This window comes from Ascaphus truei, chromosome 15 (genome assembly GCF_040206685.1).
Source record: "Ascaphus truei isolate aAscTru1 chromosome 15, aAscTru1.hap1, whole genome shotgun sequence".
Taxonomy (NCBI): Eukaryota; Metazoa; Chordata; class Amphibia; order Anura; family Ascaphidae; genus Ascaphus; species Ascaphus truei.
Window position 1 is genome coordinate 8,080,243 of NC_134497.1, and position 131,127 is coordinate 8,211,369.

Sequence of the window (131,127 nt, forward strand, 5' to 3'; positions counted from 1 at the left end):
GCCACCCCCTCTCTCCCTCTACAATGTGGTAGAGGGAAAAGAGGAGATCAGCAGTAACAGATCCTCCTCCGAGACAGCAGAAAAAGAGTCAATGAAGGCAGGAGGAGAGTTAGGAAGCGGTGTGGGATGTGAGAAGGCAACAGATGGGATGTTCTGACGTATGGATTCCACCTTTTCCTTAGAAAAGTCAGCAAAGTCCTGAGGTGAGATGGAGGAAGAAGAGGAGGCAGCCGAGGGTGGCTGGAGTAGAGAGTCAAAGACAGAGAAGAGTCGGCATGGGCATATAGTGAGAAGCATATAGTGAGGAGCATATAATGAGGAACATATAGTAAGGAGTATATAGTGAGACGCATATAATGAGGAGCATATAGTGAGGATCATATAGTGAGGATCATATAGTGAGAAGCATATAGTGAGACGCATATAATGAGGAGCATATAATGAGGAACATATAGTAAGGAGTATATAGTGAGACGCATATACTGAGGAGCATATAGTGAGGATCATATAGTGAGAAGTATATAGTGAGACGCATATAATGAGGAGCATATAATGAGGAACATATAGTAAGGAGCATATAGTGAGGAGCATATAGTGAGGAGCATATAGTGAGGATCATATAGTAAAAAGCACAGCGTAACAATGGAGCCCAGAAAAGATGCACGTTGTGTTGTGAGAGACCGGTTTCAGTGGGTGCATGTGGGTTCTCTCCCTCACAGCTCCACGTGGGACTGACTGTTATATAAAATACAATGGGCTCTGTGGTGACGAGCAGAGCAGCAATTAGATGGGATTGCACAAGCTTCAGGTCAGGCATAAAGGTCGTGCTTTATCTGAGCACAACATACATTTATATGCATTGATTGCAGAATGTGGGGAATGTCCCTTTGTGTCGCTGAGCATCACAAGCAGTTACAAAGGGAAATACCCCCTGATTATCAGGACTGTCCGATTTAATGTTACAAGCTGCAGTTCCAACCAAAGGGGACTGCGGGTAATACCATGTGACAGGTAGGTGACGGTGATTGTCACCTGTTACATGACAAATCCGACCACTATAACCATTCTAACAATAATATTTTATTTTTATTTATATATATATATATATATATATATATATATATACATATATATATATATATATATATATACTTTATGTTTTTCATAGTAACCAAATGCTTTGGAAGGCATTTTCCCTTAGCTCTTTCACGATGAGACTATTTGTACACTCTTATACAGGACTGGCCAACTCCAGTCTTCAAAGGCCACCATCTGGTCAGGTATTCCGGATATCCCTGCTTCAGTACAGGTGATGCAGTCAAAGACTGAGCCGCTGATTGAGCCACCTGTGCTGAAGCAGGGATACCCATAAAACCCGGCCCTTGAGGACTGGAGTTGGCCTCCCCTGGCCTTGTACACAAACTCCAATAAGTATCAGATAAGATTAGAATGTCATTGCTTCTGGACAATTAAAAAAAACTAATCATCCCAAGAAATATATTATTTTAAGGGTCATTTCCCGCAGGCGGTCAATCATTCCGATGAGATGTTTCCATCTCGTCTCTTGCTTTTCTTGGCCACTATATTGTCTATTTAAACAAATCCCCCCCCTCCCAAGTTTTAATGTTCTTGCGAATTCCTCTGTGTTGATGACTTATGAGACAATTCAGTGCGCGTCTCTTCAAACATCTCCCATGGATAAAAAGGCGATTTCATTACCGGCAACGCCAAAAAAAAACCAACCTATTTAAACCCTGGTCACTACCTCCAAGGCAGATAGGAGTCACAGGCCTCTGGCCTGCGCCAGCCCCAGTAATAAGTGAACATAGGATGCTGGATGGCCATCTCTACGCATATTCCGTACAAGAGGGATTGTAATTGACTCTCACGATGCTCGGGCCACCTGCAGAATACCTGATGCTTTGCTGATAATCAATCTCAGCCTTGAATAAAAAAAATGCTTGTTACATTCACCACTTGTGTTATAATAAATAAACCTTTGCAGGGCCCAGAGACGGCCTTATCCTATATACTCATTATTCCTCAATCCTATGTAACAAACAACATGTTCCTGATTCAATGGTTACACTCAGGGAACAGGCATCAGCATGACTGCGCTCTTGGCTTACACGTCTCTAAAACATATGTCCCCGGTGACCCTGTTTATTACGGTATTGTATGAAAAAGGCCTTTTTTAGCCAAAGTTGGACAATCTGCTTTACATTTTCCTCGCCTTTGTTAAACACAATTTGCTATTGGCGTTGCAGTAATTGCTTGGCTGCCGGTGTGCATACTTATGGGAATTATTCCCATGCACTGACCCTGTGCAGTTACCGCTATGGGATGTAATTGTGTAAACGTGGTGCTGTGTTTATTGCACAAATAATGCGGTCAGGAGAACTGTGGGAACGATTTCCCAGTGTCCCATTGCCCTGCGCTGGGGTCTCTACCCACTCCTCAGCCAGACCATGTTTTGGGATAACCTGCCAATCATATGTTCGCTTATATGGTATAAGTGCATAGCTGTGTGGTTGGTCATTTGTTGGTTATTCCTAAAATGTGGTCTGAGGGGAGGGGAGGGGAGGGGAGGGGAGGGGAGGGAGGGATACTGCACAGAATGTATAACACTATTACATATACATTGTAAATAATGTGCAAATGTATGATTGTGTCAGGCTTGCCCTGGCTAGAGAGAAGAAAAGATGATGGGGGGGGGGGGGTTTACAAGCCTGCTGGCCGGTACTTTTCCAAGGACAGTGGGCGTTACATGAATACATAATGCAGTATTCCCTTTTCCCTTAATGAGTTTCATATTTACATTTTTGTATTGATTCTGCAGCATGTTGATGTATATGGGACCTCGCTTACATAATGTCACGTCAGCAGGGCGATGTTCTGCAAGCATTCTCAATGCTTGTTACTCACTTCCCTGCAGCACATTGCTGAGAAGCGCGTCCCAGGTAACCCTGCGACCACAGTGCCTTCTCCGGGCTTGTTACAGGTGCAGCTATGGGAGACCGCTGGCAGTTGGTTTTATTAGGCAGCTTATTCCAGATGAGAGACTAATGAGACTGCAATATAATTGGGACAGGCAGAGGGGGGTGCGGGTGTGACATGTTCATATCCTCCTTTCCCAAAGATGTCCTAATCTGAGTGTCATTAAGTAGTTTATGTGGCACAATTCTTTTCATCCGTGTCTTTTATACCGCTCCTTTTTGTTAATGCACTAAATACCGATAACCTTGCGTTAATATTACCCCCCGGTAAAATGAAAGGTCCCACATACCGCTTCCCGTTAAAATAAGTGCTAATCGTCGCTTGCGATGCTATTCTGTCCTATAGTATAATAGGATTTATTACAAAACCGTATGGGAAAAAATGATTGTGTCTCATTGATGCCTGAGGCTACTAATGCAGTGCAAAGGGATAGAGGGGTGCCTTCAGGTGCTTAAAACAGTGCCACCCCCACCCCCCCCCCTCCCCCACTGCCCATACCAGAGCTGGTAAAGCATCCCTTATGTCTTACTAACCCTTATGGCAAACAAGGTGGTTAACCCCTACCCCCCCCCCCCTCCTCCCCTGGAGCACCTACCCTCATTACCCACCTCACTCACGCCTACCCTCATCACCCTCACGCCTAACGACCTTCCCATCTACATGAACTATTTACAGCCCTATTAACCAAAACTTACCTGGTCACTTGGGCTACTATAGGGTTAATAGATATACATTAATTAAAAAAAAGGGGATGTAATATATGTATATCATCTTTCCAGGTTGCGTTAGGTTTCTCTTCATACATGTATAGAATTGCAACATTAATATTTGGCACGAACCCGAAATCACCAAAATATCACAATTCTGCACAATTCTGCAAAAACCCTTAGTTCTCATGAATAACGAATGCACCATTCAATCACATACATTCGTCGTTAAATTAACATGCTTATTGCGTTAACACTACGGGCTAAATATCCCTGGGGGAAAAAAGGCTAATAAAAAAAAATTGCTGTTAAATATCGCTAATGCCAGTTTTGTCATTAATCGGCGTTTTGTGAGTTGCAATGTAGGAGCTGACTGCTTTTCTCTGGCCCTTCCTGCAGCAATCTCACTGTGATGTGGTCCCCCCTGCCAGGTCAGCAGGGTATGAATGAATGACTCCCTGCCTGGTCAGCGGGGTGTGAATGAATGACTCCCTGCCTGGTCAGCAGGGTATGAATGAATGACTCCCTGCCTGGTCAGCGGGGTGTGAATGAATGACTCCCTGCCTGGTCAGCAGGGTATGAATGAATGACTCCCTGCCTGGTCAGCAGGGTGTGAATGAATGACCCCCCACCTGGTCAGCAGGGTATGAATGAATGACTCCCTGCCAGGTCAGCGAGGTGTGAATGAATGACTCCCTGCCTGGTCAGCAGGGTATGAATGAATGACTCCCTGCCTGGTCAGCAGGGTGTGAATGAATGACCTCCTGCCTGGTCAGCAGGGTATGAATGAATGACCCCCTGCCTGGTCAGCAGGGTATGAATGAATGACCCCCTGTCTGGTCAGCAGGGTGTGAATGAATGACCCCCTGCCTGGTCAGCAGGGTGTGAATGAATGACTCCCTGATTCTGTATTTTCCGGGATTCCTGTCTGGTGTCCTGGGCAACTTTCCTGTTTGCTGAACAGAGAGAAAACCAGTGAGCATTTAATAAGAAAGAAAAAAAGCTCCAGCGTTTGAATGCAGTAACATTTGTTACTATTATTAATAATAATAATAATTATTATTATTATCATGTTATAGAACTTGTCTTGCTGGTCTGCAGTCCGTTTCATTGCTATTTAGCAGCAGGACTAATGGAATATCACTGGGGGAAAATCAGTACCCTTTACTGCCCCGGAGCCCCCAAATCTCACTGATTCCAGACCGTGGAGGTTAACATCTTTCTTGGCATGGTGTGTTACAGTATATACAGACAACATCCTGATACAGGACTGCTGGGACGGTGAGGGGTTTGTGCCATAATAAGAGGGACTATGTGTTTGTGTAAAGGATGGTGATGTGAAGATCCAACTAATTTCTGCATAGAGCCAACTTTATTAAAAGAAGGAAGGGTATTATGTGCAGAGTAAAAGGGTTAAAATATAATGCGCCAGGATTATGCTGTAAATAGCAATATAGCTCCATAAGGGTTAACAACTCCTCCTTGCACTCATGCCCACCTCCAGAGATACCCCCCGAACCCCCCATTTATAAACTGGTTGATGGTGTTACCAGTAGGGTACTTCCAACTCCCAACCCAAAGTTGCCTTAGGGTACTCATTTAAGCAGAAAAGAAGTAAGACCTGGTCAGCCCATATAAGGGACGCATTATAAAGAGGGGGGAAGGAAAAGGGAGAGAGGGGGAGAAGATAGAGAGAGAGAGATGGAGAGAGGGGGAGAAGATAAAGAGGGAGAGGGAGAGAGGGGGAAAAGATAAAGAGAGAGAGAGAGAGGGGGAGAGAGAGAGGGAGGGAGGGGGAGGGGGGGAGAAGATAAAGAGAGCAAGCACATAGTATTTATAGAGGGAAACAGAGATTGAGGGAGATAATATTGAGAGAGAAAGAAAGAGAGAGAGAGAAATATAAGACATTAAACATAACAGAGAAAGAGATGTGGAGGAATAGAGTATGACAAATGTAGAAGGGAAAAAAGCAGAGAAATAAAAGAGGCAGAAAGGGGTGGGACAGGACTGGGGAAGGAGGGGGGGATAGTGAGTGGGCTTGAAAGAGGCAGGTTCAGTGAATGAAAAGATTGAGAAGACCATTGACTCAGAGAGAGAGAGGGAAGGAGGGAGTGAGGAGTGAAGGTACCCATGGTACATGTTCCCGGCTGGTGCTGATCTTGGACTTGCTGCTTTTTGGAAGTGGGAGGGGACCCTTGGCAGAAGGTCAGTGAAGTGATCCATGTACAGTGGTGGTGTGCAGGGGTTCTTGGTGTCCAGTCACATTCCCAGCACAGACCCCCACCCCCCACCCACCCCCCCCCCACCCCCCCCAAACCACAGCTTCAGCTCTGAGCTGCTGGCAACCTGAGCCCTGAACCCAGGGGAGCAATTTAGAAGCAGGAAGTGATCCCAGCTTTAGCCCAGCACCTTCTCACAGGTCCTGGGACATTCCACCCCGGCCACAGCATGCGCTTCAACGCAACTCTGCAGGTGCCTCTGGCAGAAAGAGATTTCCACCGTGGTGTCCAAGACTCTCTCCTTCCCACCATGGCTGTCATGAACCTCTCCAACCTCTCGGACATTTTCACAAGGCAGATCATGTCAGAACAAGACTTGGATGTCAACACCGACATCTACTCCAAAATCCTGGTCACCGTCATCTACATCTTCCTCTTCATCGTGGGTTGCACGGGTAACTCCATCACCGCTTACACCCTGGTGAGGAAGAAGTCCATGCAGAACCTGCAGAGCACCGTCCATTACCACCTGGCCAGCCTCGCTCTCTCGGACCTTCTCATCCTCATCCTCAGCATGCCCATTGAGCTCTACAACTTCATTTGGGTCCACCACCCCTGGGCTTTCGGGAATGCGGTGTGCAAGGGCTATTATTTCCTGAGAGATGCCTGCACCTATGCCACAGCCCTGAACATTGCCAGCCTGAGTGTGGAGCGGTACATGGCGATTTGCCACCCTTTTAAGGCAAAAAGTATCATGTCCAGAAGCAGGACTAAAAAACTCATCAGTTTCATCTGGCTGGCCTCTCTCCTTCTGGCCACTCCTATGATCTACACCATGGGGGAGATCTACGGCTTGGACTCCGAGGACCCAGATAACATCATCTGTACCAGAATTGTGGAAATGTCCAATTTCAAAACAGTGATCCAGGTGGGTGCAATGATACGTACTGCGAGCCTTGTCAGCCTTATCACTCGGGAAGTGTTGTGATTGCTGGGAGTGACAGATTTGGGACTAAAATGACAATGTATTACTAATTTATATTTTTAATTTATATACTCAGCAATAAAAAATAATAATAATAATAATTTTTTTTTTATATATATATATAATATATATATAGATATAATATATATGTACTTTAAGTTTTGGGGTGTAATATATTATATGCAGTAAGTATTGGAGGAAAGGGATCCCTTTACCCAAGAGCTTACAATCTAATTGGCAGGGTGGGATGTAAATATTAGTAGCATGGCAGTATTTGGTTTCCCAAACAGAGGCGGTTAAATATGTCACAAGGTCATGTTAGATGGGTGACGCTTATGTTCCTTGTTGCAGCGGTGTCACTTCTCTAACCTGTGATACTTTATTCATTGACATGACTAAATACAAGGAGCGCTCACTGTCATTTCTATGAAGCTGAAGGAAGCTGGAGACTGTTGTAATATACAATGTTGCATTCATTATAGTCATATGAAAGGTAGGAGGGGAATTTAGGAATCAATTATTTGCCCCCCAAATATTAAGGCATTTCACAATATTCCCACAGAGGATCCATCTGCCCCATCTCACTTATTTTTTTCTATGATACTGAAACGAGCAGGGTTGTGGTTAGGTTACTATCTGAGAACGGATCACTGCTATGGGTACCTTACTACTTTGCAAATACTCTATAGCTCTATCACTATGTGACAATGGTATCTGGTTTTCCATTGTAATGGGCAATCTCCCCCTGCCCCCCACAAATATTCATAGGACCAGTAAATGTTTGCATCAACTGTCTCCCCACTGCTCTATCCTACATAGAATTACGTGTACACTGCAAAATTAAAATAATGAATGGAAACCCAAAGTGACCCCACTACTTCTAATCCACATGTCTTTATTTCAGTGCAGAGGGTTCTGGGAAATATTTTATTGTCTCACCTGGAGTATTTGCAGCTGTGGAATCTCCATGTACAGTATGAAGCTATTTCATGTTAATTTAATAACACTTCAACCTATAAACAAGTCCAGTTTTCTTTCACTTATGGCATTGTGTGTCTATCCCGGAGCTGCATTTCTCTTAACTCTGGCCCCCCCCCCTTTTTTTTAAACATTTTTCCAGCTCTTTCTTCCCTTCTTATTTCCCTGGGATCAGTTTCCTTCCAATATTTCTTTATACATATATGTATGTGATTATATAATCATATCTTATTCCCCATGGCAACTCAGCATCAGGTCACACATTTAGCCTTCTGGTTGGCAGATAAATGAGTGAATGGAAGGACTGTATTGAGTCAGTGACAGCTGATGGAGATGCCAAGGAGAAGCAGAGACATCCAACTAAATATAACCCATTCACTCACAGATTTTACTGTGCTCTGGCATTGAAGGGGTTAATGCCGGTGTATTTGTGTACGCTCTACTATTAATGATTATATAAGCCGCATCAATATAACTTAAAAAAAATAAAAATATTATACATTATTGAAATTTGAAGGAATAAAACACTGTAATGCAAAATGTTTGAGATATAGGTAAACATGAAGAAGAGACCTGTGAGGTTTGGAATGCACTGTACATGGGAAGAACAGACATGTGAGCTTTGGAAAGCTCTGTACAAGTGAAGAAGAGACCTGTGAGGTTTGGAAAGCTCTGTACACGTAAAGAAGACACCTGTGAGGTTTGGAAAGCTCTGTACATGTGAAGAAGAGACCTGTGAGGTTTTGGAAAGCTCTGTACATGTGAAGAAGACACATGTGAGGTTTGAAAAGCTCTGTACACATGAAGAAGAGACCTGTGAGGGTGGAAAGCTCTGTACATGTGAAGAAGAGTCTAGTGAGGGTTGGAAAGCTCTGTACATGTGAAGAAGAGTCTAGTCAGGGTTGGAAAGCTCTGTACAGTACATGTGAAGAAGAGTCTAGTGAGGGTTGGAAAGCTCTGTACATGTGAAGAAGAAACTTGAGGTTTGGAAAGCTCTGTACACATGAAGAAGAGACTTGTGAGATTTGAAAAACTCTGTAAACATGAAGAATAGACCTGTGAAAAGCTCTTTACACGTGAAAAGCACATATATAGCAGAGGTTGTTCTCCTCATTAACGTGCGTTAACGCACAAAATAATGCGTTAAATAACGTGTTGGGCGATTGCCTAATTGCTTCACGGTTTGCCATCTTGTTTTGACTAAATTTCACGTTTTGCATTATATTGGTGAGTGCTGCGAATTCCTTGTTCTCTCTCTATATATCTATATATCTATATATCTATATATGTATATGTATATGTATGTATATATATTAAGGTTATGGTGGGTAAAAAAAAAGTGACTAAAACCCTCCACAGTAAAGCATAAAGCAACTGTAAATATTCCTGTATATTCATCTGCATGTCTTAGACAGGTCTGCAACCCTGTCTTTCACCATTATCACCCAGCAAACAGCGCTGTGTGCTGGGTGATAATGGTGAAAGACAGGGTTGCAGACCTGTCTAAGACATGCAAATGAATATACAGTAATATTTACAGTTGCTTTATGTGTATATATACTATATATATATATATATATATATATATATATATATATATATATATATATATATATAAACTGGGTTACATGTTTGTGCGTACGCGCCTGTAATCTGCTCTGCTCTTCTCAGCTGTTAAGGTTTTAAGGACATTCACACGGATAGAGTAAATATTTTCCCTGTATCCTTTTTACGCATGTACAGTGCAGATCTGGAGTCCTAATCCCCTGTTTATTGCAGCCAGTAACAGCTCAAACCGCAGCACATGTTCACAAGCTTTTCTGTGCCTGGCAATGCACTGGAAACTTCACACCAGTCAGGCATTGGCGTGCTGTGAACGTAGACCATCATTGTATATTCAAGGTTAGTCTCCTGTACAACTTGTGGAACCAGATCCTGTTAGAGATGAAAGACGTGACAGAGGGAGGGGGGAGATTTCTTATGAGAATTTCCTGCGGATTTTAACCCCTCGCCTTCCCCTTGGCCCCAAACTCTCTGCCCTAACCCGTAGTGCCGGCACCGAATCGGTTAATTCCCAAACCACCCCAGTTACCAGCAGGAGGGAAAGATAAAGCCTATTTTACATAATACTTCCACTCTGGTTTTATACTTCGGCATTTCATAATCCGCCTCAGCAGAAGGACTCAGCAAATCTAATAAACATATCTGTGTTAATTGTTTTTGTTGTTGTTTCCCAAATCCGCGATCAAAGAAACACATTGACATTCAGATTTAGCAGTTTCAGGTGCAATTAGCTGCAGGGAGGGGGACATGTCAAATTGTGTGAGTACAGACACAATTTGTAAAACAAAGACGGTAATTGTGTCAGTAATGGTTGCACTGGCTTTGGCATTATTTGTTGTCAGAGAGCGAAATAGGGAGCAGTTTAACGGGCAAGGAAGCGTTATGTGAATAACAATGGATGTATGAAAGTTGACAATGGGATGTATTAATCTGTGCTGATTTATGGGTGCTGTATCAACGTCTTCCGGCTGCAAAACAGGTGCATACAAATCGCTTTTTAAAATCAGAGACAGAACATAAAACACAGACAGAGCTCAGTTTTAGCACATCCAGTGAAACTCATACACGGTACAGTGCCTAAATATATATGTATAAATATCAAGTAAAATGGTCTTTTAGTTTGACATTTTTGGCCAAAATTGTTGTAAGCCCCTGAGCCAACTGCACGGCAGACCACAATTCAGGGATCCCTAAAGCTCATATAAAAGCGTGCAGTTGGCTGAGGGGCTTACAACAATTTTGGCCAAAAATGTCAAACTAAAAGACCATTTTACTTGATATTTATACATATATATTCAGGCACTGTACCGTGTATGAGTTTCACTGGATGTGCTAAAACTGAGCTCTGTCTGTGTTTTATGTTCTGTCTCTGATTTTAAATATATATTGCCATGCTCAGTAGCACTCCTCTGTGACACTCATATGCTTATATATATGTTGTGGTTATTTTGGGGGTTCAATAGGAGCTTGTTAGGTGTCCAGTATGGCATACAAATCGCACCAGATTTATGACAGGAAAAGGTTAATTTGTTGTACTATTTTTGCTCCAGTTTTGCAGGAGATCTTTTGATACACCGCCCAGTTAGGGACTCATGCAATAACCCTCAAACTGTCTGATCGCACTGCAACCGGCTGCTCCGCGGGTCACTGAATGACCGCTCTGGTTTCATCAATCCCCCAATTTTGAGCAGAATTGACATCGCCTGACCTGGCATTAAACGAATCAAACCTTGAGTCAAATCTACAACAGTTACAAAACAATGTAGGAGATTTCCTTCTGCCCGCAAAGAACAGTCCCTCCCCCCCGCACCCCTGGAGAAAGGAGACAAAGACGTGTGTCCCCACCTTCCTTCTTGTACAAAACTAGGGTTACTCTTTAAGATATTTGGTGATTCTTTAAAATAAAATGTCATGGCTGCTATATTGTATCCTGTCTGAGAAAAGTCCATTGTTTCCAGATACCTCAGCGTGGGAGCTCACTAGTTGCCATCTTGTTCTCTCCCAGTTGGCCGGTAATGTCATGGCCCGTGGAAAACCAAGGAAAGTTCCGTTTGTTAGGTAATCCTATATATTTTTTTTACACTGTGTCACGGTGCTGGGACTGGGAGTACTAGTTAAGTGTAAATTATACACAATAGTTATTATGTAGATTTTTAAGCCAGCCCAGTAAGTAACATTAAAAACTATATTAAACAGTGTGTGAATTAATGATCATGTTAACCCCTTCACTGCTTCTTAGACTGGCACGAACTTTTGAGTCATTACAAAAGTGCTAGTCTGCTTATCCAACGCATTCCACATTGAGTCAGTCTGCTTATCCAACACATTTACATTGTGCCAGTTTAATTATCCAACGCATTCCACATTGTGCCAGTATGCTTATCCAACGCATTCCACATTGTGCCAATCTGCTTATCCAATGCATTCCCTATTATGCCAGTTTGCTTATCCAATGCATTCCACATTGTGCCAATCTGCTTATCCAAAGCATACCACATTGTGCCAGTCTAATTATCCAACGCATTCCACATTGTGCCAGTCTAATTATCCAACGCATTACACGTTGTGCCAGTCTGCTTATCCAACGCATTCCACATTGTGCCAGTCTGCTTATCCAATTCATTCTACATTGGCTTAGAAAATCCAGAAGTTCACTAAAGCAGAGCAGCGAAAAATAAGAGGACATTTATTTATTTATAAAAAAAATGACTACATGTTTAATACATTGAGAGTGATCTCACGTTTTCAAGTATGTCCTGGGCACACAGCACACCTGTGAGCACATGACCTGCATATAGGATAAGTGTTAATACTGAGCTCGCACGCGGCCCCACTTTTCACCTCCGCAAAGGTGACTCAAATGGACAATATCTCCCCTAAACCCGTCCCATATATAACAACTACCACAAACAGCACACAAGCGGGCACGTGACTTAGATATGCAACCAGGGTTGATACACACAGCTACTCTAGCCAACTCACATTTAACCTGCGTAAGGTGCCCACAGTGAGTTAATATTAACCCCTTACTCAATTGCAATCATATCTATACACTGCCACCACCCGAGACACGGTGGGATCACCTTTGTAAGGTACGTTTGTTTTTAAGTTTCTTGTAATATACTTTGTTTTTGATCAGATGTCTGTCAGTGTCCAGTGTTTAGAGCTGAGTTCCTCCGTCCGTCTCCTGTTCCCATTGGTTGACCCTCCGACTAATTTGAGCAGCTACAGTGCACATAGTACAGATCACATTTATGTCAGACTGTAAAGTGTGTGGATCACGGCAAACCTATTGGGGCAAAGTAATGGCATCTAGATGTACGTAGCAAAGAAAAAAAACCTTAATTATTTCAATGGGATTTTCTTTGGCTACATAGGGTGCAGATTGTATACCCCAGTACTGAACCCCTTTTCCTAGTTAATACATACGCCGGGGTTCATCGAGCTCTGGGGCCGGATATGGTACCCAATCTGCAATTCAAGTCTATGGCATTTAACGATGGATCGGGTGTGCCTGATGAATCTGCCCCATAAACCCCCATGCATGTTTAATGTGCTCCTCACAGGGGTTTTTCTCTATCCCTTTTCTTCTCTGGGTCTCAAAGCAAAGTTGGCTTTTACCCGGAGAGGATTTTTCTATGTCTTTTATTTACCATTCTTGTGCTGTTTCCTCTGCTGTCGGGGTATTGTGGCCATCATTAAAGGAGGTGGAACTTACAATGTGCTCTGCTTGTATCTGCAAGAGCCGGTCTGAGGATTCTGTGAGGTCCAGGGCTTTAAAATCCTAGTGTTCTACATGCCTTGGAGGATCCTTTGAAGGCTCATCTGTAAGAAGTCTGCACAGCCCTTTCTGCGATGTCCTCCTCACTTCATGGCCTGTGCAGATACTTCAATGCCATGCTTTTCATAGAGAGGTTCTGCTTTATATAGAGCTGTTTGAGTCGGTGTAAGGCTGTCTAAAATCCCGGGGGATGTTTCCTCTTGTTTTGCAAGTGTGTTGCTGCTAACAGGATTAACAAGTGTGTGTGTGTGTGTTATTAGGGTGACACGTAAAGGGTGGAATTCATCACCATAGGACGCCCTAAGTTGAAGTCCTTGAGCGTAACCAACAGGTCAGGTTTTCAGAATATCTCTGCTTCAACGCAGGTGGCTCAGCCAACGACAGAGCCACTGATTAAGCCACATGTTTGGAAGCAGGGACATCCTGAAAACCTGACCTGTTGGTGGCCCTTGAGGACTGGAGTTGGCCACTCCTGGTTTGCGCCATTGCTGGACAGTATTGAATTAGGATTTACACCTCTGTGGGTTTTGGATTTGGGAAAGCTTAGAGAATATTTTCTAATACTGTATTGCCCTTTTACTTTTACTGTTGTTTAATCCCAACGTACAACTTGGAGCAATAGAGAATATGATTTGCCCCGGGCTTCAGGTCAGAAAGGGCAGTTTTTTTACTTTGGAGTGTGGATTTAAAGCAGAAATACTACATCCCTCCCTTTTGTTTATTTTATATATATATGTAAAACGTGTGACAATGTATCATTCTGCATGCTTACCTAAGCTGGTAATTATTTGGTGTCGTGTTATAAATCTGTACAAAATCCTGATTGTGTGCCTAACGAAATGGCCGCCTTCTAACTTTGTGCTGCAGTCTGTGAAATGCTGCAGCTGCAATGCATTATTTATATTACTAAGTGTAACACATTATTGGTACAGCCTCCAGAGCAATAGACAGTCTGCTGTTGTGAACACAGCAGTAGATCTGTGTGTGATACTTTGTTGCCAAAGGGCAGAGCTCAAAAAGGTGGGTAAGAACCTGTTTCAAAAGGGGAAGTGGATATGACTTTCTGAAGCAACCAAAAGACGATCAGTACATTTAAAAAAACATAATTAAAAATGGCATTAGGAGTTTAAAAAAAATGCCGACAGTATTATCTAATACGGCAGAACTGATTTATTTAAAAAAAAAACATCGGATTTTTCACGTTTTGCAGCTTTAGTAAAGAAAACTGCTGCTCACTTTTTGATATTGGGAATCTGTGGTCAGTTCCGGACCTCTTTCAATGTCACGCTAATGAGACGAAAGAAATGTAATTGAGAAATACATTATTAGATTGACTATAAAGAGAGAAAAATAAAAAAAGAATAAAAGTTGTATATTTCATTTCATTTCCCCTTCTCGGTGGAAATTCACAGCCTTCTTGACTTGATGCCCTTTTCACATTAGACATTACATTTAGATGTGTCAGTAATTTGTTTTCCCTGCAGCTTTCTGCCAAGAATTTCTTTCCGTGGCATCTGCCCAACATATGCCGGCTGCAGAGACGTCTTCTGCTCAGTGCAAACTGCTTCTTGGTCATGTTTAATATGGCAGCCGCTATGCTATTTGGAACAAAAGTAGACAAATGCAAATATCCCCAATTTGGCAGCTGCATTCCATTATCCTCCATAAACTGCTTCAAAGGCTTGTCACATCCACATCCACAGTTACTGCCAGTCACATCCACATCCACAGTTACTGCTACTGTAGTTACCCCCAGAGTTGCTGGCAGTCACCCCCAGAGTTACTGGTGGTCACCCCCAGAGTTGCTGGCAGTCACCCCCAGAGTTGCTGGCGGTCACCCGCAGAGTTGCTGGCGGTCACCCCCAGAGTTGCTGCCAGGGGATCACGACATCACGAGAGTATTTAGGATAAGGAAATGTTCTAGAGAGGTTAGGTTCCCGGAGGACAAGAGGAGAGGAGCCCCGGGTTGAGTTGATGGGGATGTTCATAAAGTAATAGCACAGACCAGGCCTCCCCTGCTTTATTATGTTATAGATCGGGACAGTACCCATCTTAGGCTGCGTCCATACAGGGGCAGACCGCACTGACACGTCCGCACGCTGAGCGATCAGACTGCCTAAAGGCAGTGATCACGTCTATACAGCGCGCAGGCGGGTGCGTGCGGAAGGGGGTGCGCGATGCGCGTGGAATCAGTCAAAACTGATTTCTCGCGCGATAGGGCGGTCATGTGAGCGGTTCGCCCGATGAGGGCAAAGCAGCTCTGTGACGTCACTGGCCCGCCCATAAACGTATAAACTTGCCTCCGCACGGCTGCAGTGTCTATGGATGCAGCCTAAGTTAGGATCCCAACAGAAGGCTAATGGAGTCCAACATATCTGCAAGATAAGCCTTTACTCACCGGGCCTTTACTGGCTGAGCCTTTACTCTCTGAGCCTTTACTCTCTGAGCCTTTACTCACTGGGCATTTACTCTCTGAGCCTTAACTCACTGGCCCTTTACTCTCTGAGCCTTAACTCACCGGGCCTTTACTCACCGGGCCTTTACTCGCTGAGCCTTTACTCTCTGAGCCTTTACTCTCTGAGCCTTTACTCTCTGAGCCTTTACTCACTGGGCCTTTACTCTCTGAGCCTTAACTCACTGGGCCTTTACTCGCTGGGCCTTTACTCGCTGAGCCTTTACTCACTGAGCCTTTACTCACTGGGTATTTACTCATGGGGCCTTTACTCACTGAGCCTTTACTCTCTGAGCCTTTACTCACTGGACCTTTACTCGCTGAGCCTTTACTCACTGAGCCTTTACTCACTGGGCCTTTACTCACTGGGCCTTTACTCGCTGAGCATTTACTCACTGAGCCTTTACTCACTCGGCCTTTACTCACTGGGCCTTTACTCACTGAGCCTTTACTCACTGGGCCTTTACTCACTGGGCCTTTACTCACTGAGCCTTTACTCACTGAGCCACTCCTTCAAGCCCAATACTAGGGGCTTCTCCTTCCAAACCCGCATAGTATTGTAAGAGAAATGCACTCCGGGCTCCTCTTGCAGGAAAGGTGTTAAGCTGTAGAAGAAAACTCCCTCTTATCAGCTCTGTGCAGTTTGAAAACCGCAGATCGTATTGGTGAAGTGCGGAGCAGTGACAGGGAGAATGTGAGCGAGATCATATTCCACTGGGATCAGTTATTACAAAAACGCTTTTAAGATATTATCATGTGTCACCTCCCCCACCAGCAACATTTACCGGAGTTTCATTAAAGATAACCCCCACACCAGCTGCTGAATGGCTCTTTGAATTCAGAGCAGGCAGACTTAACCCGTAAGAAGCGACAGACACATGGAAGAAATATCCAACGCGTCCTGCTTTATTTAGTGACTCACACCTCACTGAGCAGAGAACACATCTGGGGTTTCAAAGTCTTTAATAAATCAAAGCTGAAAAAGGGTCCTCCGTCACAATATGTCTGTAAAACATCCACGTGTCCCAATCAACTGTGGTGTTTGGGGGAGATAGGCAAAGTAAAGACCCTACAATACAGTAGGTTATCTGAGCCTGGGCAGGGGGTGCTGGAACTTTCATTAGAAAATGATTGTACATTAAATGTCTTCATAATTAATTATTATAGTTTCTCCGTTTGCAGCATTTTTTGCCCTTATTTAGTGCCTAAGGCTAAGGCCCCGGTCACGCCGCTGTAACGCGCGCCCGCGATATTGGCGGCGCGTTCAGCCGATTCCCCGGTCTGCAGCTCACTGCAGGAGGAGAGACCGGGGGGGGCGTGGCGGGGGAGTGACGGGGGCGCGGCCATGACGTCACCTGGCAGGTTCGCCCTCATTGGCAGAACCGCCGGGGGGCGTGCCCTATCGCTCGACGCGAGTCCTGCTCTCAATTCTATTGAGAGCAGGAGCAGCTCTCGCCCCAGCGCTGTGGCCCCCCCTCGCAGCGGGCCCGGCGCCATTGAGGGGAGGGCTCTCGTCCGTGCAGCGTCCGCCACAGCGGACGCTGTAGTAGGCAGCGGGGGCAAGGCCTAACTCTGCATTATATTATCCATGGACTTTTGACGGGTCAACGCCAGGGTCTGAAGTGGGATTGTATAAATGGGGATGGATTACCTTCATAAAATCCTCTCCTATTCAACAGAATGGTAAACCTTTCAGGCCCATATTCAGTAAAGGATGCTAAGATTTGCCATGGCCTAACTCCCATTCTAAGGATCGGGAGTTAAGTGTAGGGTTGCCAGGTGGTTTTTCCAAAAATACTGGACACAATTGTGAAAGGTGTGGCGTGCTCGAGACACACACACACACCTCTCTCCGCTCCATGCTGTTTCCTCCTCACCTTGGCCCCAACCCCTGGCTCCTGACGCCTCCTCCTGTCTGGCTGCAATGCCCAGCAGCAGCCAATCAGGATGGAGGAAGCTGCCCAGCCCTCTAGCCATCAGCCCTGCTCTCTTCCTGTCGGGGAAATCCCGCGGCGCCCCAACCCGGTCAGGTCACTAAATCCAGAGAGGTAATACCGGATACATACATGTCCAGAGAGGTAATACCGGACACATACATGTCCAGAGAGGTAATACCGGACACATACATGTCCAGAGAGGTAATACCGGACACATACATGTCCAGAGAGGTAATACCGGACACATACATATCCAGAGAGGTAATACCGGACACATACATGTCCAGAGAGGTAATACCGGACACATACATGTCCAGAGAGGTAATACCGGAGACACATACATGTCCAGAGAGGTAATACCAGACACATACATGTCCAGAGAGGTAATACCGGACACATACATGTCCAGAGAGGTAATACCGGACACATACATGTCCAGAGATGTAATACCGGACACATACATGTCCAGAGAGGTAATACCGGACACATACATGTCCAGAGCTGTAATACCGGACACATACATGTCCCAAGAGGTAATACCGGACACATATATGTCCAGAGCTGTAATACCGGACACATACATGTCCAGAGATGTAATACCGGACACATACATGTCCAGAGAGGTAATACCTGACACATACATGTCCAGAGATGTAATACCGGACACATACATGTCCAGAGATGTAATACCGGACACATACATGTCCAGAGAGGTAATACCGGACACATACATGTCCAGAGAGGTAATACCGGACACATACATATCCAGAGAGGTAATACCGGACACATACATGCCCAGTATTACCTCAAATTTTTTACTGGACAATGTCCAAATACAGGACAGTCCGGTTCAATACTGGACACCTGGCAACCCTAGTTAAGTGGTACCAAAGATTAGCATCCTTTAGGTAATATGGGCATTAGTGTAGATAAACCTTGGTTACCCATTCACAGTACCACTGCATTTTTAACCAGAAGGCCTGTGGCTAATATTTATCCCCCCTGGGATGATTATATAGCATTCTGCGGTCCGCTGAGCAAATTTATCTACCGTCTTCATTGTTTTCAGATTTAAAAAAAAAAAAATGTTGTTTAAGTCATTCTGATCATTCTGCCGTGATTAACCCATTCGTGGCTGGAAGGATCAGCAGAGCTATCTCTGCCTCGTCTCACTATTTCTGTTTGAGCTTTGAATCCACAATTCTCTGCTGCATCCTAACAGTTAACGCTATACACTGCCTTGCTGGCTGCTAGGAAGCTCAGCTGACGGGTGCTTAATACACTGAATTTTTAGCCATTAGGAAACGCCAAAGAAAAGCAATCGGTGCTGAGTCTGTATTATTTGTAGCTTCAGGGAACTTTCAGAATGTGTTTGCCTAAAATAAAATTAATCCAACCCAATATATCCTGCAGATTTGCTACAAATATGAAAATAATTTGCAGGAAAACTGATACCTTCCATGCTGATGGATTAGTCACTGCACGCAATCCCTCCATCCGTATATTTATATATCATATGTATAAAACATTGAGCCCGGTAATATTGTATCGTTTTTAACCAAAGACCTATTATCCGGAGCAGCCAGAGGAGCAAACAATGTAATTCAATGTGTTTCCAGCGCCTGTAACAGGGAGCTGTGTGTGTGCTCAACAATAAATATCTATCTTTATATTAGGTGACAGAATACCCCATAACTTTTATGGGGGGGAGGGGGAGTTTGTGCTAAGCAGGGGAAGCAGCTTCAAAATCAAATATATCCCAGAGAGGTGGGGATGAAATGCAGCATAACCCCCTCCACTCCTAGCAGTGCCTACAACACAACGTGGCTGAGTGATGGATGGCAGGGACTGCCATCCATGGAGGTGTTAAACAAGAATGTTCCCCGCAGAATAGAATAACAGAGGAGAAGAATGTGAGGGCCTGAAAGCCAAAGTTGCACTAACATGACAGTTATTGGGTGCTGAGAGGCCTCGGAGGGGATAAAGTGCCACCTGGGTTTACGTTAGTGCCTGTGAGGTGTCCTGTTATGGTCAGGCATGGGCAGATACGCAGGAGAAGGAATCGCAGGAGGTCACTTGGAGTTATGGTTGCCAGCTTATAAAAGTTCCCACAAAGTGGGGGGGGCGCCGGCGAGCGCAGGAAAAAGAGGTTTCGGAGGGAGGAGGGCGGCGGAGAGTTGCAGGGTACTGATAGTCCAAAAGCCCGCCTTCAGGGACACCTGGAAATATATCAACTCCATTATTATTATCTATTGTTATGATGTTTGTGATGCGCCACCATATTCCGTAGCGTGGTACAATGGGGGTACAGAATGATGTAAATTACACGCAGGGTGGGTTTGGGGGGAGTTATTGAGTGGGGGTGGGGCACCGTGTTCAGCACAGCATGGGTGGGGGGGTGAGTTATTGAGTGGGGGTGGGGCACCGTGTTCAGCACAGCATGGGTGGGGGGGTGAGTTATTGAGTGGGGGTGGGGCACCGTGTTCAGCACAGCATGGGTGGGGGGTGAGTTATTGAGTGGGGGTGGGGCATCGTGTTCAGCACAGCATGGGTGGGGGGTGAGTTATTGAATGGGGGTGGGGCACCGTGTTCAGCGCAGGGTGGGCGGGGGTGAGTTATTCAGTGGGGGTGGGACACTGTGTTCAGCGCAGGGTGGGGTTGGTGAGTTATTGAATGGGGGTGTGGCACTGTGTTCAGTGCAGTGGGGGTGGGGCACCATGTGCAGGGTGGGGTGGGTGAGTTATTGAGTGGGGGTGGGGCACCGTGTTCAGTGCAGAGTGGGTGGGTGAGTTATTGAGTGGGGGTGGGGCACCATGTTCAGGGTGGGGTGGGTGAGTTATTGAGTGGGGGTGGGGCACTGTGTTCAGCGCAGTGTGGGCGTTGGGGGTGAGTTATTGAGTGGGGGTGGGGCACTGTGTTCAGTGCAGGGTGGGGTGGGTGAGTTATTGAATGGGGGTGTGGCACTGTGTTCAGTGCAGTGGGGGTGGGGCACCATGTTCAGGGTGGGGTGGGTGAGTTATTGAGTGGGGGTGGGGCACCGTGTTCAGTGCAGGGTGGGGTGGGTGAGTTAGTGAGTGGGGGTGGGGCACTGTGTTCAGGGTGGGGTGGGTGAGTTATTGAGTGGGGGTGGGGCACTGTATTCAGGGTGGGGTGGGTGAGTTATTGAGTGGGGGTGGGGCACTGTTCAGCGCAGTGTGGGTGGGGGTGAGTTATTGAGTGGGGGTGGGGCACTGTGTTCAGTGCAGGGTGGGCAGGGTGAGTTATTGAGTGGGGGTGGGGCACTGTGTTCAGTGCAGGGTGGGGGGGTGAGTTATTGAGTGGGGGTGGGGCATCGTGTTCAGTGCAGAGTGGGTGGGTGAGTTATTGAGTGGGGTGGAGCACCATGTTCATCGCAGGGTGGGGGGGTGAGTTATTGAGTGGGGGTGGGGCACTGTGTTCAACATGGGGTGAGTGGGTGAGTTATTGAGTGGGGGTGGGGCACTGTGTTCAGTGCAGGGTGGGGTGAGTTATTGAGTGGGGGTGGGGCACTGTGTTCAGTGCGGTGTGGGTGGGGCTGAGTTATTGAGTGGGGTTGGGGCATCGTGTTCAGTGCAGAGTGGGTGGGTGAGTTATTGAGTGGGGTGGAGCACCATGTTCATCGCAGGGTGGGGGGGGGTGAGTTATTGAGTGGGGGTGGGGCACCATGTTCAGGGTGGGGTGGGTGAGTTATTGAATGGGGGTGTGGCACTGTGTTCAGTGCAGTGGGGGTGGGGCACCATGTTCAGGGTGGGGTGGGTGAGTTATTGAGTGGGGGTGGGGCACCCTGTTCAGTGCAGGGTGGGGTGGGTGAGTTAGTGAGTGGGGGTGGGGCACTGTGTTCAGGGTGGGGTGTGTGAATTATTGAGTGGGGGTGGGGCACTGTTCAGCGCGGTGTGGGTGGGGCTGAGTTATTGAGTGGGGTTGGGGCATCGTGTTCAGTGCAGAGTGGGTGGGTGAGTTATTGAGTGGGGTGGAGCACCATGTTCATCGCAGGGTGGGGGGGTGAGTTATTGAGTGGGGGTGGGGCACCGTGTTCAGCATGGGGTGAGTGGGTGAGTTATTGAGTGGGGGTGGGGCACTGTGTAAAGCGCATTGTGGATGGTGGTGAGTTATTGAGTGGGGGTTGGGCACTGTGTTCAGCATGGGGTGAGTGGGTGAGTTATTGAGTGGGGTGGGGCACCGTGTTCAGCATGGGGTGAGTGGGTGAGTTATTGAGTGGGGGTGGGGCACTGGGTAAAGCGCATTGTGGATGGTGGTGAGTTATTGAGTGGGGGTGGGGCACTGTGTTCAGCATGGGGTGAGTGGGTGAGTTATTGAGTGGGGGTGGGACACTGTGTAAAGCGCATTGTGGATGGTGGTGAGTTATTGAGTGGGGGTGGGGCACTGTGTTCAGCATGGGGTGAGTGGGTGAGTTATTGAGTGGGGGTGGGGCACTGTGTAAAGTGCATTGTGGATGGTGGTGAGCTATTGAGTGGGGGTGAGTTATTGAGTGGGGGTGGGCCCTGACAGAGAAAGTCAGGCATATGTTCCGTGATCACCGGGTCCCCTGCTGTCCGGTGGTCCTGGATGAAATGTTAGTTTCCAGAGATTTCCAAACCTTGTACATTATTTTACTATCCTAAAGGAGTGCCCAGGGAACACCAAGAAGTAACCAGTGTTTCCTGATTTGGTTTTGAAAGCTCTATCATTTCCCCTATGATTTGAACAACTTGAATAACAAGAAGCATTACTGAATTAGACAACCCTTATACTGCAAAGGGGGTTACCCAAACCCTGCAGTGCTTATAAAACCGAGGAGGGAAGGGGTTAATATATACATATACTGACAGCCCCGTGAATAAAAAAGATAAGGACAAAGCCAGAAGATAAATGTATTTACAAAGCATTAAATTGCTTTCACAGCAAATGTAACAATTTAACACATTATGTGTAACCCCTTCAGCTCTGATTTAAACCAAATCTACAATAGTCATGAGACTACTAAATACTGTATGTATTGTTCATTTAATATACTGTTGATGGATTGTATCACTGATATCTCTCTAACCATCTGTTGTTTCCAATATACATTCTACAGAAGCGCAGTGGAGATCTCTTAGGTATGACTGTTCCTATTACTCATGTCCCATGAGAACTTGCTGTTAATCCATTACAGAGTTCATCTAAAACCAAGCATTGTTTCATGCCTGCCATACTGCTTGTGTGTTGCGCTTATGCCCAGCTGACATGTCAGGGTTTTAATAGTTTAACCCTTTGTTAAAGGTGATTAATCCTGTCCTTTAACACATTGAGTACCAGGGGGCTGAGCAAAGCATTATGCCTCTGGCCCTCCAGGGGTTAACACTTGATGAAGCAGCATACACATCATCAATCACTGCAAAGCAGACATCAACCCCTTCCTTTGCAGAGGGTTCAGGAATACATTGCAAACCATCAGGCCACTGTGACAGTGAAAGGGTTAAGCATCACCTACAAGATAGGAGTATTACAAAGGAAAATGAGGCAGAAGATGCTCAAGGTTCGCAGGCCCCAGTTAATATTACTGTATCTTATTTTTTTTAAGTCTTATCGCTCCTATCCCCGCCGGATGCAGAGGGGAGCACATTCAGAAAGTGAAAATATAGGACAATAGCAGCGTATAAGAGAAAAAAAACAACTAATTTCAGAGAAAATGCCCTCGAGTGAAACTAAGGCATCATATTGTTTTAAAAATATATATTATTATTATCATCGTACAAAAAGGTTATATTTTAAATCAATCATTCTCAACTTTTCACTTGAGTGTATTGTCTCGAAAGTAGGTGTTTTTTTTATTGTACCCAATTATAGGCAAATTTGCTTAGAAATCCCATTCACTTTTAGGATGATATGGTACAGTGTTTGACCTCTATTATTAATGAATTAATGAATGAATTAATTAAATGTTTTACCAGGAAGTAAACATGAAATAAAGCAGTGTTTCCCAACTCCAGTGCTCATGGAACCCCAACAGGTCAGGTCTTAAGGATATCCCTGCTCCGGCACAGGTGGGTCAGTCAAAATGATTGAGCCAGCTGATTGACCCATCTGTGCTGGAGCAGGGATATCCTTAAGCCCTGACCTGTTGGGGTTCCCTGAGGACTGGAGTTGAGAAACACTGAAATAAAGGAGACCTGCTGAACTCTATACAAGAAAAATGTAAAATATATAAATACCGGTGCCCCTGTGCTCAGGGATGGCCTGTTGGTAATCCAGTGTGCATGATAAGAAAATGTGGATTTTCTTGTACTATTTATTGAGCCAAAAACTGTGCGATGTTTCGACCTGAGTTAGTCTGTCCTCCAATGGTAAGTCCTCCTGTAATCACATGGTCCGGCGTGTCCGACGTCATTTGAACAAACCAGGCTCCATAACGAGATGACGGAGGACACCATGACGCGATGACGTCGGACATGCCGGAGCATGTGAGTACAGGAGGACTTACCATTGGAGGACAGATTGCAGCAAGTTGATACAGCTGAAGAAATGAGGAAGTACAAAGACACAGCGAATCAAGGCAGGTGTTTAACATCACCAATAGAGAGAACTATGGGGGTTTCCAGGGGTATAGAAACACTTTGGGACATTCAGTTTTCATGCCACTTACCACCTGAAAAAGACCAACTCAGGTCAAAACGTCACACAGTTTTTGGCTCAATAAATAGAATAAGAAAATTCTCAGTGCCCTGTGCTGTCCCTTTTTTCTTATCCCCCCTTTTTTCTTACTAGGAAGTAATAAAGTGAGAGTTATGTTTCGTTCTCACGTATGTCCTGGACACAGAGTTATGAAAACAATACACGGTTACATTAAATGAACAGAGGTTATACATTATATTTAAAGACATTTCATGAACAGTTGAAGATAATATATGTTCTCGGCGTATGTAACAGTTGCAGACCAGATTAAAATGTGAGACAGATTTAGGGCCTCATGCAGAGAGCAGCGCAAAAAGGAATCTCGCCATTATCCGGCGAAAATGGAGCTTTAAACTGCCGAAACAGGCAAGTTTTAAAAAAAGCGCCATTTTTTTTTTCTTTCCCTTGAAATTCGCCGCGCGGCTGGAGAGTTTCAAATCTCTCCAGTTTTTTTTTCCTGCCGTATGCAGAGAGCCGCGATCGCCATCTAGTGGCTGTTCGCGCAAAAAAAATGGCGCGATTTTCAACATTTTCCCTCTCCACCAAGCAGCTGGCGCTCCGCGGCCGGTGGAGAGGAAAAAAAAAAAAAACGCGATTTTTTCCCCAGTAGTTTCAACAGCGCTAATAGCGCTCATAGCGCTGGTTGAAACTCTCCATATGCAGAAAGGCAGTTTTATGCCCTTTCTGCATATGGAGATAAAAACTCTCCAATAAAGCTAAATTTTTTCCCCCTCTCCAATTCTGAATAGCGCTGCTCTCTGCATGAGGCCCTTAGTTTTGAATGAATTTATACTGCGGCTGTGAGAGTCTCAGGTAGATTATTCCAGTTGTGAGGTGCACAGTAAGAGGAGGAGCGGCCGGATACTTTGTTGAACCGTGGGACAGTGAACAGCCTTTTGCAGTCCGATCTCAGGTGATAAGTGCTGCATGTGGTAGGGGTGGGGAGCTTGTTCAGATAGGCGGGTAGCTTATCCAGAAAGTATTTGCAGGCAAGGCAGGAAAAATGTAGTTTGAGCCGAGACCACTCGCAGTGGTGTGGGTTCTAGATACATTGTCGGACAAAGCAACATATTGAGTTGTAGAGGGTGCCTAGTTTGCTAAGGTGAGTTTGGGGTGCTGTAAAATTGATTAGGGAGGCAAGCGTTTTGGCAACGGCTGGGGCACATGGACGTGTCGAGACCCTGATACCTCCAGGGCGACATCTCTGCAGGGACACCCAGTATAATGATTATTGCTGTCACACACGGAGTGAAATGAAAGAAAAACAAATGAAATGGAAAATATTCCCTGTGCGCACAGTATATTTACTGAATTGGATAGACACGTCCTCACTTACTAAATTATATGTGTAACCGGATTCACCCAGCGTGACCACGCAGACACAGAGCTAATTCAAACAAATTGGTCCCATATATCTTATAAACAAGTTCTTCTCAGGGGGCAATGAGACTGATCAAGAAATATTATTCTGAACAATATAATTGGATTGAATCGATTCAGGGACCACTGAAAAACAACAGTGTACAGATTAATATTCAGCAATAGGCAAACATTTTGGTGTCAGAGTGACACGTTGCATTGAAGGAGCGGAACATGGTGTTTTTAATAGGTAAGAACAGGGAATCTCCAGAGCGGAACCGCGTTCATTTAATCTCCCATGTTTAAAGGTCCTGGTTCCATGGACCAATAGGAAGCCGCCACAGATGATGTCATGGCTTCGAATCGGTCAGCATGACGCGGGATATTTAAGATGCCATTATGTTCCCCACACACAGCCCAGCCTGAGCGGCTACCGGCCAGCACCCCTATAGAGGTAAATATCTCAGGAAGCAGAGGGTCCCCAGAGCTAAAATTAACGCAGTTCACCTCTGGAGACCCCCTGCTTCAATCCCATATTAAAGAAAGCAGGACTGCTGCTTTAAGTCTGGTTAATGGTGACACAGAAGGGGTGTGCGATGAAGTCATTGTGCTTGAGAAACAATGTTTCATTGTCTGTTTCTAGCACCGCCCCCGAGGAACCGGAGCTATCTCTTACATAGAGAACTAGGCTCCTTCCTGGCAGGAGGAATGTGATAGGATGCCTATAAAACTCCCTCAGTTTAGTTATCTGCATGAGGAAGGGTTTGAAATGTATTATTTTTTTTACCCATCATAACCTTGGCTGAAGGAGCACATCGGCGTTAATGTCCTGGTCTTTGAAGTGGGTGAGTCTGTTTCAAACTCCAGTGTCAGCTTATTGGGGCCTTGGGCAAGTCTCAGGCACCAAAATTATACTGGGAACAGGAATACTTTGAGCTAAACCACTCGCACGCTAATAAGCATTTGCTGTTGGCCCCATAAACCATGGCTGCCTCTTCTTTTCCATCATAAGCACTCAAATTTCATTATCACTAACATGGATACTTGTTACATAGATACCTATAGTAACACACCGTAGTTATATAGTTACAGCGTTGATGAGGTTGAAAAAAGACATACGTCCATCAAGTTCAACCTATGCTAACTTTAGACGACAGATACTTATCATATATTTGCTCTTACAGTATATTGATCCAGAGGAAGGCAAAAAAAAAAAAAAAACAGTGACACATCATCCAATGATATCTCATAAGGGGAAAAATAAATTCCTTCCTGACTCCAAGAATTGGCAATCGGATTACTCCCTGGATCAACATCCTTCCCGTGTTTACTTATTTGGTATATCCCTGTATACCTTTCCTTTCTAAAAAGATGTCCAACCTTTTTTTAAATATATCTATTGTATCTGCCATCACAGTCTCCGTGGGTAATGAATCCCACATTGTAACGGCCCTTACTGTATAGAACCCTTTCCTTTGATGCTGGTGAAATCTCCTTTCCTCCAACCTTAAGGGATGCCCCCGAGTCCTTTGTACTGCCCGTGGGATGAATAGTTCTTTTGAAAGCTCCGAATATATTTGTATATAAACCTTCACTCAATATAAGACGGGGGAAATAAGCTACGTATGTCTGGAGATGCATTGGGATGTGTTTCAAGTTAATTCCATTCAACATTAGGATGTGGACAGTGCAGTGAAATAAAACAGCAGATTCACTGATTAAAGGAAGTGGGAATTACAAGTGATTTGTAGCAAGTGCTGCTAAGTAAATGCACATGTATTTTGTATATTGTAAGTACATTTATCAGAGTAACGTCAAAGATTCCTTTGATTTTCTGTCATCTTTTTCACAGCTGGTCATTAAATGAGGTTGTAACATAATTAAGTCTTATTATTGAGTTCCCCATTGTATCAGGGACAGCATGGCATGCACCCCCAGCTTCCTAATCATTCAAAAGCAGGGGGGATTAGTTGTTTAAAGAGGAGATAGGGGGACAGCCATTGATCAATAATCTAGTGCGCGCAGTCTCTGCCTAATCCATTGCGTTACTCAATAGCGGCCGAGTGATGTGTTTTCAGCAGAGAGGGGTTAGCTCCGTGGCACATATCTCTGTACAAGACATTCAGCGCTTGTCGAGGTTATTAGAACAATATAACATGATCCAGAATTGATGGCGAGTAAAAACCAAGCAGTATTTGCACAGCTCTGTGAGCCAGTGGCGGGCAGCTGATGGCTGGAGGGCTTCACGTACCCATGGCCGGTGCAGGGGTAATTGGCGCCCTAGGTGAACCTTCAGCTTGCCCCCTCCCCCTATTACTCCCCCCTCCCCCCACACACAATTCACTTTCAGATTTTTTTTTGTCATGATCAACCCTTTCTCTGTCACACACCCACCCCCACCACACTCTTTGTCATTCTCTCTCCCCCTGACACACATACACAGTGACACACACAGGGCAGCCACAGAAAACACACACAGGACAGAGCAGGACATGCAGTGACACACACACACAGGACAGCCACAGAAAACACACACCAGGACAGGGCAGAACACGCAGTGACACACACACAGGACATAGCAGGACACGCAATGACACAGAAACATACTCACAGTGACACACACAGTGATACACATACACGCACACACACACATAGAACAGAGCAGGATACAGTGACAAACACTGGATAGAGCAGACACGCAGTGAGACACACACACACTCAGGGATACACACACAGCGACACACACACATATAGGACAGAGCAGGGCACACAGTGACACACACACACACACATAGGACAGAGCAGGACACAGTGACACACACAGGACAGAGCAGACAGGCAGTGAGACACACACACACTCAGTGATACACACACAGTGACACACACACACACATAGGACAGAGCAGGGCACACAGTGCCACAAAAAAACATATCACAGAGCAGGACACAGTGACACACACAGGACAGAGCAGACAGGCAGTGAGACACACACACTAGTGATACACACACAGTGAGACACACACACACACAGTGACACACATACATAGGACAGAGCAGGACATAGTGATACACACAGGACAGAGCAGACAGGCAGTGAGACACACACACTCAGTGATACACACACAGTGACACACACACACACAGTGAAACACACACATAGGACAGAGCAGGACACAGTGATACACACAGGACAGAGCAGACAGGCAGTGAGACACACACACTCAGTGATACACACACAGTGACACACACACACACACAGTGACACCCACCCACCTCTCCCTGCTTAGCCCGCCCCCAGGCTCCTTACACCTTCTCCTTATTGGCTGCTGCTGGGTCATGCAGCCAATCAGGATGGAGGCAACTGCCTAGCTCTGTCCCTGCTCTGGGAAATCCCGCTACAGTTACAATTCGGCACCCTAGGCAGCCGCCTAATGGTGGAACCGGCCCTGTATGCATCACTGGGACTGGGAGCAGGGTTGCCACCACTCTGGGTTTGACTCGGAGACTACGAGTTTCAGCCATGTATCTCCGGGCTACGGGTTTACCTTGTAAACCTCTGGGTGGCGGCGTTCGGTGGCATCCTCCGACATCCTCGGCGTCCTTCCAGCATCTACCCCTGCATCTCCTCTCAATATGGCTGCGCGGCGTCAAATGGCGCCACGTTGCCATGTCAACGGGAACAATACGTGACATCACAGCATAACTTGACGCCACGTTGCCATGACCACGTGATGTCACGTGACGTCCCGTCGCCATCAGGCATCATGTTGTCATGGCAACTTGACGCTGCATAGCGTCCCGTTGTCATGGCAACGCGGCACAATTAGACGCCATGCAGCCATATTGACAGGCGTTGCAGGGAGAGATGCAAGGAGGATGCAGAGGATGCTAGGAGACGCCGCCGCTGAAGGTAAGCACTACATTTGATCTCCGAGTTAGTCTTCGGTAGAAGGTGGCAGCCCTGACTGGGAGTCATTCAGTAGCCGATAGCCCAGGCTGTCCCATTCTCTGCCCACTAGGACCCATATTCAATGTAACAAGAAGCATGGTGCTGCAAAGTTAGCAATGTATACATTGCATTTAGGTTAGTGGATGCTACTACACAGTAAACTGTTAACTGCCTTACAAGTCTCCTGCCCCAAAAGCTTACAGTCCTTACACCAGCCGCCGGCAACTCCAGTCCTCAAGGACCACCAACAGCTCAGATTTTTAGGTTATCCCTGCTTCAGCACAGTTGGTACAATCAGTGGCTCAGTCTTCGACTGCACCATCTGTGCTGAAGCAGGGATATCCTGAGAACCTGACCTGTTGGTGGTCCTTGAGGACTGCAGTTGCCCATCCATGCGCTAGCCCTATATAGATGGTTGAACATATCTGGAGAGGTCAGTCTTATATCCCCCGAGCGGCAGATTCCTCCTGTCTGATTGATAACTCCTTCCATTGTGATGGATTGTGTGTTCCTAAATAACGCAGAGGCAGTCACTCAGACGAGTTCACTTAGATATGAACCACATGCAGCCCAAGCAAACACATGCAACTATTCTCCTTAGCAGCAGAATTTGTATGCGCCTCCTCCGCATGAAGCAATCCATCTCGGTGACATATTATCTGCATCTCCCAGTGGCATCAAAAAACTTTCAACCAAATTACCAACACAAGTCCAGAGAGACGAGTAAAAAGCAAAAGGAGGGTTATTTATCAAAGTAAACGTGTTTGCTAAATGCAGTGCTTGAAATGTTGCTTGCGTAAGTCAAGTGCAGGCAAATAAATGTGGTTTTGAAATATTTCTTAGAAAATAAATCTAGATGCCTCTCATTTAGCTGGTGAAGGGGTTTTTCTGTGTGTGGCGAAGGCGAGGGCCAGTGGGACATTATGAGAACAAGGGAGACTTTGGGGGCGATTCGGGGCCACACGTTAATACCACTTCACAACTGGCAGCTTAACTGGACACAGAGAAAGAACAACTGTGTGCAAAATGTGATCCATCGCATTATAATTTCATCACAGTAACTGGTACTACCATCCATCGTGTTGCCAAAGCGCGTTGCCTAGGAGTGGCATTTGAATCTTCGCTTTTGTCACTTTTTCCTCCATAATATTGGCAAGATCCACCCTTTCCTTTGTCACTCTACTGCTAAAACTCTAATGCATGCCCTTTTCTCTCCCATCTGGATTATTGTAACATGCTGCTAACAGGCCTCCCTGCCTCGCAACTTTCTCCTTTGCAATCTGTCCAAAATTCTGCTGCTTGAATAATTTCACTTTCTCTCCAAACAGTCTCTGCTCATCTGCTCCTTAAATCCCTCTCCTGGCTTCCCACAACATTTCAAATCCCCTACAAAGTTTTCCCCCTTAACTTCATGGCTCTCCACTCGTCTGCTCCTCCCTATATATCAGCTTTGATTTCTCGCTATGTCCCTGCTCGTCTCCATAACTGTCTCCTTTCCACCCCTTTCACCTCTACTGCTCTCTCTCACCTTAAACCTTTTCCACTTACTGCCCCTTACCTGTGGACCTACCTCACACTATAATATAAGTCAAGCACCCTCTCTCCCCATATTTTAATCCAACATTAAAAATCCCCTCTTAAATGAAGCGTCCCAATAGCCTGGACTCTTGGCTACTGTCCCACAGTCACTCCTGCCAAGCCCTGCCATCTACTGCACTTATTTCAAATGGAAAAAATGCTGTCCTGCGTTTCAGCCTAACAGTAGGCACCGAAGGTGTCAATCCGCCATGTCTCTGGGTGTGAGGGAGCATATAAAAGACCCTAGGGTGACCGGAGTGTGTGGAGAGGTAAAAAAAGAAATAAATCTCTTACCTTAGTTCTCCACTCCGGTCTGGGTCCTGCTCACGCCTCTCTTCCAGTGTCCGCGTGCTGCCCTCAATGGATGCGAATGGTGGATGTGTGAAGAAGGCGCTACTGCGCATGACAGAAGTCCAAACAGGTCCCGGATGATACAAAAAGCTTTATTGACAACACACTTGGGGGCTACACCACGATCTCCTCCTCTACGCGTTTCACCCTTGGAGATAGGGCTTCGTCTTGGACTGCACTTATTCCCTCACCTGCTGTCTCTGTAACTTTTCCAACATACCACTTAGATTGTAAGCTCTCCAGGGCAGGGATTTCCTTTCCTATTGTCTGATTTGGATTGTTGCGCTTATTGTAATATAATTCCCTGTACTGTATTGTCTCTTTGGTAAAGCGTATACTGTGGGCGCTACATAAAGATATACATACATACAAACAATATCGCTCGGACTTTCTCCTCCTCAAACTCTTTTTGGAACCACTCCCCAGAACTCTGACCAGCACACGTGGACTACAATTGGAATATTGCACCTTTGTACAGTGTTTTGGAGCAGTTCGTCCCACTTGGTACATGTTCCCCTTTCTAGGGCAACCAAAGAGAGAGAAAAAGCACTGTGTACTGCACTCAGTCAATTATAAGTAGAATGAGATTGAAATAAGATCTAACTTTGAATATTTATACTATAAGATAAAGGCCACAGTTGAAGTATATATATGTGCATGTCTGCACAATGTCCTTGTGACATCAGTAATCCAAAATCATCAGCAGCCATTGGCATCAAAACATCATATTCTTGTCAATGTTCTGTAGCTATTCTGTCCCTGCAGAGGCTGCGAGAGGGACTTGCACTGCTCCTTTGGGTATACACTCCGTAAATAATTTAGCACGGTCATTTTCCAAGGGCGGATGACAATTCTCCGCTGAACACGAAATGTTTCTTTAAATTGATTTTGAAAAAGTGAGACAGATAGATGAAAAATATAAAAAATTAATCAGCTGGGATAAATGAGTGGGATAAAGTTTTATTGGAAAAACTGTGTGTGTTTCTCAGAGATAGACGTGTGCTTAATCCAGCTTTATAACCTTGTACCTGATTAGGAAGCGGTCTCACTCTGTTTTGGGTGCTGGTCGTATGTCTTAAACATGACAGATCAGACGTTTGACTCTCCCTTCTATCCTCAAACCAGTGGTTTTCAACCATTTTTTTGGTGAAGGAACCTTATGTGAAATCCTGAGGAACCCCAACCCTCTCTAATAGCGCGTCTGATATCAGGTGCATTGTAAGGAACCCCGAACCCCTCTAATAGCGCGTCTGTGATCAGATGCAGTGTAATGAACCCCAACCCTCTCTAATAGCACGTCTGAGATCAGATGCATTGTAAGGAACCCCAACCCTCTCTAATAGCGCGTGTGAGATCAGATGCAGTGTAAGGAACCCCAACCCTTTCTAATAGCGCGTCTGAGATCAGATGCATTGTAAGGAACCCCAACCCTCTCTAATAGCGCGTGTGAGATCAGATGCAGTGTAAGGAACCCCAACCCTCTCTAATAGCGTGTCTGAGAGCAGATGCATTGTAAGGAACCCCAACCCTCTCTAATAGCGCGTCTGAGATCAGATGCATTGTAAGGAACCCCAACCCTCTCTAATAGCGTGTCTGAGATCAGATGCATTGTAAGGAACCCCAACCCTCTCTAATAGCGCGTCTGAGATCAGATGCATTGTAAGGAACCCCAACCCTCTCTAATAGTGTGTCTGAGATCAGATGCATTGTAAATTCTTCTGTATTTGGTTCAATTGGCAAATGACCTGAAAATTGCAGGGAACCCTTTAGGGATGCCCGGGGAACCCAAGGGTTCCTAGGAACCCCTGTTTAAAAACACTGATCTAACGCCTCCAGGGTATCTCCCTCCACTTTTTCATGGGCTTCTGGGAGAAAAACAACACAGACCACAATGTATTCCTCTTTTCTCCACAGAGACCTGAATAGGTGACTTTGTCTCAACAAAACGCCAGGACAGTTACTGACTCACCTTGGCTTTACTGACTAAGAAGGAGGCACCTGGTACCGTTACCGTTCAGATTCTGACCTCGGGTTGCCACATTTTTTATTATACGGGACGACCCCTCACACACAATACACACAATCCCCACAACACACGCACACAATTCTCACCACCACCAAACACACTCACATACTTTTACCCTGGTGAGGGAGGCCACCAGAACCACGCCGGTCCAGCATGTAGATGTGTAAATTGGGCCCGACTTCCGGCACCGGCTGGCGGTTGGGCAGGCCCCGCTGCTGCAGCTGGGACCCGGCAGCAAATAGAGGCCCGGCAGCTGGAAACAGAAGTTGGATCCGACCTCTGGATGTGCCCAGTAGCGGATTTCCCGTTAGGCCTGGACCTAGATCGGCAAAATTTGGGGGCAGCAAAAATGGCTGCCACCATATACGTTTGCCTCGTTCTCTGGCCTATCGGACCTAATGGGAAGTCATTTTATCTGTTGCGCCCGGCTCCTTCTCCTTCTGAACCACAGTGTCAAATGATGTCATGATATCGTGTTACCATGGCGACGTGACTGTGAGACGTCAAGTTGGTTCAGAAGGAAGAGGGGGGCGGCAGGTAAGGAGGCGGCCGCAACAGCTGTGCCTAGGGGCAGCGGATTTTGAAATCCAGGAAAGTCTGCTCCGCAGAGACTAGGTCAACCGCGAGGACCAAATTCTCATCTGAGAACGTAGCAGTCGCGGTCAGGAGTTCCTGCCGAAAACAGTTCCAGGAGTATCGGGCCCCTTGCTCTTCACCGAGGCATTTAAGTTAAATGCCGGGGCTCCGCACGAGGCCTCTGCAACCTCAATTTACCGGGGTTCTGTAGTCTTCTGGATGTGTCGTCATGGCAACGTGGCGTCAAATGAGCCGCGGGGTCATGTGACGTAGGCGTCGCCATAGTAACGCGCATCAAATGACGCTGCAGGGTTACTTTTTTTAATTAAAAGGATGATGATAATTAGCATACAGCGGATAAGATTGTGGGGATGAGAGCGCCAGCGTCCGTCAGAGAGGATTCCTGCTGTATACCTAATTCTTGCGGTCTGAATACAGAGAGAAGTGTAAGGGGAATAAATGTTACATTTTGGTTCAGTTTATTGCCTGGTCTTTTATAGGTTATTAACATTAATACAGTTCCTCAAATGAGTGTCAATGTGTTGATTGAATGCTGCAGGAATTCATTTATAGTCCGCCTGGCCTTATACATAGTTTGATAACAGATCGATAGAAATAAGGGCTGTTTGTAAAAGGTACATTTTGCTGAATTTTTATGGAACACAAAATAGACAAGTGGAACCCTTTAACTCCCAGGCGGGCCTGGTATACATTGCAAACTAATGCATTTATCGCTGACTGCCCGCTCTCTCCACAAAGAGGTTTTTATAGGTTATCATATCAATTAATCTCTGCTCCAGTCTAAACATGTCTGCTTAGAGATGGTGATATTTAGTGAGGGTTTAGGCCTAGGCAGCCTGCTCTAAAACACGCTATACAATTAAAAAGGAACATTAACGAGCATCTTAGAATTTACTCTTGTGCGTCTGACAAGTGAGGGCAGTGACCCCGATGAGCACGGGCTAATTAGTAAGAATAATGTTTTATTCATTAAAATGCTGGTCCTGCTAATTTGATCAATCGCACAAAGATTTTCCTTTGGATAAAACAAACAAAGAGAAAGCTTTTAATGAATATGCCCTTTTGGAGACGGGAAGAGGAAATGCATGTGTAACCCGTCCTTTGCTTTCGGAGCCTGCTGTGCATTATTTTCTCACCCGGGAGACCGAACTTGATCCCACGCAGTCTTCTCCTAATACTAATGTGCCACGTTTCATTCTTTAATGCAGGGGTGAGTTAGGCAGTGTGTTCCCAGCATCCCTACAAGAAATAAACTGTATAATGATGCAGAGTATCTCCTCTCCTGATATATTGATTTTGAGCATTATCTTTCAACCCACAGCATAACACAGGATAATCTTAGTTTACCTACGTCCCGATCATTGGGTTGGGGGGGTGCATCCTGAAACCCCCTCCCCACAACCACCCCTTTATCAATGAAACAAACACACGTGTTCGGGAGAAATGGGTCGCAACTTTATTAACATGATACACAATACCCCAAACTAGGGTACCCCGCTAAATTGCTCCGTAACCATCCATAAACTTGAGGGTTACCCCCAGCTTGTAACCATTTGCCAAGTAGTCACCCAGACCACTTGGACTCAATCAACACCACCACTGGAAGGACACTGCCATATGGGCCGCCAAAGCCAAGACCCCGCCTTCCCCAAATGACTACTGGAGGTACTTTGGACCACCCTCAAAGAGCCAACTTTCTGCCAGAGCTCCTTCCCCCTCTAACACCTTCCCACCAACCTGCAACAAGAAATAACCCAACAATCCCGAATCCCAACAGTAACATTCCAAACAGGGAGGTTTGGGATTTAAAGAGACTTGCAAATTCTCCTTCCAGCACTGATATAACTTACCTAACCCCAACTTGCTACATTAAGCGCCCCACACGTTCTGCCCACCCATCTTGCCCCCCCCCACCATTTTTTCCTTTTACATAGAAGGGAAGCAAAGGGTCCCCAGAACTTAACCACGTTCATTTCAATTCAGGGGACCCTCTCGTTTCCGAGAAAGAAACCTGGAATTGTAGCACCCCTAGCATCCCGTCCAGTAGAAAGAAAATGGCAGCTTAACCCCCCCCCCCCCCCCCCACCCTCCGTGTTACGCGTGTGATTTGGAAGCTGCAGCATCGTGTATCACGGCTTACTATTACCCCGCGTGTGCAACAGTAAAATAGCGCAAACTGGTTTCGGGAAAAAACAAAAGGGTGCAACAGAAAAATACATGAACCAACGGAGAGCCCCTTGCGCTGGGAAGTTCTGGTGAAGTCCTGGTGCTACCTATTACCCCATGGGGAAATGGGATCTTTATAGTGACGTAGATATCAGTGACACCTTTTCCCAGGATGTATCAAGGCAAATTAATTCAGCTTTATTCTCAGGGGAGCTGTAAATAGAACAGCTAATGGATTGGACTGAATCTGTAGGATTTATTATCTTGTGGTTATGAAAACAACACGTTGAATCCTCCAAATGCAGGCGGTACATTTTATTGTCAACAAAGAAACATGGAATTGTGTCTCTGCAAATATTGGCCTTGTAAATGTTCTAACTAAATACATTTCTTTTGTGCACGAAGACTGCACATATTTAATTGCAGTCGGAGGTGGTAGTCCATTGGGAGATATTTGTAACCATAGCTGTTTCTTTTGTGTCTAACTCTTTGAATGGTGGGAGGTTTAAGGTTTAAACAGCAGTATAACTTATTGGGCCAATGTTTCATTCGTGGCTAAATAGGCAGCACCATGACCCCTACTGAATATGAAGATTTTAGCCACCTTTAAATGAGCCTTAAATCCTCACTAGCAAGGAGAAGATGGCTTCACCGCATATTGAACAGTGATCTCTGTGAGGGGTTATACTAACCAAGACAGAACCAGACCAAGATTTCTAGTACTTTGACTAATTGTATCCCACCCAGTTGTCCCGACGTGTGTCCTGTTGGTGGGTGGGTTCTTAACACTAGACAGGTGCCACCAGTCTTCCTGCACTCTACCATGTGGTTGCGTGGTGCAGCGATCACGTGGCCGCAGACAGGCCCCCAGTGACGTGAACGTGAGTGGAGAATACTCTACCATTCCAATGGCGTTCAGCAATAGAGCGGCAAACGCGATGTCTTCCTAGAAAACGAGCGTTCAATGCACGACGTACCCTATATATCAGGTTGGCCCCTAGCGTGCCAGCCCTTATGCCGTGCAGAGTAAGACTTGGGGAACTTTAAAGGGTTTATGTGCTTCCACATTATGGCAATTCAGTTTATAGAATCATACTGCCCTGGTTGAGGTTCACTTAGATGGACCGGTAACGTGTGAACATGGCAACGCCAACCGGAAACCTTCAGAGCTTAAGAGAATTCGCAATATGTATTTCAGGGACAGCCCACTGTCAAACAACAGGAACATGTCCATGTCTGTATCACCAGCCAGACCCCGTGTGATCAAGAGCTTTCAGTGTAGGCTCTCTGACTCTAATCCCAGTGCTCTCTGACTCTAATCCCAGTGCTCTCTGACTCTAATCCCAGTGCTCTCTGACTCTAATCCCAGTGCTCTCTGACTCTAATCCCAGTGCTCTCTGACTCTAATCCCAGTGCTCTCTGACTCGCAAGGCTCGGTCTGCGGTTAAGTAAAAATGAGGACGTGGATAGCCGGGACTAACCTGGAATCTCATGGCCACGCAGAGATGGAGTAGTAGAGGACAGAAACATTACATATTCAGTTAAATAAACCCACTGATATGGGGATGAAGTACATTACAGGGAAGAAAGGACACGGCAGACATAAAATAATGTGGATGTCCATTGTGGAATGTGTTACCCATCACTTTCTAAATAGGTTCACATGGAGGAGCCTCCACACACCGCTGTGTCGTGCCAGGCGTTTACACCTCTCATACCAATGTCAACACCTGGTCTGTACGGAGATACCTGTGTGATAAAGGTAGTAATCTGGATACAGGTGGTCCTCGGTATCCGACGGCCTGATTTCCGTCGGATGCCTTATCCGACGCCGCATAATGCAGTCTGCTGGACGCATTATCTGATGTCGGAAACTGCAATCCGATGGTCCGTTATCCGACTGCGGTTTGCAGAGCACATTACGTTGGATAAGCGAACACCGGCTGTACTGCTATATCAGGGGTGGGCTCAACGTCCCCCCCCCTCCCAACCCCAATAGGTAGGGTGACCAGACTTACAAATGTCAAAACCGGGACACATTTTAAAAAAATCACCAAATGTGCCCCTTCTCCTTTATGTCTCTCAGCCCCCCCCTACTCTCTCTCACACACACATCATTCTCTCTCTTTCTCTCTCTTCCCCCCCATCCCTCCATTCTTTCTCTCCCCCATCCCTCTATTCCCTCTCTCCTTCCCCCAATATTCTGTCTCTCCCCATGCTTTGTTTCTCTCTCTCCATGCTCTCTCTCCCTGTGCTGTGTGTGTCTCTCTCTCCCCATGCTGTGTCTCTCTCTCCCCATGCTGTGTGTCTCTCTTGCTCCCCATGCTGTGTGACTCTCTCGCTCCCCATGCTGTGTGTGTGTCTCTCTCTCCCCATGCTGTGTGTGTGTGTCTCTCTCTCCCCATGCTGTGTGTGTCTCTCCCCATGCTGTGTCTCTCTTTCTTTCCCTGTGCTATGTTTCTCTCTCTCCCCATGCTGTGTGTGTCTCTCTCCTCATGTTGTCTCTCTCTCCCCGTGCTGTGTGTCTCTCTCCAAGCTGTCTCTCTCTCTCTCTCTCCCCATGCTGTGTGTCTCTCCCCATGCTGTGTGTGTCTCTCTCTCCCCATGCTGTGTGTGTGTGTCTCTCTCTCCCCATGCTGTGTGTGTCTCTCTCCCCATGCTGTGTGTGTCTCTCTCTCTCCCCATGCTGTGTGTGTCTCTCTCCCCATGCTGTGTGTGTTGCTCTCTCTCCCCATGCTGTCTATCTCCCTCTCTCTCTCTCCCCATGCTGTCTATCTCTCTCTCCCTCATACTGTGTGTGTCTATCTCTCTCCCCATGCTGTCTTTCTACTCACGCTGTGTGTCTCTCTCCCCATGCTGTCTCTCTCTCTCCCCATGCTATGTGTCTCCAGCTCTTCCCATGCTGTGTCTCTCTCTCTCCCCCCCCCCCCCATGCTGTGTGTGTCTCTCTCTTTTCCCATGCTGTCTCTCTCTCCCCATGGTGTGTGTGTTTGTACTGTCCCTTTCACTGTGGAGCATGGGGGGCGGAGGGGGAGGAAGCCATCTTGAGCCCTGGCAGCAGACACTGACTCACTTCAGGGTCTCACTGCTGGGGCTCCACTGTACCTAACCCCACCCCCACCCACTCTGACTCAGACCCTGCCTCCGCTCTCCTCCCAGCATTCTCGCTCTCTGCTGCCCCCTGCTCTCCTCCCTCCCAGCATTCTCTGCTCTCTGCTGCCCCCCTGCTCTCCCTCCCAGCATTCTCTGCTCTCTGCTGCCCCCCCCTCCCCTGCTCTGATGGTCAAAACCGGGACAGCCATAAAAAAACGGGATATTTTACAGAATGTCGGGCAGCCGGGACAGACCTTAAAAAAATGGGACTGTCCCGGCTAAACCGGGACATCTGGTCACCCTACCAACAGGTCAGGTTTTAAGGATATCCCAGCTTCAGCACAGGTGGCTCAATCAGTGGCTCAGACAAAGACTTAGTCACCTCTGCTGAAGCAGGGACTGACTGAGTCACCTGTGCTGAAGCATAAATATCCTTAAAATCTGACCTATTATGGGTGGGGGCTTGAGGACAGGAGTTGAGCCCCCTGTGCTACATGATCCGGCTTACATTGGCTTGCTCCAACTTGATGTGCTCTTACGCATTTAGATGTGTCAGTGCAGACATCATGAGCCGAGTTTTATGGTGGGCCAGCTGGTACAAGGTCCCAACTCATCATACAGAGCAGCGCTCGGCCGTAACTCTCCTGCGGGATGACGGGTCCCAAGGACTTTAATCAGGGAGGATGTCAATAGAAGACTAAAAATATAGTGTCACTAGTATGCAGAGGGCAGGGCACGCTCTTTAGAGACAGAGGGTGCGAAAAAGAGTGTTACAAATGTGCTCTTTAGAGACAGAGGGTGCGAAAAAGGGTGTTACAAATGTGCTCTTTAGAGACAGAGGGTGCGAAAAAGAGTGTTACAAATGTGCTCTTTAGAGACAGAGGGTGCGAAAAAGAGTGTTACAAATGTGCTCTTTAGAGACAGAGAGTGAGAAAAAGAGTGTTACAAATGTGCTCTTTAGAGACAGAGGGTGTGAAAAGGGGTGTTACAAATGTGCTCTTTTTGATTTCTTGCATAACCAGTGCTGCAGCAGCGCAGATGTATAATATAATAAAATTAGACTGGAATATCTAGCTTTTGAGAGAGCTGTGATACTCGCACACACAAAGACCAGGTTCCCAGTCTGTCCTACACCTCCCGTTTACATTGCACTATTTTCCTAGATATACTTTTTATATTCAAATCCAATCGAATCAGCTTTATTGGCATCGCATGGCAAGAGAACATTTCAATATTGCCAAAGCATGAATAACGGGGTAGGGTATAATGATTACACAGTACATGAGAAACGGGGGAGTGTATAATGATTACACAGTGCAGTACATGAGTAATAGGGGGTAGGGTATAATGGGTACACAGTACATGAGTAACAGGGGGTAGAGAATAATGATTACACAGTACATGAGTAACGGGGTAGGATATAATGATTACACAGTACATGAGTAACGGGGTAGGGTATAATGATTACACAGTACATGACTAACAGGGGGTAGGGTATAATGGGTACACAGTACATGAGTAACAGGGGGTAGAGAATAATGATTACACAGTACATGAGTAACAGGGGGTAGGGTATAATGATTACACAGTACATGAATAGCAGGGGGTAGGGTATAATGATTACACAGTAGATGTATAACAGGGGGTAGGGTATAATGATTACACAGTACATGAGTAACGGGGTAGGGTATAATTATTACACAGTACATGGGTAACAGGGGGTAGGGTATAATGATTACACATTACATATGTAACAGGGGGTAGGGTATAATTATTACACAGTACATGAGTAACGGGGTAGGGTATAATTATTACACAGTACATGGGTAACGGGGTAGGGTATAATGATTACACAGTACATGAGTAACGGGGTAGGGTATAATTATTACACAGTACATGGGTAACAGGGGGTAGGGTATAATGATTACACATTACATATGTAACAGGGGGTAGGGTATAATTATTACACAGTACATGAGTAACGGGGTAGGGTATAATTATTACACAGTACATGGGTAACGGGGTAGGGTATAATGATTACACAGTACATGAGTAACAGGGTAGGGCATAATTATTACACAGTACATGGGTAACGGGGTAGGGTATAATGATTACACAGTACATGAGTAACGGGGAAGGGTATAATTATTACACAGTACATGGGTAACGGGGTAGGGTATAATGATTACACAGTACATGGGTAACGGGGTAGGGTATAATGATTACACAGTACATGAGTAATGGGGTAGGGTATAATTGTTAAACAGTACATGAGTAACATGGGTATTCGCTGACTCCATGACAACTTCCACTTGGGCCCCCCAGCATTCCCATTTGTCTACAGTGGAGCATCGCCCCTAACTAACTCCATTTGACCCCGGATATTTTTTCCTGTATGGGGTATCCGTGTGTATTTCCCAGCACTGCTTCACAGGCCATTAAACGCGCATAGGAAGCCATTAAACTGTTGGTGTGCTCCGCACTGTTACATGCCGTTACCCGTCTCCTCCGTGTGGTCTAAACTGCTGATTTAACCAGTTTCTTTTAGTACAAACTCCGAGCATCGACTGGTGTTGGTTCATTGCAAATTGTGAAACCTTTCACTGGATTTCTTCAACCGTATAATTTCTTCAACCTCACAAGTGTCTCCTCCGGATCAGTCCTGTAGCAGCAAAGTAGAAGGTCGGCAGAGTACTGTACAGCAGAGCCCCGGGCATACGGCAGGTCCCGTTCTAAGGGCCCACCGTATGGTGAAAATTGCCGGAAAGCGGAACCGGCGATTTTCAGCTGTGTGCATGCGCAACCCGGCAATTTCCCCCTTGTGCGCATGCGCAACCCGGCAATTTCCCCCTTGTGCGCATGCGCAACCCGGCAATTTCCCCCATGTGCACGCGCGACCTACATTCTGTGCGCGCAAGCTACGTTCTGCACATGCGCGCCGGCGGCAACAGCCTCTGGGGAGACATGGCGGCCCACTTCTCGGTGCCGCCGTATCAGTGGATCGCTGAGAAGCGGGGCCTTGCTGTATATGCAAAGTAAAATGACAGCATTATATTTACTTGTTTGTTTCGTGTTTTTTTTCTTTCTATTTTGCTGCTACAGCACTGATTGGAAAATGGCCCTTGTGAGACCTTAAAGCTACAGTCCAAGCTGCCGGATTTTTAAAAAAAATTTAACACACAAAAATTCCCCTTTAATATGTGCATCAATACAATCCACACAATGATAAGTAATTAGCTAAGTTGCTGATCGATCCATTCTCCTGGCGAACTTTCGGCTCGGGGGTTCACTACATGGCTGTCAGTGCAACAGAAGAGGACCAAAGCTGCAAAGTTCCGTGAGGAAGATCCTGTGACCAGGCAGTAACTTGATACAATTGATGCATTGCTAGAGAGAGGGCAGGGCTCAAAAAGGGATGTGCCCAAGCCTGTTTCAGAAGAGGAAGGGGATGTGACGTTGTAAATTGTTGCTATAGAAACAAAAAATGCTTGTTACATTATAGTACATAAAAAATGTCATTAAGAGTTGTTTAAAAAAATAATAATGCTGCAAGTATTTTCTCACAGTACAGAACTGATTTATTAAAAACACACACCTGTAGGATATTGCTAGCTCTGCAGCTTTAAAAGGCTATTTACAACATCTCATGGTGGTGCATTTAAAGAAATCCTGTCCATGAAGACCTACAATTGATCAGAGAGACACACACTGGACTCAAAGCCTTTTCCGTGCATATATCTGTATCTGAGTGTCTCTCCTTGGCCAGCCCCAGATTAGAGACCTTCCTAAAATGGGAAAAGTAGTCATTGCTAATTAACTCAACTCCGATCCATATTGAAGTCCGTCTGTATACACGTGCAGTAAATTAAGTACGTGCGTGTCTGTGTGTTTCTGTATATGTGTCTAGTTTGACTGCTGTGAAGCGCTATGTACATTAATGGCGCTATATAAATAAAGACATACAATACAATACTAAAGCAATTCCCATTTTGGGCCAATAATGAAGCTTTGGATGGAGTTCTACAGACTTACAATTATCATAATTAATGTAATCAAGGAGAACAAGACAACAATAATCCACTGAAAAGTAAACTAAATCGCACAAATAATGTCAGATATCTCAAACATCCGACCTTTAGCGGGAGGATATAATTAGAAGAGGAAGGATAATTGCAAAACTTGCAGTACAATTAGCCAGTTATCATGCACGGCAGAGATTGTGCCAGCTAATTACAGAGGCGTCAATCAACAATAGTAACCCCAGTCTGTAAACAGTGTAACAACACAGTCTCTACTGTTTCACACAGGACATAAAGGGCAGGAGGTGAGGGAATGGTAAGTGATTGTCATTAAGGTGTAATCCCTTGCAGGTGACAGAAAAACAACGTTTTGTAATGACTAACAATCCCACTGACTTTCTTTAACATATGTAACCATGCTTACAGCAAAGATTTATCTGCTTTTGTTTCTTGCTAAATGGAGCAACTATTCCTTCCCCCCCCCCCCCCCCCCCACTGGATCTCTGGATTGGGAAGTGTTTGTCAATCAAGTATATTCTGTAACCTTATCACACCCGTCCTTCTCAGAGCCAATCAAAAGGGGGGCTTTGCCTGTGCAGACTCTTGTTGAACACACACTGACGCCTCACGAAAGGGAGCAGCATGAGGAAATCACACCCCCTGTATTGCATCAATATAATCTACACAATGATAAGTCAATAGCTAAGTTACCGATCAATCTGTTCTTCTGTGATCGATCGGCGAAGATTCGGCTCCGGGGTTCAGTAAATGGCCGTCAGTGCAGCAGATGAGGACCAAAGATGCAAAGATCTGTGGGGAAGATCATGTGACCAGGCAGTCACTATATACAATTGGTGCACTGCTAAAGAGGGTGGGGTTCAAAAAGGAGTGTGCCAGAGCCTGTTTCGGAAGAGGAAGGGGATGCGACTTTGTAAATGGTTGCAATAGAAACCAAAAATGCTTATTACATTACAATACATTAAAAATGTAATTCAGAGTTGTTGTTTTTTTTAAATAAAAAAAATGCTACAAGTATTTTCTCACAGTACAGAACTGATTTATGAAAAACAAAAAAAACACGCACACATAGGATATTGCCTGGTCTGCAGCTGTATTATACTTATCAGTATCTGATTTTGGTAACTCATTAAACATGTCACTGGCGTTGGCTCTGGGACGAAATGACCCTTTATTATTAATAAATACACACGTTCTTGGTTCACTGCAATATATCGGGGCCTATCCAAGTCTCCTGGCGGCAAAACCAGAGGAAAAAGCTGCAGTTTTTTATCCCAGAAACATTACATTTTCTTTGCTAAATCGGGCCCTGTCTTTACACTGGTTTTGCAATCAGGAGCCTCATAGAAACCGAGGATTTAACAGCAGGTAAGAGAACCGTTTTGGCCTCACTAGAGTCTGACAGTTTCCTGTCTGTTGTAAAACCTCTGACTGTTTGTTCCTTGGTTTCCATATTTAGGATTTATTTTAACCTCATGTGATCCCAAGCAGCTTCCAATTCCCCTACTATATTCCAACGTCTTGTATTCATTTCTGCCCAGGTGGCAAAGTGTGATAAATCCCCCCAGGCTCGGCGTAACATGTAAACCCTACAAGAAGAATTCATCGGGTACCAGTGAGGTTCCAGTGTCTGCAGATACCCCTGGCACTAAATAAAGTGCGGTTGTAAATAGTGTCAGGCTTAGCTACTCAAGAGGAAACAAAACTGTCTCCTGAATTTATAACCTGCTGGCTTCCCTTCTCTGAGCGGAGACCACAGGCCATACATTCCCCATCACACTTTCAGACACGTTTACACTTTCCTGCTGGAAATCTGCTCAACTTCCTTCGAGTGCCAAATAAGAGGCAGGATAAACCATTTGTCATGGGTACAGCATTGGGCTTGAGTGCTGGGTGTCAGGGATGGAGATTCAGCTGTGGGATGAGCAGTGGGAAAGAGGAATGCTAAGACGGGGTTGCAAGAGAGCCCCAGAGATGGTGCGTCAGTGGATTCACCTGTATATAACTGTATTTGTTTCTTACTAATGCCTATCCCAAAAAGATTAACTTCTTCACTGCCAGGGGAGGATGCACCTCATTGCAATGTTAAATTGTCTAAATTTAGCATAGGTTGAACTTGATAGACCTAAGTCTTTTTTCAAACTCATCTACTATGTAACTATGTAACTATGTAACGCCATATATTGCTGGCCTGACCCCTGAGGTGGTAGGAAGGCGATCACCTATTGCCAATAATCCGGCTGTTTCTTGTATCTTACTGTTTGTAGATGTATATACGTTGAGGTTCGTGTGTTAGTGGAGGAATATAAAAGACGAAATGACCGCCAAAAGAACAAGGGGTCAGACGGTCATTCTCTGAGCCTAGAGTGGGAGGACAATACAAGAAAGAGTTGATCCACTGAAGGAGTAGGCTATGCATTGAACAGGCTTCCAGCAGAGGTGGGGTTGTGAGCAAATACAGTAAATGAATTTAAAAAGAAAAATGAGATAGGCACAAGGGAAAGGAAATAGGAAATAAAAGATAGAAACAAAGTTTGAAGATGAGGGTTAATTTTGGGGTCACAAATGCCAGATTTATGTTAACAAAAAGTAGAAATCGCAGAAAAGGACTCGCCCTCAATAAATATTAAATGAATGATCTGGAATCGCATAATTCTGTGACACGGTTCTCCAATCCAATCCTACAGGCTCTCTTTCTATGTAAATAAATATAGTTACTATAGAATCACAATACAATTTAGATGAGCTGTGTTGTGTTTTTCAGTAGCTGTACTGGCATCTCTCTCTGCAGTACCGGGCTCCGCTGGCTATCCGCGCACTGACATTCTCTGCTGTATGAGCATTGATTTACTTCCTCGCTGTCTCTACATGAGCAGCTTTCTGACTATACCATGGATTTTATTGGGTAAATTCTTTAATGCTGCGATGGATCTTTTTAGGACCACTGACTGTTCTGCTGTCACTCTGCTCACCTGCCCTTTCATTAGACCAACGCTCACCGTGCTGCAATGGTTTCGGGTTTTTATTCTAGAGAGGGATATCATGGAAGAAAGATCATTTTTTTAAAAAAAAAGAGAAATGAAGGTGTTTATAAACAGTTGAAGCACTGATCTTTGATTGGAAGTGGGGGGCCCATGCTTAAAACATAGGGCTGCCCTCACATGCTGTCACTTTGGGATAATATTTGATATCCCTACACTTTTACACTTTTAAGCGAAGAGTTATAATATCTGCCAAGCAATTCAATACACCAGCAAAGCAATGTATGGGTGAATATACCTGTATATATACAAAATAAAACATGGCGTAGGCTCTCCTTATATGTGAAATGAAGTTTATTTGCTCACGTTTCGGATCCCACTGGAACCTTTCTCAAGGATCCTTTTTTATTTTGTATATACATTGTCAAGCATGCCTGGAACAATGTAGGTTATAAAGTAGCACCCCGTGGCTCCCCACTGCTGGATGAAGCCTCCCCAGTGTTCTCCCAGGTCCTGCGGTTACAGCCTCTCTTCTCCACGTCGCTCCCACACATTCCCTCATCCCATCCTCTCCAGCCCGTGTCTCCCCACTGCTGGATGAAGCCTCCCCAGTGATCTCCCAGGTCCTGCGGTTCCAGCCTCTCTTCTTCATGTACATATAAATAAATAAATATATCACCATCCCCAGGGCGTGTCTCCCCACTGGTGGATGAAGCCTCCCCAGTGATCCCCCAGGCCCTGCGGTTACAGCCTCTCTTCTCCACGTCGCTCCCACACATTCCCTGATTCCATCCTCCCATCTTCCTTTTGTTTGTCGTCTTGGTCTTTTTTTTTGTTACAATTTTTTTATTGGTCACAGTCATAGATAATTTTACATACTGTAGTGTCGTGGGCCCACAACATTTTGGCTCATTACTTTCAGAGAAGGACCAATAACAGTTTTCCGTTTTCAGTAGAAAAAAGAGTAAGGGGAAGAGGAGGGGCGGGGTGGAGGAGACAAACATGGGAGGGGGGAAGGGGGTATGTGGGCTTGCCCAGAGGTGTCCCTGTGCAGCTCCCCAATTGTTTGGGTGTGGCTGCTAGACCTAGGTGCTTTGAATTTTTGGGGGTTTATCTCTCGAGCCAAGGGTCCCATGTGTTCCAGAACTGGGGCATTTTCTTTTGGAGCATGGCCGTAAGCTTCTGCATAGTCATTACCTCATTAAACCTTCTCACTACTGTGGTTCTCGAGGGGGCCTTAATCTGTTTCCAGGCTGCCGCTATAGAGCATCTGGCCGCTGTCAGCATGGCCCTGATCAGCCGGGACATTGGTGGGGGGAGGTCGTCAATGGGTTTGCTCGGCACCATGGTCAGAGAATCCAGGGGGAGGGGGATTCCAGTGATCTCGTAGATAAGTATCTGGATCTTGGTCCAGAACTTCTGGATCTCCGGACATGACCACCAAATGTGGGCCATGTCTCCCTTTTGACCACATCTCCTCCAGCACAGGTCCGGTGTGCCGGGATAGACCTGGCTCAGCTTTGCCGGGTTCAGGTAGCACTGGAATATAATTTTATAGATGTTTTCTTTTATTGTCGTACAAATTGAGGTTTTAGGGGCTTGCTCCCAAATATCCTCCCAGTCTTCCAGGTCTATTGGGAGACCTAGTTCGTCCGACTATTTTTGCATATGGCGGTGTTTCGGGGGGTCTGATGTCGGTTCCGGGATTTGTATATCTGTGATATCAGGCCTCTCTGGTATATGTCTTTGAGACATAGGGTTTCAAACCGAGTCGTCTTGGTCTTTTAATCTCTTAGAATCCAGTCGAGTACCGCCCCTGTCCGACGATGGTCATGGCCAACGCTGGTCATTTCTTCTTGTGATATGTCTGGCCCACCGCCATTTTGATTACATCTGTATAACTCTGCTTTGCAATCTGGTTCCTGAGCTTGCTGCCTGAGCTTGCTGCCTGCCAGAGGCGATGAGGGATATAGAATGTGTCACACGGGCATCCAGACATTGACAGCAGAAATGTGAAGCTATTGTAGGGGATATGTCTGGAAAGAACTTGTCATGTTCAGGTGACACTTGGATGAAAGTCAGAATGACACAGGCGACTGCCTGAAAGCAGGAGGAGCGCTGACACCTCGCGACTTCTAATAACACCTCGTCTTGTGGCCCTCTGCTTCCTCTCATTGCAGTGAGTTCATTGTGTGTCACAACAGGGGTGCGCAAACGTTCAGTCAGCGCCCCCTACATACTCTCCCCACCCCCTCCTTACCTTGTCTTGGACGCGGCGGGGTCACGTGACATCACGTTGACATGTTAACATAACATCACGTGAACCTGCCGCGTCATTTGAAAGACAAGGTAAGGGAAATTGCAGAGGTCTCACGCGATCCCCCGGCATTTCATTTGAATGCCTTGGGGAAGAGCGCGGAGACTCCGCAACCGCCGCGCCCCCACCCCCAGTTTGCGCACCTCTGCGTTACACAATAACACTTAGCACTTTGTGTATCCAGCTGACCAGGCAGGAGGGCGAAGTTAAGAGTCTCTCTCAGCATGCGCGGCCCCTCCGCCTGTGAATGGGAGAGTACAGGTAGTCACCGGAGACAGACCATTTGATTTGACAGAAAGGCGGCAGCATGGGATGTAAAAAATGTCTGTCTAATTACGCCCCAAATCGGTCACTGACACAAGACTAGCAAACTCGGAGCACAGTACCACTATATATTAAAGCCTTCTCCAAAACACTGATTAAAAGCATCAATTAACCCCTCCCCCCCAGAAGCCCGTGAGTTTATCTCATGTAATGTTAGTACCATTCTCTCTGAGCATGCTCTGCGCTTAAAGAAAGGGAAAGAAAGGCATTTTGTGTCAATAATCTTTATCGCTAGCATGTGAGGTTACCATGGTAACCATTAGATTGCACGGGGCTCTGGGGAGAGCTTCATTTTAACCTCCCAGACACATAATATTTTGAACGCTTTTATCTCCTCAACAAAGCAGCTGATTTAAAAAATAAAGACAGTGTGCTCTCTACTGCTGCTTTAATGCCTTTATAGTCGGACTGGACATTCGATCTGCAGGTTCCTCCCTCCACATTGAAGGGCCTGAGAGGCAGCAGGAAGCACAGAGAGAAATCCCTGCCTCTGCAGGTGGGCGGGGCCTGGGGCAGGGGGCGGGGCCCTGAGAGGCAGCAGGAAGCACAGAGAGAAATCCCTGACTCTGCAGGTGGGCGGGGCAGGGGGCGGGGCCTGAGAGGCAGCAGGAAGCACAGAGAGAAATCCCTGCCTCTTCAGGTGGGCGGGGCCTGGGGCAGGGGGCGGGGCCCTGAGAGGCAGCAGGAAGCACAGAGAGAAATCCCTGCCTCTTCAGGTGGGCGGGGCCTGGCTCAGGGGGCGGGGCCTGAGAGGCAGCAGGAAGCACAGAGAGAAATCCCTGACTCTGCAGGTGGGCGGGGCAGGGGGCGGGGCCTGAGAGGCAGCAGGAAGCACAGAGAGAAATCCCTGCCTCTTCAGGTGGGCGGGGCCTGGGGCAGGGGGCGGGGCCTGAGAGGCAGCAGGAAGCACAGAGGGAAATCCCTGACTCTGCAGGTGGGCGGGGCCTGGCTCAGGGGGCGGGGCCTGAGATGCAGCAGGAAGCACAGAGGGAAATCCCTGACTCGGCAGGTGGGCGGGGCCTGGCTCAGGGGGCGGGGCCTGGCTCAGGGGGCGGGGCCTGGCTCAGGGGGCGAGGCCTGAGATGAGAGATGACACAAAGAGAAAATGAGTACAAGAGAGAAATACATAAGAGGGAAAAGAAAGACATGAGGGGGAGAAAGGAAAGATGTGAGGTGGAGGCAAAGAGGGGGATAGAGACATGAGGGTGATAAAAGAGACAGAAACATGAGGGGGGGGAAAGAGAGAGAGAGAGAGAGACATTAGGGGGAACAGAGAGAGAGACATGATGGGGCAAAGATGGGGATAGAGACATGAGGGGGAGAAAAGAGACAGAAATATGAGGGGGAGAAAATAGAGAGAGAGAGAGACGTGAGGGGGAACAAAGAGAGAGACATGAAGGGGAGCAGAGAGAGAGAGAGAAATGAGGGGGAGAAAAGAGAGATATGAAGGGGGAGAAAAGAGAGATGGGGAGGCAAAGAGACATGAAGGGGAGAAAAGAGACAGAGATGTGAGGGGGAGAAAATAGAGAGAGAGAGAGAGAGAGACATGAGGGGGGGGCAGAGAGAGAGACATGAGGGGGGGGCAGAGAGAGAGACATGAGGGGAGAAAAGAGAGAGACATGAAGGGGGAGAAAAGAGAGACATGAGGGGAAGCAGAGAGAGAGACATGAGGGGGGGGCAGAGAGAGAGACATGAGGGGGAGAAAAGAGAGAGACATGAAGGGGGAGAAAAGAGAGACATGAGGGGAAGCAGAGAGAGAGAGAGACATGAGGGGGAGAAAAGAGAGAGACATGAAGGGGAGCAGAGAGAGAGAGAGAGAGATGAGGGGGAGAAAGAGAGAGACACAGAGGGGGAGAAAGAGAGAGACACAGGGGGGGAGAAAGAGACAGAAACAAAAGGAAAAGAGACAGACATGAATGAGAGAAGAGATTTTTTTTGCCAGGGGGCCCACGCGTGTCTAGCTACGCCACTGATCTGTGTGTGTTTTTCTCCCTCCCCTCCTCTCTCTCCCCTCCTCTCTCTGCTCTCCCCTTCCCGCGCTCCTGACACTCTTGCAGTTGGTTTGGAGTATGTCCCCCTGCTAGGAATACTTATATAATTATCATAGCTATTACATTCCTGTTAAGCAGGTGCAAATGACTTCAATTTTATGCCCATATAACTCGGGAAAATTACAAGAAATTGCATCCGGGCATTTAAAAAACTACAAGATATGTTAAACCGCAATCAGTGTAAGTTTCTGCTCAGCGCGTCGCGTTATCTGTCAGGCGTCAGGGACGGGAGGAATCCATTTCCATGCTCTACAGAAACGCCGGTCCGTGTACGCGATGTGTATCTTGCTTTTCACGCAAGACAGGCACAGCCTGAGTTAGTGTTGTGCGGTGTGTGTGTTGTGCGGTGTGTGTCTCTCTGTTGTGTGTCGTGTGGTGTGTCTGACTATTGATTGTGGTGTGTGTGGGTCTCTCTGTGTTGTGTGTGGTGTGTGTGTGTCTGTGTTGTGTGTGTGTGTGTCTGTGTGTTGTGTGGTGTGTGTCTCTCTGTTGTGTCTGTGGGGTGTGTGTGTCGTGTGGTGTGTGTGGTGTGTCTGTTTGTTGTGGTGTGTGAGTGTCTCTCTGTGTTGTGTGTGTGTCTCTGTTGTGTGTGGTGTGTGTGTCTCTGTGTTGTGTGTGTGATGTGTGAGTGTCTCTGTGTTGTGTGTGTGTCTCTGTTGTGTGTGTGTTGTGGGGTGTGTGTGTCTCTGTGTTGTGTGTGTGTGTTGTGTTGTGTGTGTGTGTCACTCTGTGTTGTGTGTGTGTCTCTGTGTTGTGTGTGTGTGTCTCTGTGTTGTGTGTATGTTGTGTGGTGTGGTGTGTGAGTGTCTCTCTGTGTTGTGTGGTGTGTGTGTGTCTGTGTTGTGTGGCAGAATGCTGGAAGGGAAACTCATCTTCAAAATGTCATAGACAGATGTAAAAAAATCAGGACAAATTCTCGGGATGTTTCTGAATACAAATATCATCAGTTTGCTGCTCTATCTATTTATCCCGATAATAACCCTTTCATTCCCGGCCACCACTGCGCGTGTCACCGGAATGGGACATTTGGTCACGTCCAGCTCGCCGCGACCAATTCTCCGGCGCTAAGCCGCAGAGGCACCCTCACAGCCGCACCGCCGCCGGACGCATCGCCAAGATAAGTTCATTTAAGGGTTAATTAAGAGGTTAGGGTAGGGGGTTAATGATAGGGGTTTTAGGATAATGGGTTAGGTTTTTAGGGTAGGGGTTTTAGGGTAAGGGGTTAATCTTTTTTATGGTAGGGGATTATGGTAAAGGGTTAAATATCATTAACATGAAAGTACAATTTGATAAAATACAGTGTAGTTTGATTGTGAAGGAGCGTGTTCGGTTCATACCCCTTATATTTGTGATACTGTATATAGGTGTGTGTCTGTGTGTATGTGGTCATACCAGACAGGGCCGTTGACTGCTTTCTGGAGCCCAAGACAACAGTTTCCAGAGCCGGGCCGGTACTGTGCTCCGGAGAGGGTGTGTGAGTGTGTGAGTGTGTGAGTGTGTGAGTGTGTGTGTGTGTGATGCGGCTGCACATGCGCAGTCAGTCACTTCCATTATTTTTTTCGTGACAATTTCCAGGTTTTTTCCCTATCAGATTTTTGGGGGATGGCACTGCCCCAAAAGAAGTCTCACTTCAAACAGATAAGGTTACAGATTTAGAGAAATCTTTCAAAAGGGAGGACAATATTAGCGTCTTGTTCATACGGTGAGCACTGCCGGCAGAGTTACGCAGCTTCTCCGAATATTCAGTAGGGACCCTGACGTTCTTATTTACATCGATTTTAATATCGGCAGATTTAATGCTGTTTGAGGGACGTGATCAGGATTTTATAGCCATAGGAAATGCTAAATATGTAATTCTGCTTTAAAAGCACGGAGTGCGCCGATCTCTGTAATTCACATATCACCTTATTTCAAACACCAGTCTGGAGATACTCAGACAGTGCACCACCCAGATGTGTAATGCATCCCTGGGATTATTATTACATAGAGTACTGTGACCCTGGGATTATTATTACATAGAGTACTGTGACCCTGGGATTATTATTCCATAAAGAGCAATAATATACTGTAATATATATATACACAAACACTTCCCATGTTGTATTGGACAAAGTAAAGTATAAAAAATGCACACTCACAATTTAAATATAGATAAATGTGCATTTGTTAGGTGTACAGTTCCTTCCGACCTCTATTCCTCAGGGTTGTTAATGCGATCAGACACTCGTGTTCGCTCCGATCTGAGAGTTCCCCGTGTTCCCTGCCCCTGCGCAGAACACTTTGTCCAATACAATAAAAATCGTTATTATGGCGTGGCCATAGATCAGGGCTGCTCAACTTCAGTCCTCAAGGGCCACCAACAGGTCAGATTTTCAGGAAATCCCTGCTTCAGCACAGGTGGTGGAGTCTTCGACTGAGCCACTGATTAAGCCACCTGTTGGTGGCCCTTGAGGACTGGAGTTCCCCATCCCTGCCATGGATACTGTAGATAGATTTGATTTGCAATCTTGTCACAGTGTATCCCAACATGCCACACCGGAGGGAACAATTTAACCTGTCACACACACTCATACAGATAGAGCTACACACACACAGTGTTGCTGTGCAGGGGACCATACACTTCAATCAATAATTCCATGTTAAGTTATCAGATGGAGTTACAAACATAGCCCTAGGGTTGGTGTACCTAAAAAGAGTTTGCAGAAGGCATGTAGAGATACTCAGTATCGGGATACAGTGCAACATGTGCGTTTCTGGGAGGCATTTCTAAGCATACAGCAATTCTCATGTTTGTAAAGACCCTAATACTTTACCTCTCTCTGCTGAGCACAAAGGGGTTATTAAAATCCCGACTCGGACCAAAAGAAAGGAATCCAGCAGAGAAGCTGCTACTTCTTGTTCTGAGAACGTCAAGTCCTCCTCTTGGCTGAGGCTACTGATCAGGGGATGTTGTGGGGTTTATTTCAGAGTGGGAGATGAATTAAGATGCCCGACACACACACACCAACACACAAACACAAAAACAGGATTTCAAGGTAGCTGTCTCATTACGAGGCTTCTCGTGGGAAGCCTGAAGCCCCTCGGATCCAGTGGATCTGACGGTGCGTGATGGGCACTGGGACACTATTACAGTGTCACTAGGGCGCTGAGCTGATGTTTAGGGCAGAGGCGGATTAAGACCCTCAGGGGCCCCTAGACACCAAGACTTTGGTGGCCTTTCCGTGAGGCGGCCCTCCTCCTGCAGCGTTGCGGCGTCATGATTTGTGGCATCATGTGACATCGCATTGTCACGACAAAGCGTCGCCATGTGCGGCGTCATTTGACGTTGGTCACCATGACAATGCGACGCTGCAGGAGAAGGTAAGGCTGCGTCCCCGCTAGCGCTGAGCGGGCGGTGTTTGCGGCGGTTACTTACATATATAGATATATGTAAATCCCCGCTCACATTATCTTTGATAAAGTCTCCTCCACGGAGACGAAACGCGTCAGAGTACACTCTGTACGTGCTCTTTTTCTATTTTGGATGAATAAATAAACAAATACTTTATTTCTACTGCGCTTGGTTATCCTGATTTGGCAAGCAGTGACCGCCACTCCGACAAACTCTCCTGCCAGAAGGGTTAAGGACTTGTAATTTAAATCTGGGCGGTCCAAGTTCAATCACTAAGGGCCACCCAGAAGCCAAGTATCCAAAATGTCTAATTAGGAAGTAATTACCCTAGTTGTAATTACAGGCATACCCAGCATTAACGTACGCAATGGGACCGGAGCATGTACGTAAAGTGAAAATGTAATTAAAGTGAAGCACTCCCTTTTTCCCACTTATCGATGCATGTACTGTACTGCAATCGTCATACATGTGCATAACTGATGTAAATAAGGCATGTGTAACAGGCTCTATAGTCTCCCCGCTTGCGCACAGCTTCGGTACAGGTAGGGAGCCGGTATTGCTGTTCAGGACATGCTGATAGGCGCATGCGTGAGCTGCTGTTTGCCTATTGAGCGATATGTCCTTACTCGCGAGTGTACTTTAAGGGAGTGTCCTTAAACCGGGGTATGCCTGTATTACTTAAGCAGCTTGTTGACCACGGAGGAATGATCCGGGACAGCCCTGCATTAAATGTTACATTTTCACAGTAATTCTCCAGTAATTAAACAAAAAGAAAGTGGGATGGACACAACCATAATCAGAATTCATTTAAATGCAACTCGCTTTAATAATAAACAGACCTACTGTATTAGCATAGGTTGCACTTGATGGACGTATGTTTTTTTTTTCAACCTCACCCACTATGTAACTATGCAACTATATAACTATGTTACTATGTAACTACGTAACTGTTATTATGTCACTATGTAACCAGTCTTTTGAAAGTAAGAGCATTTCAAATGAATAAAAGCTTCAGTTCAATCAATATCCTACATGTGTTTTTTTTTTTAATAAATCAGTTCTGCACTATGAGAAAATACTTGTAGCATTTAAAAAAAAATTTAAAGACATTTTTAATGTACAAGCATTTTTTGTATCTATTGCAACCATTTACAAAATCACATCTCCTTCCTCTTCTGAAACAGGCCCTGGCACACCCCTTTTTTTTTAGCCCTGCCCTCTTTCTAGCAGTGCATCTAGTGACTGCCTGGTCACATGATCATCCCTACAGAACTTTGCATCTTGGGCCCTCTTCTGTTGCACTGACAGCCATTTAGTGAACCCCCGAGATGAATCTTCGCCAACCGATCACAGTAGAACGGATAGATCTGCAACTTAGCTAATCACTTGTCAGTGTGTAGATTGTATTGATGCAGATATTAAATGGAACATTTTTAAAATATCTTTTTTTCAAAAACGGCAATTTGAACTGCTGCGTTAATGCAATAAAACAACATCATTGCACTTGGCGTTTTTTGGGGAGATCGCCAGTGTTTTTGAGGTTTTCGTGACTGTGCCAGATTTGTGTAGGATTTGGTCAGTGCTTTTAGCTCTACTCTTGCCTCTATCCCCCAGGTCAACGCTTTCCTGTCCTTCGTGTTCCCGATGGTCGTGATCTCCGTGCTGAATACGATCATCGCCAACCAGCTGATCGTTATGCTGAAGCAGGCGCATCAGGAAAACCAAGTGTGCACCATCGGAGGCCAGCAGACCATGCTCAGTATGACTATGGAGCCAAGCCGCATCCAGTCCCTAAAACACGGCGTCAAAGTCCTGCGTACGTATTCCTGCTCTATCGCTGTGCTCAGGGCGCGCGCTTGGGTCGTAGGGAGAAAAGTTCTGGAGCCCTGAGCAAAAAAATAATAATAATATATATATCGAAACTCTTAATAAATATTTCAGCTTTAATTAAAGAAATGTGGTAGAAATGCATCTCTCTCCCATTCAGTATCCAGCCCCAATCCTCATCATTTCCTCGTCATTTCCTCATCATTTCCTCCTCATCTCCTCCTCATCTCCTCGTCATTTCCTCCTCATCTCTTCGTCATCTCCTCGTCATTTCCTCGTCATTTCCTCTTCATTTCCTCGTCACCTCCTCGTCATCTCCTTGTCATTTCCTCCTCATCTCCTCGTCATCCTTGTCATTTCCTCGTCATCTCCTCGTCATTTCCTCTTCATTACGTGTTTTTCCCCCCTGGAAATCACCAAGAAACATGCCAGTCTCAATTCCGCCCTCTCCCCTCACAGTAATAATAGCCCTGGCTGTCTGCTGTGAGGGTGTAGGGTGTATTCGTGCCCTTCAAGTGCACGCCAGGGCTTTATTGATCTTCTGTACTTCACAAAAAATGACCTTGTATAATCCTGAAGGTCGTGCGTGCCCCTTAAGGGCGGAACCGGCTGGAAAGATATGTATACACTGCCGTTAATTTGACATTTTTATTCAGATAACAAACTTCGTTCTGAAATTCTCCAGGGTTTCTTCTTCTTATGTATATTGCTAGAAAATGTTTTTTTCTTTTTCCGCTGTCTCTTAAAATATCTCCCTTTTGTGCGTGTTCCCCTCTTTTAATAGTGTGTGGAACATTGGGTAAAAACAACCACATCGAAGGCTGTAAGAAGACTGATTTTCACAATGTAGCGTGAACAGGTTCAGTGCTTTTAAATGGCTACAGGGTCACTAGATCCCCCCCCTCACCCCCCTCCACTTAACCCCTTCACTTCCAGAGGGGTGTGCGCCACACAAAGTGCTGCCTGAGCAGAAAGTGTTAAACCCTTTAGAGCACCTCAGGCAGCGAAGGGGTTAACACTTAGTATTATTGTCGGTGCCAAGAACGCATTGCAGTGCAACAAACAAAAGTGTTGTTTTGTACTCATTTGCTGGTACTAATAACAGTATCTGGCTGCAGGGCGGGAGCAGTGTGTGGGGATCCTCTCTGTCACCCCCTCATCCACCCGCAGAGATTTCTATCCATGCAGGGACAGTGACCCCCCCCCCCCCCACGCCCCCCCCCCCGCCCCCCATTCCCAGAAACCAGAGCGCAGAGAGTTTTAATGCAGATGTGTTGCATATTGTCAGGCTGTGCATGTGCAAGCTGGGAGCGATGGGTGCAGAGACAGGCCAACGTACACATGAATATTTCAGGGGGTATACAAAGTGCGTAAATCATTTATCAGGACTAAAGAGGAGAGAGAAAGCGAGGGGGGGTGCAGGAGTGCCCTGATTTTAAAATGCCCTTTTTTAGTTGTTCCCCTAACTTTTTGGGGGTCGCCGGTATAGTGCACTGGGGGGTAGATTTGGAGCAGTTAAGGGAGAAGTTGCTTGTAGCAATGGGATAAGAAGTTTTCTATCAGTATAATGATCCCCCGGGGCTGAGCGGTTGTTACCCTGTTTATCTCAGTGCCAGTGTGACACACGCCATAGTGACACACGCCATAGTGACACACGCCATAGTGACACACGCCATAGTAATAATAGTGACTCCCTCTGCTGACACTGCCCCAGTCACCGCGCAGCCGGCTCAGCCCTCACCCATTCTTGGCGGTTAACTTGAATCAGATGGAGACCCTTGTATAGATTCAGAGCCTTTTATGAATGATCCCTGCACTCCCCCCTCATCATTCTGAATGAAGCTTTGTGCTTCAATAAACAGGAGCGGAGGGGAACCCAATGCACAGACTTCCCCTAACGGGAAGGAACGAGGAGGCTGGGAAAGCATCCAGAATGGGTGCTGTGTGACTATCACGCTGCAGTAAGCTTACATTTGGTTGTACTCTGAGCAGTGGCGTAACTGCAATTTTTTGCCCCCCCTCCCTCCCCCCCCGCAAAACATGTCTCTCACTCTCGCCCCCCCTCTCACTCTCACCCCTCTCCCCCCCTCTCTTACCCTTCTCTCCCCCCTCTCTCACTCTCCCCCCTTTTCTCTCACTCTCTCCCTCCACCACTCACTCTCTCCACCGCACCTCTCTGCCTCTCACCTCTCTCTCCCCTCTCACCCCCTTCCCTTTCCCCCCTCATCTCCCCCCTCCTCTCTTCCCCCCTCCTCTCTTTCCCCCCTCCTCTCTTTCCCCCCCTCCTCTCTTTCCCCCCCTCCTCTTTCCCCCCTCCTCTTTCCCCCCTCCTCTTTCCCCCCTCCTCTCTTTCCCCCCTCCTCTCTTCCCCCCTCCTCTCTTCCCCCCCCTCTCTTTCCCCCCTCCTCTCTTCCCCCCCCCTCTTTCGCCCCTCCTCTCTTTCCCCCCCTCCTCTCTTTCCCCCCCTCCTCTCTTTCCCCCCCTCCTCTCTTTCCCCCCCTCCTCTCTTCCCCCCCTCCTCTTTTCCCCCCTCCTCTCTTTCCCCCCTCCTCTCTTTCCCCCCTCCTCTCTTCCCCCCCTCTCTTTCCCACCCCCTCCTCTCTTTCCCACCCCCTCCTCTCTTTCCCCTCCCTCCTCTCTTTCCCCCCCTCCTCTCTTTCCCCTCCCTCCTCTCTTTCCCCCCCTCCTCTCTTTCCCCCCCCTCCTCTCTTTCCCCCCCTCCTCTCTTTCCCCCCTCCTCTCTTCCCCCCCTCCTCTCTTCCCCCCCCCTCCTCTCTTTCCCCCTCCTCCCTCCCCCCCTCCTCTCTTTCCCCCCTCCTCTCTTTCCCCCCCTCCTCTCTTTCCCCCCCTCCTCTCTTTCCCCCCCTCCTCTTTCCCCCCTCCTCTCTTTCCCCCCCTCCTCTCTTCCCCCCCTCCTCTTTTCCCCCCTCCTCTCTTTCCCCCCTCCTCTCTTTCCCCCCTCCTCTCTTCCCCCCCTCTCTTTCCCACCCCCTCCTCTCTTTCCCACCCCCTCCTCTCTTTCCCCTCCCTCCTCTCTTTCCCCCCCTCCTCTCTTTCCCCTCCCTCCTCTCTTTCCCCCCCTCCTCTCTTTCCCCCCCCTCCTCTCTTTCCCCCCCTCCTCTCTTTCCCCCCTCCTCTCTTCCCCCCCTCCTCTCTTCCCCCCCCCTCCTCTCTTTCCCCCTCCTCCCTCCCCCCCTCCTCTCTTTCCCCCCTCCTCTCTTTCCCCCCCTCCTCTCTTTCCCCCCCTCCTCTCTTTCCCCCCCTCCTCTTTCCCCCCTCCTCTCTTTCCCCCCTCCTCTTTCCCCCCTCCTCTCTTCCCCCCCCCCCCTCCTCTCTTTCCTCCCCCCCCTCCTCTCTTTCCCCCCTTCTCTCTTCTCCCCCCTCCACTCTTCCCCCCGTCCTCTCTTCCCCCCCTCCTCTCTTTCCCCCCCTCCTCTCTATTTCCCCCTCCTTCCCTTCCTCTCTCTCACTCTCTCTTTTTCCTCCCTTCTCACTAATTCTTCTCCCCCCTCACACGGGGACACCGCATGGGGGAGGAGTATTGGCTTGGGCCCCTGGTATTCGGACACGACCAGCGCTGGCCTCTCCCCCTCCTGCCCTTGGGCCCCCCGCTTTGCGGGGTTTTACTGTATTGTAGTTACGCCACTGGCGCTGGGTTAAGCTCAGCTCAGCCGTGCAGGTTCGGCTTGGAGATGAGACACCAGATTTTAGGAGTAATCAGGGAATTTTGTCAGCATTTAATTTTCACATTGGCTACTCATGCCCTAATCTGGATGGGCACCATACAACCAGTAAGAGAGAAACTATTTATTTCATGTGTGTCTAATGAAAACCCCTTGATTGTTAGGGGGCTTCAGGTTTGCTAATTACTGTTGATTTACATTATCTGAGCCTGATGTTCTAAATAAACAAATGAATAACAAGTGGGGCCACATGACAGCAAGACTGGTAGAAATAAATCAGGTTTGCAGCTGTATCTCAAGCTTCTTCTGTTGCTCTAAATCAGTGATTTGCAAGTTTTTTTAGGGTAAGGAACCCTAGAATTAGATTGTGAAATTCTGAGGAACCCCAACTCTCTCTCCCCCCTCCTCTCCCATCCAACTCTCCCGCTCCCCCCCCCCCCGTCCGTTCATTCGTCTCTCTTTCCTCCCTCTCTTTTCCCCACTTACACTCCCTTTTTACAGAGCACTCTGGCAGCGACGGGGATAAAATGAAGTTGCAAGCGCCCCTCACATTTCCAGCAGAGCTATTACTGCTGGTTCTAATTCAAAGATTTCGAATTAAAGTGGAAGGTAGCCTACTTTCGCTGGTTGGTCTCTGTCTTGTGAAAAGCGACGTTCCTTCTCCGAGCTGCCCTTTCTATCTCTCCGCGGGCGCATCCAATCCTGCCCTTGTCTGACACAAACCTAATTTAAATGTCTTTATTTCACAGCCTTTCCTCTCCTAGGGAAGAGGAGGTAATAAATAAACCAGCGGATGAGGGAGACAGCTCTTTAATTCCACTGCCGCTGTACATCGTACTTTACGTTTTGTTTTCTCTTCCACATATCCGTGCGTTTTCCTATCCTTCAAATATTCTCTCCCAACCGGAGACAAAAATCCTGCTCCAAGGGAACCTAGTCTAGGAACCAATCCCCAATCTGAGCATCCCGCCACTAACCCCATCCCACCACGATCCCCATCCCGCCACTATCCCCATCCCGTCACTAACCCCATCCCACCACGATCCCCATCCCACCACGATCCCCATCCCGCCACTATCCCCATCCCACCACGATCCCCATCCTGCCACTAACCCCATCCCACAACGATCCCCATCCCACCATGATCCCCATCCCGTCACTAACCCCATCCCACCACTCTCCCCATCCCACCCCTCTCCCCATCCCGCCACTATCCCCATCCCGCCCTTCACCATCCCGCCACTAACCCCATTCCATCACTAACCCCATCCCGCCCTTCCCCATCCCATCACTAACCCCATCCCGTCACTAACCCCATCCCGCCCTTCCCCATCCCGCCACTAACCCCATCCCATCACTAACCCCATCCCGCCCTTCCCCATCCCATCACTAACCCCATCCCGTCACTAACCCCATCCCGTCCTTCCCCATCCCGTCACTAACCCCATCCCGTCACTAACCCCATCCAGCCCTTCCCCATCCCGCCACTAACCCCATCCCACCACTATCCCTATCCAGCCTTTCCCCATCCCGCCACTAACCCCATCCCGCCACTCTCCCCATCCCGCCACTATCCCCATCCCGTCACTAACCCCATCCCGCCACTATCCCCATCCCGCCACTAACCCCATCCTGCCACTAACCCCATCCCGCCACTATCCCCATCCCGCCACTATCCCCATCCCACCACTAACCCCATCCCGCCAATATCCCCATCCCGTCACTAACCCCATCCCGCCACTATCCCCATCCCGCCACTATCCCCATCCCGTCACTAACCCCATCCCGTCACTATCCCCATCCCGCCACTAACCCCATCCCGTCACTAACCCCATCCCACCACGATCCCCATCCCGCCACTATCCCCTTCCCGCCACTCTCCCCATCCCGCCACTCTCCCCATCCCGTCACTATCCCCATCCCGCCACTAACCCCATCCCACCACTATCCCCATCCCGTCACTAACCCCATCCCGTCACTAACCCCATCCCACCACGATCCCCATCCCGCCACTATCCCCATCCCGTCACTAACCCCATCCCACCACGATCCCCATCCCACCACGATCCCCATCCCGCCACTATCCCCATCCCACCACGATCCCCATCCTGCCACTAACCCCATCCCACCATGATCCCCATCCCGCCACTAACCCCATCCCACCACTCTCCCCATCCCGCCACTCTCCCCATCCCGCCACTATCCCCATCCCGCCCTTCACCATCCCGCCACTAACCCCATCCCGTCACTAACCCCATCCCGCCCTTCCCCATCCCATCACTAACCCCATCCCGTCACTAACCCCATCCCGCCCTTCCCCATCCCGCCACTAACCCCATCCCGTCACTAACCCCATCCCGCCCTTCCCCATCCCATCACTAACCCCATCCCGTCACTAACCCCATCCCGTCCTTCCCCATCCCGCCACTAACCCCATCCCGTCACTAACCCCATCCAGCCCTTCCCCATCCCGCCACTAACCCCATCCCACCACTATCCCTATCCAGCCTTTCCCCATCCCGCCACTAACCCCATCCCGCCACTCTCCCCATCCCGCCACTATCCCCATCCCGTCACTAACCCCATCCTGCCACTATCCCCATCCCGCCACTAACCCCATCCCGCCACTAACCCCATCCCGCCACTATCCCCATCCCGCCACTATCCCCATCCCACCACTAACCCCATCCCGTCACTATCCCCATCCCGTCACTAACCCCATCCCGCCACTATCCCCATCCCGCCACTATCCCCATCCCACCACTAACCCCATCCCGCCACTATCCCCATCCCGTCACTATCCCCATCCCGTCACTAACCCCATCCCGTCACTAACCCCATCCCGTCACTAACCCCATCCCGTCACTATCCCCATCCCGCCACTAACCCCATCCCGTCACTAACCCCATCCCACCACGATCCCCATCCCGCCACTATCCCCTTCCCGCCACTCTCCCCTTCCCGCTACTCTCCCCTTCCCGCCACTCTCCCCTTCCCGCCACTCTCCCCTTCCCGCCACTCTCCCCTTCCCGCCACTCTCCCCATCCCGCCACTCTCCCCATCCCGCCACTCTCCCCATCCCGCCACTATCCCCATCCCGCCACTATCCCCATCCAGCCCTTCCCCATTCCGTCACTATCCCCATCCCGCTACTATCCCCATCCCGCCACTAACCCCATCCCGCCACTCTCCCCATCCCGCCACTCTCCCCATCCCGTCACTCTCCCCATCCCGCCACTCTCCCCATCCCGCCACTCTCCCCATCCCGCCACCCTCCCCATCCCGCCACTCTCCCCATCCCGCCACTCTCCCCATCCCGCCACTCTCCCCATCCCGCCACTCTCCCCATCCCGTCACTAACCCCATCCCACCACGATCCCCATCCCGCCACTATCCCCTTCCCGCCACTCTCCCCTTCCCGCCACTCTCCCCTTCCCGCCACTCTCCCCTTCCCGCCACTCTCCCCTTCCCGCCACTCTCCCCTTCCCGCCACTCTCCCCATCCCGCCACTCTCCCCATCCCGCCACTCTCCCCATCCCGCCACTATCCCCATCCAGCCCTTCCCCATTCCGTCACTATCCCCATCCCGCTACTATCCCCATCCCGCCACTAACCCCATCCCGCCACTCTCCCCATCCCGCCACTCTCCCCATCCCGCCCTTCCCCATTCCGTCACTATCCCCATCCCGCCACTAACCCCATCCCGCCACTCTCCCCATCCCGCCACTCTCCCCATCCCGTCACTCTCCCCATCCCGCCACTCTCCCCATCCCGCCACTCTCCCCATCCCGCCACCCTCCCCATCCCGCCACTCTCCCCATCCCGCCACTCTCCCCATCCCGCCACTCTCCCCATCCCGCCACTCTCCCCATCCTGCCACTAATGTGCTTCTATGCTTTATAAAATACCTCTTGGTCATTGGTTACTCCAATTCGCTTCCCGGACAGAGTTTACCCTCGCCATGTCCACTGGGGAAGAATATGGGGTACTCCACTCTGTAAGCCCCCAAAACAGTTTATCATTCCATATTTGACCCAGATACACTTTCTTTTACAGTCTTGTTATCGGTGTTATTTCTCTTTAATCTGTCTGCTTCTGGTTGGCCAGCAGGGCACTGGGATGGTCTTGGTTTTAGCATCACAGAATAGTCTGGGTGTCGGTTTGCCGTGGGTTTGAGGACAACAGACAAGAGCGCGTAATTATCATGTCCGGCTTAATAGCCATCTGCAGACTTCAGCTGCTTTAAGTTCTCTTTCATGTAAGGAGATGGATCAGCCAGACATGTATAGATGTATGCTCCGGAGAATGATACAATGCCGCATGTTCATTAAGATTACCGTTTTCCTATCTCGTGCAGCCTCTGCCAGAATTAAGCTTCACACCAGGGCCCCAATATCCCTTTCTCTGTTTTAAGAGTCAGATAATCCTTTCCTAGGCTTTAGAAGATGGCTGTTGTATATATTAGCCACTTTGTCGCGTATGTGAGTGGAGAACAGAAGGGAAGCGTATCTGCACTGTCCTATTTACTGCTTATAATAAAGACTCTGACGTCTCAATCTGACACTGGGGTTTTTTGCCCCTTCGACTAAAAAAAACGTTTCGTTAATGGGAAGCAGTGCCAGACATTCTTAACGGCTTTATTCATTTAATAGGTCAAGTAGGATTTACATGTCTCCGCGCGGCGCTGGCAGATGAGTTCCGTTTTCTTGCGTGTTATACGAGCGTATCCCTGTGCTGCATTTAATATACAGTTTGGAGAAGAACAGCCTCTGGGGAGGAAAGTGGAGAACTGCGCAGGGCTAAAGTACAGGAACCAGCACACCATAGGTTAAAAACTACTTTATTAAGCGACTAGGGGAGACACCAACAGTGGAGCAACCACCCACTCTGACGCGTTTCGGGCTAGGCCCTTTGTCAAAGAGTATACGCTCACACGGAGTTCCTGCTGTTCGCTTTCACTTCATACAAACAGTGAGTGTACTGTGGTATTGCCTGGCTGTTTACTGACTGTGTTACCTATATGTTCTGTGGCTCTATCTGAGTGTGGTTGGTTAAAAGGGGACACTCTACCATTGGTATTTGTGTCTCCCCAGAACCCTATAAATCCCACTCTGCGGTTTAAGCCTGTTAGATTTGGCGGCCACATGTTCATGAACTATAGGTTATGATGACACTTCATGTCAGTGCTCCTATTCAATATATTGGAGCAGCTTTATAAGGACTTATACACCCAGGATCAAGATTGCTATTACCCCATTATATAATGGATTTATTGGATGTTATATGTCATAAGCCTGTGATTCGTTTCTGCTGCACCGTGGATGGACTATATATCCTGTCTTTGTCATAATAAACAGTTTGTTAACCTTTTTGCTGCCAGATAGGGCCTGGGGTGCAGGGCTGTATTTGTGTCGAATGCTTCTACAGGAACGGGATGATTCAACATACTATTTTATCTAGCAATGACGTCTGTGGAGGTGTTAAAGAGAATTTGTCATAACATAACCAAACTAGTAACATTAACTCCTGCAATCTTGGCATGTCCCTCACAACACCAGTTAGATTGCAAGCTCTTGGAGGCACGGATTTCCCCAGCGTATAGTGCCCTGCATTGTAATCCCCAGGTATTTCGCACTGCATTGTAGAGCAATGCGTTAACCCTTGGGATGCTAGAGGAGCCTGCAAGATATAGCTGGCAGCAAATGTGTTAACGTCAGCTCCCGCAGCACAAGCTTTCCTCCTGTTACCATGTAGCCAGGAACTAGACAGCGACTAGAAGAAATGAATGGATTGTACGTGTGTCTTTCAAGGCAACATGACTCATATTAGCCTCACACAGAAGTGGGTATGTTGGCTGCACACTGTGAGTCGCAATCAAAGGCCCCAAGTAATTACTCAGAGTATTCAATGGTTTTGAATCAGGCCCTATACACTAATAAGGGAAAGGTGTGTATTAGAATCCTGTTATTATTACGCTATTCCAGTGATTCCCAACGGGGGGTGCGTGAGGGGTCTCCAAGCGGTTCACCAAACAAATCTGTACTGGCGGCTCCCAGGCAGTATAGCGAGTTCCTGAGCCCGTGTGGGGGCAGCGCACTTAGTAAGGCCCCAAACCGCATCTTCGCGTGGGTGGTATACCTGTCACCACAGGAGCTTCCAAAGTCGTTCCCCACAATGCTTTGCATCCGCAGCAGCAAGGCATTATGGGGTGTGACTTTGGAAGCTCCCGCAGTGAGTGACAGCTATACCCCCCCCCCCATACTGAAGAGGAGAGATACGGTGTAATATGTCATGTGTTGTTGTACATCTGAGGTTGTATTTACCTAATTTTAAGACCTGCTAAGGAACAGGTGATTGTTATTATGTCCTGATATGTAAAACCATAGAATTCAAAGAGGGTGTACTTTCTTTTTCACACAACTGTGTATGTATGTATGTGTGTATGTATATATATATATATATATATATATATATATATATATATATACATACAGTGGTCGACAAATCAACAAAAAATCTACTCGCCACCTAGTACCAAACGTGTGCTGCTTGGGCCAATAGGCGCTCACCACGATGTTAAATCCACTCGCCCGGGGCGTGCAAATGTATAGGTTTGTCGAACACTGTATGTATATATGTATATATGTAGATATATATATATATCTCTTACATTCTGTCTAAGATCTTTAAACGAACTGCATCGCAAATTTATTACGTTTTGGCACGGGGGCTACGGAAAGTAGCATTAAATAATCCCATTACAAAACAGAATGTTACACAGCCCGAGAATGTCTCCTGTTACCCACTATACAGAGAGCACGATACGCCATCCCTGGCAGCAGCTGTGCAATGTTACTCTTGTCTGGTTGTGAAGCAGAAGAGCCATTCCCCGGTGACATGTGCGTGTGAATAGATCAGAGATATTCGGGGGAAACGCAGAACCGATTAAAAGTTTACATTTTTACAGAACACTTACTGTCACTTACACTCCGCCTGTTAAACCACAGGATGCATTGTACACAAATGTACTATTGCTGACATCTCACATAGACAAACCTTCAAATACTGTCTTACAAACTATCCACCGGACACTGATATACAACATACACCACCAATCCGTTTACATATCCCCTTCTCTCCCCTAATCTAGGGGTCCCCAACCTTTTTGAGCACACTTGAGACTGTAGGAGAGTGATGGGTTCCAACCAATTAGCGCGTGCGCACACACTACACTTGCTGCGGCCAGAATGGTTCCCTCTCACATTTGGTGGGTTTGCCCAGTGGTGGCTCAAGTTTGGAGACAGGTATTCACATTTATCAATTCCGTGGTGGAGTCTCCTCTTGATCTGGATCCTTGGACCGCCTCGCTGGACTTAAATATAATAAAGCCCAGCGCGTGTGCTGGTGTTAGTTATGGAGAGAACCGCAGCCTTCTCGAGAGAGAAGTGCCACAAAGGCCCCTGCGTTTGGGAACCGTGACCCACTTCTGAAAGTAGACCGGGGTTCTATTGTAATATACTCCATTATGTGACAGAATGGGGATCCCGGGTGACAACGCGCCTCTAGACATGCTTAAATTGAGACGCAGGGGGAGACCATTTTTTTCCCTTCTCTTTTTCTCCCTTTAGAATACAATCCAGTAAATTCAATGTGCATGACAGGTCATGTTTTCCTATGTATATGTGTTCCATCGTTTCCCCTGTTTCTTTCAGTACTCCCAAAAACTAGCTATCAAATAAACAATTGAAACACACCCCCAAAAAAAACCAACTTGTTGGGGGTTCTTGCCGACTGGAATTGGGAATCACTGATATAGTTCTTTATCTTCCTGGTTCTGAACCTGACAATATTTCCTTACAGCTGTTGTTTAACCCTTACAATGCACGCCACCTCCTTTAAGAACCATATCTGCTTTATTTTCCTTGTGCTTTCACTAATCTGCCGGACATGGATGACTGTTGCTTTTAGTATTCAATCTATTTGTTTTCCCCCTGCCCCTGCACTCCACTCGAATACCTCCACCCTGCCAAACAAATACCCCCACCCTGCCAATGAAATACCCCCACCCTGCCAATGAAATACCCCCCTTCCCTCCCTCCCTGCCAAAGAAACACCAAAATAAACTCCCATCTCTGAAAAGTCTAATGGGGTATGACTCAGATTCTGTCTACATATACTAATCCAAATTGATTTATGATCACTGGAATCTATGTTCTTATTTACAATTACATCTCATACTCTGTACCCATTTGTAAGTATTAAGTACGATATTGCTTCCTTATGTCTGGGCTCCCTGAACAATTGCTTAAGAGATGCCCAAATATCCCTGCTTCTGCCTAAACCTGCAACATACCCAGTCCACATCTGCAGATTCAAGTCTTGCAGAATCATTATTTTTATTTATAAAACATTAATAAACACCAGGAAACAAGTACATTGAGTTACCTCTCGTCTTCAAGTGTGTCCTTGGGGTGACATTACAGGTAGTCCTCGTTATCCAACGTTTCACTTTACAACGAGTGGCATATCCAACGCTTTACAATGTAACCCTAAGGGCCGTTTTTTTTTATGCTGGAATGCGTTATCCAACGCTCCCCGCCACATGAGACTCACTTTACATCGGTTTCACTATCCAACGCTACTTCCAGAACGGATTCCGGTGGATAACAGAGGACCGCCTGTATATATTACTGTTGCAAATATGGTTGAAGTGTGAAACAGGCGAAGTCTTGAAAAACATTCAACAGGAGCGGGTTATGTGAGACTCGGGTTAATTGTTCCAAAGTGAGGTGCTTGGGAAGAGAAGGAAGAGAGACTAGTTTCTTTAATGAGCCTTGAAACCGTAAGTAAGCTCCTGGAATTGGATCTCAAGTGCCCACCGCTGGTGTTGTGAGTCTGGACCTAAGTATCCTGGTTCCCCTCCAGTCATCTCTCTTTTATATAGGCCAAGCTATATCCAATAAATCCAAATCCCTCCTCTCCCCATCACTTCCACGACCAGTCCTCGGCAGGGCCGGATTTCCTATTAGGGCGGCAAACAATGTCCGCCCCTATATACTTTTGCCGCGCTCTCTCTGGCCTATCGGGCCTGATGGGAAAGCACTTCGCTGTGGCGTCCGCCTCCTTACCTGCCGCCCTCCTTCTCCTTCTGAACCGCAGTGTCAAATGACGCAGCGGACGTCACCAACGTGGCGTCTCGTTGGCATGACAACTCGACATTGCAGCGTCATCAAATGACGTTGGGGATGTCCGCGGCGTCATAAGGAGGAGGGGGGGGCGGCAACAAGGAGGCGGCCGCAACAGCTAAGTTCCTAGGGGCGGCAGCGGATTTGAAAATCCCACCGCACATATACTTCCAAAAAAGCCGCTGAGATTTAGCCCATACCAGTCATCATTAACTTGGCCTCCATCTTGGTCCCCTCACTGACTGATTTTAACTCTACACTGCCAGAGGCTCCACAAGCAAAGAATAGAAATTGCAGGTCCCTTCTACCTTTTAAGGGGTTAACACATGCCCCCGGCTGCACCGTGTTCCATCCCACAATCCTTTGCTCCAGCCACTGCCCTGTACGTGACACATCTCCTGCATAAGATAAATAGAGAATTCTTCCAATTGAATCAGTGACTCCAGTTGAGCTGAGCCGGGTATAATAATGATGTTTCATTTCAATGGCTCGGGACAATGGAACATACTTTGCGCAGTCGGACAGACGCTGATGACAATTGGTCAGATTTATCAGGCGCTGTCCCAGGCAGCGAGGAGGCGACCCAACAATACGTGTTACTCATTAGCTTGCGCTGGCAGGTCTCGTTATGATAATGAACCCCATGCTTAATGAAGTTTAACATCTGGCTCCTAGAACACTTAACAGAGCCCAGGAGAGTTAGTCTGCGTTTCATTCGAGCGGCCTTTATTTCTTTTCCCCATTCTGAGCACACCTTTTATTGTGATCTCCCATATTCTCGTTGTGTCTGCCTCATTGTAATCGTTGCAACTGTTTCCTCTTCAAAGGAGCAATCCAAGCTGGGGTTTTTTTTTTCTTCCTTCTTTCATTTTTTGAATACAGGATTGAAGCGGGGGTCTCCGGAGCTGGATTCCCATTCCTTTCAGCTCCGCTGACCCTCTTATTCCGGATATACTTACAATCGAAGGGGGTGCCAGTATCTCTGCAGTTTTCTGCTGTTAAAGCTTCCTCATCACATGTTTGTAATCTCTTCAGCAAAGGCTAAATGTATGTATGTGCATGTATGTACTGTATATGGTATTATGTATGTATGTGCATGTATGTACTGTATATGGTATTATGTCTGTATGTCTTTATTTATATAGCGCCATTCATGCACATAGCGCTTCACAGCAGTAATACACGCGACAATCATGTAAATATCAAATAATACATATAACACATAATGGGAAGCAGTGCTTCAGACATAAGTGACATTTAGGAAAAGGAGTCCCTGCCCCGAAGAGCTTACAATCTAATTACATGTACATGCATTGTTCCATGTATGCGCAGTGTCTGCATGCAGAGTCGGCCCTATAACATTTTAAATCATACATGTAAATGAAGTATACACCTACCATGTGGCTGTTCCTGGAGATGTTATGTGGTCTATAATTTGCTGGTGTTACTTTGTGCTCTGAGCGTCGGCTACTGAATGAAGTTTCTTCTCGGGAGGTCCCCCCGACCTGCTCCACCCTCCACCAGCGCGTGAACGAAGCTTCACCGCAGACGTGTGCAGAGTCAGAAGTAAGGATGCCAGGTGTCCAGAATTGAACCGGACTGTCCTGTATTTGGACACTCTGCCCAGTAAAAAATGAGAGGTAATACTGGACATGTATGTGTCTAGTATTACCTCTCTGGACATAGTGACCTGATCGGCATGGGGGGACCGCGGGATTTCCCCTAGCAGGGGGAGAGCAGGGCTGTTGCTAGGGGGCTGGGCAGCTTCCTCCATCCTGATTGGCTGCTGCTGGGTAATGCAACCAATACTAATATTAATAATTGTTCTTGTATAGCGCTGCTAGATTTGACGTAGTGCTTTACAGAGACATGTTGCAGGCACAGCCCCTGCCCCATAGAGCTTGCAATCTATCTTTTTTGGTGCCTGAGGCACAGGGTGAATTTCGTTCGCAATCCAGGGGGAGCATGAAAGGGAAATAAAACAAAAAACAATCTAAGTGCAGACAATAAATAAATGTGAAATAAGTCTGTGGATATCTTGGCGCTTCTGTACAGCCTACTCACAAGATCTCAGTGATTTACGGGCAACGAGAAGCAGTTTTGGACGACATGAAGAACTCCTGGTTCAGAAAAGATGATAATCTCCACTCACAGCAAGATGATGGGGCAATAAAAACGTTAGATTAACACATATATCACTACAATGTGATGGAAGAGAATCGATGTAGACACCTGGCTCACCCCCCGCCTCCGGTCAGCGATCGGTTCGTGAAACGCCTCCACAGTCAGCTGTGGAGGCGTTTCACGAACCGATCGCTGACCGGAGGCGGGGGGTGAGCCAGGTGTCTACATCGATTCTCTTCCATCACATTGTAGTGATATATGTGTTAATCTAACGTTTTTATTGCCCCATCATCTTGCTGTGAGTGGAGATTATCATCTTTTCTGAACCAGGAGTTCTTCATGTCGTCCAAAACTGCTTCTCGTACCTGCTTCCTGGTCTCTCTCTGAGGCGTTGCGTCGCGTCACATCCGATTCTTTGCGTCACGTCACTTCCGGTTTCGGTTTAGGGATTCGCAATCTCTGTCACTTCTTCTCTCCTCCTCTGGGCAGCTATCACTCTACGCGTTTCGCCAATCCGATGCGATCCGATTTATAGTGATCACTAACAGTGCTGGCGCCGATTTCTTTCACTATCACACAGCACATACTGAGGCACAGGGAGATACAGTGACTTGGCCAAGGTCACAAGGAGCCGACACCGGGGTACCCCTGATTCAAACTCGGTGTCTTTACTCACTGAGCTGCTGCTTCAATCAGGAGGATGCGTCAGGAGCCTGAGGGTGGGGCCAAGGAGAGGAGGAAACAGCATGGAGCAGAGAGAAGTGAGAAGGGTGTGTGTGTGTGTTGAGTGCATCACACCATTCACCATTGTGTCCAGTATTTTTGGAGAAGCCACCTGACAACCCTAGTCAGAAGCGCACGTCCTTCTGTACAGGAATGCAGCATTCTCTGCTCCACGTTAACGGCTCCGAGACGCACAGTAACTCCCAGGATCATAACGACGGAAACATAAATCATAAGAGTAACTGCATAAAAAATGAAAATGAACGTGATTAATGTTTGGTTTATACTCTCACAAATTCCAAGGAGTATTCAAGCGTGTTAGAACAATTCCAGGTTCTTATTAGCTCTGGGGACACTTGCCAAATGGCTCTTAGTACGTGTCCTCAGTGTCCCACACTTCCATCCCGAGAGCAGCCAATCACCAAAAATGTATTAGTGTCATAATTTATTGCACGGTTAAGTCGCATTATTTAATTCATTATACTGTAGTGCCGACGGTTATTCTAAAACAAACCAGTGGCAATCGCCAACAAGACCCAGGTACATGCTGGGTACATGCTGAAACATTTCAGTGACATTTCTGCAGAGACTAATGGCCCATCTGATTAACAGCGGGGGTCCCTGGCAGTCCCATTCAAACTGAATGGGACTGCCAGGGACCCCTGCTGTGTTAATCCGATGGGCGATTAGCCTCTGCAGAAATGTCACTGAAATGTGTCAGCATGTACCCAGCATACACCCAGTATGTACCCAGCATGTACCTGGCTAATTTAAGGCAAGTTTTAGAATACTCGTTGTCTCGTCTGTAAGTGGGAATCTGGAGCACATTGATTCATTTGACTATTATTCTCTGCTCCACACCCGGAAAACGGACGCGTTCCTCTTTTTGTACGCACATCTTAGGAGGGTCCCACAGACATTAAAGCAACGTTGTCATTGCGCTGCAGACCCCTTCCCTGCCAGAGCGCTCAGTGACGCAACAAATGTCCTGTGTGCAACAAGGTTCATTTCCAGGTTCAAAAACAACGTATTTTGTGTACATTTTCCTTGTTTTTTAGTGACATTCTCCCGCGGTTTTCCATTCCACAAGAATATTAATGTCAAGAATATGAGGAAAGCGTTAGCAATGAGCTTTTAAGTCCTAACTAAAAGTGGTTTTGCGCTGTTTGGCGTGTGGCTTAAATGAAACACCGCTGAGCGCTTTGCGCTGCTTTTTGAGTCCGCCTCTTTACATGCCACTCACGTGACCGTTGCACACGCGGTGCTGGAAACTTATACCACTTATTTGGATTTTCCCGCAATGTTAGAAAATGACAGCCCTCTCATGGAACGCCCAGACACACGAAATAATATTACCCTCACGCGCGGGGGGAGGGGCCGTGTCTGTGCGCCTGTTCTCATGTCATTTGAAGGTGGACTTGCCTGAGCTCACGGGTTCTGTCTGTTTGCTCTTTGTGTTATCCCTTCTTGGGGATATTAACCAACCTTGTAAGGACTGTCTGAATGGCTCTCACTCACTGGAAGGCAACTTACTGTACTGTAGTGAGTCTCACTCACTGCAAAGCATCTAACTCTACTGCAGTGAGTCTCACTCACTGAAAGGCATCTTTACTGCAGTGAGTCTCACTCACTGCAAAGCATCTAACTCTATGGCAGTGAGACTCACTCACTGGAAAGCATCTTTACTGCAGTGAGTCTCACTTACTGGAAGGCAACTTACTGTACTGTAGTGAGTCTCACTCTCTGGAAGGCAACTTACTGTACTGCAGTGAGTCTCACTCACTGCAAAGCATCTTACTCTACTGCAGTGAGTCTCACTCACTGCAAAGCATCTCACTCTACTGCAGTGAGTCTCACTCACTGGAAGGCATCTTTACTGCAGTGAGTCTCACTCACTGGAAGGCAGTGTCGCAATTTAGATGGCGGACACGCTCTCCTGCATTTAGTCTCGCTCATTGGAAAGAAATCTCCGTCCTCTGAAGCGAGTCTCACTCACTGAAAAGCAGTCACACTCATCTCCGAGTCTCAGAAGGCCGGCTCACTCATCAGAAAGCATTTTCCCTAGAAAGTGTTCTCGCTCGTTAGAAAATAGGCTCCCTAGTTTGCAATGTCAATTAATGACCTCCAACACCCCTAATGAATACTCGCTACATTTTATATTATCCACTAAAATGACCATTTTTAGCCCAAACTCTCTCTCTTTTGGACCATGTCAGCCGTGCTCCTCATTGTAACTATTTCCTATAAGTAAATAGGATTAAAGTAACCTACTGTATATGTTATAGGATAAGAGAAAGCCATATAGGCCGCCCTATAAACACATCCCGCTGGATTTCACCATCAGCCTCTTACTCACTTAATTATTTCATGTTAAACTGATTTGTCCACTTTCTATGATAAAACCCTTTAAAAAAAAATTTGTACAAAACCGCACTTCCCATTTTAATCTCCATAATCAATACCCACTTAAACATGTCAGTAGTTTATTTATTTTTGGCTGCTCTTTCAGAATTAATTTGCCTATTGCTTTTAGCCGGAAAGTTATTAATAGTCTATTTGCACATACAATGTGTAACCCCTTCACTGCCAAAAAAAAAAAAGGTTGGAAACCAATTGACATCTGTCAACAACAGGATTCACCCGCGGGAGGAATTCTAGTGTGGGGAACACAATTTGAGGGTTAGGATGTGCTGCTGTTTTACTGGGATGAAGATGAGCCAGTTATTATCTGACATGTGATAACGTGAATTATTTTTCGATGTTTTATTCCGGCTTGGGCCTCTCTGTCACAGGGTTCCATTTCGGTTTCCCGTTCGCCAAAGCCGTCCTTTCGGTAATCCTCCCTGCCATTCACCAATCGGTGCTACTATAGCGTGCAGTCTACCGGTGATCTGTGGTCCACTTCTCTCACGTGAATTCTGTCAGTTTAACCCTCACGTGAATTCTGTCAGTTTAACCCTCATTTGAATTCCTATAGTCAGTTGACTGTGCGTATCAGTTGACTGTCTGATACCAATTATTCAGCGGGAATGCGAAATTGGTTCGGTGATTCATTCCGACGAGAGGCCTGCATACGGAAATGTAAATGCCATCGGTTACAGGCATTTTACGGTCAACCATCAAGAAAATTAGGTGGATCCAGTGTCGGGAGCAAACACGCAAGGGGTTGAAAGGTCGTGGTTGGATGCCAAAAATACGCATTTTGAAGAAAATGAGAGGCGTTCCTAATGAGCTATTTCAATCACACCTTGATCACATTTGCTGGAAAGTGCTAAGAAACGGTGCAGAAGATTTGATTTTACAATTTCTTAAAGACATACGAAGTGTTTATCGTTACAAACCAATGAGCTATATTGTTGTATAATAAAAACCAATACATATCATATTGTTCCTTTGCTTAGTAGATAAAGTAGACTGCACGCTATAGTAGAACAGTAGAAGTAGACTGCACGCTATAGTAGAACAGTAGAAGTAGACTGCACACTATAGTAGAACAGGAGAAGTAGACTGCACGCTATAGTAGAACAGTAGAAGTAGACTGCACGCTATAGTAGAACAGGAGAAGTAGACTGCACGCTATAGTAGAACAGTAGAAGTAGACTGCACGCTATAGTAGAACAGTAGAAGTAGACTGCACGCTATAGTAGAACAGGAGAAGTAGACTGCACGCTATAGTAGAACAGTAGAAGTAGACTGCAGCTATAGTAGAACAGGAGAAGTAGACTGCACGCTATAGTAGAACAGTAGAAGTAGACTGCATGCTATAGTAGCACCCACCAACCTCTGTGTTTTGAATTTACTGAATAACAATTCCCCAGCTGGGCTCTAGTTAATAGTTAAGGTCTCCGGACTCCCGGGACTGAGTTGTCTCTGCATCTGATTGAGGTTTATCATTGTTCATCTTGCAGAAGGTAACATCTGAGAATTTAATTTTCTCCTAATCCATTCTATGCGCAATATTTAACATTCCGATAATTTGATTTAAATCCAGCATAAACGGGTGTAACTTTGCTTGACTTCCACTTCATATGAAATAATGTCAGCTGTCTGCCGTACCATACAATTACTGTTATCATTGTTTTATATTTATATCATTCAGCTAAGCACTGTGCCAACTGTCAAATAAATCACTTTTTGCCAATAGAAATTGATTTTTTTTAAATGACGTTCAACATCCTTTGTCCTTTTGTTTTTTTCTTGAAATGACAAACAGAATAACACTGATTTGTAATGACATTTCAACTGCTGAATGGCCCACAATATACAGTATATTATGCAGTAATGTTTGATAGGGAAAGTCCTGTGCAGAAACCTAAGCACAGAACTATTTATTTCCATCTCGAGCACAATAAATCATTTAAATAAATGTAATTGCATGTAAATCTTTCTAGCAGCTCATATCCAGACCATTAACATTTTATTAATCAATACAGGGAGTTACTTGTTGATCCCTATGACTGCGCGCGCTCGAGCGCTGTGACATCACGCGCTGGGGCGATTCCTGGCCTGTACAAAATTGCTGTTGCATGCGTGGGGGAGGGGCGGAGCGTGGCCGTGACGGGGCCCTCATTACGCTAACTGCTCCATGTGACCCGGCCATCGTGCTGCAAATATATTTGTCTCCTTAAGCTGCTCTCTGTTGCACGCGCGCACGCACTATGCATGCTCACATTGCCGCGACGTGATTCATTGCCTGGACACGGCCTAAGTGGCTGGAACTCAGTTGCCAACATGAGTTACCCAAACATGGCGTTGATTTTATGTAGGATGGGCTAACAGTGTATGCAGACAGTATGTGAGTACTGCGATGTATATCTCTGAGGCTGACCCGGGGATTGAGATCTGCTTACACAATGGGTCGGTCCCAGTACCAGCGGTGGAAGTTTATACATTGGCAGTGTGACAGGGTGAAGGAACGTCACCAGCCCTATACCTGGCAGACCTATGTTTAGGTCTGCAGTGCAGCAGTGATCAGGTTAATATTCAGCTGGGAAGGTCTTGTCAATTAGTCAGGTCCCAGCTGCCTCATCAAGGAGCTTTAAAAACCCCAGGCTGCACACACATGCGGCCTGTCTGATCCAGGGAGAGATACTGAAAGGCTGAGGGAAAATTACTGCTATAAGGTCTGTCTTGGCTGTACTGTTTTTGCTATACTGTTGTTTTGGACTTTGAACAGCCCTTGTTGGGAAAGGGCAAGCCCTGCTCAGGACTTATTTTCTGTTTTGTTCTACATGCTGAAAAGAAGCTGTTTTGTTTTTGTGTGCCATATTTTTAAGGCTCAAATAAATAAGCCTTCTCAAGAAAACCCACAAGTGGTGCATGTACCCTGCCACGGGCAGCTAATGAGATAACATGCAATGCTTTGGGGAGAAATATATATTGAAACACCCTGTACCTCATTTATGCTGTAATAGTTATATATAAGTCTGTAGAATACAGCATTAAAAGCTGTGGCCTGTAAACCTCTTTCTCTCTGTTTTCCAGGAGCGGTGGTTCTTGCTTTCGTGGTTTGCTGGCTGCCGTATCACGTGCGACGCTTGATGTTTTGCTACATTCCTGAGGAGCTGTGGACAGAGTGAGTAACAAACAGGTCTCTGAGAGGTGCAGGTTCTCTCCCGATTCCTTCCCAGTCTGACCTTATACTTCCAGCCGGCTCGGAAAGTTACCCGCTCCGCCCGGGAACAATGTAACCCACTCTGACAGGTGCGGGTAAAGGGTAAATAGTTATAGTCTGTGAAGATCCCTAGAGATCCAATATATCGGCACAGCACGAGAGATTATCACGTAAAAGTAGTTTATTGGGTCCAAAATGCACACATATGCCCGACGTTTCAGGCTGGGGACCGAAACGTCGGTCATGTGTGTATTTTGGACCCAATAACCGACTTTTACGCGATAATCTATCGTGCTGTGCCGATATATTGGATCTCTAGGGATCCTCACAGACTATAACTATATTATATAAATTTGGAGAAATTGAGTTTTATTTTCCTTTTGATAAATCTGGTAGGATTTCTCCCCTCCCTCCTCCCCCCCACCCCCCGCGCTTTTGTAGCTGCGAGACGTGACATACATAACTCCCAGTTATACCCTCAATGGTCAGTTCACCGTAGAAGTGAGAGTGACATCAGATAGGCAATGTTAATGTTTGTGAGCATTCCAGCTCCCTTCTGAATTATCCAACAATACACTTGCTGGCTTTGCTTGTGAGAACATTCTGCTGAGCCCCAAAAAATGAGCATATGGGGAAAGTGTTCCTCTGGGCCCACAGAGTAACCGCAGGGTAACTGAGTAACACTGAGTGGAAGCGTCCCCTACTTAGCACGCTGCCATTTGTCAAACCCAGTCATAAGGACGAGTATTTCAACGTTAGATTTGGATGGATTATAGCCAAATCCATGTGGAGAGAGACCTCTGCTTAATGTTTTGAGACTTCTGTTTTATTGAGGCTGCTAAAAAGTACAAATACTTACATTGCTTCCGTATTATCTGCCAGCGGCTCAGAGAAGAGACAAATTGACCCGCTCATACAACTTTTATGTGGCTTTTTCTGCACTTTAACACTCCTTTGCCCCCGATCTTGTATGAATTCCAGGTTAGTTGCTGTGCTGTTCCATCAGCAAGGACACTTACTCATTCCCAATAGCATATTTATGGTATCCTTTTCCTGTGCTGCAGACCCCTCTGGCAAAACTGGAAGGGTTAAGCAGGACACACTGGGCTATTGCTGAAGACCCCGTACAGGATAAGTTAGATCCGGCCTGTTGCCTCTTTTGCCTTCACCTTTAAATCCAATCTGAAGACTGTCTCAAGCACCAGTAGGCTTTCCAAGATGGACGAGAAGCGGTCATTACTTGCTAATATTAACATGGAGAGGAGCTAGGGGACACAATACCAGACATTCCGAGTGGGCCTTCATTCCCATGTTATTCCTACACATCCTCCACCCAATGGATTAGATGTCTCTCTGGGGCATTGTATCACTGGCCTAGCAATAGTAGAGGCACATGGCATCTCTTTCTGGTAGCTTAAACCTCTCTACCAAATGGCTACAAATGTACCTAGTTTGTTTCTCACTTAATAGCATCCTGTAACAAAACGCATCAGTGTAATTGCATTCATTAGACAGATTCATTCGCCCTAAAAACTAACACAATATGCAGATGTGAAAACATTTTATTAAGGCATCCCGGATAAATAATTACATGGAGAAAGTCTATATCACCGCTACAATGAATCCATTATGAGGGTTTTAGAGGTTATTGATACAAGATATCACTGCACAATGCAGAATTGATATTTTTTGGGGGGTGTATATGAGGGGTTGTCTGTGTTTCCCTGCCCCCAATACCCCCACACCTGTGAAGCTCAAGCTGTTGTATTTTCTGCCTCCACAGCTTCATGCACGATTTGTACCACTACTTCTACATGATGACCAATGTCCTGTTCTACGTCAGCTCCACGGTTAACCCCATCCTCTACAACCTGGTGTCTGCCAACTTCCGCCAGATCTTCGTCTCCACGCTCAGTTTTTTATGCCCACCCTGGAGGATGAAGAAAAAGCGCCCAAACTTCACCAGGAAATCTAACAGTATCTCCAGCACCAACCACACCTTCTCTACCCAGATCACCAGGGAAACACCATACTGAGGACCCAGGGAGCCACTCCAAGAAGCTCAGTCTCGCTTCCCACCATGACAATGCCTTTACTTCTCATTGGTGACACATTAGGTATATTTAAGCCAGTAGCTGAATCTCGGACATTTCCATTGTTCTGCCGATCACCGTGTCTGCATCGTGAGTCCTTCAATGGTTTTTGCACAAAACTGGTAGCAACTGATGACCCGGAGCTTTTGATGGGTGTCCAATCTGGTTTATCAAGTATAAAAGAAACCATCAACAGGACAATACGCTAGGACAGTTATTGCTACTGGGAGAGTGTGGGTAGATCAAAATAAGTATCTTACCCAGATGATGGATGTAAATATCTCTTGACCACAGCAACTATGTTACTGTTTTTGACCAGAGATAAGTTAGACTTTATGAGTTTGGTAGACTTTCCAAAAGAAGGCATGGTAGTGATGCAATGGCAGGATCCCAGGCGAGGCAGTGAGGGACTGTAAAGAACAGGACAGTGGCGTTGTGTTAAGTTAGAGTCCTTTATTTCAGGATTTTGAAACTGTATACCTGTTTGAACCTGGAGTGTAGGCACTTCCAGACCAGTGTGACAACGTAATCGGAGGAAGAAGACTCTACATGAATCGTAGCATCCAACTCCTGGTATCTTACAAGAGAGCTGCTGCATAGCGGCTACGGTGTAACTCGTAAATTCAAAAGATTGTGGGTTCAGTTACACCAATGGGCACCAGCGTTGACTCTTGGGTGTATCAGCGTTTATCTTCCTGCACTACCGTTGGGTAATAATATCTAAGTACCTTTCACGCCTCTCCTTTTGGAGGCTGCAGAGTAACGTGCCATAAAAGAGCCATCAGGGTTTCAGAGGGTTGGATGAATGCCAATGACGGGTGACTGCAAGGTCCTTTGGCGTTGTCACTGTATAATTACAATATATTGTTATTATTGATGTTACACTGGGAAGTAACCCAACAAGGATTGGATTTCGAACCTGTGAGTGGACTTAAAAATGGAGTCACAGACTTTCAGGAGATCACTGCGGCTTCAACAGCTCACAGAAAAATGTCCGCTGAATGAGCAGAGGCATGGTAAGGAAATGTGTCTCGTTTCCAGCTGCCCTGTAAAGGTAAACACCCTTTCCCTGCTGTCCAGCTTCTGTAAATAACAGAAACATGCACATCCAGTGCTTTCTAGGATTCTAATGAAGTCAGAAGGAGACTTGCCTGCCTGTGTCTGCCTGGGGTGACTTCTGACAAATCCTGGAACTGATGTGGGAGATAATTGATGTGATAGCAGAGATGGAAGGATAATGCAAACGTGAGGGTGGGAGAGATGTGAGAGGGAGAAGAATAAGGGGAGTGCAGGAGAAAAAGAAAGGGGAAGCACAAAATGTGAATGACTTGAACTTTGAAGGATTGGACAGTGACAGGCAAATAAAGTGACCTCACAATGTACAAAGTAACACACATATTGGGGGAACCCATTTGTAAATTATACCGCTGGTCTTATGGTACAAGCATCATTATGTAGAGACCAGTGTTTAGGGTCACATGTGCCCATATTCACCCCATGCATATCCCATGTATGTATATCTTTATTTATATACTGCCGTCCAGGTACGTAGCGCTTTACAATACAAGTAACACAATATTATAACACAATGGGAATAAGCGCTTCAGCCAAAACAGTAGGAAAAGGAGTGCCTCCCCCGAAGAGCTTACAATCGAGGTGGTAAGTGGGGAGAACTTGCAGAGACAGAAGGAGGGCGTTCTGTTAAATACGTGGCCCACGGTCAGTATATATGAGATGTATAGTATTACCCAGCAGAGCTACCCATATGCTTCGTGGAAAGAGTGTAGTCCATACCGTGGCTGTGCTATATGGTCTGCTGTTCTCTCAATGTAATCCTTTTATAAAGGGTGAGAACACCCTGATGAATATGCCATGAACAGATGTGTTTCCTCGATGAGTTTGATAGAACTCCTTTCCTGGACTTATAGGACTGGAACGTTTCAATGTCATTGTCAGGTTTGATCAGTCAGTGCTGGGGTATTCCAGCACGAAATTACAGAGGGAAACAATTGAAATTGGCCAACCTTGGCAGTATCTGAAAATCCGATACCAAAAGAAGTCTCCTGTGCACATTATATCAACAGTCGGAAGTGGGGTTACCTCGATCACACCACCCAATCCATGAGCAAGGAAGTGCAGAGGGAAGTAACTCATCGGGAACTGATTTCAGAGACATTGCCGCTGTAAGTGTTCAGTGATATTAACAAGCAGTGAGGAAAAGATGTTTGTGCGATTAATGGGTATGATTGCAATTTAACGCAAACGTTATATTTTCAGTCTGAAAATAACCAACATGCAGCCTGGTTCCAGGACAAAGTGAGGGAAAAAGATGTCGGGAAACTCTATAACTAATAGTGACTTAATTGGTCATTTTAGGAACAATTACTAACACAGCTTTGCCAGCACTTCAGTCAGCTGCAAAAACGTCTGCATGGGGTCCCCTCATTTCCCCTACAAAAGTCCTCATAAAGCATGAGACCCCCCTCTATGTAACCCTCCAAGTCTGTGTTGTAAAGCAAGTATCGTGTGCAACTGTTGCAATTTTATTTTGTAGGACCTCCCTCCCTCCCTTGTTTGTAAAAATGAATGACTGTGACGTTGTGTACCAGAAAACCTCATTGTGTTTGTGCGATCTCCTATGCCTCTTGCACTTTAATAAAGTATCTGGGTTTTTTTGTGTGTGTTTTTTATTGTATGTCAGGCGGTCGGGTTAGAAGTTCATGTTCACGAACATCTATTGTGTAATTTTCATGTTAGTCCAATAAAAGATATCACAGTCTGCAGAGAATCCCCTTTTCGTGTGTCGGTATGGACAATGCATTACTGTGACGGTGCTCGTCTCCAAATCAGAAAGCGAACCCGCAGGCCTGAGGCAGGGATGCCCATTAACCAACCAGAGCCCAGGGACGGAGTCCTGTTAGAGTATACGTGGTCGGTATGCAGGCAAAAGGTCAGGGCAGGCGACAGGCAGCGAGGTCGGGGAATTCCAAATGAACAGGGAAGCCACAGGGATAGGCAAGCCACAGCAACAGGTAAGCCTCTGGAACAGGGAAGCCACGGGGATAGGCAAGCCACAGCAACAGGTAAGCCTCTGGAACAGGGAAGCCACGGGGATAGGCAAGCCACAGCAACAGGTAAGCCTCTGGAACAGGGAAGCCACGGGGATAGGCAAGCCACAGCAACAGGTAAGCCTCTGGAACAGGGAAGCCACAGCAACAGGTAAGCCTGTGGAACAGGGAAGCCTCTGGAACAGGGAAGCCACGGGGATAGGCAAGCCACAGCAACAGGTAAGCCTCTGGAACAGGGAAGCCACGGGGATAGGCAAGCCACAGCAACAGGTAAGCCTCTGGAACAGGGAAGCTACATGGATAGGCAAGCCACAGGGAAGCCACGGGGATAGGCAAGCCACAGCAACAGGTAAGCTACATGGATAGGGAAGCCACGGGGATAGGCAAGCCACAGCAACAGGTAAGCCTCTGGAACAGGGAAGCTACATGGATAGGCAAGCCACAGGGAAGCCACGGGGATAGGCAAGCCACAGCAACAGGTAAGCCTCTGGAACAGGGAAGCTACATGGATAGGGAAGCCACGGGGATAGGCAAGCCACAGCAACAGGTAAGCCTCTGGAACAGGGAAGCCACGGGGATAGGCAAGCCACAGCAACAGGTAAGCCTCTGGAAAAGGGAAGCCACGGGGATAGGCAAGCCACAGGGAAGGCTCAGGAACTAGAGCCCAGGGTGGCCAGGAACAAAGGGAAACATATAGAGACAATTGTGACACAAGAAGTTTAAACTTCCTAGCTAAACCCCCCCAAATATCCATGTTTCTTGTCATGGAAAGTACCAATAGAAAGAAGCACACATCTATTTATACGTTTATTTCTGCAACACTGCTCTAATATCTTCGAAAGCTTCAAATTGGAGAGACGTTATATATATTTATTCTTAAAAACAAAAAAAAGTTTAAAATATTCATTAAAGCTGCTTATGGTGGGATACAGAACATATGCCCTACTCTAATTAGCTGAAGGTTCTGTACTTTGACCAATAGAAGCAAGAGATCCGATCAGATGATTCCACTCTGACAACCAGCAAAGAAGTAACAAACAGCTGACACAAATCAAAGAAAAGTCTCAAGTTAATAATGGGATATAGTTTGGGAGGCAGCAGCTGTGTAATTTGTCCCCACTGCATCCCACTAACCTGTGATTATTTTATTCTAGGGGACATATAAGGCACTGAAGGGACTGAATTCTCCCTAAATGTGAACAAGATACATTATTATCCATCCCCCTGTAATTGTATCCATGTAAACAGCACACTCGGGCTGCTCTGCCAAATTACATGATGAGGAAGCTAATTATTGTGGCTAATTATTTGACTAAATATGAATAATGATGCCTAATGTAGGGCGCTGGAGAGCTGACTCCCGCTGAGCATGTGTGGGGTGCAGAGCATACTGTTCAGGTCTCTGCAAATAGCAGAGGGGTGACTCAGAGGAGCCTACAATAGAACTGACTCAGAAGACTCAGAATTTCCCTGCTCTGTATGGTTGACCCATCTCTGTGCAAGGACATCGGCAGAGGGAGCAATTAGTAAGGGCCCAGGCAGCACTCTGCATCCCACAACCCCCATCCCACTAAAGAAGCAGCAGTGAAAAGAATACATGAAAGGTTCATGAACATTGCAGTCATGCATGTGATACAGCCAACTGTGTACAATGAAACCACAGAAAAACTGCGCACTACACACAATATTTCACATGATATCCAAGAAATAGATAAGTGTGGAAATGACTTGCTAGTACTCAGTGCTGTGAGGGTCCTCTTTTGAGTTTAAACTGAGAAAGTCATTTTTAAAAGGAGATTCTTAAACAGAGTTTGACCTCTCTGCATTGTAGGGGATGTAAAAAGAAAAGAAACGTGCAAAATATAAAAGACTCCATGGTGTAGTAACTTAAAAACTATTTAATATTGGTCAAGAGCAAGCCTGTAAACACACGACCCAATAAACCATGCCATAAGGCCTGGAGCTTGTGTGTCCAGGATGGAGTGTGGAAGAGAAGTTGTTTGGCCGTTCGTCAGGGAGAGAGGGGATTGGGGGGTGGGAGAGAGGATGGAGGAGAGAGAGAGGGAATGGGGGGGGGTGGGATGCGGGAGAGAGGGGATGGGGCGGAAGGGATGGAGGAGAGAGAAGGAATGGCAGTAGGAGAGGGGATGGGGAGGAGAGAGAATGGGGGAGGGAGGGGATGGGGAGAGAAGGAATCGGGGGAGAGGGAATGGAGGAGAGGGAATGGGGGTGGGAGAGAGATGGTATTGGGAGGATATAGAATAGGGGAGAAAGGGGATGGGGGAGAGAGAGGATGGAGGAGAGAGGGGATGGGGGGAGAGAGAATGGGGGAGAGAGAAAGGATGGGGGGGAGGGGCAGGGGGAGTAAGAGGGAAGTGGGGAGAGATGGGATGGGGGAGAGAGAATTGGGTAGAGAGATAGTCACTATAACCTATGCAAGTCAGTTATTCCGAAGGCTACTTTTTATTTTTAACTTCTGCCCCTCTGATGATGCAGCCCGAGTCTTGAAGTCGGATTTAAGAATTCGTCCCCCGCACTATTTTGAGTTTGACGGGCATGGTCAAGAGTAAGGTCCTCTACTCACAAACGGGTTTTGTATTACACTTTTTACATGGGGTACAATGATGCCAGTATGTGGCTGAGGGAGGTACTGTAACCATCTTGTTCCATCCCACGTTACTCCTGTGTCTCCTGTTTGTCTAAGCAGTGCCGGACCGAGAGAGTATCTCACCCGAGCAGGTCGCTCCCTCCTCCTGCAGTGTTGCCACCTGGCGACGTGTTGCCATGACAATGAGACGCCACATGATGTCCCATTGTCATGGAAATGCGTTGCCACGTGATGGGACGCTGAAAGAGGAGGCGGCAACAAGGTAAGTGCGCGCACGCGCTCCGACCGCATCTTCAAATGTCTGAGTCCTGCACAGCCTCGCCAATGTCGAGGGACATTTAAAGATGGCGTGTCGACGCGGTGACGGCAGCAGCAAGGGACATTAACATTGATGAGGAAGCTCGACCACTCCGCTCCGTCAATGTCCCATGTGGCCGAGCGCCCTCGTCAATGTCACTTGCCGCCACTCAGAGACCAGCACCGCTCGCACGCGCCATGTTTAAATGTTCTTCGACATTGACGAGGCTGCGCTGGACACGGACATTTAAAGATGGCGCCAGAGTTGGAGCGCGCGGTGCCTTTTCGGTTGGCGCCTCAGGTAAGTGCCCTTAATCCGGCACTGGGTCTAGGTCACTAGTATAATGTATCACAATATATGGTATTCTCTTAAGCCCCCGCCCTGTCACAATATGTCACATCCTCTCCATATCCATTGTAACTAGATACCATCGCTCTACCATACTGTATTTCTGCCGTACGAAAGGTTCGACAGCTGGTAACGGGGCATCTATATGTTATATCCAATAAAAGGTGTTAACCGACCTACTCCAACTCTCTCCTCTGTAATTTTACTGCATTAAAACATATACACATCACACGTATGTCATACAACACCCTGATACTTTCATTGGTTTAATGCTGGAGACTCAATGATGTGATATACATATATATATATATATTTTCAGGGGAGGATGCTACATTTTCACTACACCGTTATTTTAGGTGCAAAGTGGATAGAGAACGGATAAGAATGGGCCCTCCGAGGTCTGCCAGCAGATATTAACCCCTTCACAGCCAGAGTGCTCTATAATACATTGAAAGTTAACGGTTCCTCTTCCCCCCCGCGCAGGGGCCCTAACGTTTTCCGTTCTGCGCATTGCGCTGTTTATGCTTCGCTACTAATGTTTTCGTTCATCGGCATCCTTTGGCGAGTGAAGTGTTATTATCGCGGTTACCTACCGTGAAAAGCAAGCCGTAAAAATGAAACAATGTGACCCTGGTGTGATATTCAGGGGAGTTTGGAAAGAGGAGGCAGCGTTGCGGGGTTTATTGCTGCGCTCGGGGGAAAGAGCTCTCTTCATCTGAGCCTTTCCGTAGCATTTATACCACAAAGCGCAGGCAAAGGGATGCCTTGGCATTAGTACGCAGATTATTCATCCTGGAGACAAAATAAGCAATAAACTGAACACAAGGTATCGCATTACACTGAACAATACAACAATAACACGCAGCCATACAGATGTGATGCAGAATTATTGCCAGCTTTCATTCCCATTGAAAATAAGGGTCAGAAGTGCAGGACGGGGGGGGGGGGGGGGGGGAGGAGTATAAAGACATCAAAAATAGCTTTGTATAAAATCAGGTATTTTGGACATAATTGCCTAACGCTTAGTTTTTTTCCCCCCCAGTTGCTACATTCATTATGAAATCCAGCGTTAGCTGACACATTTTATTGTAAATGTAATTCTGAAACATTATTATTGTAATTTTCTTTAAAAAAATGAAGTAATAGTTTTTTTGTAATGATTGCTGATTATTGCAAATTTCCTTGGATACATCTGGTGTAGTTATTTTTCCCCAGTAATATACTGTATAATATGAGAAGCCGTTTCCATGTGCTGGAGAAGATTGGAATCCCATTCATTTGAATGGAGCAGACATCTTCTAAAGCTCGGGAAATAGCAGCAGTAACCCCATAGACTGCAGCAGAGACCTACCCAAGGGGTAGGTTATGGCCTGTTCTCTTGTACCAAGTCTTACGGAACATTTGCCCTAATACATTCACTTGGTGGGCTTTGCACTGTCTTCCTGAAGCCGATCTGGTCTCGGGGTCATCGCTGGAACCAGGCAGCTCAGCTGGGGTTGTTAGGTGGCAATCTTGTTTGATTGACTGGATCAGAGATTGGCTCTGGCACTGGTCACCAAGGTTTTTGAGCAGGGCGGCGAGCTGAGGAGGATAGAACGGGCACCAGGGACCTTTATTACAAACCCAGAATGTCTTTAGTGTAGAAACTCTAACAGTGCCGGTCTCCTCTAAGACAGAAATACAACGTAGAGCTCTACTCACAAGTTCATAATGAAGTTCCCCAAATGTAACAGCCAAGAACAACGTTGTAGGTCCCATATGGACCTATCATGATGAAAGCTCCATATGGGACCTGAAACGTTGTCTAAATGGAGAACTTCATTATGAACGTGTGAGTAGACCTCTACTTTGCATCTCTCCCTTAGAGGAGACCGGCACTTTGAAGGAATTGTTTGTCTGTGTCGTGTTGTGCGCAGACGCCGGTTTCTCCTCGCCTGCGGCGGTTTCCCCGCACTTTGGAACTGAAACTCTAACAGTAACTGCAACAATTATTTGTTAAAGTAACAATAAACTTCTCCCAACAGGCGACTCTCTGGCTTCAACCTGGCGGCTGGTGTTATTATTATTATTGTTCATTTGCAAAAGGGCCAACCTATTCCACAGCGCAGTACAAAGGGGGGCACAGAGATTAGATAATTACATAAACAGAGATACATACAAATAAGGACAGACAAGCACAAACACATACAGAAGGTAACGAGCGCTCTGATCCTGAGAGCTTACACTCTAGAGGGAATAAGGGGCAATGTTGAAAGAAAAAAGTAAAGTGGCTGCTCACTGTGGGATGGAGTATACATCAGGATGGAGTATGGTCCAGTCGCACAGCTGATCCCATTAAGCACAGCTGTGGCCAATGGTGATGGAGGGAGAGGTGGGTGTTAGGAGCCAGACAGGCTTCCATGAAACAGTGAGTTTTTAAATGTCTGGGGGAGATAGTATGTGATGGGGAATTCCAGAGAGAGGGGGCAGTAAGGTAGAAGTCTTGCAGACTGGATGTTGTGGGCAGAATGTAGGGGGCATTTAGGGATATATTTGGGGATGAGAGGTAAGGGGGGGAGGGCAGTGTCGTTGATAACTTTGTAAATCAGAACTAGGGTTTTTAATTTGATTCTAGAGGCTCTGGGAAGCCAGGGTAGGGATATGAGTAGTGGAGCAGTAGAAGTGGAGCGGTGAGTGAGGTAGAGGCTCTGGGAAGCCAGTGTAGGGATATGAGTAGTGGAGCAGTAGAAGTGGAGTGGTGAGTGAGGTAGAAGCTCTGGGAAGCCAGGGTAGGGATATGAGTAGTGGAGCAGTAGAAGTGAAGTGGTGAGTGAGGTAGAGGATATGGGAAGCCAGGGTAGGGATATGGGTAGGGGAGCAGCAGAAGTGGAGCGGTGAGTGAGGTAGAAGCTCTGGGAAACCAGGGTAGGGTTATGCGTAGTGGAGCAGTAGAAGTGGAGCGGTGAGTGAGGTAGAAGCTCTGGGAAGCCAGGGTAGGGATATGAGTAGTGGAGTGGCAGAAGTGGAGTGGCAGAAGTGGAGCGGTGAGTGAGGTAGAAGCTCTGGGAAGCCAGGGTAGGGATATGCGTAGTGGAGCAGTAGAAGTGGAGCGGTGAGTGAGGTAGAAGCTCTGGGAAGCCAGGGTAGGGTTATGCATAGTGGAGCAGTAGAAGTGGAGCGGTGAGTGAGGTAGAAGCTCTGCGAAGCCAGGGTAGGGATATGCGTAGTGGAATGGCAGAAGTGGAGCGGTGAGTGAGGTAGAAGCTCTGGGAAGCCAGGGTAGGGATATGCGTAGTGGAGTGGCAGAAGTGGAGCGGTGAGTGAGGTAGAAGCTCTGGGAAGCCAGGGTAGGGTTATGCGTAGTGGAGCAGTAGACGTGGAGCAGTGAATGAGGTAGAGGCTCTGGGAAGCCAGGGTAGGGATATGGGTAGGGGAGCAGCAGAAGTGGAGCGGTGAGTGAGGTAGATGAGTCTGGCAGCAGCATTTGTAAGGAATTGAAGTCCGGATGGACGGACAAGGGAAATACCAACTAAGAGAAAGTTGCACTAATCGAGGAGGGACAGCGAGTGACTGATTACTATTTTAGTTGCATCATGAGTGAGAAAAGTGCGTACCTTGGCAATATTTCGGAGGTGGATACAGCAGGGCTACGCGAGGGACTGAATGTGAGGAATTAAGGGAAGATCAGGGTCAAAGATGACCCGTAGACAGTGGACTTGAGGTGTTAATGAGATTGTGGTGTTACTGAGAGTGAGGGAGAGTGTTGGTGTAGGAGTGGGAGGGAGAAGAGTATTAATTCTGTGTTGGACACGTTAAGCTTCAGGTAATGGTGGGACCTCCAGGACGCGATTGCAGAGAGATAGTGACACAAGACAGGAGAGATAGGATGAGGTCAGGGGAGGAGATGACAACACTTTCACCCAAGAACGAGGGAATAACTGATCATAACTGCAGCGTGGGGATTTTTACCCAGACCTCCACTCAGGCAGCCTTGCCCGTCACCCCTGCAGTGAGGGACAGATTCAAGGGCTACATGGAACAGGTCCTTGGCTGCTCACCACGGACTCGGCATGCCCCGAGCCCCTAAAGGAAAGGAGAGGTGTGAGTAACCTGAGGCAAGGGAGCGATCTGCGCAGGTGTAATCACCCACAGGTATTCCTGAATACAAGCAGCTGGACCCTTTAGCCACTACACAGACCTGTAATGTTTGCTCATCACGAATTGGTGCTACCCAGTAACCGGGGTGCCAGGGATATCACAGGGACACTATCAGTACAATCGCGCTAGCACTGGATGGAGGGATTTGATTGTTGTACAAACTGCGTTTTAGTTGTTCACTGTGTTACTGTTAGTGGCTGGTTACCTCTAACCCCATAAGACCATGGGAATAGCCTGGTTCTCTCTTCCACCTCCATCATAGAGAAAGGTGAACCCCCAACGCATGTGCCTGGTGAGTTGTCTGATTTATACTGCACTGTTACATCCTGATACTCTTGGGGAGGTGAACTCAGGCCCCCGCCCTCGATATATATATGTCACATAGGGGGATAAAAGAGGGGTTACACCTTCAAGGCAACACTTCACATATATAATCACATATCACAATATCACACTATTTCACATAGGGGGGGAAAAGAGGGGTTACACCTTCAAGGCAACACTTCACAGATCCCAACAGAGAGAGGGGGTAAAGATGAGTAGACAGCAGAGAAGGAAACACAGAGGGAGCGGTGAGATAGGTAGGATCGGAACCAAAACAAGGCTGCGTCACAGAGGCCAACGTAGGGGAGAGTGTTTAGAATGGGGTGATCAACAGTGTCAGACAGCAGAGAGATCCAGGAGAAATAGTAAGGAGAACTGACCCTTAGACTTAGCTGTGAGTAGGTCATTGTCCACTTTTATTAGAGCACTCTCAGTGGAGTGTAGAGGATGGAAACCAGATTGCAAAGGGTCAAGCAGAGAAAGTACTGTAAGTCAGGTGGTTGTATACAAGTCGCTCAAGGTGCTTGGAGGCAAAGGGGAGATGAGAGATAGGGTGGTAGTTAGAGAGGGAAGCTGGGTCAACACAGGGTTTTTTTGAGATTGTGCGTGTTTGAAAGAATATGGGAATGTGCCACAGGTGAGAGAGAAGTTAAAAAGGTGAGTTAGGGTGGGGTTTGCTGTGCCAGAGAGGGAGTGGATGAGATGTGAGGAAATAAGATTAAGGGGCAGGGACGAAATGATGATAGGTGCACGGAGACTTCATCCTCAGTCACAGGGAGAAATGAGCTGAGAGTGGATTTAGGTGTGCGAGGGGAGATAGGTGTGCAAGGGGAGATAGGTGTGTGAGAGGAGGTAGGTGTGCGAGAGGAGGGAGGTGTGCGAGAGGAGGTAGGTGTTGCATGTGGAGCTTGACATGAAGAGATGTCCTGTCTGATTGACTTAATCTTGTCTGTGAAGTACGTGGCAAGGTCTCGGGCCATGAGGGCATATAGGGGTGCCATGCAGGTGCAGTTGGATGGGGAAGGGAGTTAAAGGCGGCGAACAGGCGTTGAGGATTACTTACTTCAGGAGTTAAGGGGTTCCCCAAGATGAGTCACCACAACTTGGACAACGATGTGCCATCTTTATTTGAGAAAACAGGAACCAAACTTCCTTAGGAACCCTCAACTGCTCACTGGTCCCCTCCTGTCCTGTCCACCCAATGAATGGCTAGTCATCTGGCCACTTCCCCTTGACTACCCACAGGGGTGCTGCTCTGGCTGTTCCTGTCCCTGGTTCAACTCATAGAAAGGGTACAGAGATACTGCCGCTCACCTACATAAATAAATGTTTTATGAATAGGGTGCATACGGGAAATATATGCGCATAGAAGTAACCTATGTGTACTCGCTATTCACATAAGAGGGCTGGGAAAAATTCAATCCTAGGGTGTAACCCCTATATAGCCACTCACAAATATATCTAAAATCTTTTATTAAACATCTATGCAAAATAGAAACAATATACAGTGGATAAAACTGGTTCAACTCCCAAGATCTTACAACTTCTCCAGAACTGAAACTGACTCTACAGGGGACTTCACTTTTCTAATGAGACCTAAACGACTCCCCTTTTGCTAAACTAGCTACAGAGAAAGCCGTTGCCCAAACACAATTGCTTAGTAGCCAGTATGGGGGACTACATTTACATTTTGACACCTAACACCTCATTGATCCTTCATTACGATGGACATTTCCTACGTTGACTAAATGTTATTGATTGCAAACCTTTGGTCGGGTACTTTAAAAATCAACAGAGACAAAACAAGTGTTGAAATGTTAGCTGCATCCTTAGGCTTCCAAACCTCACCCTCCCTGCTCTCCTAATTCCTCTAATTCTTCTCTAATCCTCAGTGAAATCATCACGTGTCACCATCACCAGCAGTCTGTTTCGAGTAGATGAAGCTTTGCATGGTACTGTAGCTCCCTCACTGAGGAAATGCAGTAACTGTGTCCCCCACACACAAGTAAATGCAATAAATTAATAATATGTAAGGAACATTCTTAGTGCTTAGGGTTGCCAGGTGGCTTCTCCAAAAATACTGGACTCAATGGTGAAAGGTGCGTCAGGTCACTATTTCCAGGGAGGAAAATACCGGACACATACATGTCTAGTATTATAGCACCTCTCATTTTTTTTACGGGACAGAGTGTCCAAATACAGGACAGTCCGGTTCAATACCTGACACCGGGCAACACTATTAGTGAACTAAAAAGTGCGAAGAATGTTGTACAAGAAAACTTGCAAACTATGTAAACACACTGAAATATTGCACGTTCCTCCTGCTCCTTTCACTTTAGCGCATCCTTATTCTACCTGGTATTATTCTTATCTGTGGGATCCCAGTACAATATTATTGTAAAAAGCTTGTGATATTATTCGCTGTTTAACTGAAATGTTTGCAGGTTTCTGATACATTTTATTCGATGTAAATGCTTCAAAAGTGTTTATTATTTTTTTTATATATCTTTCATTCTGCACTTTCCCAAAAGTGATACATCAGCCGGTAAGAAAACAGTTTTCCACGTCAACATTACGGATTTTAGGTTGCTGCTGTTTCCCGTTACGGTGTTAATATTCTTGCATGCAGACAAATGATTATTCAAGTCGGTGACTTAACCGCATAAAGGCCAGAAGCAAGAAAAATAAGGGCATTAAACACTAAACGCGACATTTAAAAGTCCAATGAGAAAATGCCATTGGAGTTTCAAGTAAAAATACTGTGAAATGACAAATTCAAAAAGCTCTGACATGAAGGAGGGGATAAGGCCGTGAGATATCAGCTGTGAGTGCGGATATTGGGCATTTGAACGTAGAAGTAGGCTATTTGCGAGTGGAGTGGAGTTGAGATGGTTGAGTCAGGAGATCACAAATGTGGGATCATGCATTATCTACATACACAGAAACATACGCCAGGGAGAATTCGGACCCGTGTGTAGCGTTTAGTTCCCATGTGCATCTTCCATGCAGGGTTTCTAATCATCTCCCTGACAACCCCTGCTATGTGCATAATAATTCATCAGGAGAACGCGCGGCTCTGCAGAGCATAGGTTGTGTTCTGTCTCTGGGGGAGTCGCCTGGTCTGCTAATATCACAGCCCCTTGTGGGTGCCTCCTGGTGTGTTACTCATGCAGAATTCTTTAATGAATTCATCTTCCTGCCAGGTCAGAGGAGTCTCAGGTGCATTCAGATCTGCCTGCATAAGCCTCCCACTTAGAATGTAAGCTCTGTGGGTCAGAAATGTCCACTGCCACATGGGGCTCCTTATTGCTGCGCAGTGTAATTCGGGGCCAGTTCTACAGTCCTGTGAAACCGGCAAATATCTACTGTATGTGACTGTCACCGGTGGATTCTGATCCTTTAGGCCAGAATGAGACACAGGCTTTGAGCCCAGGTAATCTGTGCCTCGGTGCACTGATAGCAATTAATCATGGCCAGTTGTTTCTAATAAGATGTCGCAAGTATAATGACTTGGGAGTTGAGGTCAGGCGACCTCTGAACACATGAAGAAGCACCGAGCAGTTCACTGCATTTAATGTGCAGCAGTGACAGCCGGGGTAACCCCCTACCCTACCAGAGGGATCAGCAATGCTACACAACTCGTAAGAAATCATTTCCTGGGGGTCGCATTAAGCATGGCTGCCTCCAAGCTAAACAACTGCATTTTAGCATGAAACACTTACTATGTATTTTATACAGGAACAACTCGGGGTATCTGGGAGAAATATGAGGTGTTGGGGCACTGAGGGCCCATATGTAACATTCCACAAGACATCTTTAAGTAAATGGGTCATAATGTATCTTCTGGCACTGAAATGAGTCTTGAGGAATAGCAGTACTTAGTAAACAAGGCCTTAGTTCCTGCCAAGTATGGATTTCCTAATGTGTTGCAGGCTCTGGCAGCTAAGAAGTTAACTGAACCCCAATATATCTGTGAGAAGTTCTTGCTTCTCTCACTGCCTCCTATATTTGAGTCGACATAGGCCACTTCTGCTGTTCTCTTTGCAGCTAGCACCTGTTACTTAGTAACACCTGCTCAGTCAGTGTAACAAAAATGTGTATCATGACAACACATACAGCAATAAAGCAGAGGGTGACACTTCTCAGCTCGGCTCTCAGATGCCTTTCATATTAAAGTTGCAGAGAGCTGGAACAGAGAAAGACAAGCACTTACTCCTGGCTATTACACAGAGAGGAGACCACTTATCCTGAAGTGCCTATTAACTAATCCTTAAGAGAAGTTAACTTAGCATGAGCAATCACTAATGGAATTGCCAAAGATTCCCACCGAACCCATTAATATTAGTGCCCTAACATTGAGTGAGGGCTAATGCTGAGTATAATGGAGGAACGTTAAAAACAAAATCAGTGTTGTGTAACATCTCCTGCCAGATCGTAACTATCAGGAAATCATCCGTTTTAATTGGCTGTGTTACGTTTATCATGATCAGCTCTCTGGAAGCACATGCTTTTATGTGTGACTTGGTATCCCTTTTTACATACAGTACTGAGAGTTCACCATCTTTACATGTACATGCACAGTCTTAGCAAGCTCAAAACACACACTTATCACATTGTATATACAATAGTTTGTCATATTGGATGTAGCCTTCTTAGGGAGCGAGGGTGTGCAGGCCCATCCTGCACAGAGAGTCCATGCAGGACCCCTAAGAGAGAGGGAACTGCAGACGGAGAGAGTTGCCCCACTGGACCAGTGCATGCAGCAGGGCCCAGCAGAGACCAGTACCTGACAGTGCAGAGGGAAGCAGGCAGACACAGGCTACTACAGAGAGAGCCCAGCTGTGCAGGAATTACACCAGGTTGGAGTGGGTGAGCTAACCCACAAAGGATATAAACTGCAGTTATATCGCCATCACAGTTTGATCTTCCAATGGGAACTCTGACGTCCCCACTCACGTGGCGCGCGCTCGTACGCGGGCACATACGCTCTCCCAAGCTCGGCGCTTGGGGAGACAAAAAACATTGAGATTGAAGCACGCTCAGCAGTGGTAAGTGCACACAGAACACAGCCACATACACACACAGCCATACACACACAGACACACAGTCACACACAAATAGCCCTGATCCATGCCCCCCGCTCCCGCTTGCAAAATTAGGCAGGACATCCTGCGCTCATGCTTTGAGAGTTGGTGACGTCACCAACTCTCAAGCATGAGCGCGGTCAGCGCCAGCGGAGACGCAGCCTTAGAGTCACTGTACTGATTCATATGAGATATGTAACACCACAAATTATAGCTATATGAGTATATAAAGCTTGTTATAATTCATTACCCCTGTGTTGTGTCTACTCACTACAGTCTCACACATCATACACCACACACTATAAGAATTAAACAGTAACCTACAGGACTCAGGCTTCCACCTCAGTGATAGGCCATATAATCTGAAGTCAAATAAAGAGGGGTTACATATCTATGTATATATACATCTGTACATAAATATATTTATATATATATATATTATTTCGGATATGTATCTAAGCTGACAGCCAGATAATTTCTCACGAAAGAGAATAAATAAATAAAGATATACATACATACAAATGAAGCTCTTCCATGTTCTATGTCTTCATTTCACCTTTGTTCTGCAGGGGTCCGACTTGTTATATTTTGTACAGTTTCACTGCACCTCCTATTTCTAAACTCCAAAAAGTCTGCTGTCTCTCTACATTTTCATGCACCATTAGGTTTATTAATTGCTCAGCTTGACGTGGGCGTGGCTCCCATTCAAAGCTTCGCTTATTTCTGTGGCGCCTGTGTGAAATGGCATCAGTCCTCATTTTGCTAATTAATTGTCCTTCTTTATGACTTAATCGTGCATCGCTGGGTATCTGAGAGAGGTGTATCTGCTAACCGCAGAGAAATGCTGCATGCAATAAAATGATTTTCATCGTGGTACACTGTTTATCTTAACCCCTGTGCTTCCGGGGATGCATTGCAAAGCAGGAACAAGGAGTTCTTCTATGATCCCCTCTGTTACTCTAATTTTCATATTTGTGGGTTTCGTTTTATCTTCACTGACAGAAAAAATATTCTTTGTTATGTAAAAGAAATCTCCAAGCACAAACTCCCCTTATATCTCATCTCTGCCTCCTCCCTTTGTCTGTTCAGGCATCTCTGAAATCATTCACCTGTCTCCATGTATCTGGGGTTTCTCCCCAAAAAAGCTGAGGTCTCCAAGAGGTATTAATGTGCGGAAATGTCCATTGTAAAGGACGATTCCCACATTTTCCAATGGCCTTGGGAGTACTTTGTGATACCGCCGTACTTTGGAAACCAGAAGTCAAACCGGGGAACCTACGATTCTTCTTAAATTAGTGATACCTTTTTATTGTAACGAGATCCAGGCACCTCTGCCTTCGATGGGTTAAAACTCCGGGCGGAAACAGCTTTATAAAAGCGGATTGGTGTCGGAGGGTTAGAACAGGATAAGTGCGCCTCAATGTGAAGGGTGTACGCAAATATTAAAGAGAGGGAGCTGAAGGGCACTCGGTCTGTAAACTGTCCGCACACTGAGAACAACTGGAGCTGTTTACAGAAGAAATAGATGCAGTTCCCGGCCGCAATTAAACTAATTTATAAGGCACAGTACAGAAGGAACAGGGGACACCCCCGGTGACATCTTCAGCAGTGACACAACAGAAGAGCTCAGCTGGAGCAAGTCTCCCGGCCCATTCAGTCCTCAAGGGCACTTTGCCGCCCACTGTTAACCAGGACTCCGATGTTATGAGCAGTAATGAACGACACTGTGGGTATATTATCCAGTTAAAAGATTACTGTACTATATTGGACTTTCTCCCTGTTATTTCTATAACCCAGACGGAATTTTGGATCGATTTGTAATTACCGCTGGATACAGTCTATCAGCTGTGAGTACTTATCTATGCAGTATTTGTTACCACTCCGAGCTTCTCTTGATGAAGTCGCTGTCACTCAGAATGCCGAGCACTTATGAGCCATTGATCAGTTCTCATGTTTGACTCCTGTCTTTGTCCAGAGTCCTACATGAAGTGCCACTTTGTAACTGACCACAGCTGAGATTTCTAATGGTCTTATCCAGACTTTCACTCCCTCTCCCCTCCCAGAAACTGCAGTACAATGTGATGAATCCCTGATATCCTCCACGAGTATTCTGGGGACATTGCATGGAATTGTGTATCTGTATTGAATGCTGGGTGTCGCACTGATTTCCATCCAGCAATGGCAAGGAGTCTTTACTCAAATCAAGACTTGATAATTAAGTGAAAAATATTTGCAACATTCTTTTTACTGAGATTTCCCATTTTCTATATTGGTCTGTGGAGTGCAGGATTACTGAGGAGAGTCGCCAGGCGGCTTCTCCAAAAATACTGGACACAATTGTGAAAGGTGCGACGCGCTCGAGACACACACACACACATACACCTCTCTCTGCTCCATGCTGTTTCCTCCTCTCCTTGATCCCACCCCAAAGCTCCTAGCACATCCTCCTAATTGGCTGCATTACCCAGCAGCAGCCAAGCAGGATGGAGGGAGCTGCCCAGCCCCCTAGCAACAGCCCTGCTCTCTCACTGCTCTGGGAAATCCTGCGGACCCCAAAGCCGGTCAGGTCACTATGTCCAGAGAGGTGATACCGGTATACACATACATGTCCAGAGAGGTAATACCGGTATACACATATATGTCTAGAGAGGTAATACCAGTATACACATACATGTCCAGAGAGGTGATACCGGTATACACATACATGTCCAGAGAGGTAATACCGGTATACACATATATGTCTAGAGAGGTAATACCAGTATACACATACATGTCCAGAGAGGTAATACCGGTATACACATACATGTCTAGAGAGGTAATACCGCGGTATACACATACACGCTCAGAGAGGTAATACCGGTATACACATACATGTCCAGAGAGGTAATACCGGTATACACATACATGTCCAGAGAGGTAATACCGGTATACACATACATGTCCAGAGAGGTAATACCGGTATACACATACATGTCCAGAGATGTAATACCGGTATACACATACATGTCCAGTATTACCTCTCATTTTTTACTGGACAGTGTCCAAATACAGGAAAGTCCGGTTCGATACCGGACACCTGGCACCCCTATAATACTGAGAGAGGGGAATATATATAGTATCTTCTATCCAAAAACAGCTTTGTGTTACATTTGTAGCTACTGTGCAATTCCACCTTCTGTCATGTCAAACACATATATTATATATGGGCATTATGTGACTTAGAGAGTTATTTCCAGGATGGACTAGTGCAAAGTCACCTTGGAAATGTCACATCTGATGAAGCAGCTTCATCTTGGATAACAGAATTAGAAGCCTTGCTAAACTCCAGTGATTCTATGTCTGTACGTCACAGGGGAGATTAGAAAGAACACATTTGTGTGAAAGCTCCGTGTTCCTGCTCCTGGAAAGTGCTTCTGCTGATCCTGTAATTATTCCCTGCTGTTCGGAGGCATCCTGAGTGACAGAAAGTTCCCAAACTGTTATCATCACCGGTTCAGTTTGCTCAACTTGCTCTGTGGTCCCTGTGAGATTTTTTTTGGGTGGGGGGGTGGGGCGCGGGCAGTTGCAGAGGTCCCGCGCTCTTCCCCAAGGCATTTAAATGAAATACCAGGGGACCGCGCGAGGCCTCTGCAACCTCTACTTACCGAGATTCAGCCGGCTTCAGGACGCGTGACCATGGCAATATTACGTCAAATGACGCCGCGGGTCACGTGACGTCACACGAGCTGCGCAAGGTAAGGGTGGGGGGCACAGCAATGGAGAACAGGCGGGGGGCGCAGCAATGGAGAACAGGCGGGGGGGCAGCAAAAAAAGTTGGCTCACCCCTGCCTTATCTAATATGGTAATTTTGGATCCAGGGTCATGTCTGGGGGTATGAATGAACCCAGCTAGCTTCAACTCATCTCTCTTTCCAAAACACAAGTCCTGTATATTTTCTTCACTTTATTAAGGAAAGCAGCAAAAAAGACAGGCACTTGTGGATGAGATGTTTGTGTTGGAATAATGTCTCTCTGTGAGTGCTTTGTAGTAAGGACAGGTGAAAAGGATAAGGCCTTGCCAGTAGAGCAAATTACAGCAGGTACTCACTCAGCCAGTGTTGAATGTAAAAGGAAGTACCAGTGTATTCTGGGTAACAAGATAGCCTGGGGACAGACTATCTGTAGGCAAGGCAGAGGGGGAGAAAGCAGACTAGCCCATTCTGATAGAAAGGCTGAGGTTGCTGTAGCAACTCACTGGCATAATGCAGAGACAAGGATTGCAACACTGTGTCTAACACACAGGCACTGTGTGTGTGCACAGAGCAAAACACATGCAGCTGGAAATGAGAAACTGTCAGGCAGAAACTGCAAAGGAAAGGGGGGGGTGAAACAGAGATGTGATTCTTGTTCCATGACAATGGTGAGAAATGAAGTAACGCAGATATAACCCTGCAACAACTTCCATTCAAGAGAACAGCATGCCCTGCATTGTTAACAGTGCGTCATTATCTGGCGTTGTTGGCACAGCGTGAAACAGGCTCCTAGCTCGGCGAATACACATTTGAAATGCCGGAAGAATATTATTTAAACAATTTGGAGACACTGAGGCATTTATCCAATACGATGTGAAGCTGCTTCCCAGCGCGGGAGAAGACTTTAGCTTCATTCATTGAATGATGCAGAACTATTCACAGCTTCATTACATGAAACAATGGCCACAGAATGCAGATCCGGGCTCTTTCACTCACCTATTTCTCCTACTTGTTGTTACACCTTAAACCCGATTTGTATCTTCAGCTTTTCCCCATATTTCCGCTTAGGGTTCGCTCTGCGCCTATTACAGGTTACATTCTGTCACTGTGTGTGCTTACCCCACTGTGCCTCCATTGTGGCAGCAAACAGATGCTTTTGCCATCCCACAAGAGGGTCGGAATGAACAGAGGTCTACACCAATATATAATACCGCAGTCCTCTCATGATGACACAGTGACATATAAAGTACAATACAATGTTAATACCAATGGATTCAAATGTGTTACATGTCCAATGAGCTTCAAGGAGGCTAACTTGTACTCTAATACAAGGGGGCTCAACTCTATTCCTCAAAAACATGTCAGTCTTTGACTGAGCCTCTGATTGAGCCACCTGTGCTGAAGCAGGCACTGATTGAGCCACCTGCGCTGAAGTTGGGATATCCTGAAACCCTGACCTGTTGGGGGGAGCTTGAGGACTGGAGCTCAGCACCCCTGCGCTAATGTATCCTAGTTCTCCAGATTACCTGCCACATGGGAATTAAGCTCCCTGACATTGCAGGACGAGTCCCGCGATCTGCAGAACAGAAGCATGCCTGCAACTCCTGGCAGTGGAGAGGTTAAGGACCATGCTGTCTTTGAGCCTTGTGAACATCTTCCCAACAGACACCAAAAACACACATCCCCTCCCATTGGGTTCCATTGGACGGCTGAGCCCCACATTGGAGCAGAAAGACCTGCACACCATTAGAAATGCTTAACAGGGTTTGGGATGCAACATTAATGTGATGTGATGTAATTAGATGGAGTCAGTGGTGCAGAATGCATGGCGGATCTGCTGAGAGAGGCTTTATCTTCATCTGCTCGCCCTCCCTAGGTCTGCCCATCACCTCCTTCTAGAGGTCATTGTGTGGGTGTGTAACCCTTTCCTGCCAGAGGAGATTGCAACGTACTGCAAATGAAGTTCTATTACAAGCCCAGCCTGCCATAACTGAACTACTGCATAATGCGATCCACCATAGCATCTCTTGTTTGGCACAGACAGTGTTTGCAGCGCTGTATGTTACATTTGGCACACTCAAGTCCCTGCCCTGAAGAGCTTACAATCTATTTTGTTTGGTGCATAGGGTGATACTGTGGTTTGCGCACGATCACAAGAGGCACTGAGACTTGCACCTGCTCTGCAGTATAAAGGTTACAAATGAATACTTGTATTTCAAACATTTTTATTGTTTTCTGACAGGGGTACATTCACATCACATGGTTGTTTATAGACAGTAAACTTAATTAACATATACATTTAAAAGTGAACAACCCGAAGCATCTCAAGGTTGATTGATCGAGAAGAGGCGATCTGCCCCTAGTATTTTGTAACCTCCTATGCATTTAGATTCTACTATGTAGATCCCGTCCGGGAGAATTAACCGTTTTAGGAGGATCTTAGATCAAACCCCTTATATTAGTACTGTAAAGGATAGGCAGAGAGAGAGAGGGGGAGAAGAGAGAAGAACAGAAGAAGGGGGGAGAGAGGGGATAGGAACGGGGAGAGCTAAGGGAAGGGGTGTAGTTGTCCTCCCCTCCACCTTGTCAAAAGACCCTGAGTAGACATGAACTCCCCCTTAGAGGGGTTAGTGGTCTAATGCAGAGTCCAACTGAAGCATCCATATCTCATTTTTAATCTCTTTAATTATAAGGCCACTGTGCCCAAACTTTCTCATATTGTACTATATTCTGTTTCAGGAGCGCCGATAGGTATTCCATAAGCTTGACCTCGCTTACCTTGCGAAGGACCATTTGCTTAGAAGGGGGTTTAATCTTTTTCCAATTAGCTGCTATTGAGCAGCGAGCCGCAGTCAGGATGAACGAGGCCAGTTTTTTAAGAGGGACAGAGATATCTTCGATGGGTTTCGCGAGTAGGCATATCAGCGGGTCCATCCGGACCTCAACTCCTACCGTCTCCTCAACCAATGAGCATATCATATTCCAGAAAGTCTGGATCTTTGGGCATGTCCACCATATATGCACCAGATCTCCTCTCTGGCCGCACCCCCTCCAACAGAGGTCAGACAGGCCAGGGAAGATCCGGCTCAGCCTACTCGGGATTAAGTACCATTGAAATAGAATCTTATATATATTTTCCTTAGTAGTAGTGCAAATAGAAGTTTTGGCTGCTGCTTCCCAAATATCCTCCCATTCATCTCTGTCTATATCAAGATTGAGGTCTTCAGCCCATTTCAACATAGAATACTTGTAATGTTTGCACGTATGAGAACTTGCAGACAGCGGTTCTATGCTGTACTAAGGCTGCGGCCACAGTGGACACTGCTGCACGCGCGACTGGCGACACGTGCACGGGTGAAAGCCGCGATCTGCGGTCTATTGTGGAGCGATGGGATGTGTGGGGGCATGGCCATGTCAGGGGGGGAGCACCGCCATGATGGTCTATACTACCTGCACTCCTATTGGTCCCCATTATCTGCCCTGCCATTGGCTGCCCGCAAACCACGTGAAACATCCTTGTCTTCCCTGCCAGTGGACGCGTCATCGCGCTTTGCGCGTCCGCACACCCACGGCGACTGGGGCCTGCCCCATAGAGGGCGGTGTTCTGGTGTGTGGCGCGCACGCCGTAGCGCGCGTAGCCGCGGCCACTGGGGACCTGGCCTTAATCAGCATCAGCATTGCATGAATGCTGAGATACGGAGGGTCGTTCATTAAACTAAGATAGTGCCGATCGGGGCACATTGACTTCAATGGGAGTTTCCATGCAATAGTGCCCCAATGGGCATTATAACAGTGGAGTGGATCCTGAGATAAGTCAGTGGAAGTTTAAGCCAGAAACCCCCGACTTGGCTAATCATGCAAACCAGGCTGGCGCTATCTAACGCTTTATTCAGCTCTGTGAGGGGCGTCTTGCTTGGATTTCAGACAACTCGTCACATCTGCACATCTTGTGTTTGCTGTGAAAGCCGGGTGTGTGGGGCCAGCCGGGCTCCTGGGCCTCTCCACTCCGCTGGACTTTAATAACGGGAACGTCCACGACAACAAATCTTCCCCGACTGTCCAAATCCAGGACGCTGCTGCTCAGCGTTTGTGAGCAGGGTGCCTGAGGCCAATGTCCCGGATACCCTGACCCATGGACGTGTACATCCTAGGACCATCATTCAGATACGGTATGCCCGGGGAGGCCCACTCTCGTTCTCAAGGGCCACCAACAGATCAGATTTTCAGGATATCCCTGCTTCAGCACAGAGGGCTCAACCTGTGCTGAAGCAGGGATATCCTGAACACCTGACCTGTTGGTGGCCCTTGAGGACTGGAGTTGGCCTCCCCTGCAGTATGCTAAATCCTTTGACCACCCCGTTCACAGAAGAAGACCCAGCAGGGATGAACCTCGTGCTACGAGTCTCCCATCTTCAGTTTAGAGATCACATCTGTCAGTTTGAAATAAAACCTTGTGCTTATTGATGCTTCGGTCCATTAAAATGTATCCCCACCTGCAAAGTATCTGAGCAATTCCAGTTAACTCATGAATAACCACTGTCCAGTTTACACAATGAGGGTTAATTATTAAAGTCTTCTGACTAAAAAAACAAGGTTCATCAAAGAGAAAAAGCTCCATGTTTCTTTGCATTGGTTCTGCCCCAGTTTCCCAGCCGGGAGAGCCAGGCACGTAGGGCTGCTGTGTGTACACAGAGCAGAGGGTGGTATAGTTACAGAATAAAACACCTCTCTCCAACTAGTTCTCCAAAGGAGCCAGGTCAGGAAGCATTTGGGGAAGAAGGGCCACAAACTAATTGTCATTTAATTTTAGCTACATTGAAAGACTTGAAAATGATTATATAGTTACAGGCCCCGGTATGGGGTGCCGCTATCTCATGTTTAATTCTCCCACGTCACGTGACTGGGACATTTAAACAATGCAGGGAGATACCAGCACCCCATACCGGGGCCTGTAACTGGGGAAGAGGGGGTCCCCGAGGCTGAAATGAATGCGGATCAACTCCGGAGACCCCCTGCTTCAATACAGTGTTATTAAAATAAAAACCCCGCGATCACCTGTTAGAGGCGCGCAGGGGGAGTGACTGATCCTGTGTCACTCTTACTGCGCGTCTCTTACAGACAGGCGCAGCCCGGAAGGATTCACACAGCGAGAGTCCCATTCAGACGCAGGGACGCCCGCTGTGTTAATTCTGATGGGCCATTAGTCTCCTAACTGGCAGTCCGCGAGCACACTCTCGCTCAGATAGTGCCGTGGTGGATTTCGTGAGGGCAGCGCGACCAACTGTAAGGCTGCATCTGTATGTTACTGGGGGGGATATAACCCACTTTTCTCTGATGTAACCATTTAATTCGTCTTGTTTTTACGTCACCTGTAGTTTTTTTTTGGTAAGGGGACATTTTTTTTCTTAATGGAATGATTGCTTCTGTTGCCTTTTAATTAAATGTTTGGGTGGTTTTCGGTTTTCTTAAAGTCCCCTTTTTTGGGGGGGGTCGTCCTTCCGAGCTGAAGACCGCAGTCCTTGTCCCAATTTGAAGCAACTGAAACCCGCTCAGCTTTCCTGGTAAATCCGTCCCGCTCTGATGATTTCATGGGACAGATTTGTATTAAAAAAAAAAAAGGTTAAATTCTCAGTTAGAATAAAAACTGAAATACTCCGATTCCCGCCCTCCTCGCACCCTAAAAATCCGCCAGTCCCCCATTTTAGTAAAAAAAAAATAAAGAAGAGGGATTCAGACACAATACAAGAAAATCCCCAGTGAATAATTTAGAGGAAGTGGAAGGTGAGTAGTATTGCCCTGACGCAAGCAGCCGCCATCTTTCTTTCTCCAGCTAAATAAGAATAAGATTTCCAAGCAGCAGTGGACTGGTGAGCGCATGCACAGGTTTAGCAACCCTGCCCTTCCCCATTATCACTTTGCATACAATGCTGCCACTGCCGCCGAGGATTCTGGGTAACGACATGCAGCTGAGCACTCGCAGGGTGTGACTTTTGGCTTCATATCCATTTGAACATTTTAGGCCCTTCCGGCATCGCATAGATTAACCCTTTCACTGACAACACCTACCACCCCCCTGGGGGTGGTGGATGTTGGGGAGGGGGGGGGGGTTAGCGAAAGGGTTATTGGGAACATTAGCAGCTTGGAAAGCTCTTGCACAGGGGCTCTTGCCCGAGGGGTCTCCCATCTGGGCCCTTTAACCCATTCACTGCTGGAGAGGTCTGCAACAGCGAAGGGTTTTAAAACGTTCTCGCCTCCCTGCGAAAAGCTCTCAGGAATATTCATTTCCGAGTTTTCTTGTTCGTTTGTTTTTTCACATTAGCTTGAGATACGATATGAAAAGATACCGTGTGTACACAAAGGGCGCGTTTGTGAGCTGGGCAAGGACGGGTACACTATCCTGGAGTTTAACATGTATATTTGATGCGTCCTTTAGCCTTTATTTTCATGGAGCATGTGACCCCCTGACCTTTCTCCGTGAGGTCCCCGGTACATTAGGGACCCCATGCCGGAAAGCAGAGGAACAAGGTTATTGCTTCAGCAGGGGGGATATTGGTTTTGAGATATAGACCACAAGCTTGGAGGGGTGATATCTATCTGGTGACACCCCCCCCCCCCCCCGACCCCCCCGACACCCTCCCCCCCGAAGCAGGTATGTATTTTTATTATCACTTATCTTTTAACATCTTCAGGGCTGGAGGAACACGCAATGCTTTCCTGATTGCATCCCCCTTATGCTGCTGTACATTGCTTTCTCACCGTAATCATTGGCAGCCCTGTTCTCTTTAAAAAGAATACTTATTTTCCCATAAAGTAACATTTTAAAGAGAAATGAGAGTAGGAACTCGACAGACTGGCTGAGCAGTTGTTATTTATTGTTGTTGTTTCTTTATAAGGCTCCAACCTGTTCCAGAGCGTGGTACAATGAGGGCACAGAGTTCTGTATATCACATGAGCAGAGTTACGTACCGAATGATGACAAACACGCACACACCAATACAATAGGTACAATGGGAGCCCTGATCCGGAGAGCTTACAATCTAGTGGGAATAAGGGGCAGTGTTTGGACAAAAGATCAAGTGGCTGCTCGTATACATCAGGACGGAGTATGGTCCACTCCAGTCGCGGGGAGGGTCCACAAAACTCCAGAACCGGGTATATTCGCTTGATCCAAATCAATGACAGATAACAGGGAAGGGCGTTCACCCGGAGTTATCAGAACCTGCTACGCAATATGCTGTGTAGACGTCTTTCCCGTTGGAATAGAGCTGATCCGTTCCTCAGCACGGGGAACACATGATCTCAGCATCTTAACGCTGCGGACCCGGCAATATCCTTCATATGTGTTTTTTTAATAAATCGGTTCTGTACTATGAGAAAATACTTGTAGCATTTTTTTAGTCAACTCTGAATGACATTTTTAATATATTATAATGTAACAACCATTTTTTGTTTCTAAAGCAACCATTTACAAAGTCACATCCCCTTCCTCTTCTGACAAGGGCTCTGGCACGCCCCTTTTTGAGCCCTGCCCTCTCTCTAGCAGTGCACCAATTGTATCTATTGACTGCCTGGTCACATGATCTTCCCCACAGAACTTTTGCAGCTTTGGTCCTCTTCTGCTGCACTGACAGCCATTTAGTGAACCTCCGAGCTGAATCATGGCTGATCGATCACAGGAGAACGTATCGATCGGCAACTGAGCTAATTACTTGTAGCACATGTACTTCCACACTCTAGGAGATTGGTGTTGCGGCTACAGGTGTTGTGGTGCGGCATACCTGTGAGGGTTCAGGAGAGCCGAGTTGTCTGCGGTGATATGGAGACCAGGACAGGCTTTGGATGATCACTGACGTTCTTTACTCGGTGCTTAGCGCCTCCAGCTGCAGTGGGCTCCAGGATGCCCAGAGATCAGTCCGCACTAAAGCACACTTCTTTCCTCCTGCCCAAGGACTGACACTCAGACAGGAGTATGAGGAAAGCAAAGGGATCTTTATTTGTAGTCACTGCATTAGGTGGTCATACAGCGGATACAGGGTCTCAGAGGATTCCAGGCCTCTGGGTGGTGCTGGCTCTTCCTTAATGTGGAGCCCCAGATCTTCCAGTGGTCAGCCAGCCATGAGGGCCTTGCTGACCTCTCTCTCCCAGCCGGGAGGAGATGGACCACACACCTCCACTCTCTTGGAAGTGTGGGAGAGCACTCACTAAATTTGGCACTGCCCCTCTGAGGAAACAGAAGGGGAGGGCTCAAGGTCTGTACCTATACCTGATAGGCTATACACAGGCCATGAGTCACCACCACACTTCTGTCACTCAGAGAGGAGTATGAGGGGGGTCAAAAGCCCACAGAATGGCCTGTCACAGCCTAGACAGCTAAGGACTTATGTGACAGGGGGAAGAGAGAGGCTGAGAAGACTAACCATGTAACATACTTATCATTGTGTGGATTGTATTAAAGGGGGAAACATAAATAAAATACAAAATAAAGAGCAGCCGCTTGGACTGCTGCTTTAAATAGGGGCGAAAAGGTTTTGGAGGCAGAGCTTGAAATGGTACATCAGCAAGAAGAACATGCCGCATACACCCCGTGCTGCCGGTGTCTATACACATATAATACACTTATTATTATTACACATCAGTAACTGTATGAATACTGTCAGCAAGTCATATGGTTTCTCACTTCTTGCTCTTTCCGAGGATCCCGGACCTAAAGACATTGGGGAAATGTCCCCTTTAAGTCCTTTCCATGTACACTGTCCCTTATATAGATGCTTCCCCATACACTGTCCCTTATATAGATGCTTCCCCATACACTGTCCCTTATATAGATGCTTCCCCATACACTGTCCCTTATATAAATGCTTCCCAGTACACTGTCCCTTATATAAATGTTTCCCCATACACTGTCCCTTATATAGATGCTTCCCAGTACACTGTCCCTTATATAGATGCTTCCCCATACACTGTCCCTTATATAAATGTTTCCCCATACACTGTCCCTTATATAGATGCTTCCATGTACACTGTCCCTTATATAAATGCTTCCCCATACACTGTCCCTGATATAAATGCTTCCCAGTACACTGTCCCTTATATAAATGCTTCCCAGTACACTGTCCCTTATATAAATGTTTCCCTGTACACTGTCCCTTATATAGATGCTTCCCCATACACTGTCCCTTATATAGATGCTTCCCCATACACTGTCCCTTATATAGATGCTTCCCAGTACACTGTCCCTTATATAGATGCTTCCCAGTACACTGTCCCTGATATAAATGCTTCCCAGTACACTGTCCCTTATATAGATGCTTCCCCATACACTGTCCCTTATATAGATGCTTCCCCATACACTGTCCCTTATATAAATGCTTCCCAGTACACTGTCCCTTATATAAATGTTTCCCCATACACTGTCCCTGATATAAATGCTTCCCAGTACACTGTCCCTTATATAGATGCTTCCCAGTACACTGTCCCTTATATAAATGCTTCCCAGTACACTGTCCCTTATATAAATGTTTCCCTGTACACTGTCCCTTATATAGATGCTTCCCCATACACTGTCCCTTATATAAATGTTTCCCCATACACTGTCCCTTATATAGATGCTTCCCAGTACACTGTCCCTTATATAGATGCTTCCCTGTACACTGTCCCTTATATAGATGCTTCCCAGTACACTGTCCCTGATATAAATGCTTCCCAGTACACTGTCCCTTATATAGATGCTTCCCCATACACTGTCCCTTATATAGATGCTTCCCCATACACTGTCCCTTATATAAATGCTTCCCAGTACACTGTCCCTTATATAGATGCTTCCCCATACACTGTCCCTGATATAAATGCTTCCCAGTACACTGTCCCTTATATAGATGCTTCCCCATACACTGTCCCTTATATAAATGCTTCCCAGTACACTGTCCCTTATATAAATGTTTCCCCATACACTGTCCCTTATATAGATGCTTCCCAGTACACTGTCCCTTATATAAATGTTTCCCCATACACTGTCCCTTATATAGATGCTTCCCAGTACACTGTCCCTTATATAGATGCTTCCCAGTACACTGTCCCTTATATAGATGCTTCCCCATACACTGTCCCTTATATAGATGCTTCCCCATACACTGTCCCTTATATAAATGTTTCCCCATACACTGTCCCTTATATAGATGCTTCCCAGTACACTGTCCCTTATATAGATGCTTCCATGTACACTGTCCCTTATATAAATGTTTCCCCATACACTGTCCCTTATATAGATGCTTCCCCATACACTGTCCCTTATATAAATGTTTCCCCATACACTGTCCCTGATATAAATGCTTCCCAGTACACTGTCCCTTATATAAATGCTTCCCAGTACACTGTCCCTTATATAAATGTTTCCCTGTACACTGTCCCTTATATAGATGCTTCCCTATACACTGTCCCTTATATAGATGCTTCCCAGTACACTGTCCCTTATATAGATGCTTCCCAGTACACTGTCCCTTATATAGATGCTTCCCCATACAGTGTCCCTTATATAAATGTTTCCCCATACACTGTCCCTTATATAGATGCTTCCCTGTACACTGTCCCTTATATAGATGCTTCCCCATACACTGTCCCTTATATAAATGTTTCCCCATACACTGTCCCTGATATAAATGCTTCCCAGTACACTGTCCCTTATATAGATGCTTCCCCATACACTGTCCCTTATATAAATGTTTCCCTGTACACTGTCCCTTATATAGATGCTTCCCCATACACTGTCCCTTATATAAATGTTTCCCCATACACTGTCCCTTATATAAATGCTTCCCAGTACACTGTCCCTTATATAGATGCTTCCATGTACACTGTCCCTTATATAGATGCTTCCCCATACAGTGTCCCTTATATAGATGCTTCCCAGTACACTGTCCCTTATATAAATGTTTCCCTGTACACTGTCCCTTATATAGATGCTTCCCCATACACTGTCCCTTATATAGATGCTTCCCCATACACTGTCCCTTATATAAATGTTTCCCCATACACTGTCCCTTATATAAATGCTTCCCCATACACTGTCCCTGATATAAATGCTTCCCAGTACACTGTCCCTTATATAGATGCTTCCCAGTACACTGTCCCTTATATAGATGCTTCCCCATACACTGTCCCTTATATAGATGCTTCCCCATACACTGTCCCTTATATAAATGTTTCCCCATACACTGTCCCTGATATAAATGCTTCCCAGTACACTGTCCCTTATATAGATGCTTCCCCATACACTGTCCCTTATATAAATGTTTCCCTGTACACTGTCCCTTATATAGATGCTTCCCCATACACTGTCCCTTATATAAATGTTTCCCCATACACTGTCCCTTATATAAATGCTTCCCAGTACACTGTCCCTTATATAGATGCTTCCATGTACACTGTCCCTTATATAGATGCTTCCCCATACAGTGTCCCTTATATAGATGCTTCCCAGTACACTGTCCCTTATATAAATGTTTCCCTGTACACTGTCCCTTATATAGATGCTTCCCCATACACTGTCCCTTATATAGATGCTTCCCCATACACTGTCCCTTATATAGATGCTTCCCTGTACACTGTCCCTTATATAGATGCTTCCCCATACACTGTCCCTTATATAAATGTTTCCCTGTACACTGTCCCTTATATAGATGCTTCCCCATACACTGTCCCTTATATAGATGCTTCCCCATACACTGTCCCTTATATAGATGCTTCCCCATACACTGTCCCTTATATAGATGCTTGGGTTGCTTAGCAGCTGCTTTTCTCCTTGACTCCCTGCAGTGAAACCTGTAACATATTGCTAGACATTAACCCTTATAGCATTCATTAATAATAGCCACATCCATAACACCTCCTCCCTAGCAGTGAAGCCCTGCGGTCTGCCATGTGTAGGCAGAGACCCACAGCATCACCACCCATTGAGGGTAAGGCTATGGGAGGACACCTTGCTTCTTGCAGTGGGGGGTCCATTCATAGTCTATGGAGGGGGTATGTCCGCAAGGTGTTTGGGAGATTTGTCAGTGTTAGAAAGGAGAATTAATTCAGAGAAACAAACGAGTAAGGGACCAGTGTCGCTCATTAAGTCAGTTCCACTTGGATGGTAACTGGGCTGCTTTGCTGGTTCTTATCTCCTGGTTGGCTGGACACATTTGTCTTCTCCTCATGCTGGCAGATTAGCACATTCTCCAACCTCCGTTTGGCATGTCAGTTTCAGGTGATCGGGTGTGCTGCATGTAATACTTCTCACAACTTCTTGGCAGGTTCCCCTGTGTGGTACCAGCTGGCACCATTTGGGCTCCAAACTTAACTGAAAATGTAACCCATTCGGTCCTGTTTTCCCCTCAAATAATGAGACTGCTGAGAGGAACGGGCCCTGTTCCATATGGGAAGAAGTGTTCACAGCATATTATACAGGGACCCTGGTTTGTTCCATGTGGCAATTTCAACTTAATTTCAACTTAATTTCACTGTCTTCCTCTGTCTTCGAGCAAAAATGTGGCTGTTTTGGTATCTTTGGAAATTAGGAAGAATTATCTTTTGATCAGGGCTGTTTAATGGATGTGTGAGGCTCATATATCACGTTTACTGAACCTCCAGCCCCTTTTATCACTGGTAAAGCAGCAGTCCAAGCTGCCATTTTTTTCTCCTTTTTTTCTTATTCCCTTTAATAAGTGCATCAATACAATCCCCACAATGATAAGTAATTAGCTAAGTTGCCGATCGATCCGTTCTCCTGTGATCGATCGGCTAAGATATGACTCGGGGGTTCACTAAATGGCTGTCAGTGCAGCAGAAGAGGACCAAAGATGCAATGATCTGTGGGGAAGATCATATGCAGGCAGTCACTAGATACAATTGGTGCACTGCTAGAGGCAGGGATAAAAAAAAGGGGAGTGTCAGAGCCTGTTTCAGAAGAGGAGGGGGATGTGACTTTGTAAATGGTTGCTATAGAACCAAAAAAATGGTTGTTACATTATAATACATTAAAAATGTCAGTTCTGATAACAGGGAAGGGCTTGCTCCGGGTTATTTAATTCAGTTCTTGTACAGCATTGTGGGCAATGTAGTCCTGGAATATGATTGGCTGGGCAGTTACTAGAAACAATTGGTGCACTGCTAGAGAGAGGACGGGGCTCAAGAGCCAGAGCCTATCAGAAGGGGAAGGGGCTGTGACTTTGGAAATGCTTCCTACATTAGAAACATTAAAAATGTCTTGAAAACATATATATTTTTTAATGCTACAAGTATTTTCTCACAGTACAGAACTGATTTATTAAAAAACACACGTCGGATATTGCTTAAACTGCTGATTTAAGCGTGTCACTTCCGTTGGTTCGTCTTGGTCCTTGGAGAGGCAGTCCCGCTGCTTCCAGAGCAAGAGTGATGCCAGCAAAAATACTTCAAACGGAGCAGACCGCTGTCTCGCAAACCCAAGAGGAATATCTTTGGTTACTGATAACCGACGGCAATGTCTGGTGTTGGCAGGCACTTCAGGCAGTGAAAGAGTTACTTTATCTGGGCACACGAGCGCCAATCCCGGAAAATTTTCTTATTCCAAAGGGTCAAATAAAAACCGATGGGAGACGGCGAGAGGCAGACCCGACGCGTTCTATTCTACTCCAGAAAGCTCGTGTTTGCGTCCAACTCCTGTAACAAACCAGAACAGAGGGAAGTCCAAATGCAGCTCACCCCGTCCCCAAAACAACATGCACAGAGGGACTCGCTTCCCCAAATGCCACCCAGATGCCATCAATATGCCAGCCTCTCAAACGCATCGAGTTACCATGGCGACCGCCGGCGCCGTGTGCGCCGTTCAGCGTGAACTCCGACCGGCCGACATGGGGAAGGTTGTTAAACTACAGCAGGATTGATGCTAGGTGCGCTGCCACTCTTTCAGCGGTGGTCTGTTAACCCCGTTGCAGACAGAGAGGCAAAGAAGGTGTTAATCTCTCACTGTCTCTGTAAAGCGCTACGTAAAACTAGCAGCGCTATACAAGAACACGCTATTATTATTGTTATTATTATTGTTATTACTGTCTTTTACTGCCGAGAAGAACCCTGTGAGGTTTGAAAGCTTGTTACTGTAACTCATACAATCAGGGACAGACACAGTTACAGTTCCTATTTGTATCTCTCAGGGTTCGGCTTAGGTTAATGTTGTAGGGTAGATAAACCCAGGACTGTCTGACCCTGTCCCTGATACTCTGCAGTCGGGGGTCACCAGATGGAGGGGGAGAGGTGGGTTATAAAGTCCTGGGAGAGAAGATAGGCGGGTGTTCAGATATAAGTATGTCAATGTTTTCTGTATATAGTGTAAATAAGATGTTAAAATTGTATATTTTAAGTTTGTTGCTTTTGTATTGATATGTTTGTAAAATTGTTTTGGTTTTTATAATAAAAAATACCCTACATTAGATATAGTCCCAGGACTGTCTGAGCCTGTCCCAGATACTCTGCAGTCAGGAGGTCAGCCTATATTAGATATAAGCCCAGGACTTTTTGAGCCTGTCCCTGATAAAAAAAAAAAAAAAAAGACCCTGTTTATCAGATTCACAGACACACAGTAACAATGCTGCCAGCAGGCACAGATTTTAATGCACCTTTTTATGAAGTTTTCCCATTTGGAAAGTGTGTGGTCCTGACACTAGTAAAGTGCAGATAATAATGGACTTTGACAGTCCGTATTTCACAGCTGGCATAAAGTTTAGGAGCCAAGAGAAGGGCTAGAAGGATGATCACAAATCTTTCCAAATTGGGAGCAGCATTGAGGGCTCAGAGCCATCCCATGGGCTGGGCAGATCTCTGGGTAACAAGCTCTAAGTAGGGTTATACAAGGGTTACAGGCTGCACATACTGTATAGGGGTTACAGGCTGCACATACTGTATAGGGGTTACAGGCTGCACATACTGTATAGGGGTTTATTCTATATCCGCAGAACCAGCAGCTTGGGATGTTTTTTAGCGAAAATGTCATGTTGAATTCAATTGAGAATTAATTTTGGGCAATTGGTAAATAAGCCACATAGAGATGGGGGGGGGGGGGGAAGAGAGAGAGAAAGGGCAAAGGAGAGAGAGGGGGGGGAATGAGAAAGGAGTAAGAGGGGGAAGGAGAGAGGGAAATAGAGGGGTTACGGAGAGAGGGGAGGAAGGAGAAAGAGAAGGGGCAATGAGAGTGAGAGGAGGAAATTAGAGAGACGAGGAAATTAGAGAGAGGGGGGAAGGAGAGAGGGGTCAGAAAGGGGGGGGGCGGAAAGAGAGGGGGAGGAGAGAGAAGAGGGGAGAAGGAGAGAGAGGAGGGGGGAAGGAGAGAGAGATGGAGGAAAGAGAGAGAGTGGGGGGAGGAGAAAGAGAGTGGGAAGGAGAGAGAGGGGGAAGGAGAGAGGGAAGGAGAGAGAGAGGGGGAAGGAGGGAAAGAGGGGGGTAGGAGATAGGGGGAAGGAGAGAGGGGGTGGGAAGGAGAGAGGGGGAGGAGAGAGGAAAGGAAAGAGTGGGAGAAGGAGAGAAGAGGTAGGACACAGTTACAAAACATTGAAAATAATGTAACAAGCGGAGAGAGAGAGAGAGAGAGAGACAGATGGCACACCTGTGAGCACGTGACCTGCATGCGGGACAAGGGTTAATACGCAGCTCTCTAGTGGTCCCACCTTTCTCCTTCGCAAAGGTCCGTCAAATGAACAATATCTCCCCGCACTCCGTCCCCATATACCACCTGTCACAGACAGCGCGCGAGTGAGCATGTGATGTAGATATGCAACCAGGGTTAATACACACGGCTGTGAAAAGTTCAGTCCGCGCTCTGGCTCTTTAAACTTGGAGTGTTGGTCCCTCTCAGTTCTTTTGCTGCTTCTGTGTTTATGAGGTGTCTCCCCCACCTCCAAATGTGGTCTCCACCGGAACCCCGATGGTGATACCAATATCAGCAAAACAAGAAAAAACACAAAAGCGCACCAAGATGAGAGATAGATATTGTATTAGCAACAAATAATAAAATTAGTAACTTACATATAAAATTTCTTTAATAATCCCCGATTCTGGTGTCTATCACAGGAGTAGGGCATCACATAGGAAGTATGAAGGGTAATCTCAGTTCTGAGAGATCAGACCCGCGCGCTGGGGCTGTCTCTGTTCACTCTCCTGTCCTCCACGTGTGCGGGTCTGATCTCTCAGAACTGAGATTACCCTTCATACTTCCTATGTGATGCCCTACTCCTGTGATAGACACCAGAATCGGGGATTATTAAAGAAATTTTATATGTAAGTTACTAATTTTATTATTTGTTGCTAATACAATATCTATCTCTCATCTTGGTGCGCTTTTGTGTTTTTTCTTGTTTTGTTAATACACACGGCTACTCAGCCAATTCACCTTTCTCCTGCGCAAGGTACTTTCCACGGGTTAATATTAACCCCTTACACAATTGCAATCATACCTATACGCTGTAGAGGTTGAGTTGTGAGACGGTGCAACTGCCTTAAGGGAAAAAATATATATAACCGGGCTGCCGTCTACTAGTACAAAAAATACATTTTATTGGCACATAAAATCAGCAAGGGAAAGTCCTCTTACGTGTTTCACGCAGCTGCCTGCACGTTAGCAGACATTGCAGAGCTACACAATTATATGCCTGCTAGATGTCGCTGTGCTGGGTACAGTCCCCCCCAGTCCCCCACAAAGTGTCGCTGTGCTGGGTGCAGTACTTTAGTCCCCCACTTGGTGTCGCTGTGCTAGGTGAAGTACCAAAAGCCCCTCCGCTGGGTGTCGCTGTGCTGGGTGCAGTACCTCAGGCCCCCTGCTAGGTGTTGCTGTGCTGTGTGCAGTACCTCAACCCCCCACTAGGTGTCGCTGTGCTAAGTGTAGTACCTCAGACCCCCACTAGGTGTTGCGGTGCTGGGTTTTGCTATGCTGGGTGCAGTACCTCAGGTCCCCTGCTAGGTGTCGGTGTGCTGGGTTTTGCTGTGCTGGGTGCAGTACTTCAGTCCTCCCCTGGGTTTTTCTGTGCTGGGTGCAGTACCTCAGGCCCCCTGCTAGCTGTCACTGTGCTGGGCGCAGTACCTCAGCCCCCCACTAGGTGTCGCTATGGTGGGTGCAGTACCTCAGGCCCCCGCTAGGTGTCGCTGTGCGGAGTGCAGTACCTAAGGCCTCCACTAGGTGTCGCTGTGCTGGGTGCAGTACCTCAGGCCCCATGCTAGGTGTCACTGTACTGGGTGCAGTACCTCAGCCCCCCACTAGGTGTCGCTGTGCTGGGTGCAGTACCTCAGGCCCCCTGCCAGGTGTCACTGTGCTGGGTGCAGTACCTCAGCCACCCACTAGGTGTCACTGTGCTGGGTGCAGTACCTCAGGCCCCCCGCTGGGTCTCGCTGTGCTAGGTGCTAGATGTAGTACCTCAGACCCCCACTAGGTGTTGCGTGCTGGGTTTTGCTATGCTGGGTGCAGTACCTCAGGCCCCCACTAGGTGTCGCGGTGCTGGGTTTTGCTATGCTGGGTTCAGTACCTCAGGCCACCTGCTAGGTGTCGCTGTGCTGGGTTTTGCTGTGCTGGATGCAGTACTTCAGCCCTCCCCTAGGTTTTGCTGTGCTGTGTGCAGGATCTCAGGCCCCCACTAGGTGTCGCGGTGCTGGGTTTTGCTGTGCTGGGTGCAGGATCTCTAGCCCCCACTAGGTGTCGCTGTGCCGGGTTTTGCTGTGCTGGATGCAGTACTTCAGCCCTCCTCTAGGTTTTGCTGTGCTGGGTGCAGTACCTCAGGCCCCCTACTAGGTGTCGCTGTGCTGAGTGCAGTACCTCAGACCCCCACTAGGTGTCGCTGTGCTGGGTGCAGTACCTCAGGCCCCCGCTAGGTGTCGCGGTGCTGGTATTTTCTATGCTAGGTGCAGTACCTCAGGCCCCCTGCTAGGTGTCGCTGTGCTGGGTGCAGTACCTCAGCCCCCCACTAGGTGTCGCTGTGCTGGGTGCTGTACCTCAGGCCCCAGCTAGGTGTCGCGGTGCTGGGTTTTTCTGTGCTGGGTGCAGTACCTCAGGCCCCCTGCTAGGTGTCGCTGTGCTGGGTGCAGTACCTCAGCCCCCCACCAGGTGTCGCTGTGCTGGGTGCAGTACCTCAGGCCACCCGCTGGGTCTTGCTGTGCTAGGTGCAGTACCACAAGCCCCCCACAGGGTGTCGCTGTGCTAGGTGCAGTACCTTAGGCCCCCCTGCTAGGTGTCACTGTGCTGAGTGCAGTACCTCCGGTCCCCACTTGGTGTCGCTGTCCTGGGTGCAGTACCTCAGGCCCCCCACGTGGTGTCGCTGTGCTGGGTGCAGTACCTCAGCTTCCCACTAAGTGTCGCTGTCCTGGGTGCAGTACCTCCGACACCCGCGTGGTGTCACTGTGCTGGGTGCAGTACCTCAGCCCCCGGCGTGGTGTCGCTGTGTAAGGTGCAGTACCTCCGGCCCCCGCTAGGTGTCGCTGTCCTGGGTGCAGTACCTCAGGCCCCCCACGTGGTGTCGCTGTGCTGGGTGCAGTACCTCAGCCTCCCACTAAGTGTCGCTGTCCTGGGTGCAGTACCTCCGACACCCGCGTGGTGTCACTGTGCTGGGTGCAGTACCTCATCCCCCCACTTGGTGTCGCTGTGCGAGGTGCAGTACCTCAGGCCCCCGCTAGGTGTCGCGGTCCTGGGTGCAGTACCACAGCCTCACACTAAGTGTCGCTGTGCTGAGAGCAGTACCTCCGGCCCTCGCGTGGTGTCGCTGTGGTGGGTGCAGTACCTCAGCCCCCCGCTGGAGGCCGCTGCTCCCCGGTGTGTCCCAGCAGTGGCTGCGGCGATGGGTGAAGCGGAGGCCGGGGTCGGCGTGGTGGAGAGGCCGGAGCCCCCACCCGGGGAGGAGCCGGTGCTGTGGAGCCCGGAGGTGGAGGTCTGCCTTTTCCATGCAATGCTCGGACACAAACCCGTCGGTAAGCGCAGGCCGCAGCGATCCCCGGGCTCGAGTACATCTTACTGCCGGGCCGTGCAGGGCCGGGGACACGCAGGGCCGGGGCCACGCAGGGTGCAGGGCCGGGGCCAAGCAGGGTGCAAGGCCGGGGCCACGCCGGGTGCAGGGCCGGGGCCACGCCGGGTGCAGGGCCGGGGCCACGCCGGGTGCAGGGCCGGGGCCACGCCGGGTGCAGGGCCGGGGCCACGCCGGGTGCAGGGCCGGGGCCACGCCGGGTGCAGGGCCGGGGCCACGGAGGGTGCAGGGCCGGGGACACGCAGGGCCGAGGCCACGCAGGGTGCAGGGCCGGGGCACGGAGGGTGCTGGGCCGGGGACACGGAGGGTGCAGGGCCGGGGACACGGAGGGTGCAGGGGGACACGGAGGGTGCAGGGGGACACGGAGGGTGCAGGGGGACACGCAGGGTGCAGGGCCGGGGACACGGAGGGTGCAGGGCCGGGGACACGGAGGGTGCAGGGGGACACGCAGGGCCGGGGACACGCAGGGCCGGGGACACGGAGGGTGCAGGGCCGGGGACACGCAGGGTGCAGGGCCGGGGACACGCAGGGTGCAGGGGGACACGCAGGGCCGGGGACACGCAGGGTGCAGGGCCGGGGACACGCAGGGTGCAGGGCGATGTATGTAATATGATTATTATAGATTTGAGGAATGAAGTAGTGCGATGTGCTGCAGCAGAACAGAGGGAGAGAAACATGGTGTTTCTATCTATATACAGGAACTATTACTGGGTTGGAGTGCAGTGTGTATGTATATACAGTGTGTGTGTATATATATATATATATATCTCAAAAATTAATAGATGATACCGTTCTGTAGCTAACGAAATGCTTTTATTTGTGCGAGCTTTCGAGATACACTGATCTCTTCTTCGGGCGATGTTACATTGAATAAAGCCGGCAAGGGTTTTACTTAAAAACAGCGCGTCCTGGAATGTAATCTGTGATTGAAACCTATCCCTACCCCCTGTGTAGTATGTGTTTTATGACTGGATGTGTTAAATAGTCCCTGAATGTAAGAGAGAGAGAGTGTGTGTGTATATAAATTTATAAAGCGCCCACAGTGTATACAGCGCTTTACAAAAGGTGTGTGTGGAGTGGGAGTGTATTCCAATGGTGTGGGTAGGTATAGAAATGTACGAGTACATTTGATTCCCCATGTTGTAGTACTATAATACGTGTATATAAATTCACCTGGCTAATTACATTTTTGCCGCCAAGTCGTGGCTATATAGATGTGCTTAAGTTTGGTATTTGCTTCTGAAGAAAGGCCCGGAAAGGAGCTGAAAAGTTGTACCTGCTTCTGCTGTTTGTCCTATTAAAACTGCTTTGCATTTGACTAGAAGGTTGTAAGCAGTTTACTATTTGTGTTGGAGAATGAGGTTGCCCTGTTTCTGATGGCCTAGGCATATACTGTAATGAGTTCATTCTTGTCTCTTAGTAAAAATGTCTACGTTTGCTGAAATAACGAATACTTTTGTCTGGAATAAAAAATTAGGTTCCATAAAATAATGTGTTGCGTTCGAAAGCATAGTTGGCCCCCCATTTCCGGGGCCTTTTTTCCTGAATTCACATTGGTCCTGCGCACCAAATTAACAGACCTTCACCCTTGGCAGACCGAACGGAGAGTTTGTTTGGTTTTGTGTGCGTGACAAAAGTGATCACAGAAAATATTCGCCAGGCTTCCGTGAGATGACGGGGGTCCCCTGGCTGTATGTGTGGTATCCTGGTTGCTGCAAGCCGTATGTGAAACCCAAAGCTAAGTGACCAATAAACTGTATTTGATTAACAACTGTTGCTGTGTTCATGTGTATTTCATTGGTGAGACTGACAATCCGAACAAGCATCTTGCACAGGTATTCTCCCGTCGGTGAATAAAGTATTCTCCCGTCGGTGAATAAAGTATTCTCCCGTCGGTGAATAAAGTATTCTCCCGTCGGTGAATAAAGTATTCTCCCGTCGGTGAATAAAGTATTCTCCCGTCGGTGAATAAAGTATTCTCCCGTCGGTGAATAAAGTATTCTCCCGTCGGTGAATAGGTATTCGCCTGTCCCTTTCCCCGTTCCTTTTTTTTGGTCCTGTAGAGAGCCAAAACGTTGATAGTTTTGCAATAAACTTTATTTCTCCAAGTCCTGGAGATCCTGCTTCCATCTTTTCTGTATTCTAGTCCCCAGCGGTTAGCACCCAGACAGGACACTACTTTATTTGGAGATATATATCTATATCCCACACACAGTCCTGTGATTTTTGTTTTAACCCTTTCTCTGCTCCACGCAGGAGTGAACCGTCACTTCCACATGATTTGTATCCGTGACAAGTTCAGCCAGAACATCGGGCGGCAGATCTCCTCCAAGGTCATCTGGGAGCATCTGCGCACTATGTATGACATGCAGGCTCTGGTGAGTAACACGGGGACTGTCCTGTGTATGAGACCGCGAGGGAACCCTGCCTGCGTACCAACCTACAGTGATAGAAATGGCCTGTGTTTCTTCATTCTGCCATTAAAACATCCCACAGCTGCATCTCCTCCGCATAGGGGCTGTTATAAAGAGGCACATTGCACAGTTCTGCTGTAAAATTAAACTGTTGTGAGCCGTTTTAAGCAAGTGTCGATAAGCATCAAGTTCTTCCGATCAGTGTTTTGGGCGGGGATTCATGTATCCGGATTAGGCCGGAGTTATCAGTAATACAAACCGTGAGCTGTACAACGATCTGTACCTGCTCTGTCTCGTTGCTTCTGTACGTACAGGCTGTCTGACTATTACTAACCACCTGTAAGATATTTGTATGACATGTTTATTACAGTTGGTGCAGACGCAAGCAAAACACAGAGAACTTAGTCATTTTAACAGCGAGATCACATGGAGCAGGCTCGCCCTGATGCCCCTCACAGAACAGCTCCTCTAGCACAGAAACACTAGTCATTTTCTTGTCTACTTCACACCCGAGAGGCGCTAAGAGGTGAACGGTAACTGGGAGCAGATTGTGTACCTGTATACAAAGTAACCATGTCTGGTCTTTATTTGGGGAAGTGTTTGTGGGCGCTGGAAGATAAAGCACCTCCCCCGCAGCGTGTGATACCAGGATATACATCGTCAGTCCTAACACACGGGCATCAAACTGCAAGCATTCCCATCTAGCTGCGGTGTAGGACGTCTGGCCGCGGCCAAATTGTCACTGGCGCTCCGCCGCCATAACTACTGAGGTCACCTCGCCACCAGCGCCTCTCCCAGCCGCAGGGCACGTCCCCCGCAGCTTGTCCTCGGCGCCTCTCCCAGTCGCAGGGCACCTCCCCCGCAGCATGTCCTCAGCCACTCTCCCAGCCACAGGGCCCCTCCCCGCAGCATGTCCTCGGCGCCTCTCCCAGCCAGGCACCTCCCCTGCAGCATGTCCTCAGTGCCTCTTCCAGCCAGGCACCTCCCCCAAAGGCATGTCCTCAGTGCCTCTTCCAGCCGCAGGGCACCTCCCCCCGCAGCGTGTCCTCAGCCCCTCTCCCAGCCACAGGGCACCTCCCCGCAGCATGTCCTCAGCGCCTCTCCCAGCCGCAGGCCCCTCCGCCGCAGCATGTCCTCGACGCCTCTCCCAGCCGCAAGGCACCTCCCCCGAAGCGTGTCCTCAGTGCCTCTTCCAGCCGCAGGGCACCTCCCCCGCAGCATGTCCTCAGCGCCTCCCCCAGCCGCAGGGCACCTCCCCCGAAGCATGTCCTCAGTGCCTCTTCCAGCCGCAGGGCACCTCCCCCGCAGCATATCCTCAGCGACTCTCCCAGCCGCAGGGCACCTCCCACGCAGCATAGCCTCAGCGACTCTCCCAGCCGCAGGGCCCCTCCCCCACAGCATGTCCTCAGCCCTCTCCCAGCAGCAGAGCCCCTCCCCCGCAGCATGTCCTCAGCACCTCCCCAAGCTGCTGGGCACCTCCCCCGCAACATGTCCTCAGCGCCTCTCCCCAGCCGCGCACCTTCCCCGCAGCATGTCCTCAGCGCCTCTCCCAGCCGCAGGGCACCTCCCCCGCAGCATGTCCTCAGCGCCTCCCCCAGCCGCAGCTCCCCCGCAGCATGTCCTCAGCGACTCTCCCAGCCGCAGGGCACCTCCCCCGCAGCATGTCCTCAGCACCTCCCCCAGCCGCAGCTCCCCCGCAGCATGTCCTCAGCGACTCTCCCAGCCGCAGGGCACCTCCCCCGCAGCATGGTCCTCAGCACCTCCCCCAGCCGCAGGGCACCTCCCCCGCAGCATGTCCTCAGCACCTCCCCCAGCCACAGGGCCCCTCCCCCGCAGCATGTCCTCAGCGCCTCTCCCAGCAGCAGGGCACCTCCCCCGCAGCATGTCCTCAGCGCATCTCCCAGCCACAGGGCACCTCCCCCGTAGCATGTCTTCAGCGCCTCTCCCAGCCACAGGGCACCTCCCCCGCAGCATATCCTCAGCGCCTCTCCCAGCCACAGGGCACCTCCCCGCAGCATGTCCTCAGCGCCTCTCCCAGCCGCATGGCACCTCCCCCGCAGCATGTCCTCAGCGCCTCTCCCACCCGCATGGCACCTCCCCCGCAGCATGTCCTCAGCGACTCTCCCAGCCGCAGGGCCCCTCCCCCGCAGCATGTCCTCAGCGACTCTCCCAGCCGCAGGGCCCCTCCCCCGCAGCATGTCCTCAGCGACTCTCCCAGCCGCAGGCACCTCCCCCGCAGCATGTCTTCAGCGACTCTCCCAGCCGCAGGGCCCCTCCCCCGCAGCATGTCCTCAGCGCCTCTCCCAGCCGCAGGGCCCCTCCCCCGCAGCATGTCCTCAGCGCCTCTCTCAGCCGCAGGGCACCTCCCCTGCAGTGCCTCTCCCAGCCGGAGGGCCCCTCTTCCGCAGCATGTCCTCAGCGCCTCTCCCAGCCGGCACATCCCCCGCAGCATGTCCTCAGTGCCTCTCCCAGCCGCAGGGCTCCTCCCCCGCAGTGCCTCTCCCAGCCGTAGGGCACCTCCCCCGCAGCATGTCCTCAGTGCCTCTCCCAGCCGCAGGGCCCCTCCCTCGCAGCATGTCCTCAGCTGCCTCTCCCAGCCGGCACATCCCCGCAGCATGTCCTCAGCATCTCCCTGCGGCTGGGAGAGGGGCTGAGGACACGCTGCGGGGAGAGGTGTCCTGCGGCTGGGAGAGGTGCTGAGGACATGCTGCAGGGGAGGGGCCCTGTGGGTTGGAGAGGAGCTGAGGACATGCTGCAGGGGAGGTGCCCTGCGGCTGGGAGATGCGATGCGGTGGAGGCGCCCTGCGGCTGGGAGAGGCGAAGCGGTGGAGGCGCCCTGCGGCTGGGAGAGGAGCTGAGGACATGCTGCGGTGAAGGCTCCCTGCGGCTGGGAGAGGTACTGCAGGGGAGGTGCCGGCTGGGAGAGGCGCTGGAGGTGACCTGTGGCGACTCGCCATGCGGTCAGTAGTTATGGTGGCTGTCCCGGGAGACCAGTATTTTTTACACCGAACCCACCGGGATCACTAGCACCAGACAGGACAAAGTTGTTGAATAATATGGGGTTTATTCTGGCACGCCAGCAGACAAAACAAAGATGCACAAAACAAGATACTATACCAACTGGGGGCCTGGGGAGTAGACTCTAGCCTCGCTAGGTGCAGGCAAGAAGGCTTGCCCTGTCTGCTTCTCGTCCAGGAAATCAGAATGCTGATCACACAGCAGAGCCTCTGAAATCTAGCTGGTCACTGTCAAGACCCAAACTCCTTCACAGAATAACTCTCCGTCTCTCACGCTCTCAGATGCTCTTCTGGGGAATCTCCACACTTCTTCCCAGAGTGTCTCTCAGTCTCTGTTAGCCTCTCTTGCTCTCAGATGCTCTCTGAAGGTAGATCTGCTTCTCTGATCAGCAGCACCCCTTATATAGCCTTCTGTGGCTATCCGTTGCATGGGAGGGGGCTGCTGGACAATCAGAGCATGGATTAGGTTGGCGTGCTAAGTACCCATCCCCATCACTGATTGTTCACTCTCTCACTCACCAAAGGTCTGTAACACCTCCACGCTCCTAACCATTGTCTCAATACACATTTATCTGCAGGAACCTCAGCTGATTAAATCAGAGTCCCCTCCATACAAATATACACATAATCCAATTAACACTTTACAGGACTGACTCCCAAATCACGTTACAGTGCTTACACATAGATCACAAACACTTTACCTCATATTGCTTGCTCAACTAGACTTGGGGATTGCATTTGGAATACATTCTCGCATACATAGTGCATTATACATTCCCTGTTCTCCCCCAGATATTAAATACATTTGGTTGAAATAAGAATTACATAGGTGTCCAAGTTACATGGATTTAGGGGTAGCCAGCCGGGCTTCATTTCAGTTTTGTGATGCCAGCAACCCCTACCCTCACGACTAAACGTCCCATTCCGATCTAGCCGTGCATTGGAGAATCTCCGTTTATTTGGGGACCAGGTGGGAGTTCTGAACTCTCGCCCCATTACACCCATCAGAAAGGTGCGGAAGAAGCTCCCTAATGCTGCTTTCTTTGCATTGACCCTCATTATACTTTAATTCTCTTGCTCCTGTCTCTTTTCTTTTTCCAGCATGAATCCGAGATTCTCCCCTTCCCGAACTCTGAGAAGAATTTCATCCTCCCCGAGGATCTAATCCATGAGGTGAAGGAAGGTGAGCGGTCAGCAGATGCATCACGCCGGCAAAACCCCATCATTGTGCCCTCACCATTACCTGCTTCTGTTGGGAAGCATCAGGGGCATATTTATTCTCTTATGCGCCTCTAAACTCCCTGGGTTTACCTGATAGTCGCAGCGCAAATTGCAGCCAAAAGCTGCGCTCACATTTGTTGTCGACGCCGAACTGCACAAGTATCTTTCCCATTTAGTCTTCATATTGGGGCGTTTTAGTTTTCCGGTATGTCGGCATTAAATAATAATACCAGTGTGTGATTTAATCTTGAAAACAAAAACAATCCCTGTCTTGTCTTTTTCTCAGATGTTTTATATATACACAGTTTTCCGCCACTTGAACCCTTTGCGCTGTCCATCTGTTGGCGTTCCGCCTGGCAGTGCCAGGGCTAAGCCGCACGGATCTCCGGATCCATACTGTGGCTTCTAATAATTCTTTCTGAAGCCGCAGCGTCTCTAACACACACTCTGTCCCGTCAGAAAAGTGGCCCCTGAGGAAGAGGTGAAGGAGGAAATAAAAGAGGAAGTGGATCTGCACACAATCTCCGAGGAAGGTGCGTGACTGGTTTCCTTTCCCCTGGTACCGACCGACCCGAGGATATATTGGCTGTGTGATAACCTGCAAGGCTGTAGGTTTTAGCCAAAATTGGCAATAAGACCTTTTTAAGCGTCCTCTCTGAACCCCTTCGCAGCAGAAAATAATCGATTGTAACTGGCTGCTCCATAACTCGATGGGGATATAACCGTGTTTACTGGTTTCTTGTGATAGGTTAAGAAATTCAGTTCCAACAGTAATAATATAATATAAGTGAAGTGAAGAGTATACAGATCCAGAACTGGAACGAGATCAAACGCAGATAAACTAAGTAAGGCTGAAAGAAGTCGGACCAAATAAAGATATTTTAGCTTTCCGTATTTCTTCCTCTGCAGCGTTCGGGAACTCCTCGGGAAGCTCCGGGAAAGGGTCGGACAAACCGAGCGTGAAAGAGAAGGAGAGAACTCTGTCCGAATCGGGTTCCAAGGAGTCCGGGGACAAGAGGAAGCGGAGCCGGGTAACGGACAAAGTGCTGAACGCAAACAGCAACCCGTCCAGCCCGAGCGCCAGCAAGAGGAGGCGCACGTAGGGGACAGTCTGGTGACGAGCTGAAGAGGCAAGGGTCCTGGCGGGGTGGGTTTTGCATACCTCAGAGAGTCAGCATTTATGACGCGCTGTCAGCTATTCACTGGAACCGCGGAGAGCTGCGACGTGGTCTCCTGGAGTCCAAGAGGACGGATCAGTAACGGCTCATCAAGAATTCTTCAGGGCTCCAAAAAAACCAAGTCTACCGCAAAGCAATAAATTATTTACAAAGCCCAGCTTCTGGGTGAGGGAAGACGTGCCCCAGAATATGAATATGCCTCTGTTTTATTATAGTGCTGAGTTTTAGCAGCTGTGCTACACCGGGAGAAGTCTCGGATAGATTCGTCTTAGGTTGTGACGCAGTTTAACGGTCCCGCGAGAGAGCTCTTCAAAGATGGAGCCATCTGTATGGCGTTCTCAACACCTCCCAGTCCTCTATATCGGAACTCTTTCATTCTGTCGCTATGTTGCTATAGCAGGGTACTGCTTATGGACTGGAGGTGACATGCGTTGGGCAGCGTCGGTCAGCGATTTAAATATTGAAGTTCTCTGACGTTTTATGGAATTTTGTTCTTTGTAGAAGACACTTTAGGATGTAGGCCGTGTATAGTCCTACTCATTGTAGCTATACACCACTACATGTTCTTTTCTAGGGGTTGTTAAACATTAAAATGCAGCTGTCGCAAAATGCATTATCCGATGACAAAGCTTCAATAACTGGACTACTACTAATTCAATCGAAGAATTGTGCGGAGGATGTTTTGGGGTTTTAGCATACGGTACAATCGGCAGCTGCTTCGTTGGTTACTATTTAATTCTGTTTTTATTATATTTTTAAAGTGTTTTGTAAATAAAGCATTGTGAAAGTCCATAGCCTGTTGTCCTCTTCTGTACAATCCAAGATCTGTTAGAGGGCACCGGGCAAACCGTTTGTCAACTCGATTTAAATATGGTGTGAAACTGCTTCCATGTGCGGTATGAAGGTTTCACTTCCGTCAAATGAATGGGAGTAAGATCTTCTCCGGCGCGGAGATAATGAATGGGAGTAAGACCTTCTCCGGCGCGGAGATAATGAATGGGAGTAAGATCTTCTCCGGCGCAGAGATAATGAATGGGAGTAAGATCTTCTCCGGCACGGAGATAATGAATGGGAGTAAGACCTTCTCCGGCGCAGAGATAATGAATGGGAGTAAGATCTTCTCCGGCGCAGAGATAATGAATGGGAGTAAGATCTTCTCCGGCACGGAGATAATGAATGGGAGTAAGATCTTCTCCGGCACGGAGATAATGAATGGGAGTAAGACCTTCTCCGGCACGGAGATAATGAATGGGAGTAAGATCTTCTCCGGCGCGGAGATAATGAATGGGAGTAAGATCTTCTCCGGCGCGGAGATAATGAATGGGAGTAAGATCTTCTCCGGCGCGGAGATAATGAATGGGAGTAAGATCTTCTCCGGCGCGGAGATAATGAATGGGAGTAAGACCTTCTCCGGCGCGGAGATAATGAATGGGAGTAAGATCTCCGGCGCGGAGATAATGAATGGGAGTAAGATCTTCTCTGGCACGGAGATAATGAATGGGAGTAAGACCTTCTCCGGCGCGGAGATAATGAATGGGAGTAAGACCTTCTCGGGCGCGGAGATAATGAATGGGAGTAAGACCTTCTCGGGCGCGGAGATAATGAATGGGAGTAAGACCTCGGGCGCGGAGATAATGAATAGGAGTAAGATCTTCTCCGGCGCGGAGATAATGAATGGGAGTAAGATCTCCGGCACGGAGATAATGAATGGGAGTAAGACCTCGGGCGCGGAGATAATGAATAGGAGTAGGACCTTCTCCGGCGCGGAGATAATGAGTTTTTTTGAGTTCCTGAATCGTCACCTAGGAATATTTCTTTTTTTTTAATCTGGTTTGGTTAAAGATATGAAAACCTGCAGAAAGATGTGATATGAGGTGTGGGTACTAATGGAGGAAACCCCTCAGGTAGGTCCTTTCTGCACCAAACGTGGGAAAGTTACGAAGCGCCTTCTAGGATTTTGGTCTCCTTCATTTTAACGGAGTTGGTAACTTCACATCATGTGCACAGGGGCAGGAACACGATTTATTTACTCTCCTGGTCTGTGTGTTAGAGTATTATGCTCCAATTCTGCCTCGGTTGCGTAAGAACGGGAACATGAAGATATAAACCAGTGAGACGGGTAGAGAAGAGTTATCCTGGATACATATTGTAATGGGCCTTATTTATCTTCATGTGGGGTGAGATGTCCATGTAGATAGTGGGGGTGTCTGTCCCTGTATATAGAGGGGGTGGGGGCCTGTGTTACATTGAGACACTTTATCATTTGTGCAACCCCTCCACCCCCCCCCCCAAACCACCGAGACCCAGCACCATGCTTCCCCCCCTCATACACATTGGCATTGTGCACCCCTGCCAGGCTTAGCTGTTGCACTGCCCCAGCTGGCACACTGGGAGGAGGAACCCCGCACCCAACGCCAAGTACTGACGGGGCACGACGATTTTTTTTATATCCCACATCAAATATCTATATAACATTGACTCCAATCCATACCAAACATTCCCATATATATCCATAACACTAATAACTCCTATATATATCCACCTCCTTATATACATCCCACAACCAACCCAACACTCACACAAACCCCCCAACCAACACCCAACCCCCAAACACCACCAAAACCCCCCACCAACACACCAATCCCCCCCAACACCAAACACACACAACCCCCCCACCAACACCCAATCCCCCCACAACCCAACCAATCCCCCCCCCACACACAAACACCCACCCCCAACACCCACACAACCACCCCAACACCACACACCAAACTCCCCAACACCCCACACAACACCCAAACAACACCACCAAACAACCACCACCAAACTCCCCACCCAACCACACACTCAATCACCCCCCCACACACCAAACTCCCCCCACCCACTCACACACTCCCCCCACCACCCACCCAACACTCCAATCTCCCCCCCACACCAACACACCAATCACCCAACCCCCCCCACACCAAATCACCCCCCCCCCCCCTCACCAAACACCCCAACCCCAACTCCACCAAACACCCCCCCAACACCACACAACCAAACCACCAACCCAAACCACAACACCAAACACCAACCCAACCACCCAACACCAACAACCAAACACCCCCACACCACCACACAAACCCACCCCCCAACACCCAAACAACACACCAAACCACAAACCCAACACCAAACACACAAACCAATCCCCCCCCACAACACACAATCAAACCCCAACACAAACCCCCAAACACAACCAACCCCAAACACACCAAAACCCAAAAACCCAAACCACACCACACAAACCCAAACCACAACCAACACAAAACAACCAAACAAACCCAAACCACCAACACCCAAACAACAACCCCCCAACCACCCTCACAACACCCCCCCACAACCACACAACCCCACACCCACACCAACTCCCCCCACACAACACAACACCCAAACCCAACACAAACAACCAAAACCCCAACCACCAACAATCCCCCCACAACCAACAACCCCACAACACAACAACCCACAAACCCCCAACCCACAACACACCCAACCCCAACAAACCCAAACCCCCACCCCCCCACTCTCTCAATCTCCAACCCCCAACCTCTCACCCAACCACAACCCAACACCCCACCACACACACACCCAACACCCCCAACACACACCCAACAAACCTCCCCCCAACCCCTCCTCACTCCAATCTCCCCCACCCCAAACCCCCACCTCACAATCCCCCCCACCAACTCTCACAATCTCCCCCCCACACCACCAACAACCACACACCCCACCTCCCCTCTCCAATCTCCCCCCCCCTCCTCCTCTCTCTCAATCTCCCCCCCCTCCCCTCTCCCATCTCCCCCTCATCTCTCTCAATCCCCCCCTCTCTCTCAATCTCCCCCCTCCTCTCAACTCCCCCTCCACCAATCTCCCCCCCCTCCCTCTCTCAATTCTCCCCCCCCCACCTCACCTCCTCTCAATCCCCCCTCCTCTCTCTCAATTCTCCCCCCCCTCCTCTCTCTCAATCTCTCCCCCCCTCCTCTCTCTCAATTCTCCCCCCCTCCTCTCTCAATTCTCCCCCCTCCTCTCTCAATCTCCCCTCCTCTCAATCTCCCCCCCTCCTCTCTCTCAATCTCCCCCCTCCTCTCTCTCAATTCCCCCCCCTCCTCTCTCTCAATTCTCCCCCCCTCCTCTCTCTCAATTCTCCCCCCCTCCTCTCTCTCAATTCTCCCCCCCCTCCTCTCTCAATTCTTCCCCCCCTCCTCTCTCTCAATTCTCCCCCCCTCCTCTCTCTCAATTCTCCCCCCCTCCTCTCTCTCAATTCTCCCCCCCCTCCTCTCTCTCAATTCTCCCCCCCCTCCTCTCTCTCAATTCCCCCCCCCTCCTCTCTCTCAATTCTTCCCCCCCCTCCTCTCTCAATTCTTCCCCCCCTCCTCTCTCAATTCTCCCCCCCTCCTCTCTCTCAATTCTTCCCCCCCCTCCTCTCTCTCAATTCTCCCCCCTCCTCTCTCTCAATTCTTCCCCCCCCTCCTCTCTCAATTCTTCCCCCCCCTCCTCTCTCAAATCTTCCCCCCCTCCTCTCTCAAATCTTCCCCCCATCCTCTCTCTCAAATCTTCCCCCCTCCTCTCTCAAATCTTCCCCCCTCCTCTCTCAATTCTTTCCCACCCCCTCCTCTCTCAATTCTTTCCCACCCCCTCCTCTCTCTCAATTCTCCCCCCCTCCTCTCTCTCAATTCTCCCCCCCTCCTCTCTCTCAATTTCCCCCCCCCCTCCTCTCTCTCAATTCTCCCCCCCCTCCTCTCTCAATTCTTCCCCCCCCCTCCTCTCTCTCAATTCTCCCCCCTCTCTCTCTCAATTCTTTCCCCCCCTCCTCTCAATTCTCCCCCTCCTCTCTCTCAATTCTTCCCCCCCCATCCTCTCTCTCAATTCTTCCACCCCCTCCTCTCTCTCA

At 47.6% G+C, this 131,127-nt stretch overlaps 4 protein-coding genes across 4 annotated transcripts in view; all 4 read left to right on the forward strand.

Annotated features, from left to right (window-relative positions):
• The first annotated feature begins 5,757 nt into the window (after positions 1–5,757).
• Positions 5,758–82,435, forward strand: NTSR1 (neurotensin receptor 1). The gene is made up of 4 exons (XM_075571429.1): positions 5,758–6,851; positions 56,126–56,327; positions 77,538–77,628; positions 79,451–82,435. Exons 1-4 carry the CDS (start codon positions 6,153–6,155, stop codon positions 79,701–79,703), a joined length of 1,245 nt encoding a protein of 414 aa, XP_075427544.1. The 5' UTR covers positions 5,758–6,152; the 3' UTR covers positions 79,704–82,435.
• A 35,670-nt stretch (positions 82,436–118,105) lies between these two features.
• Positions 118,106–126,572, forward strand: MRGBP (MRG domain binding protein). The gene is made up of 5 exons (XM_075571438.1): positions 118,106–118,311; positions 120,621–120,742; positions 124,897–124,978; positions 125,475–125,549; positions 125,926–126,572. The coding sequence occupies exons 1-5, from the start codon at positions 118,182–118,184 to the stop codon at positions 126,117–126,119; spliced, it is 603 nt and encodes a 200-aa protein (XP_075427553.1). The 5' UTR covers positions 118,106–118,181; the 3' UTR covers positions 126,120–126,572.
• On the forward strand, positions 126,197–128,020 carry LOC142466955 (uncharacterized). The gene is made up of 2 exons (XM_075572609.1): positions 126,197–126,327; positions 127,099–128,020. The coding sequence occupies exons 1-2, from the start codon at positions 126,197–126,199 to the stop codon at positions 128,018–128,020; spliced, it is 1,053 nt and encodes a 350-aa protein (XP_075428724.1).
• A 60-nt stretch (positions 128,021–128,080) lies between these two features.
• COL9A3 (collagen type IX alpha 3 chain) overlaps positions 128,081–131,127 on the forward strand; it is a 36,773-nt gene continuing 33,726 nt past the window's right edge. The window contains exon 1 of the mRNA XM_075572610.1: positions 128,081–128,098. Within this exon, the coding sequence (XP_075428725.1) occupies positions 128,081–128,098 (18 nt within the window). The remainder of the gene's footprint in view (positions 128,099–131,127) is intronic.

What these genes read in the sequence shown, in the direction of transcription:
- LOC142466955 (XM_075572609.1), top strand. Translation starts at nt 126,197, where the DNA reads ATGACGCGCTGTCAGCTATTCACTGGAACCGCGGAGAGCTGCGACGTG. An exon ending in AAAACCAAGTCTACCGCAAA is followed by an intron (nt 126,328 to 127,098) that starts GCAATAAATTAT and finishes TGCGGTATGAAG; the next exon opens with GTTTCACTTCCGTCAAATGA.
- NTSR1 (XM_075571429.1), top strand. Translation starts at nt 6,153, where the DNA reads ATGCGCTTCAACGCAACTCTGCAGGTGCCTCTGGCAGAAAGAGATTTC. An exon ending in ATTTCAAAACAGTGATCCAG is followed by an intron (nt 6,852 to 56,125) that starts GTGGGTGCAATG and finishes TCTATCCCCCAG; the next exon opens with GTCAACGCTTTCCTGTCCTT. An exon ending in ACACGGCGTCAAAGTCCTGC is followed by an intron (nt 56,328 to 77,537) that starts GTACGTATTCCT and finishes TCTGTTTTCCAG; the next exon opens with GAGCGGTGGTTCTTGCTTTC.
- MRGBP (XM_075571438.1), top strand. Translation starts at nt 118,182, where the DNA reads ATGGGTGAAGCGGAGGCCGGGGTCGGCGTGGTGGAGAGGCCGGAGCCC. An exon ending in AATCCATGAGGTGAAGGAAG is followed by an intron (nt 124,979 to 125,474) that starts GTGAGCGGTCAG and finishes TCTGTCCCGTCA; the next exon opens with GAAAAGTGGCCCCTGAGGAA. An exon ending in GCACACAATCTCCGAGGAAG is followed by an intron (nt 125,550 to 125,925) that starts GTGCGTGACTGG and finishes CTTCCTCTGCAG; the next exon opens with CGTTCGGGAACTCCTCGGGA.